Here is a 144,179-nt window from a genome sequence, read left to right as displayed (position 1 = left end):
TCACTGTTCCACCGCCCCTTTAATCCAGTGTAATAACTGTTCCATCACCCCTATAATCCAGTGTAATCACTGGGACCACTCTCCCTTTAATCCAGTGTAATCACTGGGACCATCTCCTCTGTGATCCAGTGTAATCACTGGGGCATCTCCCCTATAATCCCGTGTACTCACTGGGACCATTCCCCTATAATCCAGTGTAATCACTGGGACCACCCCTACAATACAGTGTAATTACTGAGACCATCTCCCCTTTAATCCAGTGTAATCACTGGTCCATCACCCCTATAATCCAGTGTAATCACGGGGGCATCTCCCCTATAATCCAGTGTAATCACTGGGACCATCCCCATATAATCCAGTGCAATCACGGTTCCATCCCACCTATGCTCCAGTGTAATCACTGGGACATCTCCGCTATAATCCAGTGTAATCGCGGTTCCATCGCCCCATAATCCAGTGTAATCACTGGGACCATCCCCCTATAATCCAGTGTAACCACTGGGATCGTACCCCTCAAAATCCAGTGTAATCACTGCGGCCAGATCCCCTATAATCCAGTACAATCACTTTTCCATTGCCCCTATAATCCAGTGTGATGCATGTGACCAGCACCTCACCCAAAATCCAGTGCGATCTCTATTCCATCACGCATATAATCCAGTGGAATCACTGGTGCTGTCTCCCATATAATCCAGTGTGATCACTGTTCCACCACCCCTATAATCCAGTGTAATCACTGATCCACCACCCCTATAATCCAGTGTAATCGCCATTCCATCCCCTCTATAATCCAGTTTAATCATTGGGTCCATCACCCCTATAATCCAGTGCAATCACTGGGACCATCCCGCCTATAATCTAGTGTAATCACTGGAACATCTCCCCTATAATCCAGTGTAATCACTGTTCCATCACCCCTATGATCCAGCGTAATCACTGTTCCCTCCCCTCTATAATCCAGTGTAATCACTGGGACCGTCCCACATATAATCCAGTGTAATCACTGGGACCATCCCCATATAATCCAGTGTAATCACTGGAACCGTCCCCCTATAATCCAGTGTCATCACTGCGGCCATCTCCCATATAATCCAGTGCAATCCCTGGGATCGGCTCCCCTATATTCCAGTGTAATCACTGGGGCCGTACCCTCTATAGCCCAGTGTAGTCACTGAGGCATCTCCCCTATAATCCAGTGCAATCACTGTCCCCATCACCCCTATAATCCAGTGTAATCACTGGGACCCCCTATAATCCCGTGCAATCACTGTTTCACCACCCCTATAATCCAGTGTAATCACCATTCCATTCCCTCTATAATTCAGTTTAATCATCGGGTCCATCAGCCCTATAATCCAGTGTAATCACTGGGACCATCCCTCCTATAATCTAGTGTAATCACGGGGACATCTCCCCTATAATCCAGTGTAATCAATGTTCCATCACCCCTATGATCCAGCGTAATCACTGTTGCCTCCCCTCTATAATCCAGTTTAATCACTAGGACCGTCCCACCTATAATCCAGTGTAATCACTGGGACCATCCCCCATATAATCCAGTGTAATCACTGGAACCATCCCCCTATAATCCAGTGTAATCACTGGTCCCATCACACCTATAATCTAGTGCAATCACGGGGGCATCTCCCCTATAATCCAGTGTAGTCACTGGGTCATCTCCCCTATAATCCAGTGTAATCACTGGGACCCCCTATAATCCCGTGTAATCACTGTTCCAACACCCCTATAATCCAGTGTAATCGCGGGGACATCTCCCCTATAATCCAGTGTAATCACTGTTCCATCGCGCCTATAATCCAGTGTAATCACTGGGAGCATCCCCTCTATAATCCAGTGCAATCACTGTTCCATCGCCCGTATAATCCAGTGTAATCACTGGGACCACTCTCCCTTTAATCCAGTGCAATCACTGGGACCATCTCCCCTATGATCCAGTGTAATCACTGGGACATCTTCCCTATACTTCAGTGTAATCACTGGGGCATCTCCCCTATAATCCAGTGTAATCACTGGAAGCATCCCCTATAATCCAGTGCAGTGTAATCACTGGGAGCATCTCCCATATAATCTCCCCCATAATCCAGTGTAGTCACTGGGACATCTCTTCTATAATCCAGTGTACTCACTGTTCCACCACCCCTTTAATCCAGTGTAATAATTGTTCCAGCACCCATATAATCCAGTGTAGTCACTGGGACAACCCCTTATAATCCAGTGTACTCACTTGGACCACCTCCCTATAATCCAGTGTAATCACTGGACCCATCAAACCTATAATCTAGTGTAATCACGGGGGCATCTTCCCTATAATCTAGTCTAGTCACTGGTTCATCTCCCTTATTGTCCAGTGTAATCACTGGTTCCACCACACCTATAATCTAGTGTAATAACGGGGGCGTCTCCCCTATAATCCAGTGTAACCACTGGGACCACCCCCTACAATCCAGTGTAATCGTGTTCCCAACGCCCCTATAATCCAGTGTGATCACTGGGACATCTCCCCGGTAATCCAGTGCAATCACTGGTCCCATCGCCCCTATAATCCAGTGCATTCACTGTTCGCTCACCCTATAATCCAGTGGAATCACTGGGGCTATCTCCCCTATAATCCAGCGCAATAACTGTTCCATCACCCCTATAATCCAGTGTAATCACTGGGACCACTCTCCCTTTAATCCAGTGTAATCACTGGTACCATCTCCTCTGTGATCCAGTGTAATCACTGGGGCATCTCCCCTATAATCCCGTGTACTCACTGGGACCATTCCCCTATAATCCAGTGTAATCACTGGGACCACCCCTATAATACAGTGTAATTACTGAGCCCATCACCCCTATAATCCAGTGTAATCACTGGGGCATCTCCCCTATAATCCCGTGTACTCACTGGAAGCACCCCTCTATAATCCAGTGCAGTGTAATCACTGGGAGCATCTCCCATATCATCTCCCCTATAATTCAGTGTAATCACTGGGACATCTCACCTATAATCCAGCATAATCACTGGCCCCATCAACACTATAATCCAGTGTAATCACTGGCCCCATCCCCCTATAATCCAGTGTGGTCACTGGGACCACCACCCCTATAATCCAGTGTAATCAACGGGACCATCACCCCTATAATCCAGTGCAAGCAATGGGACCACCCCATATAATCCAGTGTAATTACTGTTCAATCACTCCTATAGCCCAGTGTAATCACTGGGACCCCCTATAATCCGGTGTAATCACTGGGTTCATCCCCCTATAATCCAGTGTAGCCGCTGGGACATTTCCCTGTAATCCAGCGTAGTCACTGGGACATCCCCCTTATAATCCACGGGACATCGCTCCTATAATCCAGTGTAATCGCTGTTCCATCGTCCCTATAATCCAGTGTAATCACTGGGACAACCCCCTATAATCGAGTGTAATCACAGGGAATGGCCACTATAATCCAGTGTGACCACTTTTCCAGTCACACCTATAATCTAGTGTAATCACGGGGCATCTCCCCTATAATCCAGTGTAATCACTGGGACATCTCCCCTATACTTCAGTGTAATCACTGGGACCCCCTATAATCCAGTGTAATCAATGTTCCATCGCCCCTATAATCCAGTGTAACCACTGGGACAATCCCCCTATAATCCAGTGTGATCACGGTTCCATCACCCCTATAATCCAGTGTAATCACTGTTCCATCGACCTTATAATCCAGTGTAATCACTGGTACATCGCCTCTTTAATCCAGTGTTCTCACTGGGTCCATCCCCTATAATCCACTGTAATCACTGGGACCAATCCCCTATAATTCAGTGTAGTCACTGGGATATCTCCTCTATAATCCAGTGTAGTCACTGGGCTATCTCCCCTATAATCCAGTGTGGTCACTGGGACAGCTCTCCTATAGTTCAGTATAGTCACTGTTCCGTCACCCTTATACTCCAGTGTAATCACTGGGGCAACACCCTATAGTCCAGTGTAATCACTGGTTCCACCACAACTATAATCTAGTGTAATAACGGGGGCGTCCCTCCTATAATCCAGTGTAAGCACTGGGACCACCCCCCCCTATAATCCAGTGCATTCACGGTTCGCTCACCCTATAATCCAGTGGAATCACGGGGGCTGTCTCCCCTATAATCCAGTGCAATAACTGTTCCATCACCCCTATAATCCAGTGTAACCGATGGGACCATCTCCCCTATGATCCAGTGTAATCACCGGGACATCTTCCCTATACTTCAGTGTAATCACTGGGGCATCTCCCCTATAATCCCGTGTACTCACTGGGACCATCCACCTATAATCCAGTGTAATCACTGGGACCACCCCTATAATCCAGTGTAATTACTGAGACCATCTCCCCTTTAATCCAGCGTAATCACTGTTCCATCGCCCCTATAATCCAGTGTAATCACTGGGGCATCTCCCCAATAATCCCGTGTACTCACTGGAAGCGTCCCCCTATAATCCAGTGCAGTGTAATCACTGGGAGCATCTCCCATATAATCTCCCCTACAATTCAGTGTAATCACTGGGGCATCTCACCTATAATCCAGCGTAATCACTGGCCCCATCAACCCTATAATCCAGTGTAATCACTGGCCCCATCCCCATATAATCCAGTGTGATCACCGGGACCACCACCCCTATACTCCAGTGTAATCAATGGGACCATCACTCCTATAATCCAGTGCAATCAACTCGACCACCCCATATAACCCAGTGTAATTACTGTTCAATCACCCCTATAGTCCAGTGTAATCACTGTGCCCCCTATAATCCAGTGTAATCACTGGGTTCATCCCCCTATAATCCAGTGTAGCCGCTGGGACATTTCCCTATAATCCAGCGTAGTCACTGGGACATCCCCCTTATAATCCACGGGACATCGCTCCTATAATCCAGTGTAATCGATGTTCCATCGCCCCTATAATCCAGTGTAATCACTGGGACAACCCACTATAATCCAGTGTAATCACAGGGAATGGTCCCTATAATCCAGTGTGACCACTTTTCCAGTCACACCTATAATCTAGTGTAATCACGGGGCATCTCCCCTATAATCCAGTGTAATCACTGGGACATCTCCCCTATACTTCAGTGTAATCACTGGGGCATCTCCCCTATAATCCCGTGTACTCACTGGGACCATCCCCCTATAATCCAGTGTAATTACTGAGACCATCTCCCCTTTAATCCAGTGTAATCACTGTTCCATCACCCCTATAATCCAGTGTAATCACTGGGGCATCTCCCCTATAATCCCGTGTACTCGCTGGGACCATCCCCCCTATAATCCAGTGCAGTGTAATCACTTGGAGCATCTCCCATATAATCTCCCCTATAATTTAGTGTAATCACCGGGACATCTCACCTATAATCCAGCGTAATCACCGGCCCCATCAGCCCTATAATCCAGTGTAATCGCTGGCCCCATCCCCCTATAATCCAGTGTGATCGCTGGGACCACCACCCCTATAATCCAGTGTAATCAATGGGACCATAACCCCTATAATCCAGAGAAATCAATGGGACCACCCCCTATAATCCAGTGTAATTACTGTTCAATCATCCCTATATTCCAGTGTAATCACTGGGACCCCCTATAATCCAATGTAATCACTGGGTTCATCCCCCTATAATCCAGTGTAGTCACTGGGACATTTCCCCTATAATATAATCCATTGTAGTCACTGGGACATCACTCCTATAATCCAGTGTAATCACTGTTCCATCACCCCTATAATCCAGTGTAATCACTGGGACAAACCCCTATACTCCAGTGTAACGACGGGGAATGCCCCTATAATCCAGTGTAAGCGCTTTTCCAGTCACGCTTATAATCTAGTGTAATCACGGGGGCATCTCCCCTATAATCCAGTGTAATCACTGGGACCATCCCCCATATAATCCAGTGTAATCACTGGAACCATCCCCCTATAATCCAGTGTAATCACTGGTCCCATCACACCTATAATCTAGTGCAATCACGGGGGCATCTCCCCTATAATCCAGTGTAGTCACTGGGTCACCTCCCCTATAATCCAGTGTAATCACTGGGACCCCCTATAATCCCGTGTAATCACTGTTCCAACACCCCTATAATCCAGTGTAATCGCGGGGGCATCTCCCCTATAATCCAGTGTAATCACTGTTCCATCGCCCCTATAATCCAGTGTAATCACTGGGAGCATCCCCTCTATAATCCAGTGCAATCACTGTTCCATCGCCCGTATAATCCAGTGTAATCACTGGGACCACTCTCCCTTTAATCCAGTGTAATCACTGGGACCATCTCCCCTATGATCCAGTGTAATCACTGGGACATCTTCCCTATACTTCCGTGTAATCACTGGGGCATCTCCCCTATAATCCAGTGTAATCACTGGAAGCACCCCCTATAATCCAGTGCAGTGTAATCACTGGGAGCATCTCCCATATAATCTCCCCTATAATCCAGTGTAGTCACTGGGACATCTCTCCTATAATCCAGTTTTACTCACTGTTCCACCACCCCTTTAATCCAGTGTAATAATTGTTCCATCACCCATATAATCCAGTGTAGTCACTGGGACAACCCCTTATAATCCAGTGTACTCACTTGGACCACCTCCCTATAATCCAGTGTAATCACTGCACCCATCAAACCTATAATCTAGTGTAATCACGGGGGCATCTTCCCTATAATCTAGTCTAGTCACTGGTTCATCTCCCCTATTGTCCAGTGTAATCACTGGTTCCACCACACCTATAATCTAGTGTAATAACGGGGGCGTCTCCCCTATAATCCAGTGTAACCACTGGGACCACCCCCTACAGTCCAGTGTAATCATGTTCCCAGCGCCCCTATAATCCAGTGTGATCACTGGGACATCTCCCCGGTAATCCAGTGCAATCACTGGTCCCATCACCCCTATAATCCAGTGCATTCACTGTTCGCTCACCCTATAATCCAGTGGAATCACTGGGGCTGTCTCCCCTATAATCCAGCGCAATAACTGTTCCATCACCCCTATAATCCAGTGTAATCACCGGGACCACTCTCCCTTTAATCCAGTGTAATCACTGTGACCATCTCCTCTGTGATCCAGTGTAATCACTGGGGCATCTCCCCTATAATCCCGTGTACTCACTGGGACCATTCCCCTATAATCCAGTGTAATCACTGGGACCACCCCTATAATACAGTGTAATTACTGAGACCATCTCCCCTTTAATCCAGTGTAATCACTGGTCCATCACCCCTATAATCCAGTGTAATCACGGGGGCATCTCCCCTATAATCCAGTGTAATCACTGGGACCATCCCCATATAATCCAGTGCAATCACGGTTCCATCCCCCCTATGCTCCAGTGTAATCACTGGGACATCTCCGCTATAATCCAGTGTAATCGCGGTTCCATCGCCCCATAATCCAGTGTAATCACTGGGACCATCCCCCTATAATCCAGTGTACCCACTGGGATCGTACCCCTCAAAATCCAGTGTAATCACTGCGGCCAGCTCCCCTATAATCCAGTGCAATCACTTTTCCATCGCCCATATAATCCAGTGTGATGCATGTGACCAGCACCTCATCCAAAATCCAGTGCGATCTCTATTCCATCACGCATATAATCCAGTGGAATCACTGGTGCTGTCTCCCATATAATCCAGTGTGATCACTGTTCCACCACCCCTATAATCCAGTGTAATCACTGTTCCATCACCCCTATAATCCAGTGTAATCACCATTCCATCCCCTCTATAATCCAGTTTAATCATTGGGTCCATCACCCCTATAATCCAGTGCAATCACTGGGAACATCCCGCCTATAATCTAGTGTAATCACTGGAACATCTCCCCTATAATCCAGTGTAATCACTGTTCCATCACCCCTATGATCCAGCGTAATCAATGTTCCCTCCCCTCTATAATCCAGTGTAATCACTGGGACCGTCCCACCTATAATCCAGTGTAATCAATGTGACCATCCCCATATAATCCAGTGTAATCACTGGAACCGTCCCCCCTATAATCCAGTGTTATCACTGGGGCCATCTCCCATATAATCCAGTGCAATCCCTGGGACCGGCTCCCCTATATTCCAGTGTAATCACTGGGGCCGTACCCTCTATAGCCCAGTGTAGTCACTGGGGCATCTCCCCTATAATCCAGTGCAATCACTGTCCCCATCACCCCTATAATCCAGTGTAATCACTGGGACCCCCTATAATCCCGTGTAATCACTGTTTCACCACCCCTATAATCCAGTGTAATCACCATTCCATTCCCTCTATAATTCAGTTTAATCATCGGGTCCATCAGCCCTATAATCCAGTGTAATCACTGGGATCATCCCTCCTATAATCTAGTGTAATCACGGGGATATCTCCCCTATAATCCAGTGTAATCAATGTTCCATCACCCCTATGATCCAGCGTAATCACTGTTGCCTCCCCTCTATAATCCAGTTTAATCACTAGGACCGTCCCACCTATAATCCAGTGTAATCACTGGGACCATCCCCCATATAATCCAGTGTAATCACTGGAACCATCCCCCTATAATCCAGTGTAATCACTGGTCCCATCACGCCTATAATCTAGTGCAATCACGGGGGCATCTCCCCTATAATCCAGTGTAGTCACTGGGTCATCTCCCCTATAATCCAGTGTAATCACTGGGACCCCCTATAATCCCGTGTAATCACTGTTCCAACACCCCTATAATCCAGTGTAATCGCGGGGACATCTCCCCTATAATCCAGTGTAATCACTGTTCCATCGCGCCTATAATCCAGTGTAATCACTGGGAGCATCCCCTCTATAATCCAGTGCAATCGCTGTTCCATCGCCCGTATAATCCAGTGTAATCACTGGGGCCACTCTCCCTTTAATCCAGTGCAATCACTGGGACCATCTCCCCTTTGATCCAGTGTAATCACTGGGACATCTTCCCTATACTTCAGCGTAATCACTGTTGCCTCCCCTCTATAATCCAGTTTAATCACTAGGACCGTCCCACCTATAATCCAGTGTAATCACTGGGACCATCCCCCATATAATCCAGTGTAATCACTGGAACCATCCCCCTATAATCCAGTGTAATCACTGGTCCCATCACGCCTATAATCTAGTGCAATCACGGGGGCATCTCCCCTATAATCCAGTGTAGTCGCTGGGTCATCTCCCCTATAATCCAGTGTAATCACTGGGACCCCCTATAATCCCGTGTAATCACTGTTCCAACACCCCTATAATCCAGTGTAATCGCGGGGACATCTCCCCTATAATCCAGTGTAATCACTGTTCCATCGCGCCTATAATCCAGTGTAATCACTGGGAGCATCCCCTCTATAATCCAGTGCAATCGCTGTTCCATCGCCCGTATAATCCAGTGTAATCACTGGGACCACTCTCCCTTTAATCCAGTGCAATCACTGGGACCATCTCCCCTTTGATCCAGTGTAATCACTGGGACATCTTCCCTATACTTCAGTGTAATCACTGGGGCATCTCCCCTATAATCCAGTGTAATCACTGGAAGCATCCCCTATATCAGGTGCAGTGTAATCACTGGGAGCATCTCCCATATAATCTCCCCCATAATCCAGTGTAGTCACTGGGACATCTCTCCTATAATCCAGTGTACTCACTGTTCCACCACCCCTTTAATCCAGTGTAATAATTGTTCCAGCACCCATATAATCCAGTGTAGTCACTGGGACAACCCCGTATAATCCAGTGTACTCACTTGGACCACCTCCCTATAATCCAGTGTAATCACTGGACCCATCAAACCTATAATCTAGTGTAATCACGGGGGCATCTTCCCTATAATCTAGTCTAGTCACTGGTTCATCTCCCTTATTGTCCAGTGTAATCACTGGGTCCACCACACCTATAATCTAGTGTAATAACGGGGGCGTCTCCCCTATAATCCAGTGTAACCACTGGGACCACCCCCTACAATCCAGTGTAATCGTGTTCCCAACGCCCCTATAATCCAGTGTGATCACTGGGACAACTCCCCGGTAGTCCAGTGCAATCACTGGTCCCATCACCCCTGTAATCCAGTGCATTCACTGTTCGCTCATCCTATAATCCAGTGGAACCACTGGGGCTGTCTCCTCTATAATCCAGCGCAATAACTGTTCCATCACCCCTATAATCCAGTGTAATCACTGGGACCACTCTCCCTTTAATCCAGTGTAATCACTGGTACCATCACCTCTGTGATCCAGTGTAATCACTGGGTCATCTCCCCTATAATCCCGTGTACTCACTGGGACCATTCCCCTATAATCCAGTGTAATCACTGGGGCATCTCCCCTATAATCCCGCGTACTCACTGGAAGCATCCCCCTATAATCCAGTGCAGTGTAATCACTGGGAGCATCTCCCATATCATCTCCCCTATAATTCAGTGTAATCACTGGGACATCTCACCTATAATCCAGCATAATCACTGGCCCCATCAACCCTATAATCCAGTGTAATCACTGGCCCCATCCCCCTATAATCCAGTGTGGTCACTGGGACCACCACTCCTATAATCCAGTGTAATCAACGGGACCATCACCCCTATAATCCAGTGCAAGCAATGGGACCACCCCATATAATCCAGTGTAATTACTGTTCAATCACCCCTATAGCCCAGTGTAATCACTGGGACCCCCTATAATCCGGTGTAATCACTGGGTTCATCCCCCTATAATGCAGTGTAGCCGCTGGGACATTTCCCTGTAATCCAGCGTAGTCACTGGGACATCCCCCTTATAATCCACGGGACATCGCTCCTATAATCCAGTGTAATCGCTGTTCCATCGTCCCTATAATCCAGTGTAATCACTGGGACAACCCCCTATAATCTAGTGTAATCACAGGGAATGGCCCCTATAATCCAGTGTGACCACTTTTCCAGTCACACCTATAATCTAGTGTAATCACGGGGCATCTCCCCTATAATCCAGTGTAATCACTGGGACATCTCCCCTATACTTCAGTGTAATCACTGGGACCCCCTATAATCCAGTGTAATCAATGTTCCATCGCCCCTATAATCCAGTGTAACCACTGGGACAATCCCCCTATAATCCAGTGTGATCACGGTTCCATCACCCCTATAATCCAGTGTAATCACGGTTCCATCGACCTTATAATCCAGTGTAATCACTGGTACATCGCCTCTTTAATCCAGTGTACTCACTGGGTCCATCCCCTATAATCCACTGTAATCACTGGGACCAATCCCCTATAATCCAGTGTAGTCACTGGGATATCTCCTCTATAATCCAGTGTAGTCACTGGGCTATCTCCCCTATAATCCAGTGTGGTCACTGGGACAGCTCCCCTATAGTTCAGTATAGTCACTGTTCCGTCACCCTTATACTCCAGTGTAATCACTGGGGCAACACCCTATAGTCCAGTGTAATCACTGGTTCCACCACAACTATAATCTAGTGTAATAACGGGGGCGTCCCTCCTATAATCCAGTGTAAGCACTGGGACCACCCCCCCTATAATCCAGTGCATTCACGGTTCGCTCACCCTATAATCCAGTGGAATCACTGGGACTGTCTCCCCTATAATCCAGTGCAATAACTGTTCCATCGCCCCTATAATCCAGTGTAACCGCTGGGACCATCTCCCCTATGATCCAGTGTAATCACCGGGACATCTTCCCTATACTTCAGTGTAATCACTGGGGCATCTCCCCTATAATCCCGTGTACTCACTGGGACCATCCACCTATAATCCAGTGTAATCACTGGGACCACCCCTATAATCCCGTGTAATTACTGAGACCATCTCCCCTTTAATCCAGCGTAATCACTGTTCGATCGCCCCTATAATCCAGTGTAATCACTGGGGCATCTCTCCAATAATCCCGTGTACTCACTGGAAGCGTCCCCCTATAATCCAGTGCAGTGTAATCACTGGGAGCATCTCCCATATAATCTCCCCTACAATTCAGTGTAATCACTGGGGCATCTCACCTATAATCCAGCGTAATCACTGGCCCCATCAACCCTATAATCCAGTGTAATCACTGGCCCCATCCCCATATAATCCAGTGTGATCAGCGGGACCACCACCCCTATACTCCAGTGTAATCAATGGGACCATCACTCCTATAATCCAGTGCAATCAACTCGACCACCCCATATAATCCAGTGTAATTACTGTTCAATCACCCCTATAGTCCAGTGTAATCACGCGGACCCTCTATAATCCAGTGTAATCACTGGGTTCATCCCCCTATAATCCAGTGTAGCCGCTGGGACATTTCCCTATAATCCAGCGTAGTCACTGGGACATCCCCCTTATAATCCACGGGACATCGCTCCTATAATCCAGTGTAATCGCTGTTCCATCGCCCCTATAATCCAGTGTAATCACTGGGACAACCCCCTATAATCCAGTGTAATCACAGGGAATGGCCCCTATAATCCAGTGTGACCACTTTTCCAGTCACACCTATAATCTAGTGTAATCACGGGGCATCTCCCCTATAACCCAGTGTAATCACTGGGACATCTCCCCTATACTTCAGTGTAATCACTGGGACATCTCCCCTATAATCCCGTGTACTCACTGGGACCATCCCCCTATTATCCAGTGTAAGCACTGGGACCAACCCCTATAATCCAGTGTAATTACTGAGACCATCTCCCCTTTAATCCAGTGTAATCACTGTTCCATCACCCCTATAATCCAGTGTAATCACTGGAGCATCTCCCCTATAATCCCGTGCACTCGCTGGGACCATCCCCCTATAATCCAGTGTAATCACTGGGACCACTCTCCCTTTAATCCAGTGTAATCACTCGGACCATCTCCCCTATGATCCAGTGTAATCACTGGGACATCTTCCCTATACTTCAGTGTAATCACTGGGGCATCTCCCCTTTAATCCAGTGTAATCACTGGAAGCATCCCCTATAATCCAGTGCTGTGTAATCACTGGGAGCATCTCCCATATAATCTCCCCTATAATCCAGTGTAGTCACTGGGACATCTCTCCTATAATCCAGTGTGATCACTGTTCCGCCACCCCTTTTATCCAGTGTAATAACTGTTCCATCACCCATATAATCCAGTGTAGTCACTGGAACAGCCCCCTATCATCCAGTGTAATCACTGGGACCACTCTCCCTTTAATCCAGTGTAATCACTGGTACCATCTCCTCTGTGATCCAGTGTAATCACTGGGGCATCTCCCCTATAATCCCGTGTACTCACTGGGACCATTCCCCTATAATCCAGTGTAATCACTGGGACCACCCCTATAATACAGTGTAATTACTGAGCCCATCACCCCTATAATCCAGTGTAATCACTGGGGCATCTCCCCTATAATCCCGTGTACTCACTGGAAGCACCCCCCCTATAATCCAGTGCAGTGTAATCACTGGGAGCATCTCCCATATCATCTCCCCTATAATTCAGTGTAATCACTGGGACATCTCACCTATAATCCAGCATAATCACTGGCCCCATCAACCCTATAATCCAGTGTAATCACTGGCCCCATCCCCCTATAATCCAGTGTGGTCACTGGGACCACCACCCCTATAATCCAGTGTAATCAACGGGACCATCACCCCTATAATCCAGTGCAAGCAATGGGACCACCCCATATAATCCAGTGTAATTACTGTTAAATCACTCCTATAGCCCAGTGTAATCACTGGGACCCCCTATAACCCGGTGTAATCACTGGGTTCATCCCCCTATAATCCAGTGTAGCCGCTGGGACATTTCCCTGTAATCCAGCGTAGTCACTGGGACATCCCCCTTATAATCCACGGGACATCGCTCCTATAATCCAGTGTAATCGCTGTTCCATCGTCCCTATAATCCAGTGTAATCACTGGGACAACCCCCTATAATCGAGTGTAATCACAGGGAATGGCCACTATAATCCAGTGTGACCACTTTTCCAGTCACACCTATAATCTAGTGTAATCACGGGGCATCTCCCCTATAATCCAGTGTAATCACTGGGACCATCCCTCCTATAATCTAGTGTAATCACGGGGACATCTCCCCTATAATCCAGTGTAATCAATGTTCCATCACCCCTATGATCCAGCGTAATCACTGTTGCCTCCCCTCTATAATCCAGTTTAATCACTAGGACCGTCCCACCTATAATCCAGTGTAATCACTGGGACCATCCCCCATATAATCCAGTGTAATCACTGGAACCATCCCCCTATAATCCAGTGTAATCACTGGTCCCATCACGCCTATAATCTAGTGCAATCACGGGGGCATCTCCCCTATAATCCAGTGTAGTCACTGGGTCATCTCCCCTATAATCCAGTGTAATCACTGGGACCCCCTATAATCCCGTGTAATCACTGTTCCAACACCCCTATAATCCAGTGTAATCGCGGGGACATCTCCCCTATAATCCAGTGTAATCACTGTTCCATCGCGCCTATAATCCAGTGTAATCACTGGGAGCATCCCCTCTATAATCCAGTGCAATCGCTGTTCCATCGCCCGTATAATCCAGTGTAATCACTGGGACCACTCTCCCTTTAATCCAGTGCAATCACTGGGACCATCTCCCCTTTGATCCAGTGTAATCACTGGGACATCTTCCCTATACTTCAGCGTAATCACTGTTGCCTCCCCTCTATGATCCAGTTTAATCACTAGGACCGCCCCACCTATAATCCAGTGTAATCACTGGGACCATCCCCCATATAATCCAGTGTAATCACTGGAACCATCCCCCTATAATCCAGTGTAATCACTGGTCCCATCACGCCTATAATCTAGTGCAATCACGGGGGCATCTCCCCTATAATCCAGTGTAGTCACTGGGTCATCTCCCCTATAATCCAGTGTAATCACTGGGACCCCCTATAATCCCGTGTAATCACTGTTCCAACACCCCTATAATCCAGTGTAATCGCGGGGACATCTCCCCTATAATCCAGTGTAATCACTGTTCCATCGCGCCTATAATCCAGTGTAATCACTGGGAGCATCCCCTCTATAATCCAGTGCAATCGCTGTTCCATCGCCCGTATAATCCAGTGTAATCACTGGGACCACTCTCCCTTTAATCCAGTGCAATCACTGGGACCATCTCCCCTTTGATCCAGTGTAATCACTGGGACATCTTCCCTATACTTCAGTGTAATCACTGGGGCATCTCCCCTATAATCCAGTGTAATCACTGGAAGCATCCCCTATATCAGGTGCAGTGTAATCACTGGGAGCATCTCCCATATAATCTCCCCCATAATCCAGTGTAGTCACTGGGACATCTCTCCTATAATCCAGTGTACTCACTGTTCCACCACCCCTTTAATCCAGTGTAATAATTGTTCCAGCACCCATATAATCCAGTGTAGTCACTGGGACAACCCCGTATAATCCAGTGTACTCACTTGGACCACCTCCCTATAATCCAGTGTAATCACTGGACCCATCAAACCTATAATCTAGTGTAATCACGGGGGCATCTTCCCTATAATCTAGTCTAGTCACTGGTTCATCTCCCTTATTGTCCAGTGTAATCACTGGTTCCACCACACCTATAATCTAGTGTAATAACGGGGGCGTCTCCCCTATAATCCAGTGTAACCACTGGGACCACCCCCTACAATCCAGTGTAATCGTGTTCCCAACGCCCCTATAATCCAGTGTGATCACTGGGACAACTCCCCGGTAGTCCAGTGCAATCACTGGTCCCATCACCCCTGTAATCCAGTGCATTCACTGTTCGCTCATCCTATAATCCAGTGGAACCACTGGGGCTGTCTCCCCTATAATCCAGCGCAATAACTGTTCCATCACCCCTATAATCCAGTGTAATCACTGGGACCACTCTCCCTTTAATCCAGTGTAATCACTGGTACCATCACCTCTGTGATCCAGTGTAATCACTGGGTCATCTCCCCTATAATCCCGTGTACTCACTGGGACCATTCCCCTATAATCCAGTGTAATCACTTGGGCATCTCCCCTATAATCCCGCGTACTCACTGGAAGCATCCCCCTATAATCCAGTGCAGTGTAATCACTGGGAGCATCTCCCATATCATCTCCCCTATAATTCAGTGTAATCACTGGGACATCTCACCTATAATCCAGCATAATCACTGGCCCCATCAACCCTATAATCCAGTGTAATCACTGGCCCCATCCCCCTATAATCCAGTGTGGTCACTGGGACCACCACTCCTATAATCCAGTGTAATCAACGGGACCATCACCCCTATAATCCAGTGCAAGCAATGGGACCACCCCATATAATCCAGTGTAATTACTGTTCAATCACCCCTATAGCCCAGTGTAATCACTGGGACCCCCTATAATCCGGTGTAATCACTGGGTTCATCCCCCTATAATGCAGTGTAGCCGCTGGGACATTTCCCTGTAATCCAGCGTAGTCACTGGGACATCCCCCTTATAATCCACGGGACATCGCTCCTATAATCCAGTGTAATCGCTGTTCCATCGTCCCTATAATCCAGTGTAATCACTGGGACAACCCCCTATAATCTAGTGTAATCACAGGGAATGGCCCCTATAATCCAGTGTGACCACTTTTCCAGTCACACCTATAATCTAGTGTAATCACGGGGCATCTCCCCTATAATCCAGTGTAATCACTGGGACATCTCCCCTATACTTCAGTGTAATCACTGGGACCCCCTATAATCCAGTGTAATCAATGTTCCATCGCCCCTATAATCCAGTGTAACCACTGGGACAATCCCCCTATAATCCAGTGTGATCACGGTTCCATCACCCCTATAATCCAGTGTAATCACGGTTCCATCGACCTTATAATCCAGTGTAATCACTGGTACATCGCCTCTTTAATCCAGTGTACTCACTGGGTCCATCCCCTATAATCCACTGTAATCACTGGGACCAATCCCCTATAATCCAGTGTAGTCACTGGGATATCTCCTCTATAATCCAGTGTAGTCACTGGGCTATCTCCCCTATAATCCAGTGTGGTCACTGGGACAGCTCCCCTATAGTTCAGTATAGTCACTGTTCCGTCACCCTTATACTCCAGTGTAATCACTGGGGCAACACCCTATAGTCCAGTGTAATCACTGGTTCCACCACAACTATAATCTAGTGTAATAACGGGGGCGTCCCTCCTATAATCCAGTGTAAGCACTGGGACCACCCCCCCTATAATCCAGTGCATTCACGGTTCGCTCACCCTATAATCCAGTGGAATCACTGGGACTGTCTCCCCTATAATCCAGTGCAATAACTGTTCCATCGCCCCTATAATCCAGTGTAACCGCTGGGACCATCTCCCCTATGATCCAGTGTAATCACCGGGACATCTTCCCTATACTTCAGTGTAATCACTGGGGCATCTCCCCTATAATCCCGTGTACTCACTGGGACCATCCACCTATAATCCAGTGTAATCACTGGGACCACCCCTATAATCCCGTGTAATTACTGAGACCATCTCCCCTTTAATCCAGCGTAATCACTGTTCGATCGCCCCTATAATCCAGTGTAATCACTGGGGCATCTCTCCAATAATCCCGTGTACTCACTGGAAGCGTCCCCCTATAATCCAGTGCAGTGTAATCACTGGGAGCATCTCCCATATAATCTCCCCTACAATTCAGTGTAATCACTGGGGCATCTCACCTATAATCCAGCGTAATCACTGGCCCCATCAACCCTATAATCCAGTGTAATCACTGGCCCCATCCCCATATAATCCAGTGTGATCAGCGGGACCACCACCCCTATACTCCAGTGTAATCAATGGGACCATCACTCCTATAATCCAGTGCAATCAACTCGACCACCCCATATAATCCAGTGTAATTACTGTTCAATCACCCCTATAGTCCAGTGTAATCACGCGGACCCTCTATAATCCAGTGTAATCACTGGGTTCATCCCCCTATAATCCAGTGTAGCCGCTGGGACATTTCCCTATAATCCAGCGTAGTCACTGGGACATCCCCCTTATAATCCACGGGACATCGCTCCTATAATCCAGTGTAATCGCTGTTCCATCGCCCCTATAATCCAGTGTAATCACTGGGACAACCCCCTATAATCCAGTGTAATCACAGGGAATGGCCCCTATAATCCAGTGTGACCACTTTTCCAGTCACACCTATAATCTAGTGTAATCACGGGGCATCTCCCCTATAACCCAGTGTAATCACTGGGACATCTCCCCTATACTTCAGTGTAATCACTGGGACATCTCCCCTATAATCCCGTGTACTCACTGGGACCATCCCCCTATTATCCAGTGTAAGCACTGGGACCAACCCCTATAATCCAGTGTAATTACTGAGACCATCTCCCCTTTAATCCAGTGTAATCACTGTTCCATCACCCCTATAATCCAGTGTAATCACTGGGGCATCTCCCCTATAATCCCGTGCACTCGCTGGGACCATCCCCCTATAATCCAGTGTAATCACTGGGACCACTCTCCCTTTAATCCAGTGTAATCACTCGGACCATCTCCCCTATGATCCAGTGTAATCACTGGGACATCTTCCCTATACTTCAGTGTAATCACTGGGGCATCTCCCCTTTAATCCAGTGTAATCACTGGAAGCATCCCCTATAATCCAGTGCTGTGTAATCACTGGGAGCATCTCCCATATAATCTCCCCTATAATCCAGTGTAGTCACTGGGACATCTCTCCTATAATCCAGTGTGATCACTGTTCCGCCACCCCTTTAATCCAGTGTAATAACTGTTCCATCACCCATATAATCCAGTGTAGTCACTGGAACAGCCCCCTATAATCCAGTGTACTCACTTGGACCACCTCCCTATGACCCAGTGTAATCACTGGACACATCAAACTTATAATCCAGTGTAATCACTGGGACCACCCCCCCCCCCCCAATAATCCAGTGTAATCAATGTTTCATCACCACTATAATCCAGTGTAACCACTGGGACCATCCCCTATCATCCAGTGTAATCACGGTTCCATCGACCTTATGATCCAGTGTAATCACTGGTACATCTCCTCTATAATCCAGCGTAATCACTAGGATCATCACCTATAATCCACTGTAATCACTGGGACCAACCCCCTATAATCCAGTGTAGTCACTGGGACATCTCCTCTATAATCCAGTATAGTCACTGTTCCGTCACCCTTATACTCCAATGTAACCACTGGGACCATCCCCCTACAATCCAGTGTAATCATGGTTCCCAACGCCCCTATAATCCAGTGTGATCACTGGGACATCTCCCCTATAATACAATGTAATCACTGTTCCATCACCACTATAATCCGGTGTAATCACTGGGACTGCACCCCTATAATTCAGTGTAATCATTGGGACCCCCAAATCAAGTGTAATCACTATTCCATCGCCCCTATAATCCAGTGCAATCACTGTTCCATCGCCCCTATAATCCAATGTAATCACTGTTCCATCGGTACTATAATCCGATGTAATCACTGGGACTGCACCCCTATACTCCAGTGTAATCACTGGGATCCCCAAATCCAGTGCAATCACTATTCCATCACCCCTATAATCCAGTGTGATCACTGGGGACTTCCCCCTATAATCCAGTGTAATCACTTGGACGTCTACCTTATATTCCAGTGTAATTACTGGGGCCATCCCCTCTGTAGCCCAGTGTGGTCACTGGGACATCTCCCCGGTAATCCAGTGCAATCACTGGTCCCATTACCCCTATAATCCAGTGCATTCACTGTTCGCTCACCCTATAATCCAGTGGAATCACTGGGGCTGTCTCCCCTATAATCCAGTGCAATAACTGTTCCATCACCCCTATAATCAGTGTAATCACTGGGACCACTCTTCCTTTAATCCAGTGTAATCACTGGGACCATCTCCCCTATGATCCAGTGTAATCACTGGGACATCTTCCCTACACTTCAGTGTAATCACTGGGGCATCTCCCCTATAATCCCGTGTACTCACTGGAAGCATCCCCCTATAATCCAGTGCAGTGTAATCACTGGGAGCATCTCCCATATAATCTCCCCTATAATTCAGTGTAATCACTGGAACATTTCACCTATAATCCAGCGTAATCACTGGCCCCATCAACCCTATAATCCAGTGTAATCACTGGCAACATCCCCTATAATCCAGTGTGATCACTGGGACCACCACCCCTATAATCCAGTGTAATCAATGGGACCATCACCCCTATAATCCAGTGCAATCAATGGGACCACCGCATATAATCCATTGTAATTACTGTTCAATCACCCCTATAGTCCAGTGTAATCACCGGGACCCCTATAATCCAGTGTAAGCACTGGGTTCATCCCCCTATAATCCAGTGTAGCCGCTGGGACATTTCCCTATAATCCAGCGCAGTCACTGGGACATCCCCCTTATAATCCACGGGACATCGCTCCTATAATCCAGTGTAATCGCTGTTCCATCGCCCCTATAATCCAGTGTAATCACTTGGACAACCCCCTATAATCCAGTGTAATCACAGGGAATGGCCCCTATAATCCAGTGTGACCACTTTTCCAGTCACACCTATAATCTAGTGTAATCACGGGGCATCTCCCCTATAATCCAGTGTAATCACTGGGACATCTCCCCTATACTTCAGTGTAATCACTGCCCCCTATAATCCAGTGTAATCAATGTTCCATCACCCCTATAATCCAGTGTAACCACTGGGACCATCGCCCCTATAATCCAGTGTGATCACGGTTCCATCACCCCTATAATCCAGTGTAATCACTGTTCCATCGACCTTATAATCCAGTGTAATCACTGGTACATCTCCTCTTTAATCCAGTGTACTCACTGGGACCATCCCCTATAATCCACTGTAATCACTGGGACCAGTCCCCTATAATCCAGTGTAGTCACTGGGACATCTCCTCTATAATCCAGTGTAGGCACTGGGCTATCTCCCCTGTAATCCAGTGTGGTCACTGGGACAGCTCTCCTATAGTTCCGTATAGTCACGGTTCCGAACCCTTATACTCCAATGTAATCACTGGGGCAACATCCTATAGTCCAGTGTAATCACCGGTTCCACCACACCTATAATCTAGTGTAATAACGGGGGCGTCTCCCCAATAATCCAGTGTAACCACTGGGACCATCCCCCTACAATCCAGTGTAATCATGGTTCCCAACGCCCCTATAATCCAGTGTGATCACTGGGACATCTCCCCTATAATCCAATGTAATCACTGTTCCATCGCTACTATAATCCGATGTAATCACTGGGACTGCACCCCTATACTCCAGTGTAATCACTGGGACCCCCAAATCCAGTGTAATCACGATTCCATCGCCCCTATAGTCCAGTGTGATCACTGGGGACATCTCCCCTATAATCCAGTGTAATCACTGGGACATCTCCCTTATATTCCAGTGTTATTACTGGGACCATCCCCTCTGTGGCCCAGTGTAGTCACTGGGATATCTCTCCGATAATCCAGTGCAATCACTGGTCCCATCACCCCTATAATCCAGTGCATTCGCGGTTCGCTCACCCTATAATCCAGTGGAATCACTGGGACTGTCTCCCATATAATCCAGTGCAATAACTGTTCCATCACCGCTATAACCCCGTGTACTCACTGGGACCATCCCCCTATAATCCAGTGCAATCACTGGGACCACCCCTATAATCCAGTGTAATTACTGAGACCATCTCCCCTTTAATCCAGCGTAATCACTGTTCCATCACCCCAATATTCCAGTGTAATCACTGGGGCATCTCCCCAATAATCCCGTGTACTCACTGGAAGCATCCCCCTATAATCCAGTGCAGTGTAATCACTGGGAACATCTCCCATATAATCTCACCTATAATCCATCATAATCACGGGCCCCATCAACCCTATAATCCAGTGTAATCACTGGCCCCATCCCCCTATAATCCAGTGTGATCACTGGGACCACCGCCCCTATAATCCAGTGTAATCAATGGGACCATCGCCCCTATAATCCAGTGCAATCAATGGGACCACTCCGTATAATCCAGTGTAATTACTGTTCAATCACCCCTATAGTCCAGTGTAATCACTGGGACCCCCTATAATCCAGTGTAATCACTGGGTTCATCCCCCTATAACCCAGTGTAGCCGCTGGGACATTCCCCTAAAATCCAGCGTAGTCACTGGGACACCCCCTTATAATCAACGGGACATCGCTCCTATAATCCAGTGTAATCGCTGTTCCATCGTCCCTATAATCCAGTGTAATCACTGGGACAGCCCCCTATAATCCAGTGTAATCACATGGAATGGCCCCTATAATCCAGTGTGACCACTTTTCCAGTCACACCTATAATCTAGTGTAATCACGGGGCATCTCCCCTATAATCCAGTGTAATCACTGGGACATCTCCCCTATACTTCAGTGTAATCACGGGGCATCTCCCCTATAATCCCGTGTACTCACTGGGACCATCCCCCTATAATCCAGTTTAAGCACTGGGACCACCCCCTATAATCCAGTGTAGTTACTGAGATCATCTCCCCTTTAATCCAGTGTAATCACTGTTCCATCACCCCTATAATCCAGTGTAATCACTGGGGCAGCTCCCCTATAATCCCGTGTACTCGCTGGGACCATCCCCCCCCTATAATCCAGTGCAGTGTAATCACTTGGAGCATCTCCCATATAATCTCCCCTATAATTCAGTGTAATCACCGGGACATCTCACCTATAATCCAGCGTAATCACTGGCCCCATCAACCCTATAATCCAGTGTAATCGCTGGCCCCATCCCCCTATAATCCAGTGTGATCACTGGGACCACCACCCCTATAATCCAGTGTAATCAATGGGACCATAACCCCTATAATCCAGAGAAATCAATGGGACCACCCCCTATAATCCAGCGTAATTACTGTTCAATCATCCCTATAGTCCAGTGTAATCACGGGGACCCCCTATAATCCAGTGTAATCACTGGGTTCATCCCTCTATAATCCAGTGTAGCCGCTGCGACATTCCCCTATAATCCAGCGTAGTCACTGGGACATCCCCCTTATAATCCACGGGACATCGCTCCTATAATCCAGTGTAATCGCTGTTCCATCGCCCCTATAATCCAGTGTAATCACTGGGACAACCCCCTATAATCCAGTGTAACCACAGGGAATGGCCCCTATAATCCAGTGTGACCACTTTTCCAGTCACACCTATAATCTAGTGTAATCACGGGGCATCTCCCCTATAACCCAGTGTAATCACTGGGACATCTCCCCTATACTTCAGTGTAATCACTGGGACATCTCCCATATAATCCCGTGTACTCACTGGGACCATCCCCCTATTATCCAGTGTAAGCACTGGGACCAACCCCTATAATCCAGTGTAATTACTGAGACCATCTCCCCTTTAATCCAGTGTAATCACTGTTCCATCACCCCTATAATCCAGTGTAATCACTGGGGCATCTCCCCTATAATCCCGTGCACTCGCTGGGACCATCCCCCTATAATCCAGTGCAGTGTAATCACTTGGAGCATCTCCCATATAATGTCCCCTATAATGCAGTGTAATCACCGGGACATCTCACCTATAATCCAGCGTAATCACTGGCCCCATCAACCCTATAATCCAGTGTAATCGCTGGCCCCATTCCCCCTATAATCCAGTGTGATCACTGGGACCACCACCCCTATAATCCAGTGTAATCAATGGGACCATCACCTCTATAATCCAGTGTAATCGCTGGCCCCATCCCCCTATAATCCAGTGTGATCACTGGGACCACCACCCCTATAATCCAGTATAATCACTGGGACCATCCCCATATAATCCAGTGCAATCACGGGTCCATCCCCCCTATGCTCCAGTGTAATCGCTGGGACGTCTCCGCTATAATCCAGTGTAATCGCGGTTCCATTGCCCCCATAATCCAGTGTAATCACTGGGACCATCCCCTATAATCCAGTGTAACCACTGGGATCGTGCCCCTCAAAATCCAGTGTAATCACTGCGGCCATCTCCCATATAATCCAGTGCAATCACTGTTCCATCACCCCTATAATCCAGTGTGATGCCTGTGACCAGCACCTCACCCAAAATCCAGTGTAATCTCTATTCCATCACGCATATAATCCAGTGTAATCACTGGGGCTGTCTCCCATATAATCCAGTGCGATTCCTGGGACCGTCTCCCCTATATTCCAGTGTAATCACGGGGGTCGTACCCTCTATAGCCCAGTGTAGTCACTGGGACATCTCCCATGTAATCCAGTGCAATCACTGGCCCCATCGCCCCTTATAATCCAGTGTAATCACTGTTCCACCACCCCTATAATCCAGTGTAATCACCATTCCATCACCTCTATAATCCAGTTTAATCATCGGGTCCATCACCCCTATAATCCAGTGCAATCACTGGGACCAACCCGCCTATATTCTAGTGTAATCACGGGGACATCTCCCCTATAATCCAGTGTAATTAACGTTCCATCACCCCTATGATCCTGCGTAATCACTGTTCCCTCGCCTCTATAATCCAGTTTAATCACTGGGACAGTCCCACCTATAATCCAGTGTAATCACTGGGACCACCCCCCATATAATCCAGTGTAATCACTGGAACCGTCCCCTCTATAATCCAGTGTAATCACTGGGGCTGTCTCCCGTATAATCCAGTGCAATCACTGGGACCGACTCCCCTATATTCCAGTGTAGTCACTGGGGCCGTACCCTCTATAGCCCAGTGTAGTCACTGGGACATCTCCCAAGTAATCCCGTGCAATCACTGGCCCCGTCACCCCTATAATCCAGAGAAATCAATGGGACCACCCCCTATAATCCAGCGTAATTACTGTTCAATCATCCCTATATTCCAGTGTAATCACTGGGACCCCCTATAATCCAGTGTAATCACTGGGTTCATCCCCCTATAATCCAGTGTAGTCACTGGGACATTTCCCCTATAATATAATCCATTGTAGTCACTGGGACATCACTCCTATAATCCAGTGTAATCACTGTTCCATCACCCCTATAATCCAGTGTAATCACTGGGACAAACCCCTATACAAAGTGTAACGACGGGGACTGCCCCTATAATCCAGTGTAAGCACTTTTCCAGTCACGCTTATAATCTAGTGTAATCACGGGGGCATCTCCCCTATAATCCAGTGTAATCACTGGGACCATCCCCATATAATCCAGTGCAATCACTGGGACCACCACCCCTATACTCCAGTGTAATCAATGGGACCATCACTCCTATAATCCAGTGCAATCAACTCGACCACCCCATATAATCCTGTGTAATTACTGTTCAATCACCCCTATAGTCCAGTGTAATCACGGGGACCCTCTATAATCCAGTGTAATCACTGGGTTCATCCCCCTATAATCCAGTGTAGCCGCTGGGACATTCCCCTATAATCCAGCGTAGTCACTGGGACATCCCCCTTATAATCCACGGGACATCGCTCCTATAATCCAGTGTAATCGCTGTTCCATCGCCCCTATAATCCAGTGTAATCACTGGGACAACCCCCTATAATCCAGTGTAACCACAGGGAATGGCCCCTATAATCCAGTGTGACCACTTTTCCAGTCACACCTATAATCTAGTGTAATCACGGGGCATTCCCCTATAACCCAGTGTAATCACTGGGACATCTCCCCTATACTTCAGTGTAATCACTGGGACATCTCCCCTATAATCCCGTGTACTCACTGGGACCATCCCCCTATTATCCAGTGTAAGCACTGGGACCAACCCCTATAATCCAGTGTAATTACTGAGACCATCTCCCCTTTAATCCAGTGTAATCACTGTTCCATCACCCCTATAATCCAGTGTATTCACTGGGGCATCTCCCCTATAATCCCGTGCACTCGCTGGGACCACCCCCCTATAATCCAGTGCAGTGTAATCACTTGGAGCATCTCCCATATAATGTCCCCTATAATGCAGTGTAATCACCGGGACATCTCACCTATAATCCAGCGTAATCACTGGCCCCATCAACCCTATAATCCAGTGTAATCGCTGGCCCAATTCCCCCTATAATCCAGTGTGATCACTGGGACCACCACCCCTATAATCCAGTGTAATCAATGGGACCATCACCTCTATAATCCAGTGTAATCGCTGGCCCATTCCCCCTATAATCCAGTGTGATCACTGGGACCACCACCCCTATAATCCAGTGTAATCAATGGGACCATCACCCCTATAATCCAGTGTAATCACTGGGACCATCCCCATATAATCCAGTGCAATCACGTGTCCATCCCCCCTATGCTCCAGTGTAATCGCTGGGACGTCTCCGCTATAATCCAGTGTAATCGCGGTTCCATTGCCCCCATAATCCAGTGTAACCACTGGGACCATCCCCTATAATCCAGTGTAACCACTGGGATCGTACCCCTCAAAATCCAGTGTAATCACTGCGGCCGTCTCCCATATAATCCAGTGCAATCACTGTTCCATCACCCCTATAATCCAGTGTGATGCCTGTGACCAGCACCTCACCCAAAATCCAGTGTAATCTCTATTCCATCACGCATATAATCCAGTGTAATCACTGGGGCTGTCTCCCATATAATCCAGTGCGATTCCTGGGACCGTCTCCCCTATATTCCAGTGTAATCACGGGGGTCGTACCCTCTATAGCCCAGTGTAGTCACTGGGACATCTCCCATGTAATCCAGTGCAATCACTGGCCCCATCACCCCTTATAATCCAGTGTAATCACTGTTCCACCACCCCTATAATCCAGTGTAATCACCATTCCATCCCCTCTATAATCCAGTTTAATCATCGGGTCCATCACCCCTATAATCCAGTGCAATCACTGGGACCATCCCGCCTATAATCTAGTGTAATCACGGGGACATCTCCCCTATAATCCAGTGTAATTAATGTTCCATCACCCCTATGATCCTGCGTAATCACTGTTCCCTCGGCTCTATAATCCAGTTTAATCACTGGGACCGTCTCACCTATAATCCAGTGTAATCACTGGGACCACCCCCCATATAATCCAGTGTAATCACTGGAACCGTCCCCTCTATAATCCAGTGTAATCACTGGGGCTGTCTCCCGTATAATCCAGTGCAATCACTGGGACCGTCTCCCCTATATTCCAGTGTAGTCACTGGGGCCGTACCCTCTATAGCCCAGTGTAGTCACTGGGACATCTCCCAAGTAATCCCGTGCAATCACTGGCCCCGTCACCCCTATAATCCAGTGTAATCACTGTTCCGCCACCCCTATAATCCAGTGTAATCACCATTCCATCCCCTCTATAATCCAGTTTAATCATTGGGTCCATCACCCCTATAATCCAGTGTAATCACTGGGACCATCCCGCCTATAATCTAGTGAAATCACGGGGACATCTCCCCTATAATCCAGTGTAATCAATGTTCCATCACCCCTATGATCCAGCGTAATCACTGTTCCCTCCCCTCTATAATCCAGTTTAATCACTGGGACCGTCCCACCTATAATCCAGTGTAATCACTGGGACAATTCCCCATATAATCCAGTGTAATCACTGGAACCATCCCCCTATAATCCAGTGTAACCACTGGCCCCATCACACCTATAATCTAGTGTAATCACGGGGGCATCTGCCCTATAATCCAGTGTAGTCACTGGGTCATCTCCCATATAATCCAGTGTAATCACTGGGACCCCCTATAATCCCATGTAATCACTGTTCCAACACCCCTATAATCCAGTGTAATCGCGGGGACATCTCCCCTATAATCCAGTGTAATCACTGGGAGCATCCCCTCTATAATCCAGTGCAATCACTGTTCCATCGCCCATATAATCCAGTGTAATCACTGGGACCACTCTCCCTTTAATCCAGTGTAATCACTCGGACCATCTCCCCTGTGATCCAGTGTAATCACTGGGACATCTTCCCTATACTTCAGTGTAATCACTGGGGCATCTCCCCTTTAATCCAGTGTAATAACTGGAAGCATCCCCTATAATCCAGTGCTGTGTAATCACTGGGAGCATCTCCCATATAATCTCCCCTATAATCCAGTGTAGTCACTGGGACATCTCTCCTATAATCCAGTGTAATCACTGTTCCGCCACCCCTTTAATCCAGTGTAATAACTGTTCCATCACCCATATAATCCAGTGTAGTCACTGGAACAACCCCCTATAATCCAGTGTACTCACTTGGACCACCTCCCTATGACCCAGTGTAATCACTGGACACATCAAACTTATAATCCAGTGTAATCACTGGGACCACCACCCCCAATAATCCAGTGTAATCAATGTTTCATCACCACTATAATCCAGTGTAACCACTGGGACCATCCCCTATCATCCAGTGTAATCACTGTTCCATCGACCTTATGATCCAGTGTAATCACTGGTACATCTCCTCTATAATCCAGTGTAATCACTTGGATCATCCCCTATAATCCACTGTAATCACTGGGACCAACCCCTATAATCCAGTGTAGTCACTGGGACATCTCCTCTATAATCCAGTATAGTCACTGTTCCGTCACCCTTATACTCCAATGTAACCACTGGGACCATCCCCCTACAATCCAGTGTAATCATGGTTCCCAACGCCCCTATAATCCAGTGTGATCACTGGGACATCTCCCCTATAATACAATGTAATCACTGTTCCATCACCACTATAATCCGGTGTAATCACTGGGACTGCACCCCTATAATTCAGTGTAATCATTGGGACCCCCAAATCAAGTGTAATCACTATTCCATCGCCCCTATAATCCAGTGCAATCACTGGGGCCGTCTCCCCTATAATCCAGTGCAATCACTGTTCCATCGCCCCTATAATCCAATGTAATCACTGTTCCATCGGTACTATAATCCGATGTAATCACTGGGACTGCACCCCTATACTCCAGTGTAATCACTGGGATCCCCAAATCCAGTGCAATCACTATTCCATCACCCCTATAGTCCAGTGTGATCACTGGGGACTTCCCCCTATAATCCAGTGTAATCACTTGGAGGTCTACCTTATATTCCAGTGTAATTACTGGGGCCATCCCCTCTGTAGCCCAGTGTAGTCACTGGGACATCTCCCCGGTAATCCAGTGCAATCACTGGTCCCATTACCCCTATAATCCAGTGCATTCACTGTTCGCTCACCCTATAATCCAGTGGAATCACTGGGGCTGTCTCCCCTATAATCCAGTGCAATAACTGTTCCATCACCCCTATAATCAGTGTAATCACTGGGACCACTCTCCCTTTAATCCAGTGTAATCACTGGGACCATCTCCCCTATGATCCAGTGTAATCACTGGGACATCTTCCCTACACTTCAGTGTAATCACTGGGGCATCTCCCCTATAATCCCGTGTACTCACTGGAAGCATCCCCCTATAATCCAGTGCAGTGTAATCACTGGGAGCATCTCCCATATAATCTCCCCTATAATTCAGTGTAATCACTGGAACATTTCACCTATAATCCAGCGTAATCACTGGCCCCATCAACCCTATAATCCAGTGTAATCACTGGCAACATCCCCTATAATCCAGTGTGATCACTGGGACCACCACCCCTATAATCCAGTGTAATCAATGAGACCATCACCCCTATAATCCAGTGCAATCAATGGGACCACCGCATATAATCCAGTGTAATTACTGTTCAATCACCCCTATAGTCCAGTGTAATCACTGGGACCCCTATAATCCAGTGTAAGCACTGGGTTCATCCCCCTATAATCCAGTGTAGCCGCTGGGACATTTCCCTATAATCCAGCGCAGTCACTGGGACATCCCCCTTATAATCCACGGGACATCGCTCCTATAATCCAGTGTAATCGCTGTTCCATCGCCCCTATAATCCAGTGTAATCACTTGGACAACCCCCTATAATCCAGTGTAATCACAGGGAATGTCCCCTATAATCCAGTGTGACCACTTTTCCAGTCACACCTATAATCTAGTGTAATCACGGGGCATCTCCCCTATAATCCAGTGTAATCACTGGGACATCTCCCCTATACTTCAGTGTAATCACTGCCCCCCCTATAATCCAGTGTAATCAATGTTCCATCGCCCCTATAATCCAGTGTAACCACTGGGACCATCGCCCCTATAATCCAGTGTGATCACGGTTCCATCACCCCTATAATCCAGTGTAATCACTGTTCCATCGACCTTATAATCCAGTGTAATCACTGGTACATCTCATCTTTAATCCAGTGTAATCACTGGGACCATCCCCTATAATCCACTGTAATCACTGGGACCAGTCCCCTATAATCCAGTGTAGTCACTGGGACATCTCCTCTATAATCCAGTGTAGGCACTGGGCTATCTCCCCTGTAATCCAGTGTGGTCACTGGGACAGCTCTCCTATAGTTCCGTATAGTCACGGTTCCGTCACCCTTATACTCTAATGTAATCACTGGGGCAACATCCTATAGTCCAGTGTAATCACCGGTTCCACCACACCTATAATCTAGTGTAATAACGGGGGCGTCTCCCCAATAATCCAGTGTAACCACTGGGACCATCCCCCTACAATCCAGTGTAATCATGGTTCCCAACGCCCCTATAATCCAGTGTGATCACTGGGACATCTCCCCTATAATCCAATGTAATCACTGTTCCATCGCTACTATAATCCGATGTAATCACTGGGACTGCACCCCTATACTCCAGTGTAATCACTGGGACCCCCAAACCCAGTGTAATCACGATTCCATCACCCCTATAATCCAGTGTGATCACTGGGGACATCTCCCCTATAATCCAGTGTAATCACTGGGACATCTCCCTTATATTCCAGTGTTATTACTGGGACCATCCCCTCTGTGGCCCAGTGTAGTCACTGGGATATCTCCCCGATAATCCAGTGCAATCACTGGTCACATCACCCCTATAATCCAGTGCATTCGCGGTTCGCTCACCCTATAATCCAGTGGAATCACTGGGACTGTCTCCCATATAATCCAGTGCAATAACTGTTCCATCACCGCTATAATCCAGTGTACTCACTGGGACCATCTCCCCTATGATCCAGTGTAATCACTGGGACATCTTCCCTATACTTCAGTGTAATCACTGGGCATCTCCCCTATAACCCCGTGTACTCACTGGGACCATCCCCCTATAATCCAGTGCAATCACTGGGACCACCCCTATAATCCAGTGTAATTACTGAGACCATCTCCCCTTTAATCCAGCGTAATCACTGTTCCATCACCCCAATATTCCAGTGTAATCACTGGGGCATCTCCCCAATAATCCCGTGTACTCACTGGAAGCATCCCCCTATAATCCAGTGCAGTGTAATCACTGGGAACATCTCCCATATAATCTCACCTATAATCCATCATAATCACGGGCCCCATCAACCCTATAATCCAGTGTAATCACTGGCCCCATCCCCCTATAATCCAGTGTGATCACTGGGACCACCGCCCCTATAATCCAGTGTAATCAATGGGACCATCACCCCTATAATCCAGTGCAATCAATGGGACCACTCCGTATAATCCAGTGTAATTACTGTTCAATCACCCCTATAGTCCAGTGTAATCGCTGGGACCCCCTATAATCCAGTGTAATCGCTGGGTTCATCCCCCTATAACCCAGTGTAGCCGCTGGGACATTCCCCTAAAATCCAGCGTAGTCAGTGGGACACCCCCTTATAATCAACGGGACATCGCTCCTATAATCCAGTGTAATCGCTGTTCCATCGCCTCTATAATCCAGTGTAATCACTGAGACAGCCCCCTATAATCCAGTGTAATCACAGGGAATGGCCCCTATAATCCAGTGTGACCACTTTTCCAGTCACACCTATAATCTAGTGTAATCACGGGGCATCTCCCCTATAATCCAGTGTAATCACTGGGACATCTCCCCTATACTTCAGTGTAATCACTGGGGCATCTCCCCTATAATCCCGTGTACTCACTGGGACCATCCCCCTATAATCCAGTTTAAGCACTGGGACCACCCCCTATAATCCAGTGTAATTACTGAGACCATCTCCCCTTTAATCCAGTGTAATCACTGTTCCATCACCCCTATAATCCAGTGTAATCACTGGGGCAGCTCCCCTATAATCCCGTGTACTCGCTGGGACCATCCCCCCCCCTATAATCTAGTGCAGTGTAATCACTTGGAGCATCTCCCATATAATCTCCCCTATAATTCAGTGTAATCACCGGGACATCTCACCTATAATCCAGCGTAATCACTGACCCCATCAACCCTATAATCCAGTGTAATCGCTGGCCCCATCCCCCTATAATCCAGTGTGATCACTGGGACCACCACCCCTATAATCCAGTGTAATCAATGGGACCATCACCCCTATAATCCAGAGAAATCAATGGGACCACCCCCTATAATCCAGTGTAATTAATGTTCAATCGTACCTATATTCCAGTGTAATCACTGGGACCCCCTATAATCCAGTGTAATCACTGGGTTCATCCCCCTATAATCCAGTGTAGTCACTGGGACATTTCCCCTATAATATAATCCAGTGTAGTCACTGGGACATCCCCTTATAATCCAGTGTAGTCAATGGGACATCAATCCTATAATCCAGTGTAATCATTGTTCCATCGCCCCTATAATCCAGTGTAATCACTGGGACAACCCCCTAAAGTCCAGTGTAACTACGGGATCCGCCCCTATAATCCAGTGTAATCACGTTTCCAGTCACGCTTATAATCTAGTGCAATCACGGGGGAATCTCCCCTATAATCCAGTGTAATCACTGGGACCATCCCCATATAATCCAGTGCAATCACTGTTCCATCCCCCCTATGCTCTATTGTAATCACGGGGACATCTCCGCTATAATCCAGTGTCATCGCGGTTCCATCGCCCCCATAATCCAGTGTAATCACTGGGACCACCCCCTATAATCCAGTGTAACCACTGGGATTGTACCCCTTAAAATCCAGTGTAATCACTATACCATCACCCCTCTATTCCAGTGTAATCACTGCGACCATCTCCCCTATAATCCAGTGCAATCACTGTTCCATCACCCCTATAATCCAGTGTGATGCCTGTGACCAGCACCTCACCCAAAATCCAGTGTGATCTATATTCCATCACACCTATAATCCAGTGTAATCACTGGGGCTATCTCCCCTATATTCCAGTGTAATCACTGGGGCCGTCCCCTCTATAGCCCAGTGTAGTCACTGGGACATCTCCCCGGTAATCCAGTGCAACCACTGGCCCCATCACCCATATAATCCAGTGTAATCACTGTTCCACCATCCCTATAATCCAGTGTAATCACCGTTCCATCCCCTCTATAATCCAGTTTAATCACTGGGTCCATCACCCCTATAATACAGTGTAATCACTGGGACCATCCCGCCTATAATCTAGTGTAATCACGGGGACATCTCCCCTATAATCCAGTGTAATCACTGGTCCCATCACACCTATAATCTAGTGTAATCACGGGGGCATCTCCCCTATAATCCAGTGTAGTCACTGGGTCATCTCCCCTATAATCCAGTTTAATCACTGGGAGCCCCCATATAATTCAGTGTAATCACTGTTCCATCACCCCTATAATCCAGTGTAATCACGGGGACATCTCCCCTATAATCCAGTGTAATCGCCGTTCCATCGCTCCTATAATCCAGTGTAATCGCTGAGAGCATCCCCTCTATAATCCAGTGTAATCACTGGACCCCCAAATCCAGTGTAATCACTATTCCATCACCCCTATAATCCAGTGCAATCACTGGGGCCATCTCCCCTATACTCCAGTGTAATCACCGTTCCAGCGCCCCTATAATCCAGTGTAATCGCTGGCCCCATCCCCCTATAATCCAGTGTGATCACTGGGACCACCACCCCTATAATCCAGTGTAATCAATGGGACCATCACCCCTATAATCCAGTGTAATCGCTGGCCCCACCCCCTATAATCCAGTGTGATCACTGGGACCACCACCCCTATAATCTAGTGTAATCAATGGGACCATCACCCCTATAATCCAGTGTAATCACTGGGACCATCCCCATATAATCCAGTGCAATCACGGTTCCATCCCCCCATGCTCCAGTGTAATCGCTGGGACGTCTCCGCTATAATCCAGTGTAATCGCGGTTCCATCGCCCCCATAATCCAGTGTAATCACTAGGACCATCCCCTATAATCCAGTGTAACCACTGGGATCGTACCCCTCAACATCCAGTGTAATCACTGCGGCCATCTCCCATATAATCCAGTGCAATCAATGTTCCATCACCCCTATAATCCAGTGTGATGCCTGTGACCAGCACCTCACCCAAAATCCAGTGTAATCTCTATTCCATCACGCATATAGTCCAGTGTAATCACTGGGGCTGTCTCCCATATAATCCAGTGCGATTCCTGGGACCGTCTCCCCTATATTCCAGTGTGATCACGGGGGCCGTACCCTCTATAGCCCAGTGTAGTCACTGGGACATCTCCCGTGTAATCCAGTGCAATCACTAGCCCCATCACCCCTTATAATCCAGTGTAATCACTGTTACACCACCCCTATAATCCAGTGTAATCACCATTCCATCACCTCTATAATCCAGTTTAATCATCGGGTCCATCACCCCTATAATCCAGTGCAATCACTGGGACCATCCCACCTATAATCTAGTGTAATCACGGGGACATCTCCCCTATAACCCAGTGTAAGCAATGTTCCATCACCCCTATGATCCTGCGTAATCACTGTTCCCTCGCCTCTATAATCCAGTTTAATCACTGGGACCGTCCCACCTATAATCCAGTGTAATCACTGGGACCACCCCCCCATATAATCCAGTGTAATCACTGGAACCGTCCCCTCTATAATCCAGTGTAATCACTGGGGCTGTCTCCCGTATAATCCAGTGCAATCACTGGGACCGTCTCCCCTATATTCCAGTGTATTCACTGGGGCCGTACCCTCTATAGCCCAGTGCAGTCACTGGGACATCTCCCAAGTAATCCAGTGCAATCACTGGCCCCATCGCCCCTATAATCCAGTGTAATCACTGTTCCGCCACCCCTATAATCCAGTGTAATCACCATTCCATCCCCTCTATAATCCAGTTTAATCATTGGGTCCATCACCCCTATAATCCAGTGTAATCACTGGGACCATCCCGCCTATAATCTAGTGTAATCACGGGGACATCTCCCCTATAATCCAGTGTAATCAATGTTCCATCACCCCTATGATCCAGCGTAATCACTGTTCCCTCCCCTCTATAATCCAGTTTAATCACTGGGACCGTCCCACCTATAATCCAGTGTAATCACTGGGACCATTCCCCATATAATCCAGTGTAATCACTGGAACCTCCCCCTATAATCCAGTGTAATCACTGGTCCCATCACACCTATAATCTAGTGTAATCACGGGGGCATCTACCCTATAATCCAATGTAGTCACTGGGTCATCTCCCCTATAATCCAGTGTAATCACTGGGACCCCCTATAATCCCATGTAATCACTGTTCCAACACCCCTATAATCCAGTGTAATCGCGGGGGCATCTCCCCTATAATCCAGTGTAATCACTGTTCCATCGCCCCTATAATCCAGTGTAATCACTGGGAGCATCCCCTCTATAATCCAGTGCACCAACTGTTCCATCGCCCATATAATCCAGTGTAATCACTGGGACCGCTCTCCCTTTAATCCAGTGTAATCACTCGGACCATCTCCCCTATGATCCAGTGTAATCACTGGGACATCTTCCCTATACTTCAGTGTAATCACTGGGGCATCTCCCCTTTAATCCAGTGTAATCACTGGAAGCATCCCCTATAATCCAGTGCTGTGTAATCACTGGGAGCATCTCCCATATAATCTCCCCTATAATCCAGTGTAGTCACTGGGACATCTCTCCTATAATCCAGTGTAATCATTGTTCCGCCACCCCTTTAATCCAGTGTAATAACTGTTCCATCACCCATATAATCCAGTGTAGTCACTGGAACAACCCCCTATAATCCAGTGTACTCACTTGGACCACCTCCCTATGACCCAGTGTAATCACTGGACACATCACACTTATAATCCAGTGTAATCACTGGGACCACCACCCCCCCCAATAATCCAGTGTAATCAATGTTCCATCACCACTATAATCCAGTGTAACCACTGGGACCATCCCCCTATCATCCAGTGTAATCACTGTTCCATCGACCTTATGATCCAGTGTAATCACTGGTACATCTCCTCTATAATCCAGTGTAATCACTAGGATCATCCCCTATAATCCACTGTAATCACTGGGACCAACCCCCTATAATCCAGTGTAGTCACTGGGACATCTCCTCTATAATCCAGTATAGTCACTGTTCCGTCACCCTTATACTCCAATGTAACCACTGGGACCATCCCCCTACAATCCAGTGTAATCATGGTTCCCAACGCCCCTATAATCCAGTGTGATCACTGGGACATCTCCCCTATAATACAATGTAATCACTGTTCCATCACCACTATAATCCGGTGTAATCACTGGGACTGCACCCCTATAATTCAGTGTAATCATTGGGACCCCCAAATCAAGTGTAATCACTATTCCATCGCCCCTATAATCCAGTGCAATCACTGGGGCCGTCTCCCCTATAATCCAGTGCAATCACTGTTCCATCGCCCCTATAATCCAATGTAATCACTGTTCCATCGGTACTATAATCCGATGTAATCACTGGGACTGCACCCCTATACTCCAGTGTAATCACTGGGATCCCCAAATCCAGTGCAATCACTATTCCATCACCCCTATAGTCCAGTGTGATCACTGGGGACTTCCCCCTATAATCCAGTGTAATCACTTGGACGTCTACCTTATATTCCAGTGTAATTACTGGGGCCATCCCCTCTGTAGCCCAGTGTAGTCACTGGGACATCTCCCCGGTAATCCAGTGCAATCACTGGTCCCATTACCCCTATAATCCAGTGCATTCACTGTTCGCTCACCCTATAATCCAGTGGAATCTCTGGGGCTGTCTCCCCTATAATCCAGTGCAATAACTGTTCCATCACCCCTATAATCAGTGTAATCACTGGGACCACTCTCCCTTTAATCCAGTGTAATCACTGGGACCATCTCCCCTATGATCCAGTGTAATCACTGGGACATCTTCCCTACACTTCAGTGTAATCACTGGGGCATCTCCCCTATAATCCCGTGTACTCACTGGAAGCATCCCCCTATAATCCAGTGCAGTGTAATCACTGGGAGCATCTCCCATATAATCTCCCCTATAATTCAGTGTAATCACTGGAACATTTCATCTATAATCCAGCGTAACCACTGGCCCCATCAACCCTATAATCCAGTGTAATCACTGGCAACATCCCCTATAATCCAGTGTGATCACTGGGACCACCACCCCTATAATCCAGTGTAATCAATGGGACCATCGCCCCTATAATCCAGTGCAATCAATGGGACCACCGCATATAATCCAGTGTAATTACTGTTCAATCACCCCTATAGTCCAGTGAAATCACTGGGACCCCCTATAATCCAGTGTAAGCACTGGGTTCATCCCCCTATAATCCAGTGTAGCCGCTGGGACATTTCCCTATAATCCAGCGCAGTCACTGGGACATCCCCCTTATAATCCACGGGACATCGCTCCTATAATCCAGTGTAATCGCTGTTCCATCGCCCCTATAATCCAGTGTAATCACTTGGACAACCCCCTATAATCCAGTGTAATCACAGGGAATGTCCCCTATAATCCAGTGTGACCACTTTTCCAGTCACACCTATAATCTAGTGTAATCACGGGGCATCTCCCCTATAATCCAGTGTAATCACTGGGACATCTCCCCTATACTTCAGTGTAATCACTGCCCCCTATAATCCAGTGTAATCAATGTTCCATCACCCCTATAATCCAGTGTAACCACTGGGACCATCGCCCCTATAATCCAGTGTGATCACGGTTCCATCACCCCTATAATCCAGTGTAATCACTGTTCCATCGACCTTATAATCCAGTGTAATCACTGGTACATCTCCTCTTTAATCCAGTGTACTCACTGGGACCATCCCCTATAATCCACTGTAATCACTGGGACCAGTCCCCTATAATCCAGTGTAGTCACTGGGACATCTCCTCTATAATCCAGTGTAGGCACTGGGCTATCTCCCCTGTAATCCAGTGTGGTCACTGGGACAGCTCTCCTATAGTTCCGTATAGTCACGGTTCCGTCACCCTTATACTCCAATGTAATCACTGGGGCAACATCCTATAGTCCAGTGTAATCACCGGTTCCACCACACCTATAATCTAGTGTAATAACGGGGGCGTCTCCCCAATAATCCAGTGTAACCACTGGGACCATCCCCCTACAATCCAGTGTAATCATGGTTCCCAACGCCCCTATAATCCAGTGTGATCACTGGGACATCTCCCCTATAATCCAATGTAATCACTGTTCCATCGCTACTATAATCCGATGTAATCACTGGGACTGCACCCCTATACTCCAGTGTAATCACTGGGACCCCCAAATCCAGTGTAATCACGATTCCATCGCCCCTATAGTCCAGTGTGATCACTGGGGACATCTCCCCTATAATCCAGTGTAATCACTGGGACATCTCCCTTATATTCCAGTGTTATTACTGGGACCATCCCCTCTGTGGCCCAGTGTAGTCACTGGGATATCTCCCCGATAATCCAGTGCAATCACTGGTCCCATCACCCCTATAATCCAGTGCATTCGCGGTTCGCTCACCCTATAATCCAGTGGAATCACTGGGACTGTCTCCCATATAATCCAGTGCAATAACTGTTCCATCACCGCTATAATCCAGTGTAATCACTGGGACCATCTCCCCTATGGTCCAGTGTAATCACTGGGACATCTTCCCTATACTTCAGTGTAATCACTGGGCATCTCCCCTATAATCCCGTGTACTCACTGGGACCACCCCCCCTATAATCCAGTGTAATCACTGGGACCACCCCTATAATCCAGTGTAATTACTGAGACCATCTCCCCTTTAATCCAGCGTAATCACTGTTCCATTACCCCAATATTCCAGTGTAATCACTGGGGCATCTCCTCAATAATACCGTGTACTCACTGGAAGCATCCCCCTATAATCCAGTGCAGTGTAATCACTGGGAACATCTCCCATATAATCTCACCTATAATCCAGCATAATCACGGGCCCCATCAACCCTATAATCCAGTGTAATCACTGGCCCCATTCCCCTATAATCCAGTGTGATCACTGGGACCACCGCCCCTGTAATCCAGTGTAATCAATGGGACCATCACCCCTATAATCCAGTGCAATCAATGGGACCACCCCGTATAATCCAGTGTAAGTACTGTTCAATCACCCCTATAGTCCAGTGTAATCACTGGGACCCCCTATAATCCAGTGTAATCACTGGGTTCATCCCCCTATAATCCAGTGTAGTCGCTGGGACATTTCCCTATAATCCAGCGTAGTCACTGGGACACCCCCTTATAATCAATGGGACATCGCTCCTATAATCCAGTGTAATCGCTGTTCCATCGCCTCTATAATCCAGTGTAATCACTGGGACAACCCCCTATAATCCAGTGTAATCACAGGGAATGGCCCCTATAATCCAGTGTGACCACTTTTCCAGTCACACCTATAATCTAGTGTAATCACGGGGCATCTCCCCTATAATCCAGTGTAATCACTGGGACATCTCCCATATACTTCAGTGTAATCACTGGGGCATCTCCCCTATAATCCCGTGTACTCACTGGGACCATCCCCCTATAATCTAGTTTAAGCACTGGGACCACCCCCTATAATCCAGTGTAATTACTGAGACCATCTCCCCTTTAATCCAGTGTAATCACTGTTCCATCACCCCTATAATCCAGTGTAATCACTGGGGCAGCTCCCCTATAATCCCGTGTACTCACTGGGACCATCCCCCCCTATAATCCAGTGCAGTGTAATCACTTGGAGCATCTCCCATATAATGTCCCCTATAATTCAGTGTAATCACCGGGACATCTCACCTATAATCCAGCTTAATCACTGGCCCCATCAACCCTATAATCCAGTGTAATCGCTGGCCCCATCCCCCTATAATCCAGTGTGATCACTGGGACCACCACCCCTATAATCCAGTGTAATCAATGGGACCATCACCCCTATAATCCATAGAAATCAATGGGACCACCCCCTATAATCCAGTGTAATTAATGTTCAATCATCCCTATATTCCAGTGTAATCACTGGGACCCTCTATAATCCAGTGTAATCACTGGGTTCATCCCCCTATAATCCAGTGTAGTCACTGGGACATTTCCCCTATAATATAATCCAGTGTAGTCACTGGGACATCCCCTTATAATCCAGTGTAGTCAATGGGACATTAATCCTATAATCCAGTGTAATCATTGTTCCATCACCCTATAATCCAGTGTAATCACTGGGACAACCCCCTAAAGTCCAGTGTAACTACGGGGTCCGCCCCTATAATCCAGTGTAATCACTTTTCCAGTCACGCTTATAATCTAGTGTAATCACGGGGGAATCTCCCCTATAATCCAGTGTAATCACTGGGACCATCCCCATATAATCCAGTGCAATCACTGTTCCATCCCCCCTATGCTCTATTGTAATCACGGGGACATCTCCGCTATAATCCAGTGTCATCGCGGTTCCATCGCCCCCATAATCCAGTGTAATCACTGGGACCGCCCCCTATAATCCAGTGTAACCACTGGGATTGTACCCCTTAAAATCCAGTGTAATCACTATACCATCACCCCTCTATTCCAGTGTAATCACTGCGGCCATCTCCCCTATAATCCAGTGCAATCACTGTTCCATCACCCCTATAATCCAGTGTGATGCCTGTGACCAGCACCTCACCCAAAATCCAGTGTAATCTCTATTCCATCACACCTATAATCCAGTGTAATCACTGGGGCTATCTCCCCTATATTCCAGTGTAATCACTGGGGCCGTCCCCTCTATAGCCCAGTGTAGTCACTGGGACATCTCCCCGGTAATCCAGTGCAACCACTGGCCCCATCACCCATATAATCCAGTGTAATCACTGTTCCACCATCCCTATAATCCAGTGTAATCACCGTTCCATCCCCTCTATAATCCAGTTTAATCACTGGGTCCATCACCCCTATAATACAGTGTAATCACTGGGACCATCCCGCCTATAATCTAGTGTAATCACGGGGACATCTCCCCTATAATCCAGTGTAATCACTGGTCCCATCACACCTATAATCTAGTGTAATCACGGGGGCATCTCCCCTATAATCCAGTGTAGTCACTGGGTCATCTCCCCTATAATCCAGTTTAATCACTGGGAGCCCCCCTATAATTCAGTGTAATCACTGTTCCATCACCCCTATAATCCAGTGTAATCACGGGGACATCTCCCCTATAATCCAGTGTAATCGCTGTTCCATCGCTCCTATAATCCAGTGTAATCGCTGAGAGCATCCCCTCTATAATCCAGTGTAATCACTGGACCCCCCAAATCCAGTGTAATCACTATTCCATCACCCCTATAATCCAGTGTAATCACTGGGGCCATCTCCCCTATACTCCAGTGTAATCACCGTTCCATCGCCCCTATAATCCAGTGTAATCACTGGGGCTATTCCCCCTATAATCCAGTTTATCACCGGGACCGTCTCCCCTATATTCAAATGTAGTCACTGGGGCCATCCCTTCTATAGCCCAGTGTATTCACTGGGACATCTCCCCTATAATCCAATGCAATCACTGGTCCCATCACCCCTATAATCCAGTGTAATCACTGTTCCATCAACCCTATAATCCAGTGTAATCACTGGGAGCATCTCTCCTATATTCCAGTGTAAACATGATGTACATGAACTTCCAAAAAGTGTTTGATAAAGTGCCATATAATAGACTTGTCAGCAAAATTGAAGCCCATGGAATAAAAGGGATAGTGGAGCATGGGTATGAAATTGGCTGATTGACAGGAAACAGAGAGTAGTGGCTAACTGTTGTTTCTTGGACTGGAGGAAGGTATACAGGAGGAAGGGGTTGGTTCTAGGACCAATGCTTTTCTTGATATATATTGTAGATGTGGATGTGTGTGTACGGGGCACAATTTCAAAATTTGCAGATGACACAAAACTTGGAAATATAGTGAACAGCGAGGAGGATAGTGATAGACCACAAGAGGACATGGGCAGATTGGTGGAATGGGCATACACGTGGCAGATGAAATTTAACATAGAAAGGTGCGAAGTGATACATTTTGGTAGGAAGAACGGGGAGAGGCAATATAAACTAAAGGTACAATCCTAAAGGGGGTGCATGAGCAGAGAGAGCTGGGGGTATGTGTGCATAAATCGTTGAACGTAACAGGGCATGCTGAGAAAGCAGTTAAAAAAGCTATGGGATTCTGAGCTTCATTAATAGAGGCATAGAGTACAAAAGCAAGGAAGCTATGATGAACCTTTATAAAACACTGGTTCGGCCTCAACTGGAGTATTGTCCAATTCTGGGCACTGCACTATAAGAAGGATGTGAAGGCCTTCGAAAGGGTGCAGAAAAGATTTACGAGAATGATTCCAGGGATGAGGGACATCAGTTATGTGAATAGACTGGAGAAACTGATGTTGTTCTCCTAAGAGCAGAGAATTACATAGGATTACATCGGATATACGGCACAGAAACAGGCCATTTGTCCCAACCAGTCCACGCCAGCGTTTATGCACCACTCGAGCCTCCTCCCGCCTTTCCTCATCTAAATCTATCAGCATAACCCTCTATTCCTTTCTCCCTCATATGCTTGTCTACCCACCCTTAAATTTGTCTATACTATTCGCTTCAACCATTCCACTGTAGAAAGTTGAGAGGAGATTTGATAGAGGTGTTCAAAATCATGAGGGGTCTGGACAGAGTAGATTGAGAGAAACTGTTCCCTTTGGCAGAAGGGTCGCGAAACAGAGGACACAGATTTAAGGTGATTGGCAAAAGAACCAAAAGCAACAGGAGGAAAAAGTTTTTTACGCAGCGAGTGGTTAGGATCGGGAATGCACTGTCTGGTGTGGTGGAGGCAGATTCAATCGTGGCTTTCAAAAGGGAGTTGGATAAGTACCTGAAGGAAAACATACTGCAGGGCTACGGGGAAAGGGCGGGGGAGTGGGACTAGCTGAAGTGCTCTTGCAGAGAGCCAGCACAGGCTCGTCAGGCCGAATGGCCTCCTTCTGTGCCCAAACCATTCTATGATTCCATGATCACAACTTGCTGTGTAACAAACTGTAACATTGGGGGGTGTTATCAAGCAGATAAATATAGTATTTAATTGCAGATGAAGGGAAGCATGCCAGGCTGAGCATTCGGCACCTGAGCTAGATATACACACTGCTATGATGACACCAAGAATCCCTGAAGATCCAGGCACACCTGCCTGACAATGGCCAAGCACCACTTCCTACACAGCCTATGGGTCAGCTTGGAGCCAGGCTCAAATCAGGGCCATCTTCTGCAGGGAGACCAGCCCCCACTGTAGAGACAGCACTGACGGTGACAGTCATGGTCGCCACTGCATCAACTTGACTGCCCCTAGCTTGGCTTCAATTGAGCACGGGGATCGACTGCAATCCCAGGCCACACACGTGTCAAACACGAGGCATTGGTTAACAAGCCGACACTCCCACTGCCCCTGATTCCTGAACACACTGCCCTGCTGTGTTTCTCAAAGCACAGGGGGCTGTGGATAATCGGCAAGAGTTATCGGGGTGGGTTTGGTGTTACGGGGGAGTGTTTGGTGTTATTGGGGTGGGTTTGATGTTACCGGGGAGTGGTTGGTGTTACCGGGCAGTGGCTGGTATTACCGGGGAGTAGTTGGTATTAACGGGGAGTGTTTGGTGTTACCGGGGAGTGGTTGGCATTACCGGGGAGTGTTTGTTGTTACCGTGGAGTGTTTGGTGTTACTGGGGTGGGTTTGATGTTACTGTGGAGTATTTGGTTTTACCGGGGAGTGATTGGTGTTACCGGGGAGTGATTGGTGTTACCGGGGTGGATTTAGTGATATTGAGGAGTGTTTGGTATTAACGGGGAGTGTTGGGTGTTACCGGGGAGTATTGGGTGTTATTGGGGAGTGTTTGGTATTACTGGGGAGTGGTTGGTGTTACTGGGGTGGGTTTGGTGTTATTGGAGTGGGTTTGGTGTTATCAGGGAGTGTTTGGTGTTACTGGGGAGAGGTTGGTGTTACCGGGGATTGTTTGGTGTTACCGGGGAGTGTTTGGTGTTAGCAGGGAGTGTTTAGTGTTACCAGGGAGTGTTTGGTGTTATCGGGGAGTGCTTGGTGTTACCGGGGAGTGCTTGGTGTTACCGGAGTGGGTTTGGGAATACCAGGGAGTGGTTGGTGTTACTGGGGAGTGTTTGGTGTTGCTGGAGTGGGTTTAGTGTTATCAGGGAGCGTTTGGTGTTACCGGGGAGTGGTTGGAATTATCAGGGAGTGTTTAGTGTTACCGGGGAGTGGTTGGTGTTATCGGGGTGGGTTTGGTGTTACCGGGGTGGGTTTGGTGTTACTGGGGTGTGTTTGGTGTTACCGGGGAGTGTTTGGTGTTTCCAGGGTGGGTTTGGTGTTACCAGGGTGGGTTTGGTGTTACCAGGGTGGGTTTGGTGTTATTGAAGTGGGTTTGGTGTTATCAGGGAGTGTTTGGTGTTACCGGGGAGTGGTTGGAATTACGGGGTGTGTTTGGTGTTATTGGGGTGTGTTTGGTGTTATCGGGGTGTGTTTGGTGTTATCGGGGTGTGTTTGGTGTTATCGGAGAGTGTTTGGTGTTACCGGGGAGTGGTTGGTGTTACCAGGGTGGGTTTGGTGTTACTGGAGTAGATTTGATGTTATCAGGGAGTGTTTGCTGTTACCGGGGAGTGGTTGGAATTATCAGGGAGTGTTTAGTGTTACCGGGGGAGTGTTTGATGTTACCAGGGTGGGTTTGGTGTTATTGGAGTGGGTTTGGTGTTATCAGGGAGTGTTTGGTGTTACCGGGGAACGGTTGGAATTACTGGGGAGTGTTTGGTGTTATCGGGGTGTGTTTGGTGTTACCCGGGAGTGTTTGGTGTTATCGGGGAGTGTTTGGTGTTACCGGGGCATGTTTGGTGTTACCAGGGCAGGTTTGATGTTACCGGAGTGGGTTTGGTGTTACCGGAGTGGGTTTGGTCTTACCGGGGTGGCTTTGGTGTTACTGGGGAGTGGTTGGTGTTACTGGGGTGGGTTTGGTGTCACCGGGCAGTGGTTGGTATTACTGGGGAGTGTTTGGTGTTACTAGGGTGGGTTTGGTGTTACTGGCGAGTGTTTGGTGTTATCGGGGATTGGTTGGTGTTACCAGGGTGGGTGTGGTGTTATTGGAGTGGTTTTGGTGTTATCAGGGAGCATTTGGTGTTACCGGGGAGTGTTTGGTGTTACCGGGGTGGGTTTTGTGGTACCAGGGTGGGTTTCTTGTTATAGGGAGTGGTTGGTGTTACTGGGGAGTGTTTGATGCTACCGGGGAGCTTTGATGTTATCAGAGAGTGTTTGGTGTTCCCAGGGAGTGTTTGGGGTTAATGGGGAGTGTTTGTTGTTACCGGAGTGGGTATGGTATTACCGGAGTGTGTTGGTATTACCGGGGAGTTTTTGGTGTTACCGGGTTATGTTTGGTGTTACCGGGGAGTGGTTGGTGTTACTGGGGAGTGTTTGGTGTTATCAGGGAGTGGTTGGTGTTACTGGGGAGTGGTTGGTGTTACCGGGGCAGGTTTGGTGTTACCGGGAGGGGTTTGGTGTTACCGGAGCGGGTTTGGTTTTACCGGGGAGTGTTTGGTGTGACCAAGTGGGTGTTGTGCTATCGGGGAGTGTTTGGTGTTATTGGGAAGTGTTTGGTGTTACCGGCAAGTGGTTGGTGTTACAGATGTGGTTTGGTATTACCGGGGGAATGTTTGGTGTTACCGGGGAGTGTTTGGTGCTACCGGGGTGTGCTTGGTGTTACCAGGGTGTGTTTGGTGTTACCAGGGCAGGTTTGGTGTTACCGGTATGGGTTTGCTGTTATCGTGGAGTGGTTGGGTTACCGGGGAGTGTTTGGTGCTACCGGGTGAGTATTTGGTGTTACCGAGGAGTGGTTGGTGTTACCGGATGGGTTTGGTGTTACCGGGGAGTGTTTGGTGTTATTGAGGTGGGTTTGGTGTTACGGGGGAGTATTTGGTGTTATTGGGGATTGTTTGGTGTTACCGGGGAGTGCTTGGTGTTACCGGGGAGTGCTTGGTGTTACCGAGTGGGTTTGGTGTTGCCAAGGGTGTTTGGTGTTACCGGAATATGTTTGGTGTTACCGGGGAGTGGTTTGTGATACTGGGAAGTATTTGGTGTTACTGAGGAGTGGTTGGTGTTACTGGGTGGGTTTGGTGTTACCGGGGAGCGTTTGGTGTTACCGAGGTGGGTTTGGTGTTACTAGGGAGTGTTTGGTGTTATTGGGGAGTGTTTGGTGTTACCGGGGAGTGCTTGGTGTTACCGGAGAGGGTTTGGTGTTACCGGGGTGGGTTTGGTGTTACCAGGGTGGGTTTGGTGTTACTGGGGAGTGTTTGGCATTACCGGGGAGTGGTAGGTGTTACCGGGGAGTGGTTGGTATAACCGGAGAGTGTTTGGTGTTACCAGGGTGGCTTTGGTATTACTGGGGAATGGTTGGTGTTACCGGGGATTGTTTGGTGTTACTGGGGGAGTGTTTGGTGTTCTAAGGAGTGTTTTGTGTTACCGGGGAGTGGTTGGTGTTACCGGGCGTGTTTGGTGTTACCGGGGCGGGTTTGGTGATACCAGGGTGGGTTTGGTGTTACCGGGGAGTGGTTAATGTTAACAGGGAGTGGTTGGTGTTATCGTGGACTATTTGGTGTTACCGGGGAGTGGTTGCTGTTACCGGGGTGGGGTTGGTGTTACCGGGGAGTGTTTGGTGTTACCAAGGTGGGTTTGGTGTTGCCAGGGAGTGTTTGGTGTTATCGGGCAGTGATTGGAGTTACCGGGGAATGGTTGGTGTTAGCAGGGAGTGTTTAGTGTTACCAGGGTGGGTTTGGTTTCACTGGGCAGTGGTTGGTGTTACCGGGGATTGTTTTGTGTTACTGGGGGAGTGTTTGGCATTACCGGGGAGTGTTTGGTGTTACCGGGGAGTGGTTGGTCTTACCGGGGAGTGGTTGGTCTTACCGGGGAGTATTTGTTGCTAACGGGAAGTGGTTGGTGTCACCGGGAAGTGTTTGGTGTTACTGGTGAGTGTTTGGTGTTACCGGGGTGGGTTTGGTGTTACCGGGGTGGGTTTGGTGTTACCAGGGAGTGGTTGGTGTTACCGGGGAATGGTTGATGTTACCGGGGTGGGTTTGGTGTTACAAGGGAATGTTTGTTGTTATCGGGGAGTGTTTGGTGTTACCGGGGAGTGTTTAGTATTACCGGGATGGGTTTGGTGTTACCGGAGAGTGTTTTCTGTTACCGGGGCAGTGTTTGGTGTTACCGGGGAGTGTTTGGTGTTGCAAGGGATAGGTTGATGTTACCGGGGAGTGGTTGGTGTTACTGGGGATTGTTTGGTGTTACTGGTGGAGTGTTTGCTATTACCGGGGAATGTTTGGTGTTACCAGGGAGTGGTTGGTGCTACCGGGGTGGTTTTGGTGTTACCGGGGAGTGGTTGGTGTTATCGGGGAGTGTTTGGTGTTACTGGGTGGTGTTTGGTGTTATCTGGGAGTAGTTGATGTTACCGGGGAGTGTTTGGTGTTTTCAGGGAGTATTTGGTGTTAATGGGGAGTGGTTTGTGTTAACGGGGAGTGTTTGGTGTTACCGGGAAGTGTTTGGTGCTATCGGGGTGGTTTTGTTGTTACCGGGGAGTGGTTGGTGTTACTGGGGAGTGTCTTGTGTTACCGGGGAGTGGTTGGTGTTACCGGGGATTGATTGGTGTTACTGGAGAGTGGTTGGTGTTACCGGGGTGGGTTTGGTGTTACTGGGGAATGGTTGGTGTGACCGGGATCACTGATGGCTCTTTTCCTACAGTTGATCTTTGAGGCAGTTGGGGGAGGAGCCGTCACGTCACACATCGCGATCGATGACATCATGTTTGGGCATACGGAATGTTCTAAAATAGGTAGGTGACACTCAACACCCCCGATCGAGGCCCTGCCATCCATCCTGTCCTCAGCCCACTTCCTCACACTCACATGGTCCACAGGAACCCACCATGGTCAGTGCCGCGCTCCCTCACTGCCTGGCCCCACCCCCTCACTGCCCGGCCCCACCACCTCATTGCCCGGCCCCACCCCCTCACTGCCCGGCTCCACCCCCTCACTGCCCGCCCCACCACCTCACTGCCCGTACCCGCCCCTCACTGCCAGGCCCCGCCCCTTACTGCCAGGCCCCGCCCCCTCACTGCCTGGCCCCGCCCCCTCACTGACCGGCCCCGCCCCCTCACTGCCCGGCCCCGCCCCCTCACTGCCCATCCCTGCCCCCTCACTGCCCGACCCCACCCCCTCACTGCCCGGCCCCACCCCCTCACTGCCCGGCCCCACCCCCTCACTGCCCGGCCCCACCCCCTCACTGCCTGGCCCCGCCCCTCACTGCCAGACCCCGCCCCCTCACTGCCAGGCCCCACCCCCTCACTGCCCAGCCCCGCTCCTTCTAATTCTGCCCCCCTGAGCCTCCCTGATTATAATCGCTGAACCGTCGGTGGCGGTGCCTTCAGTTACTTGGGCCCTATGCTCTGGAATTCCCTGCCTATACCTCTCCACCTCTCTTTCCTCCTTTTAGACGCTCCTTAAAACCTATCACTTTGACCCTGATTTCTCTGTATGTGGCTCGGTGTCAGATTTTGTTTTATAATACTGTGAAATGCATTGGGAGGTTATACTAGGGTTAAGGCGCCATATAAACAGACATTGTTGTTGCTAGGAGCCTGTGACTTTGAGCAGGACCTGTGCGGCTGGAAGAATGTCCTGAACCCGAAACATGACAGCAAGGATTGGGACTGGAACAGTGGGCAGGCCCCCAGCTACTTCAAGGGCCCAGCCGTGGACCACACGCTGAACAGTGCACAAGGTAGGTGGCATGGGGGCATCGGCATTACTGCTGGGTGTGCTGCATCTCTCTGCATGGGCTCGCATTCCCACAGCCGAAATCCAGTACCGAGATCACTCACCTAATACCTCGGGATCCAGTACCGAGCTCACTCCCCCAGTATCCCTGGGATCCAGTACCGAGCTCACTCCGACAGTATCCCTGGGATCCAGTACCGAGCTCACTCCCCCAGTATCCCTGGGATCCAGTACCAAGCTCACTCCCCCAGTATCCCTGGGATCCAATACCGAGCTCGCTGTCCCAGTATCCCTGGGATCCAGTACCGAGCTCACTCCCCCAGTATCCCTGGGATCCAGTACCGAGCTCACTCCCCCAGTATCCCTGGGATCCAGTACCGAGCTCGCTGTCCCAGTATCCCTGGGATCCAGTACCGAGCTCACTTCCCCAGTTTCCCTGGGATCCAGTACCGAGCTCACTCCCCCAGTATCCCTGGGATCCAGTACCGAGCTCGCTGTCCCAGTATCCCTGGGATCCAGTACCGAGCTCACTCCCCCAGTATCCCTGGGACCCAGTACCGAGCTCGCTGTCCCAGTATCCCTGGGATCCAGTATCGAGATCACTCCCCCAGTATCCTGGGATCCAGTACCGAGCTTACTTCCCCAGTATCCCTGGGATCCAGTATCGAGATCACTCCCCCAGTATCCTGGGATCCAGTACCGAGATCACTCCCCCAGTATCCCTGGGATCCAGTACCGAGCTCGCTGTCCCAGTATCCCTGGGATCCAGTATCGAGATCACTCCCCCAGTATCCTGGGATCCAGTGCCGAGCTCACTCCCCCAGTATCCCTGGGATCCAGTACCGAGCTCACTTCCCCAGTATCCCTGGGATCCAGTACCGAGCTCACTCCCCCAGTATCCCTGGGATCCAGTACCGAGCTCGCTGTCCCAGTATCCCTGGGATCCAGTACCAAGCTCACTCCCCCAGTATCCCTGGGATCCAGTACCGAGCTCGCTGTCCCAGTATCCCTGGGATCCAGTATCGAGATCACTCCCCCAGTATCCTGGGATCCAGTACCGAGCTCACTTCCCCAGTATCCCTGGGATCCAGTATCGAGATCACTCCCCCAGTATCCTGGGATCCAGTACCGAGATCACTCCCCCAGTATCCCTGGGATCCAGTACCGAGCTCGCTGTCCCAGTATCCCTGGGATCCAATACAGAGCTCGCTCTCCCAGTATTCCTGGGATCCAGTACCGAGATCACTCCCCCAGTATCCCTGGGATCCAGTACCGAGCTCGCTGATCCAGTACCGAGCTCACTCTCCCAGTACCTCGGGATCCAGCACCAAGCTCGCTCTCCCAGGACCTTGGGATCCAGTATAGAGCTCGCGGTCCCATATTCCTGGGATCCGGTACCGAGCTCGCTGTCCCATATTCCTGGGATCTGGTACCGAGCTCGCTCTCCCGGTATCCCTAGCTTATGATCACAACCAGAAGATATTTCCCCAAGGACACAAGTCTGTGAATTGAAAGCATGACTGTGCACTTTCTGCACCAGTCAGTGCCGGGGTCACTGGGGTCAATTTCTCTCTGTGCCGGGGTCACTGCGGTCAATCTCTCTGTCAGTGCCGGGGTCACTGGGGTCAATCTCTATCGATGCCGGGGTCACTGGGGTCAATCTCTCTCAGTGCCGGGGTCACTGGGGTCATTCTCTCAATCAGTGCCGGGTCACTGAGGTCAATCTCTCTCAGTGACAGGGTCACTGGGGTCGATCTCCGTCAGTGCTGGGGTCACTGGGGTCAATCTCAGGCATGGCCGGGGTCACTGGGGTCAATCACTCAGTCAGTGCCGGGGTCACTGGGGCCAATCTCTCAATCAGTGCCGGGTCACTGGGGTCAATCTCTCTCAGTGCCGGGGTCACTGGGGTCAATCTCTCTCAGTGCCGGGGTCACTGGGGTCAATCTCTCTCAGTGCCGGGGTCACTGGGGTCAATCTCAGTGCCGGGGTCACTGGGGTCAATCTCTCTCAGTGCAGGGGTCACTGGGGTCAATCTCTCTCAGTGCCGGGGTCACTACGGTCAATCTCTCTCAGTGCCGGGGTCACTGGGGTCAATCTCTCTCAGTGCCGGGGTCACTGGGGTCAATCTCAGTGCCGGGGTCACTGGGGTCAATCTCTATCGATGCCGGGGTCACTGGGGTCAATCTCTCTCAGTGCCGGGGTCACTGGGGTCATTCTCTCAATCAGTGCCGGGTCACTGAGGTCAATCTCTCTCAGTGACAGGGTCACTGGGGTCGATCTCCGTCAGTGCTGGGGTCACTGGGGTCAATCTCAGGCATGGCCGGGGTCACTGGGGTCAATCACTCAGTCAGTGCCGGGGTCACTGGGGCCAATCTCTCAATCAGTGCCGGGTCACTGGGGTCAATCTCTCTCAGTGCCGGGGTCACTGGGGTCAATCTCTCTCAGTGCCGGGGTCACTGGGGTCAATCTCTCTCAGTGCCGGGGTCACTGGGGTCAATCTCAGTGCCGGGGTCACTGGGGTCAATCTCTCTCAGTGCAGGGGTCACTGGGGTCAATCTCTCTCAGTGCCGGGGTCACTACGGTCAATCTCTCTCAGTGCCGGGGTCACTGGGGTCAATCTCTCTCAGTGCCGGGGTCACTGGGGTCAATCTCAGTGCCGGGGTCACTGGGGTCAATCTCTCTCAGTGCAGGGGTCACTACGGTCAATCTCTCTCAGTGCCGGGGTCACTGGGGCCAATCTCTCAATCAGTGCCGGGTCACTGGGGTCAATCTCTCTCAGTGCCGGGGTCACTGGGGTCAATCTCTCTCAGTGCCGGGGTCACTGGGGTCAATCTCTCTCAGTGCCGGGGTCACTGGGGTCAATCTCAGTGCCGGGGTCACTGGGGTCAATCTCTCTCAGTGCAGGGGTCACTGGGGTCAATCTCTCTCAGTGCCGGGGTCACTACGGTCAATCTCTCTCAGTGCCGGGGTCACTGGGGTCAATCTCTCTCAGTGCCGGGGTCACTGGGGTCAATCTCAGTGCCGGGGTCACTGCGGTCAATCTCTCTCAGTGCAGGGGTCACTACGGTCAATCTCTCTCAGTGCCTGGGTCACTGGGGCCAATCTCTCAATCAGTGCCGGGTCACTGGGGTCAATCTCTCTCAGTGCCGGGGTCACTGGGGTCAATCTCTCTCAGTGCCGGGGTCACTGGGGTCAATCTCTCTCAGTGCCGGGGTCACTGGGGTCAATCTCAGTGCCGGGGTCACTGGGGTCAATCTCTCTCAGTGCAGGGGTCACTGGGGTCAATCTCTCTCAGTGCCGGGGTCACTACGGTCAATCTCTCTCAGTGCCGGGGTCACTGGGGTCAATCTCTCTCAGTGCCGGGGTCACTGCAGTCAATCTCTCTCAGTGCCGGGGTCACTGGGGTCAATCTCTCAGTCAGTGCCGGGATCACTGGGGTCAATCTCTTTCAGTGCAGGAGTCACTGGGGCTCAATCTTGGGGTACGACAGTGTGGTGGTTATGTTACTGGACAAGGAATCCAGAGATCATGAGATCAAACCCCACAATGGCATGTTGAGAATTTGAAATAAAAAGTGGGTCTCAGTAAACATTACCCTGGAGCGGCCAAATTATTGTTAAAAACACAACTGATTCACTAATGTCCTTTAGAGAAATAAACCAGCCACCCTCAGCAGTCCGGCCGATATATTAAACAGTCCCACACCAATGTGGCTGACACTTAAATGCTTAACTGTCTGTGAGTGTGTGTTTGAGTGCTGAATGTTTTAAGTGGGTGTGTGTGAGTGAGTGTGTGTAGGTGGGTGTGTGTGAATGAGTGTGTTAGTGAGTGTGGTGTGTGTGAGTGAGTGTGTGTAGGTGAGTGTGGTGTGTGTGAGTGAGTGTGTGTAGGTGAGTGTCGTGTGTGTGAATGAGTGTGTGTAGGTGGGTGTGTGTTAGTGAGTGTCTTAGTGAGTGTGGTGTGTGTGAGTGAGTGTGTTAGTGAGTGTGGTGTGTGTGAGTGAGTGCGTTAGTGAGTGTGGTGTGTGTGAGTAAGTGTGGTGTGTGTGAGTAAGTGAGTGTGTATTTAGATGGATGTGTGTTTGAATGCTGTATGTAGGTGGGTGTGTGTGAGTGAGTGCAGTGCGTGTGAGTGAGTGTGTTAATGAGTGTGGTGTGTGTGAGTGAGTGTGTTAGTGAGTGTGGTGTGTGTGAGTGAGTGTGTTAGTGAGTGTGGTGTGTGCGTGTGAGTGTGGTGTGTGCGTGTGAGTGAGTGTGTTAGTGAGTGTGGTGTGTGTGAGTGAGTGTGTTAGTGAGTGTGGTGTGTGTGAGTGAGTGTGTTAGTGAGTGTGGTGTGTGTGAGTGAGTGTGTTAGTGAGTGTGGTGTGTGTGAGTGAGTGTGTTAGTGAGTGTGGTGTGTGTGAGTGAGTGTGTTAGTGAGTGTGGTGTGTGAGTGAGTGTGGTGTGTGTGTGTGAGTGAGTGTGTTAGTGAGTGTGGTGTGTGTGTGTGAGTGTGTTAGTGAGTGTGGTGTGTGTGAGTGAGTGTGGTGTGTGTGAGTGAGTGTGTATTTAGATGGGTGTGTGTTTGTGTATGTATATAGATGGGTGTGTGTGAGTGAGTGTGTATAGGTGGGTGTGTGTGAGTGTGTTAGTGAGTGTGGTGTGTGTGAGTGTATTAGTGAGTGTGGTGTGTGTGAATGAGTGTGTTAGTGAGTGTGGTGTGTGTGAGTGTGTTAGTGAGTGTGGTGTGTGTGAATGAGTGTGTTAGTGAGTGTGGTGTGTGTGAGTGTGTTAGTGAGTGTGGTGTGTGTGAGTGATGTGTGTAGGTGGCTGTGTGTGAGTGAGTGTGTTAGTGATTGTGGTGTGTGTGAATGAGTGTGTTAGTGAGTGTGGTGTGTGTGAGTGAGTGTGTTAGTGAGTGTGGTGTGTGTGAGTGTGTTAGTGAGTGTGGTGTGTGTGAGTGAGTGTGTGTAGGTGGCTGTATGTGAGTGAGTGTGTTAGTGAGTGTGGTGTGTGTGAATGAGTGTGTTAGTGAGTGTGGTGTGTGTGAGTGAATGTGTTAGTGAGTGTGGTGTGTGTGAGTGAGTGTGTTAGTGAGTGTGGTGTGTGTGAGTGAGTGTGTTAGTGAGTGTGGTGTGTGTGAGTGAGTGTGTGTAGGTGGCTGTGTGTGAGTGAGTGTGTTAGTGAGTGTGGTGTGTGTGAATGAGTGTGTTAGTGAGTGTGGTGTGTGTGAGTGAGTGTGTTAGTGAGTGTGGTGTGTGTGAGTGAGTGTGTTAGTGAGTGTGGTGTGTGTGAGTGAGTGTGTGTAGGTGGGTGTGAGTGAGTGTGTGTGTCTGTTGGATGAGTGTGAGGACCGGGATTGGCCCTCAATGTGATGTCCTACACTCACTGAGGAGGAAGAATGGCCACGGGGAGGTAGAACACAGCGGCCTCCGATAGTGGAACTGAACTCAGCAACAGTCAGTATCTTCAGCGGGGGACAGTGGGCGAGATAGAGAGAGGGTAAATAGAGCAGAGAGAGAGGGAGGGAAATAGAGGAGGGAGGGAGGGAAATAGAAGACAGCGAGGCATATAGAAGAAAGGGAAATAGAGAGAGGGAGGGAAATAGAGAAGGAGGGGGAAATAAGAACATAGAACTTAAGAAATAGGAGCAGGGGTAGGCCATATGGCCCCTCGAGCCTAAGCTGCCATTTCATACGATCATGGCTGATCCAATCATGGACTCAGGTCCACTTCCCTGCCCGCTCCCCATAACACCTTATTCCCTTATCGATAAGAAACTGTCTATCTCTGTCTTAAATTTATTCAATGTCCCAGCTTCCACAGCTCTCTGAGGCAGTGAATTCCACAGATTTACAACCCTCTGAGAGAAGAAATTTTAACTGGGCGGCCCCTTATTCTAAGATTATGCCCCCTAGTTCTAGTCTCCCCCATCAGTGGAAAGATCCTCTCTGCATCCACCTTGTCAAGCCCCTTCATAATCTTATACGTCTTGATAAGATCACCTCTCATTCTTCTGAATTCCAATGAGTAGAGGCCCAACCTCCTCAACTTTCCTCATACGTCAACCCCTCCATCTCCGGAATCAACCTAGTGAACCTTCTCTGAACTGCCTCCAAAGCTAGTATATCCTTTCGTAAATATGGAAACCAAAACTGCACGCAGTATTCCAGGTGTGGCCTTACCAATACCCTGTATAACTGTAGTAAGACTTCCCTGCTTTTATACTCCATCCCCTTTGCAATAAAGGCCCAGATACCATTGGCCTTCCTGATCACTTGCTGTACCTGCATATTAACCTTTGTGTTTCATGTACAAGTACCCCCAGGTCCCGCTGTACTGCAGCACTTTGCAATCTTTCTCCATTTAAATAATAACTTGCTCTTGGATTTTTTTCTGATAAAGTGCATGATCTCACACTTTCCAACATTACACTCCATCTGCCAAATTTTTGCCCACTCACTTAGCCTGTCTATAGGTTTTTTGTGTCCTCCTCACACATTGCTATTCCTCCCATCTTTGTATCATCAGCAAACGTGGCTACATTACAATTGGTCCCTTCTTCCAAGTCATTAATATAGATTGTAAATAGTTGGGGTCCCAGCACTGATCCCTGCGGCACCCCACTAGTTACTGATTGCCAACCCGAGAATGAACCATTTATCCTGACTCTCTGTTTTCTGTTAGTTAGCCAACCCTCTATCCATGCTAATATATTACCCCTAACCCCATGAGGAGAGAGGGAGGGAAATAGAGGAGAGAGGGAGGGAAATAGAGCAGAGAGGGAGGGAAATAGAGCAGAGAGGGAGGGAAATAGAGCAGAGAGGGAGGGAAATAGAGCAGAGAGGGAGGGAAATAGAGCAGAGAGGGAGGGAAATAGAGCAGAGAGGGAGGGAAATAGAGCAGAGAGGGAGGGAAATAGAGCAGAGAGGGAGGGAAATAGAGGAGAAAGAAAGGAGGAAATCGAGGAGCAGAGGGAAATAGAGAAGGAGGGGGAAAGAGGAGCGAGGGGATCATAGAGAAGGAGAACAGGATAATAGAAGAGGGAGGGATGTAATGGAAGAGATATGGGGAAAGTAGAGAGATGGAAGTGGAGAGCAGACCTCCCGATGTGGGAGTGAGTTGCTTCAGTCCTGTCACTCACCCTGGGGCCATGGTGATTGTTGCTAAAATCTTGATGGTTGACTGATTCCTTGAACTGGTTAATTACTATAACCTCCGTAATGCTAAAGACAGTGACAGCAGTGTGGTCAGAGCTGTCTGTGCTGTGTCTGTACGGGGCTGTGATGTAACCTCTGTTTGTGTGTAGGTATCCGCTGTCACTCTCTCGCCTCGGAGTCAGAAGGTCCCACTCCAAAGAATTGAACCCATAATCCAGGCTGAGACTCCAGTGCAGTGCTGCCTGTCGGATGAGACGTTAAACCGAGGCCCCTTCTGCTCTGGTGGATGTAAAAGATCCCATGGCACTATTCAAAGAATAGCAGGGGAGTTATCCCCGGTGTCCCGGCCAACACTTATCCCCCAATCCACATAACAAAAACAGATTATCTGGTCATTATCTCATTGCTGTTTTGGGGAGCTTGCTGTGCGCAAACTGGCTGCCCGTTTTTTACCTCACAGTACTTCAAAAGATGTTCATTGGTCATGAAGTGCTTTGAGATGACCTGAGGATGTGAAAAGCGCTATATAAATGCAAGTCTTTCTTTCTTTCTAGGTCACTATATGTTTGTGGACGCGGAGGCCCTGAATGTGGACGACAGCGCCTGGCTCCTGAGTGAACACCTCCCTCTGACCAAGGGCTCCTGCCTCACATTCTATTACCGCACCAACATCTCCAAACAGCTCAGTGAGTTCCCTCCGTGCGCGCTGCCTGGCTATCAGCATGCACTGCCTCATTCAGTGGGTCTGGATCTCACAGCCCAAACACTCACCTTTACAGAAAGCAAAAGCCCGCAATACGCACTGGGAAGTGGGAAAGGAAAGCAGGATGTGCTGGCAATGCTCGGCAGGTCAGGCACCCTGTGTGGAGCAAGGACGGCAGGGTTAATGTTTCAGGCCAATAGCTTCGTCAGAACTACACCTGAAACATTAACCCTATGCTTCCCTTTCATCATCATAGACAGTCCCTCGGAATCGAGGAAGACATGCTTCCACTCTAAAAATGAGTCCTTTGGTGGCTGAACAGTCCAATATGAGAGCCACAGTCCCTGTCGCAGGTGGGACAGAGGGAAGGGGAGGGTGGGACAGGTTTGCCACACGCTCTTTCCGCTGCCTGCGCTTGGTTTCTGCAAGCTCTCGGCGATGAGACTCGAGGAGCTCAACGCCCTCCCAGATGCACTTCCTCCACTTAGGGCCTCCTCCGTTTCAGATGCCCCCAAAAGTCCGTCAACATCCTTCGCCTGCTCCACGACGACATGCAGGACGTGATCCTTACCAACGGATCCATTACAGACCCAATCCACGTCCGGACTGGGGTCAAACAGGGCTGCGTCATCGCCCCAACCCTCTTCTCAATCTTCCTCGCCGCCAGGCTCCACCTCACAGTCAACAAGCTCCCCGCTGGAGTGGAACTAAGCGACAGAACCAGTGGGAAGCTGTTCAGCTTCCCTTTGCACAGACACTGACTGACCTGCAGGTGTAGTCACATGACCCACAACTGCCCCGCCCCCTCATGCTCCCGCCATTGGTGGGCCAACACATCCATCTTCGCGGTGTCCCACCTTCCCACAGCCAATCGGAAAACCAGCAGACTCTTGGTTATCCGATTGGATTGTTTCTGACCGTCTCTCAAACCCTGTTTTTTCCATCTCGGATACTTTTATAGCAAATAACCAGAGTGTTCATAGATTCATTTTTTTTAAGGTCCCATGATTTTTCTCCTGGAGTTGCTGTCAGTGTCCTGAAGATTAATTTTCAATTGCTGGAGACTCCAGGTGTCATGTATCTCACACTACTGTATATAACTGTATCTTACCATGCTATACATGACTGTAACTAGATATGACCTTATAGAAAGGCTCCAGCAAAGCTTTGTAACCAAAGACTGGCTGGGCGATGATAAGGCAGACAAGAGAAGAGCCCATCTCTTGACCAGCTGTGGCTTGAAAACATACGCTTTAATGAAGGACCTGCTGGCATCCGAGAAACCAGCAAGCAAGTCATTTGAGGAGTTGAGCACACTGATGAGAGACCACCTGAAGCCAGCGAGCAGCCTACATACACATGGCCAGACACAGGTTCTACAACTACAGACGCTGTGTGGGCCAGAGCATACCCGACTTTGTGGCGGAACTTCGGAGGCTGGCTAGTTTATGTGAGTTCCCCAATGAACTAAGGAGAGAAGTACTGAGAGACTTTTTTATTGAAGGAATAGGCCACGCAGGCATATTCCGAAAGCTTATAGAGACCAAGAACTTGACCCTAGAGGCAGCAGCACTGGTCGCACAGAAATTCTAGGCAGGAGTAGAAGAAACGAGGTCCATCTATACTGCGGGTACGACAACTAACGAAACATCGGAACAAGGGGTTCACAGCGTGAAATGAGCCGCTACCCCCACACACAGACAAAGGCAGGAGAGCAGGCCTTCAACAGCAGGCAGTGGCGCCAGAAGCCATCAAGAGCCACAGGAACGGCCGTTCACACCTCATCAACCCACACTGCGAGCAATCAACTACAGACTGAGAGAAGCTCAAGAGAGATCAGCCAGATGCAGCTCATCCTTCGGAAACAATGGAAACGGTCTGTGCTGGAGATGTGGGGGAAGGCACTCAACAAGGGGTGTCGATTTCAGCATACCGTTTGCAGAAACTGCGATTGTACAGGGCATCTGGCTCGCATGTTCAGAAAAACAGCAGCTCGGCTGGTATACGAATCGGATGGGTCAGAAAGTGGACCAGAAGACGGTGGGGACAGTGCCCGGGACACCGAGGTACAGCGGGTCAACACGATCAATGTCCACTGTTCTTACAACAAGACGGCTCCAATAATGATGAGGGTCCTACTCAAAGGGATACCCGTCAACATGGAACTGGGCACGGGAGCGAGTCGATCTCTCATGAGCGTCCAACAATTTGAACAGCTGTGGCCACACAAAAGCAACAGACCAAAACTCACAAAGATCGACACCAAACTAAGGACCTATACCAAAGAAATCGTCCCAGTCCTCGGCAGCGCCATGCTCTCAGTCACACACAAAGGGATGGTGAACCGACTTCCCCTGTGGATTGTCCCCGGAGATCTCCCAGCACTGTTGGGGAGAAGCTGGCTGGCAAAACTAAATTGGAAATGGGATGATGTTCACGCCATGTTATCAGAGGAATGGATCTCCTGCTCAACAGTTACAAGTCATTTTGATCATCTCTTTCAGCCAGGTGTGGGCACCTTCAAAGCGGCTAAAGTTAAAATCTACATCACACAGGATGCTAGACCGGTCCATCACAAGGCTAGAGCTGTGCCCTATGTGATGAGGGAAAAGATTGAACACGAACTGGACCGGCTTTTGTGGGAAGGCATTATCACACCCGTGGAATTTAGCGACTGGGCAAGTCCCATCGTCCCTGTCATGAAGCCTGATGGATCCGTACGAATCTGTGGGGATTACAAGTCTACCATAAACAGAGTCTCCCTACAGGACCAATACCCGCTGCCCAGAGCAGAGGACCTATTTGCCACATTGGCTGGAGGAAAACTTTTCTCGAAACTAGATCTCACATCTGCGTATATGACGCAAGAACTGACCGAAGAGTCTAAGCTACTCACCACCATCAACACACGTCGAGGCCTTTTTATGTACAATAGATGCCCATTCGGCATCAGGTCGGCAGCTGCTATATTCCAGCGCAACATGGAGAGTCTGCTCAAGTCCATCCCGGGGACGGTTGTGTTTCAAGATGACATACTCATCACGGGCAGGGACACCGACTCCTATCTCCACAATTTGGAGGAAGTACTAAGTCGATTGGATCGGGTAGGCCTAAGAGTTAAGAAATCCAAGTGTCTGTTTCTCGTGCCCGAGGTTGAATTTTTCGGCAGAAGGATTGCCGCTGATGGAATCCGCCCAACAGAATCCAAAACCAAAGCAATTCGCCTGGTACCCAGGCCCCGGAATGTCTCGGAACTGCGCGCCTTTCTCGGCTACTCAATTACTTTGGGAACTTTATGCAGAACATGAGCTCACTGCTGGAGCCTCTCCATGTGCTACTCAGAAAGGGGTGCAATTGGTTTTGGGGGGACGCCCAAGAACGCGCCTTCAATAAGGCACGCAACCTTCTATGTTCCAACAGTGTTCTAGCCTTTTTTGACTAGTTCTTACATGTGATGCGTCAGCATACGGGGTCGGGTGCGTTTTACAACATGTCAATGGTGCGGGTAAATTACAACCCATAGCTTATGCTTCCAGGTCACTTTCGCGGGCGGAGCGCGGGCACGGTATGGTTGAGAAGGAGGCGCTCGTGTGCGTGTACGGTGTCAAAAAGATGCACCAATACCTTTTCGGGGCCAAGTTCACGTTAGAAACCGACCACAGACCCCTCACGTCCCTGCTATCCGAGTGCAAGGCAATAAACGCCAACGCCTCGGCGGCATTCAGCGGTGGGCACTCATGCTGGCGTCTTACGACTACACAATAAGGCACAGACCAGGCACAGACAACTGTGCCGACGTGCTTAGCAGGCTACCCCTGGCGACCATGGAAGGGTCCAACGAACAGGACTGTGAGATGGTCATGGCAATCAATGCCTTTGAATCCACAGGTTTGCCTATGACGGCTCACCAAATCAGAGCCTGGACGACCAGCGACCCCACGTTATCCTCAGTCAAAAGATGTGTTTTAACTGGTGACTGGGCAGAGGCTCGTGATGCCTGCCCGAGGAGATCAAACCTTTCCATAGGCGCATGCATGAACTATCACTACAGGCAGACTGCCTGATGTGGGGCAGCCGAGTAGTTATGCCCTTGCGAGGCAGAGAGGCGTTTGTCCGGGAGCTCTACCGCGAGCACCCGTGGATCGTCCTCATGAAGGCCATAGCCAGATCCCACATCTGGTGGCCTGGCATTGACGCGGACTTGGAGCTCTGCGTCCGGTGGTGCACCATTTGTGCCCAACTCAGTAATGCCCCCAGGGAGGCCCCCCTAAGCCCCTGGCCCTGGCCCACCAAACCGTGGTCGCGGGTGCATGTAGACTATGCGGGCCCATTCATGGGCAAAATGTTCCTCGTAGTCGTTGATGCATTTTCAAAGTGGATCGAGTGCACCATTTTAAACTCGAGCACCACCTCCACCACTGTGGAGAGCCTTAGAACCATGTTTGCAACGACGGAATTCCTGACATATTGATCATTGATAATGGTCCGTGCTTCACCAGCGCAGAATTTCAAGATTTTATAGCTGACCACAGCATAAATCACGTTAAGACGGCATCGTTCAAGCCGGCCTCCAATGGCTAGGCAGAGCGAGCAGTGCAAATCGTTAAACAAGGCATGCTAAAAAATCCAAGGTCCCACGCTGCAGGGCCACCTGTCGCGACTGCTGCTGGCATACAGATCTCGCCCGCATTCATTGACTGGGGTTCCCCCCCACGCAACTATTGATGAAACGACCTTAAAACTAGGCTCTCATTAATCCTCCCAGACATGCATGAAATTGTTGAGGCAAAGTGCCTGAAGCTAACTGAGTACCATGACAGAAATTCGAGGGGGAGGTGAAATGAGATAGGGGACAAAGTGTTTGTGCTAAACTATGGCAGGGGTCCCAAATGGCTTGCAGGGACAGTAACAGGCAAGGAAGGAAACAGGCTACTGGTTGTACAAATGGACAATGGCCAAACCTGCCAGAGGCATGTAGACCAAGTAAAAAGTAGATTCACCAACAACCCTGCAGAACCAGACTACAATGTGGAACTCACACCACACCTGGTGGACAGACAGAGGGAACAACCTGAGGAAAGGGCAATCTCAACAGACAGCCCAGGCGAGATACCGGCAATCATACTGAACGAAACAGACAGCCCAGGCGAGACACCGAAAGAAAAATAGGCACCAAGGCAAACAACTGAACCACAACTAAGACGCTCCACGCGAGAGCGTAGACCACCTGAGAGACTGAATCTATAAAGAAAATAAGACCTTGGGGAGGGTGATGTCATGTATCACACACTACTGTATATAACTGTATCTTACCATGCTATACATGACTGTAACTAGATATGACCTATAACCACAAGCATACTTTACCACCAGGGGTGCACTTGCAGGAGACACTACATACCTGTTCCACACAGGTATATAAAGGCAGGTCTCAGGCAAGTGAGGCACTCAAGAGCTGTGAAATAAAAGTGCAGATCCAGAGTGACCTTGACTTCAGCATGTTCCTCGTGTGAGTCTGTACTGCAGGGTCAGGACTTTACACCAGGGCAATTCTGGAGAGTTGGCATCCCAACTTTACAACCTGGTCCCTGAATGAAGGTCAGTGTGCAGTGGATGAGAGGGGCTGATTACAGCTTAATGCTCCGCCGATACAAACAGCTCTTCCCTGTGGCCGAGGGTACGCTGAGGTACTCCCAGCAGTGTGTGAGATTCCCCACCTGACCCGACTGCAATATATTTGCTTCATGGATTCTTAAGAATTCACAGCAACACGTTGCTATTATGAACTAGTTGGTTTATTTACAAGGTTGAATAATCACACTACACATTACCAGTTCATCCACTGGGCTCACAACTGCATACCTCATCGTGGATGGCCAAGACCCAACTGGCTGGGGTTTTATTGAGTCTTGTAAACATCACGTGACTGGCTAAGCCACTCACAATGCACCAGCTCTGTGCATACACTGCACCTACTGCATCTCAGTGCTCATCCGCCTTACAGCCGAGAAAGACAAATTGGAATATTTTCCAAATGGCGAGAGACTGAGAACTGTGGCGGGGCAAAGATTCAGACATCACTAAAAACTAGTGACAGGTACAAAAACCAATCGAAGGAGGAACTGAAGGATATCCTTATTAGGCGGAAAATTGTGTTAGGGAAATTGATGGGATTGAAGGCTGATAAATCCCCGGGGCCTGATAGTCTGCATCCCAGAGTACTTAAGGAAGTGGCCCGAGAAATAGTGGATGCATTGGTGATCATTTTCCAACAGTCTATCGACTCTGGATCAGTTCCTATGGACTGGAGGATAGCTAATGTATCACCACTTTTTAAAAAGGGAGGGAGAGAGAAAACGGGTAATTATAGACCAGTTAGCCTGACATCAGTAGTGGGGAAAATGTTGGAATCAATCATTAAGGATGAAATAGCAGTGACAGGATCGGTCCAAGTCAGCATGGATTTATGAAAGGGAAATCATGCTTGACGAATCTTCTGGAACTTTTTGAGGATGTAACTTGCAGAGTGGACAAGGGAGAACCAGTGGATGTGGTGTATTTGGATTTTGACAAGGTCCCACACAAGAGATTGGTGTGCAAAGTCAAAACGCATGGTATTGGGGGTAATGTACTGACATGGATAGAGAACTGGTTGGCAGACAGGAAGCAGAGAGTCGGGATAAACGGGTCCTTTTCAGAATGGCAGGCAGTGACTAGTGGAGTGCCGCAGGGCTCAGTGCTGGGACCCCAGCTCTTTACAATATACATTAACGATTTGGATGAAGGAATTGAGTGTAATATCTCCAAGTTTGCAGATGACACTAAACTGGGTGGCGGTGTGAGCTGTGAAGGGGACGCTAAGAGGCTGCAGGGTGACTTAGACAGGTTAGGTGAGTAGGCAAATGCATGGCAGATGCAGTATAATGTGGATAAATGTGAGGTTATTCATTTTGGGGACAAAAACACGAAGGCAGAATATTTTCTGAATGGCGGCAGATCAGGAAAAGGGGAGGTGCAACGAGACCTGGGTGTCATGGTACATCAGTCATTAAAAGTTGGCATGCAGGTACAACAGGCGGTGAAGAAGGCAAATGGTATGTTGGCCTTCACAGCTAGGGGATTTGAGTATAGGAGCAGGGAGGTCTTACTGCAGTTGTACAGGTCCTTAGTGAGGCCTCACCTGGAACATTGTGTTCAGTTTTGGTCTCCTAATCTGAGGAAGGACGTTCTTGCTATTGAGGGAGGGCAGCGAAGGTACACCAGACTAATTCCAGGGATGGCTGGGCTGTCATATGAGGAGAGACTGGATCAACTGGGCCTTTATTCACTGGAGTTTAGAAGGATGAGAGAGGATCTCATAGAAACATATAAAATTCTGATGGGACTGGACAGGTTAGATGCAGGAAGAATGTTCCCGATGTTGGGGAAGTCCAGAACCAGGGGACAGTCTTAGGATAAGGGGTAGGCCATTTAAGACTGAGATGAGGAGAAACTTCCTCACTCAGAGAGTTGTTAACCTGTGGAATTCCCTACCGCAGAGAGTTGTTGATACCAGTTCATTAGATATATTCCAGAGGGAGTTAGATATGGCCCTTATGGCTAAGGGGAACAAGGGATATAGAGAGAAAGCAGGAAAGGGGTACTGAGGTGAATGATCAGCCATGATCTTATTGAATGGTGGTGCAGGCTCGAAGGGCCAAATGGCCTACTCCTGCACCTATTTTCTATGTTTCTATGTTTCTATGTTATCTCAGGGGGCTGGAAAACAAAGGGAGGAAGTATGTTCCAGCTGTACAGAGCTCGGGTCAGACCCCAGCTGGGGAACTGGGTTCAGTTCTGGGCCCCGCCCCTCAGGAAGGATATATTGGCCTCAGAGGGAGCAGTGCAGATTCACCAGAATGCTACCGGTGCTGAAAGGGTTAAATTATGAGGACAGGTTGCACAGACTGGGCTTGTATTCCCTTGAATATGGAAGATTAAGGGTGATCTAATCGAGGTGTTTACGATGATTAAAGGATTTGATAGGGTAGATAAAGAGAAACTGGCCCAGAAATCTCGGCCTCGCGGGTCTGTACGGAGTGTATACAGACCCGGGAAGGCATCACAAAAGCCTGTTTTCAGCGCACAATGCGCATGCGCCGAAAACCGGCTTTTCCAATCTGTCAAGCTGGAGCTGGAGCTGGACAGATCTTCCGTATTTCCACATCCAGGACATTCGCAAGGGCATTGCGGTATTTACCCTTTTCTGGCCCAGCGCATGTCCTGAAAACTCTTGCTTCTGCTAAAAGCAGGCACATAGCCTACTTTTACAGGCGTAAGAATTTTAAAACACACAGAAACATAATAAAATAACATTTGAAAAAACATATTTTATTGTTAAAAACCCTGCCCACTACAGTAAGTTTATTTTAAGCCATAATTAAAAAAACTTTTTAAAAATTGGAATTTTTTTTCTCAGATATTAACTTTAATTTCAATTAATTTTAATTGTGTGAGGTGTGTTTTTTATTTTTATTATGCTGTTTAGTATGTTTTTTTCTTCTCATTAATAACAATGAGAACTGGTAGATATGGAGTGCCCGTTGCTATTAATGAGAATACTGTACCTGATTGGTCGAGCAGACACGCGCGACTGCACTGTCTGACTTTGAACCTGGAGGACGGGAACGTGCTTCGCAGCGCGGGAAGAGAAGGCCTCCCCAATGCAATCCCACGCTCCTCCGGGACCACCAGGTACTTTCGTAAAAAATCCCCGGTCGGAGGAGTTCATCCGAAAAAAGCCCCCGAACCGAATTTCAGGGCCATTATCTCCTCTGGTGGGGGAGTCTAAAACAAGGGGCATAACCTTAAAATTAGACCTGGCCCATTCAGGGGTGATGTCACACAAAGGGTAGTGGAAATCTGGAACTCTCTCCTAAAAGGCTATGGATTCTGAGGGTCAGTTGGAACTCAAGACTGAGATCGAAATTTTTGTTGGGTAAGGGTATGGAGAGAAATGGAGCAAAGGCGCGTAAATAGAGTTAAGACACTGATCAGCCATCCTCTCATTGAGTGGTGGAACAGGCTCCAGGGGCTGAATGGCCTCCTCCTGTTCCTGTATAACAGGCCCGAGGGGTTGAACGGTGTCCTCCTGTTCCTATGTAACAGGCTCGAGGGGCTAAATGGTCTCCTCCTGTTCCTGTGTAACAGGCCCGAGGGGCTGAATGGCCTCCTCCTGTTCCTGTGTAACTAGCCCGAGGGGCTGAATGGCCTCCTCCTGTTCCTTTGTAACAGGCTTGAGGGGCTGAAAGGGCTTCCTCCTTTGCCTGTGTAACAGAGTCGAGGGTCTGAATGGCTTCCCCGTTCCTGTGTCACAGACTCGAGGAGCTGAATGGCCTCCTGTTCCTATGTAACAGGGTCGAGGGGCTGAAAGGGCTTCCTCCTGTTCCTGTGTAACAGGGTCGAGGGGCTGAATGGCCTCCTCCTGTTCCTGTGTCACAGACCCGAAGGGCTGAATGGCCTCTTGTTCCTATGTAACAGGGTCGAGGGGCTGAATTCCTCTTCCTGTTCCTGTGTCACAGACCCGAGGGGCTGAATTCCTCCTCCTGTTCCTGTGTGACAGGCTCGAGAGGGTGAATGGCCTCCTCCTGTTCTTGTGTAACAGGCTCGAGGGACTGAATGGCCTCCGGTTCCTAGTGTCCCTCTCACTCTGGATAAATGCTCCATGTGATGTAGCACTAAACCCACACAGAGGAAAAGGTCCCAATATTGGACTGAACCAGGCTCACAGCAACTGGCAGGAGTATTGGATCGCTATTCAGTGACTCTTACTGCAAAACATAAATATGTGGACAGCAGCTGACCTGGATGTGATGTCTCCTGTGGTTCAATAGCCTGCCATCAACTGTTATCTGACCTCGCACATGAAGTATGGGCATTTCAGTGAGGTGCAAGGCAAAAATCATCCTGGTAGAATTGTACCCCAGTGAGAGTCAGTGTCTGTGGAACTGTACCCCAGCGAGAGTCAGTGTGTGTGGAACTGTACCCCAGTGAGAGTCTGTGTGTGTGGAACTGTACCCCAGTGAGAGTCAGTGTGTGTGGAACTGTACCCCAGTGAGATTCACTGTGTGTGGAACTGTACCCCAGTGAGAGTCAGTGTGTGTGGGACTGTCCCCCAGTGAGAGTCTGTGTGTATGGAACTGTACCCCAGTGAGAGTCTGTGTGTATGGAACTGTACCCCAGTGAGAGTCAGTGTCTGTGGAACTGTACCCCAGTGAGAGTCAGTGTGTGTGGAACTGTACCCCAGTGAGAGTCAGTGTCTGTGGAACTGTACCCCACTGAGATTCAGTGTGTGTGCAACTGTACCCCAGTGAGAGTCAGTGTCTGTGGAACAGTACCCCAGTTAGAGTCAGTGTGTGTGGGACTGTACCCCAGTGAGAGTCAGTGTCTGTGGAACTGTACCCCAGTGAGAGTCAGTGTCTTTGGAACTGTACCACAGTGAGAGTCAGTGTCTGTGGAACTGTACCCCAGTGAGAGTCAGTATGTGTGGAACTGTACCACAGTGAGAGTCAGTGTCTGTGGAACTGTACCCCAGTGAGAGTCATTGTGTGTGGAACTGTAACCAGTGAGAGTCAGTGTCTGTGGAACTGTACCCCAGTGAGAGTCAGTGTGTGTGGAACTGTACCCCAGTGAGAGTCAGTGTCTGTGGAACTGTACCCCAGTGAGATTCAGTGTGTGTGGAACTGTACCCCAGTGAGAGTCATTGTCTGTGGAACTGTATCCCAGTGAGAGTCAGTGTGTGTGGGACTGTACTCCAGTGAGAGTCAGTGTGTGTGGAACGATACCTCATGGAGAGTCAGTGTGTGTGGAACTGTACCCCAGTGAGAATCAGTGTGTGTGGAACTGTACCCCAGTGAGAGTCAGTGTATGTCGAACTCTACCCCAGTGAGAGTCAGTGTCTGTGGAACTGTCCCCCAGTGAGAGTCAGTGAGTTTGGGACTGTCCCCCAGTGAGAGTCAGTGTCTGTGGAACTGTAAACCAGTGATAGTCAGTGTGTGTGGAACTGTACCCCAGTGAGGGTCAGTGTGTGTGGAACTGTACCCCAGTGAGAGTCAGTGTGTGTGGAACCGTACCCCAGTGAGAGTCAGTGTGTGTGGAACGGTACCCCTGTGAGAGTCAGTGTGTGTGGAACCGTACCCCAGTGAGAGTCAGTGTGTGTGGAACTGTACCCCAGTGAGAGTCTGTGTGTGTGGAACTGTACCCCAGTGAGAGTCAGTGTCTGTGGAACTGTACCCCAGTGAGAGTCAGTGTGTGTGGGACTGTACCCCAGTGAGAGTCAGTGTGTGTGGAACTATACCTCATGGAGAGTCAGTGTGTGTGGAACTGTACCCCAGTGAGAGTCAGTGTGTGTGGAACTGTACCCCAGTGAGAGTCAGTGTATGTCGAACTCTACCCCAGTGAGAGTCAGTGTCTGTGGAACTGTCCCCCAGTGAGAGTCAGTGAGTTTGGGACTGTCCCCCAGTGAGAGTCAGTGTCTGTGGAACTGTAAACCAGTGATAGTCAGTGTGTGTGGAACCGTACCCCAGTGAGAGTCAGTGTGTGTGGAACTGTACCCCTGTGAGAGTCAGTGTGTGTGGAACCGTACCCCAGTGAGAGTCAGTGTGTGTGGAACTGTACCCCAGTGAGAGTCAGTGTCTGTGGAACTGTACCCCAGTGAGATTCAGTGTGAGTGTGGAACTGTACCCCAGTGAGAGTCAGTGCCTGTGGAACTGTACCCCAGTGAGATTCAGTGTGTGTGTGGAACTGTACCCCAGTGAGAGTCAGTGTCTTTGGAACTATACCCCAGTGAGAGTCTGTGTGTGTGTGGAACTGTACCCCAGTGAGAGTCAGTGTCTGTGGAACTGTACATCAGTGAGAGTCAGTGTCTGTGGAACTGTACCTCAGTGAGAGTCAGTGTCTGTGGAACTGTACCCCAGTGAGAGTCAGTGTCTATGGAACTGTACCCCAGTGAGAGTCAGTATGTGTGGAACTGTACCACAGTGAGAGTCAGTGTCTGTGGAACTGTACCCCAGTGAGAGTCAGTGTCTGTGGAACTGTACCCCAGTGAGAGTCTGTATGTGTGGAACTGTACCCCAGTGAGAGTCTGTGTGTGTGGAACTGTACCTCAGGGAGAGTCAGTGTGTGTGGAACTGTACCCCAGTGAGAGTCAGTGTGTGTGGAACTGTACCCCAGTGAGAATCAGTGCATGTGGAACTGTACCCCAGTGAGAGTCAGTATGTGTGGAACTGTACCCCAGTGAGGGTCAGTGTGTGTGGAACTGTACCCCAGTGAGAGTCAGTGTGTGTGGAACTGTACCCCAGTGAGAGTCAGTGTGTGTGGAACTGTACCCCAGTGAGAGTCAGTGTGTCTGGAACTGTACCTCAGGGAGAGTCAGTGTGTGTGGAACTGTACCCCAGTGAGAGTCAGTGTGTGTGGAACTGTACCCCAGTGAGAGTCAGTGTATGTGGAACTGTACCCCAGTGAGAGTCAGTGTCTGTGGAACTGTCCCCCAGTGAGAGTCAGTGTCTGTGGAACTGTAAACCAGTGATAGTCAGTGTGTGTGCAACTGTACCCCAGTGAGGGTCAGTGTGTGTGGAACTGTACCCCAGTGAGAGTAAGTGTGTGTGGAACCGTACCCCAGTGAGAGTCAGTATCTGTGGAACTGTACCCCAGTGAGATTCAGTGTGTGTGTGGAACTGTACCCCAGTGAGAGTCAGTCTCTTTGGAACTGTACCCCAGTGAGAGTTTGTGTGTGTGTGGAACTGTCCCCCAGTGAGAGTCAGTGTCTGTGGAACTGTACCTCAGTGAGAGTCAGTGTCTGTGGAACTGTACCCCAGTGAGAGTCAGTGTCTGTGGAACTGTACCCCAGTGAGAGTCAGTATGTGTGGAACTGTACCCCAGTGAGAGTCAGTGTGTGTGGGACTGTACCCCAGTGAGAGTCAGTGTGTGTGGAACTGTACCCCAGTGAGAGTCAGTGTGTGTGGAACTGTACCTCAGGGAGAGTCAGTGTGTGTGGAACCGTACCCCAGTGAGAGTCAGTGTCTGTGGAACTGTACCCCAGTGAGAGTCAGTATGTGTGGAACTGTACCACAGTGAGAGTCAGTGTCTGTGGAACTGTACCCCAGTGAGAGTCAGTGTCTGTGGAACTGCACCCCAGTGAGAGTCAGTGTGTGTGGAACTGTACCCCAGTGAGAGTCAGTGTGTGTGGAACTGTACCCCAGGGAGAGTCAGTGTGTCTGGGACTGTACCACAGTGAGAGTCAGTGTGTGTGGAACTGTACCCGAGGGAGAGTCAGTGTGTGTGGAACTGTACCCCAGTGAGAGTCAGTGTGTGTGGAACTGTACCCGAGTGAGAGTCAGTGTCTGTGCAACTGTACCCCAGTGAGAGTCAGTGTCTGTGGAACAGTACCCCAGTTAGAGTCAGTGTGTGTGGGACTGTACCCCAGTGAGAGTCAGTGTCTGTGGAACTGTACCCCAGTGAGAGTCAGTGTCTTTGGAACTGTACCACAGTGAGAGTCAGTGTCTGTGGAACTGTACCCCAGTGAGAGTCAGTATGTGTGGAACTGTACCACAGTGAGAGTCAGTGTCTGTGGAACTGTACCCCAGTGAGAGTCATTGTGTGTGGAACTGTAACCAGTGAGAGTCAGTGTCTGTGGAACTGTACCCCAGTGAGAGTCAGTGTGTGTGGAACTGTACCCCAGTGAGAGTCAGTGTCTGTGGAACTGTACCCCAGTGAGATTCAGTGTGTGTGGAACTGTACCCCAGTGAGAGTCATTGTCTGTGGAACTGTATCCCAGTGAGAGTCAGTGTGTGTGGGACTGTACTCCAGTGAGAGTCAGTGTGTGTGGAACGATACCTCATGGAGAGTCAGTGTGTGTGGAACTGTACCCCAGTGAGAATCAGTGTGTGTGGAACTGTACCCCAGTGAGAGTCAGTGTATGTCGAACTCTACCCCAGTGAGAGTCAGTGTCTGTGGAACTGTCCCCCAGTGAGAGTCAGTGAGTTTGGGACTGTCCCCCAGTGAGAGTCAGTGTCTGTGGAACTGTAAACCAGTGATAGTCAGTGTGTGTGGAACTGTACCCCAGTGAGGGTCAGTGTGTGTGGAACTGTACCCCAGTGAGAGTCAGTGTGTGTGGAACCGTACCCCAGTGAGAGTCAGTGTGTGTGGAACGGTACCCCTGTGAGAGTCAGTGTGTGTGGAACCGTACCCCAGTGAGAGTCAGTGTGTGTGGAACTGTACCCCAGTGAGAGTCTGTGTGTGTGGAACTGTACCCCAGTGAGAGTCAGTGTCTGTGGAACTGTACCCCAGTGAGAGTCAGTGTGTGTGGGACTGTACCCCAGTGAGAGTCAGTGTGTGTGGAACTATACCTCATGGAGAGTCAGTGTGTGTGGAACTGTACCCCAGTGAGAGTCAGTGTGTGTGGAACTGTACCCCAGTGAGAGTCAGTGTATGTCGAACTCTACCCCAGTGAGAGTCAGTGTCTGTGGAACTGTCCCCCAGTGAGAGTCAGTGAGTTTGGGACTGTCCCCCAGTGAGAGTCAGTGTCTGTGGAACTGTAAACCAGTGATAGTCAGTGTGTGTGGAACTGTACCCCAGTGAGGGTCAGTGTGTGTGGAACTGTACCCCAGTGAGAGTCAGTGTGTGTGGAACCGTACCCCAGTGAGAGTCAGTGTGTGTGGAACTGTACCCCTGTGAGAGTCAGTGTGTGTGGAACCGTACCCCAGTGAGAGTCAGTGTGTGTGGAACTGTACCCCAGTGAGAGTCAGTGTCTGTGGAACTGTACCCCAGTGAGATTCAGTGTGAGTGTGGAACTGTACCCCAGTGAGAGTCAGTGCCTGTGGAACTGTACCCCAGTGAGATTCAGTGTGTGTGTGGAACTGTACCCCAGTGAGAGTCAGTGTCTTTGGAACTATACCCCAGTGAGAGTCTGTGTGTGTGTGGAACTGTACCCCAGTGAGAGTCAGTGTCTGTGGAACTGTACATCAGTGAGAGTCAGTGTCTGTGGAACTGTACCTCAGTGAGAGTCAGTGTCTGTGGAACTGTACCCCAGTGAGAGTCAGTGTCTATGGAACTGTACCCCAGTGAGAGTCAGTATGTGTGGAACTGTACCACAGTGAGAGTGAGTGTCTGTGGAACTGTACCCCAGTGAGAGTCAGTGTCTGTGGAACTGTACCCCAGTGAGAGTCTGTATGTGTGGAACTGTACCCCAGTGAGAGTCTGTGTGTGTGGAACTGTACCTCAGGGAGAGTCAGTGTGTGTGGAACTGTACCCCAGTGAGAGTCAGTGTGTGTGGAACTGTACCCCAGTGAGAATCAGTGCATGTGGAACTGTACCCCAGTGAGAGTCAGTATGTGTGGAACTGTACCCCAGTGAGGGTCAGTGTGTGTGGAACTGTACCCCAGTGAGAGTCAGTGTGTGTGGAACTGTACCCCAGTGAGAGTCAGTGTGTGTGGAACTGTACCCCAGTGAGAGTCAGTGTGTCTGGAACTGTACCTCAGGGAGAGTCAGTGTGTGTGGAACTGTACCCCAGTGAGAGTCAGTGTGTGTGGAACTGTACCCCAGTGAGAGTCAGTGTATGTGGAACTGTACCCCAGTGAGAGTCAGTGTCTGTGGAACTGTCCCCCAGTGAGAGTCAGTGTCTGTGGAACTGTAAACCAGTGATAGTCAGTGTGTGTGCAACTGTACCCCAGTGAGGGTCAGTGTGTGTGGAACTGTACCCCAGTGAGAGTAAGTGTGTGTGGAACCGTACCCCAGTGAGAGTCAGTATCTGTGGAACTGTACCCCAGTGAGATTCAGTGTGTGTGTGGAACTGTACCCCAGTGAGAGTCAGTCTCTTTGGAACTGTACCCCAGTGAGAGTTTGTGTGTGTGTGGAACTGTCCCCCAGTGAGAGTCAGTGTCTGTGGAACTGTACCTCAGTGAGAGTCAGTGTCTGTGGAACTGTACCCCAGTGAGAGTCAGTGTCTGTGGAACTGTACCCCAGTGAGAGTCAGTATGTGTGGAACTGTACCCCAGTGAGAGTCAGTGTGTGTGGGACTGTACCCCAGTGAGAGTCAGTGTGTGTGGAACTGTACCCCAGTGAGAGTCAGTGTGTGTGGAACTGTACCTCAGGGAGAGTCAGTGTGTGTGGAACCGTACCCCAGTGAGAGTCAGTGTCTGTGGAACTGTACCCCAGTGAGAGTCAGTATGTGTGGAACTGTACCACAGTGAGAGTCAGTGTCTGTGGAACTGTACCCCAGTGAGAGTCAGTGTCTGTGGAACTGCACCCCAGTGAGAGTCAGTGTGTGTGGAACTGTACCCCAGTGAGACTCAGTGTGTGTGGAACTGTACCCCAGGGAGAGTCAGTGTGTCTGGGACTGTACCACAGTGAGAGTCAGTGTGTGTGGAACTGTACCCGAGGGAGAGTCAGTGTGTGTGGAACTGTACCCCAGTGAGAGTCAGTGTGTGTGGAACTGTACCCGAGTGAGAGTCAGTGTCTGTGGAACTGTACCCCAGTGAGAGTCAGTGTATGTGGAACTGTACCCCAGTCAGAGTCAGTGTCTGTGGAACTGTACCCCAGTGAGAGTCAGTGTCTGTGGAACTGTACCCCAGTGAGAGTCAGTGTCTGTGGAACTGTACCCCAGTGAGAGTCAGTGTCTGTGGGACTGTACCCCAGTGAGAGTCGGTGTCTGTGGGACTGTACCCCAGTGAGAGTCAGTGTCTGTGGGACTGTACCCCAGTGAGAGTTAGTGTGTGTGGAACCGTACCCCAGTGAGAGTCAGTGTGTGTGGAACTGTACCCCAGTGAGAGTCAGTGTGTGTGGAACTGTACCCCAGTGAGAGTCAGTGTGTGTGGAACCGTACCCCAGTGAGAGTCAGTGTGTGTGGAACTGTACCCCAGTGAGGGTCAGTGTCTGTGGAACTGTACCCCAGTGAGATTCAGTGTGTGTGTGGTACTGTACCCAAGTGAGAGTCAGTGTCTGTGGAACTGTACCCCAGTGAGATTCAGTGTGTGTGTGGAACTGTACCCCAGTGAGAGTCAATGTCTGTGGAACTGTACCCCAGTGAGAGTCTGTGTGTGTGTGGAACTGTACCCCAGTGAGAGTTAGTGTGTGTGGAACCGTACCCCAGTGAGAGTCAGTGTGTGTGGAACTGTACCCCAGTGAGAGTCAGTGTGTGTGGAACTGTACCCCAGTGAGAGTCAGTGTGTGTGGAACCGTACCCCAGTGAGAGTCAGTGTGTGTGGAACTGTACCCCAGTGAGGGTCAGTGTCTGTGGAACTGTCCCCCAGTGAGAGTCAGTGTCTGTGGAACTGTACCTCAGTGAGAGTCAGTGTCTGTGGAACTGTACCCCAGTGAGAGTCAGTGTCTGTGGAACTGTACCCCAGCGAGAGTCAGAATGTGTGGAACTGTACCACAGTGAGTCAGTGTCTGTGGAACTGTACCCCAGTGAGAGTCAGTGTCTGTGGAACTGTACCCCAGTGAGAGTCAGTGTGTGTGGAACTCTACCCCAGTGAGAGTCAGTGTCTGTGGAACTGTACCCCAGTGAGATTCAGTGTGTGTGGAACTGTACACCAGTGAGAGTCAGTGTCTGTTGAACTGTATCCCAGTGAGAGTCAGTGTGTGTGGGACTGTACCCCAGTGAGAGTCTGTGTGTGTGGAACTGTACCCCAGTGAGAGTCAGTGTGTGTGGAACTGTACCCCAGTGAGAGTCAGTGTCTGTGGAACTGTACCCCAGTGAGATTCAGTGTGTGTGGAACTGTACACCAGTGAGAGTCAGTGTCTGTTGAACTATACCCCAGTGAGAGTCAGTGTGTGTGGGACTGTACCCCAGTGAGAGTCAGTGTCTGTGGAACTGTACCCCAGTGAGAGTCTGTGTGTGTGGAACTGTACCCCAGTGAGAGTCAGTGTGTGTGGAACTGTACCCCAGTGAGAGTCAGTGTCTGTGGAACTGTACCCCACTGAGATTCAGTGTGTGTGGAACTGTACACCAGTGAGAGTCAATGTCTGTTGAACTGTACCCCAGTGAGAGTCAGTGTGTGTGGGACTGTACCACAGTGAGAGGCAGTGTGTGTGGAACTGTACCACAGTGAGAGTCAGTGTCTGTGGAACTGTACCCCAGTGAGAGTCTGTGTGTGTGGAACTGTACCCCAGTGAGAGTCAGTGTGTGTGGAACTGTACCCCAGTGAGAGTCAGTGTCTGTGGAACTGTACCCCAGTGAGATTCAATGTGTGTGGAACTGTACACCAGTGAGAGTCAGTGTCTGTTGAACTGTACCCCAGTGAGAGTCAGTGTGTGTGGGACTGTACCCCAGTGAGAGTCAATGTGTGTGGAACTTTACCCCAGTGAGAGTCAGTGTGTGTGGAACTGTACCTCAGGGAGAGTCAGTGTGTGTGGAACTGTACCCCAGTGAGATTCAGTGTGTGTGGAACTGTACCCCATTGAGAGTCAGTGTCTGTGGAACTGTACCCCAGTGAGAGTCAGTGTGTGTGGGACTGTACCCCAGTGAGAGTCAGTGTGTGTGGAACTGTACCCCAGTGAGAGTCAGTGTGTGTGGAACTGTACCTCAGGGAGAGTCAGTGTGTGTGGAACCTTACCCCAGTGAGAGTCAGTGTCTGTGGAACTGTACCCCAGGGAGAGTCAGTGTGTGTGGAACTGTACCACAGTGAGAGTCAGTGTCTGTGGAACTGTACCCCAGTGAGAGTCAGTGTGTGTGGAACTGTACCCCAGGGAGAGTCAGTGTGTCTGGGACTGTACCACAGTGAGAGTCAGTGTGTGTGGAACTGTACCCCAGGGAGAGTCAGTGTGTGTGGAACTGTACCCCAGTGAGGGGCAGTGTCTGTGGGACTGCACCCCAGTGAGAGTCATTGTGTGTGGAACTGTACCCAGGGAGAGTCAGTGTGTGTGGAACTGCACTCTAGTGAGAGTCAGTGTGTGTGGAACTGTCCCCCATTGAGAGTCAGTGTGTGTGGAACTGTACCCCAGTGAGAGTCAGTTTATGTGGAACTGTACCCCAGTGAGAGTAAGTGTATGTGGAACTGTACCCCAGTGAGAGTCAGTGTCTGTGGAACTGTACCCCAGTGAGAGTCAGTGTCTGTGGAACTGTACCTTAGTGAGAGTCAGTGTCTGTGGAACTGTACCCCAGTGAGAGTCAGTGTGTCTGGGACTGTACCACAGTGAGAGTCAGTGTGTGTGGAACTGTACCCCAGGGAGAGTCAGTGTGTGTGGAACTGTACCCCAGTGAGGGGCAGTGTCTGTGGGACTGCACCCCAGTGAGAGTCATTGTGTGTGGAACTGTACCCCAGGGAGAGTCAGTGTGTGTGGAACTGCACTCCAGTGAGAGTCAGTGTGTGTGGAACTGTCCCCCATTGAGAGTCAGTGTGTGAGGGACTGTCCCCCAGTGAGAGTCAGTGTGTGTGGGACTGTCCCCCAATGAGAGTAAGTGTCTGTGGAACTGTACCCCAGTGAGAGTCAGTTTATGTGGAACTGTACCCCAGTGAGAGTCAGTGTATGTGGAACTGTACCCCAGTGAGAGTCAGTGTCTGTGGAACTGTACCCCAGTGAAAGTCAGTGTCTGTGGAACTGTACCTTAGTGAGAGTCAGTGTCTGTGGAACTGTACCCCAGTGAGAGTCAGTGTCTGTGGGACTGTACCCCAGTGAGAGTCAGTGTCTGTGGGACTGTACCCCAGTGAGAGTCAGTGTGTGTGGAACTGTACCCAGTGAGAGTCATTGTGTGTGGAACTGTACCCCAGTGAGGGTCAGTGTCTGTGGAACTGTACCCCAGTGAGATTCAGTGTGTGTGTGGAACTGTACCTCGGTGAGAGTCAGTGTCTGTGGGACTGTACCCAAGTGAGAGTCAGTGTCTGTGGAACTGTACCTCAGTGAGAGTCAGTGTCTTTGGAACTGTACCCCAGTGAGAGTCAGTGTCTTTGGAACTGTACACCAGTGAGAGTCAGTGTCTGTGGAACTGTACCCCAGTGAGAGTCAGTATGTGTGGAACTGTACCCCAGTGAGGGTCAGTGTGTGTGGAACTGTACCCCAGTGAGAGTCAGTGTGTGTGGGACTGTACCACAGTGAGAGTCAGTGTGTGTGGGACTGTACCCCAGAGAGAGTCAGTGTCTGTGGAACTGTACCTCGCTGAGAGTCAGTGTCTGTGGGACTGTACTCCAGTGAGAGTCAGTGTCTGTGGAACTGTACCTCAGTGAGAGTCAGTGTCTTTGGAACTGTACCCCAGTGAGAGTCAGTGTGTGTGGAACTGTACCCCAGTGAGAGTCAGTGTGTGTGGAACTGTACCCCATCGAGAGTCAGTGTCTGTGGAACTGTACCCCAGTGAGAGTCAGTGTGTGTGGGACTGTACCACAGTGAGAGTCAGTGTGTGTGGAACTGTACCCCAGTGAGAGTCAGTGTGTCTGGAACTGTACCTCAGGGAGAGTCAGTGTGTGTGGAACTGTACCCCAGTGAGAGTCAGTGTGTGTGGAACTGTACCCCAGTGAGAGTCAGTGTATGTGGAACTGTACCCCAGTGAGAGTCAGTGTCTGTGGAACTGTCCCCCAGTGAGAGTCAGTGTGTTTGGGACTGTCCCCCAGTGAGAGTCAGTGTCTGTGGAACTGTAAACCAGTGATAGTCAGTGTGTGTGCAACTGTACCCCAGTGAGGGTCAGTGTGTGTGGAACTGTACCCCAGTGAGAGTCAGTGTGTGTGGAACCGTACCCCAGTGAGAGTCAGTATCTGTGGAACTGTACCCCAGTGAGATTCAGTGTGTGTGTGGAACTGTACCCCAGTGAGAGTCAGTCTCTTTGGAACTGTACCCCAGTGAGAGTTTGTGTGTGTGTGGAACTGTCCCCCAGTGAGAGTCAGTGTCTGTGGAACTGTACCTCAGTGAGAGTCAGTGTCTGTGGAACTGTACCCCAGTGAGAGTCAGTGTCTGTGGAACTGCACCCCAGTGAGAGTCAGTATGTGTGGAACTGTACCACAGTGAGAGTCAGTGTCTGTGGAACTGTACCCCAGTGAGAGTCAGTGTCTGTGGAACTGTACCCCAGTGAGAGTCAGTGTGTGTGGAACTGTACCCCAGTGAGAGTCAGTGTCTGTGGAACTGTACCCCAGTGAGATTCAGTGTGTGTGGAACTGTACACCAGTGAGAGTCAGTGTGTGTGGGACTGTACCCCAGTGAGATTCAGTGTGTGTGGAACTGTACCCCAGTGAGAGTCAGTGTGTGTGGGACTGTACCTCAGTGAGAGTCAATGTGTGTGGAACTGTACCCCAATGCCAGTCAGTGTGTGTGGAACTGTACCTCAGGGAGAGTCAGTGTGTGTGGAACTGTACCCCAGTGAGATTCAGTGTGTGTGGAACTGTACCCCATTGAGAGTCAGTGTCTGTGGAACTGTACCCCAGTGAGAGTCAGTGTGTGTGGGACTGTACCCCAGTGAGAGTCAGTGTGTGTGGAACTGTACCCCAGTGAGAGTCAGTGTGTGTGGAATTGTACCTCAGGGAGAGTCAGTGTGTGTGGAACCATACCCCAGTGAGAGTCAGTGTCTGTGGAACTGTACCCCAGTGAGAGTCAGTATGTGTGGAACTGTACCACAGTGAGAGTCAGTGTCTGTGGAACTGTACCCCAGTGAGAGTCAGTGTCTGTGGAACTGTACCCCAGTGAGAGTCAGTGTGTGTGGAACTGTACCCCAGTGAGAGTCAGTGTCTGTGGAACTGTACCCCAGTGAGATTCAGTGTGTGTGGAACTGTACACCAGTGAGAGTCTGTGTGTGTGGAACTGTACCCCAGTGAGAGTCAATGTGTGTGGAACTGTACCCCAGTGACAGTCAGTGTGTGTGGAACTGTACCTCAGGGAGAGTCAGTGTGTGTGGAACTGTACCCCAGTGAGATTCAGTGTGTGTGGAACTGTACCCCATTGAGAGTCAGTGTCTGTGGAACTGTACCCCAGTGAGAGTCAGTGTGTGTGGGACTGTACCCCAGTGAGAGTCAGTGTGTGTGGAACTGTACCCCAGTGAGAGTCAGTGTCTGTGGAACTGTACCCCAGTGAGATTCAGTGTGTGTGGAACTGTACACCAGTGAGAGTCAGTGTCTGTTGAACTGTACCCCAGTGAGAGTCAGTGTGTGTGGGACTGTACCACAGTGAGAGGCAGTGTGTGTGGAACTGTACCACAGTGAGAGTCAGTGTCTGTGGAACTGTACCCCAGTGAGAGTCTGTGTGTGTGGAACTGTACCCCAGTGAGAGTCAGTGTGTGTGGAACTGTACCCCAGTGAGAGTCAGTGTCTGTGGAACTGTACCCCAGTGAGATTCAGTGTGTGTGGAACTGTACACCAGTGAGAGTCAGTGTCTGTTGAACTGTACCCCAGTGAGAGTCAGTGTGTGTGGGACTGCACCCCAGTGAGAGTCAATGTGTGTGGAACTTTACCCCAGTGAGAGTCAGTGTGTGTGGAACTGTACCTCAGGGAGAGTCAGTGTGTGTGGAACTGTACCCCAGTGAGATTCAGTGTGTGTGGAACTGTACCCCATTGAGAGTCAGTGTCTGTGGAACTGTACCCCAGTGAGAGTCAGTGTGTGTGGGACTGTACCCCAGTGAGAGTCAGTGTGTGTGGAACTGTACCCCAGTGAGAGTCAGTGTGTGTGGAACTGTACCTCAGGGAGAGTCAGTGTGTGTGGAACCTTACCCCAGTGAGAGTCAGTGTCTGTGGAACTGTACCCCAGTGAGAGTCAGTATGTGTGGAACTGTACCACAGTGAGAGTCAGTGTCTGTGGAACTGTACCCCAGTGAGAGTCAGTGTGTGTGGAACTGTACCCCAGGGAGAGTCAGTGTGTCTGGGACTGTACCACAGTGAGAGTCAGTGTGTGTGGAACTGTACCCCAGGGAGAGTCAGTGTGTGTGGAACTGTACCCCAGTGAGGGGCAGTGTCTGTGGGACTGCACCCCAGTGAGAGTCATTGTGTGTGGAACTGTACCCAGGGAGAGTCAGTGTGTGTGGAACTGCACTCTAGTGAGAGTCAGTGTGTGTGGAACTGTCCCCCATTGAGAGTCAGTGTGTGTGGGACTGTCCCCCAGTGAGAGTCAGTGTGTGTGGGACTGTCCCCCAATGAGAGTAAGTGTCTGTGGAACTGTACCCCAGTGAGAGTCAGTTTATGTGGAACTGTACCCCAGTGAGAGTCAGTGTGTGAGGGACTGTCCCCCAGTGAGAGTCAGTGTGTGTGGGACTGTCCCCCAATGAGAGTAAGTGTCTGTGGAACTGTACCCCAGTGAGAGTCAGTTTATGTGGAACTGTACCCCAGTGAGATTCAGTGTGTGTGTGGAAATGTACCTCGGTGAGAGTCAGTGTCTGTGGGACTGTACCCAAGTGAGAGTCAGTGTCTGTGGAACTGTACCTCAGTGAGAGTCAGTGTCTTTGGAACTGTACCCCAGTGAGAGTCAGTGTCTTTGGAACTGTACACCAGTGAGAGTCCGTGTCTGTGGAACTGTACCCCAGTGAGAGTCAGTATGTGTGGAACTGTACCCCAGTGAGGGTCAGTGTGTGTGGAACTGTACCCCAGTGAGAGTCAGTGTGTGTGGGACTGTACCACAGTGAGAGTCAGTGTGTGTGGGACTGTCCCCCAATGAGAGTAAGTGTCTGTGGAACTGTACCCCAGTGAGAGTCAGTTTATGTGGAACTGTACCCCAGTGAGAGTAAGTGTATGTGGAACTGTACCCCAGTGAGAGTCAGTGTCTGTGGAACTGTACCACAGTGAGAGTCAGTGTCTGTGGAACTGTACCTTAGTGAGAGTCAGTGTCTGTGGAACTGTACCCCAGTGAGAGTCAGTGTGTGTGGAACTGTACCCCAGGGAGAGTCAGTGTGTCTGGGACTGTACCACAGTGAGAGTCAGTGTGTGTGGAACTGTACCCCAGGGAGAGTCAGTGTGTGTGGAACTGTACCCCAGTGAGGGGCAGTGTCTGTGGGACTGCACCCCAGTGAGAGTCATTGTGTGTGGAACTGTACCCCAGGGAGAGTCAGTGTGTGTGGAACTGCACTCCAGTGAGAGTCAGTGTGTGTGGAACTGTCCCCCATTGAGAGTCAGTGTGTGAGGGACTGTCCCCCAGTGAGAGTCAGTGTGTGTGGGACTGTCCCCCAATGAGAGTAAGTGTCTGTGGAACTGTACCCCAGTGAGAGTCAGTTTATGTGGAACTGTACCCCAGTGAGAGTCAGTGTATGTGGAACTGTACCCCAGTGAGAGTCAGTGTCTGTGGAACTGTACCCCAGTGAGAGTCAGTGTCTGTGGAACTGTACCTTAGTGAGAGTCAGTGTCTGTGGAACTGTACCCCAGTGAGAGTCAGTGTCTGTGGGACTGTACCCCAGTGAGAGTCAGTGTCTGTGGGACTGTACCCCAGTGAGAGTCAGTGTGTGTGGAACTGTACCCCAGTGAGAGTCATTGTGTGTGGAACTGTACCCCAGTGAGGGTCAGTGTCTGTGGAACTGTACCCCAGTGAGATTCAGTGTGTGTGTGGAAATGTACCTCGGTGAGAGTCAGTGTCTGTGGGACTGTACCCAAGTGAGAGTCAGTGTCTGTGGAACTGTACCTCAGTGAGAGTCAGTGTCTTTGGAACTGTACCCCAGTGAGAGTCAGTGTCTTTGGAACTGTACACCAGTGAGAGTCAGTGTCTGTGGAACTGTACCCCAGTGAGAGTCAGTATGTGTGGAACTGTACCCCAGTGAGGGTCAGTGTGTGTGGAACTGTACCCCAGTGAGAGTCAGTGTGTGTGGAACTGTACCCCAGTGAGAGTCAGTGTGTGGAACTGTACCCCAGTGAGAGTCAGTGCCTGTGGAACTGTACCCCAGTGAGAGTCAGTGTGTGTGGGACTGTACCACAGTGAGAGTCAGTGTGTGTGGGACTGTACCCCAGAGAGAGTCAGTGTCTGTGGAACTGTACCTCGCTGAGAGTCAGTGTCTGTGGGACTGTACCCCAGTGAGAGTCAGTGTCTGTGGAACTGTACCTCAGTGAGTGTCAGTGTCTTTGGAACTGTACCCCAGTGAGAGTCAGTGTGTGTGGAACTGTACCCCAGTGAGAGTCAGTGTGTGTGGAACTGTACCCCAGTGAGAGTCAGTGTCTGTGGAACTGTACCCCAGTGAGAGTCAGTGTGTGTGGGACTGTACCACAGTGAGAGTCAGTGTGTGTGGAACTGTACCCCAGTGAGAGTCAGTGTGTCTGGAACTGTACCTCAGGGAGAGTCAGTGTGTGTGGAACTGTACCCCAGTGAGAGTCAGTGTGTGTGGAACTGTACCCCAGTGAGAGTCAGTGTATGTGGAACTGTACCCCAGTGAGAGTCAGTGTCTGTGGAACTGTCCCCCAGTGAGAGTCAGTGTGTTTGGGACTGTCCCCCAGTGAGAGTCAGTGTCTGTGGAACTGTAAACCAGTGATAGTCAGTGTGTGTGCAACTGTACCCCAGTGAGGGTCAGTGTGTGTGGAACTGTACCCCAGTGAGAGTCAGTGTGTGTGGAACCGTACCCGAGTGAGAGTCAGTATCTGTGGAACTGTACCCCAGTGAGATTCAGTGTGTGTGTGGAACTGTACCCCAGTGAGAGTCAGTCTCTTTGGAACTGTACCCCAGTGAGAGTTTGTGTGTGTGTGGAACTGTCCCCCAGTGAGAGTCAGTGTCTGTGGAACTGTACCTCAGTGATAGTCAGTGTCTGTGGAACTGTACCCCAGTGAGAGTCAGTGTCTGTGGAACTGTACCCCAGTGAGAGTCAGTATGTGTGGAACTGTACACCAGTGAGACTCAGTGTCTGTTGAACTGTACCCCAGTGAGAGTCAGTGTGTGTGGGACTGTACCCCAGTGAGAGTCAATGTGTGTGCAACTGTACCCCAGTGACAGTCAGTGTGTGTGGAACTGTACCTCAGGGAGAGTCAGTGTGTGTGGAACTGTACCCCAGTGAGATTCAGTGTGTGTGGAACTGTACCCCAGTGAGAGTCAGTGTCTGTGGAACTGTACCCCAGTGAGAGTCAGTGTGTGTGGGACTGTACCCCAGTGAGAGTCAGTGTGTGTGGAACTGTACCCCAGTGAGAGTCAGTGTGTGTGGAATTGTACCTCAGGGAGAGTCAGTGTGTGTGGAACCGTACCCCAGTGAGAGTCAGTGTCTGTGGAACTGTACCCCAGTGAGAGTCAGTATGTGTGGAACTGTACCACAGTGAGAGTCAGTGTGTGTGGAACTGTACCCCAGGGAGAGTCAGTGTGTCTGGGACTGTACCACAGTGAGAGTCAGTGTGTGTGCAACTGTACCCCAGGGAGAGTCAGTGTGTGTGGAACTGTACCTCAGGGAGAGTCAGTGTGTGTGGAACTGTACCCCAGTGAGAGTCAGTGTGTGTGGAACTGTACCCCAGTGAGAGTCAGTGTATGTGGAACTGTACCCCAGTGAGAGTCAGTGTCTGTGGAACTGTCCCCCAGTGAGAGTCAGTGTGTTTGGGACTGTCCCCCAGTGAGAGTCAGTGTCTGTGGAACTGTAAACCAGTGATAGTCAGTGTGTGTGCAACTGTACCCCAGTGAGGGTCAGTGTGTGTGGAACTGTACCCCAGTGAGAGTCAGTGTGTGTGGAACCGTACCCGAGTGAGAGTCAGTATCTGTGGAACTGTACCCCAGTGAGATTCAGTGTGTGTGTGGAACTGTACCCCAGTGAGAGTCAGTCTCTTTGGAACTGTACCCCAGTGAGAGTTTGTGTGTGTGTGGAACTGTCCCCCAGTGAGAGTCAGTGTCTGTGGAACTGTACCTCAGTGATAGTCAGTGTCTGTGGAACTGTACCCCAGTGAGAGTCAGTGTCTGTGGAACTGTACCCCAGTGAGAGTCAGTATGTGTGGAACTGTACACCAGTGAGACTCAGTGTCTGTTGAACTGTACCCCAGTGAGAGTCAGTGTGTGTGGGACTGTACCCCAGTGAGAGTCAATGTGTGTGCAACTGTACCCCAGTGACAGTCAGTGTGTGTGGAACTGTACCTCAGGGAGAGTCAGTGTGTGTGGAACTGTACCCCAGTGAGATTCAGTGTGTGTGGAACTGTACCCCAGTGAGAGTCAGTGTCTGTGGAACTGTACCCCAGTGAGAGTCAGTGTGTGTGGGACTGTACCCCAGTGAGAGTCAGTGTGTGTGGAACTGTACCCCAGTGAGAGTCAGTGTGTGTGGAATTGTACCTCAGGGAGAGTCAGTGTGTGTGGAACCGTACCCCAGTGAGAGTCAGTGTCTGTGGAACTGTACCCCAGTGAGAGTCAGTATGTGTGGAACTGTACCACAGTGAGAGTCAGTGTGTGTGGAACTGTACCCCAGGGAGAGTCAGTGTGTCTGGGACTGTACCACAGTGAGAGTCAGTGTGTGTGCAACTGTACCCCAGGGAGAGTCAGTGTGTGTGGAACTGTACCCCAGTGAGAGTCAGTGTGTGTGGAACTGTACCCGAGTGAGAGTCAGTGTCTGTGGAACTGTACCCCAGTGAGAGTCAGTGTATGTGGAACTGTACGCCAGTCAGAGTCAGTGTCTGTGGAACTGTACCCCAGTGAGAGTCAGTGTCTGTGGAACTGTACCCCAGTGAGAGTCAGTGTCTGTGGAACTGTACCCCAGTGAGAGTCAGTGTCTGTGGGACTGTACCCCAGTGAGAGTCAGTGTCTGTGGGACTGTACCCCAGTGAGATTCAGTGTGTGTGGAACTGTACACCAGTGAGAGTCAGTGTCTGTTGAACTGTACCCCAGTGAGAGTCAGTGTGTGTGGGACTGTACCCCAGTGAGAGTCAATGTGTGTGGAACTTTACCCCAGTGAGAGTCAGTGTGTGTGGAACTGTACCTCAGGGAGAGTCAGTGTGTGTGGAACTGTACCCCAGTGAGATTCAGTGTGTGTGGAACTGTACCCCATTGAGAGTCAGTGTCTGTGGAACTGTACCCCAGTGAGAGTCAGTGTGTGTGGGACTGTACCCCAGTGAGAGTCAGTGTGTGTGGAACTGTACCCCAGTGAGAGTCAGTGTGTGTGGAACTGTACCTCAGGGAGAGTCAGTGTGTGTGGAACCTTACCCCAGTGAGAGTCAGTGTCTGTGGAACTGTACCCCAGTGAGAGTCAGTGTGTGTGGAACTGTACCACAGTGAGAGTCAGTGTCTGTGGAACTGTACCCCAGTGAGAGTCAGTGTGTGTGGAACTGTACCCCAGGGAGAGTCAGTGTGTCTGGGACTGTACCACAGTGAGAGTCAGTGTGTGTGGAACTGTACCCCAGGGAGAGTCAGTGTGTGTGGAACTGTACCCCAGTGAGGGGCAGTGTCTGTGGGACTGCACCCCAGTGAGAGTCATTGTGTGTGGAACTGTACCCAGGGAGAGTCAGTGTGTGTGGAACTGCACTCTAGTGAGAGTCAGTGTGTGTGGAACTGTCCCCCATTGAGAGTCAGTGTGTGTGGAACTGTACCCCAGTGAGAGTCAGTTTATGTGGAACTGTACCCCAGTGAGACTAAGTGTATGTGGAACTGTACCCCAGTGAGAGTCAGTGTCTGTGGAACTGTACCCCAGTGAGAGTCAGTGTCTGTGGAACTGTACCTTAGTGAGAGTCAGTGTCTGTGGAACTGTACCCCAGTGAGAGTCAGTGTGTCTGGGACTGTACCACAGTGAGAGTCAGTGTGTGTGGAACTGTACCCCAGGGAGAGTCAGTGTGTGTGGAACTGTACCCCAGTGAGGGGCAGTGTCTGTGGGACTGCACCCCAGTGAGAGTCATTGTGTGTGGAACTGTACCCCAGGGAGAGTCAGTGTGTGTGGAACTGCACTCCAGTGAGAGTCAGTGTGTGTGGAACTGTCCCCCATTGAGAGTCAGTGTGTGAGGGACTGTCCCCCAGTGAGAGTCAGTGTGTGTGGGACTGTCCCCCAATGAGAGTAAGTGTCTGTGGAACTGTACCCCAGTGAGAGTCAGTTTATGTGGAACTGTACCCCAGTGAGAGTCAGTGTATGTGGAACTGTACCCCAGTGAGAGTCAGTGTCTGTGGAACTGTGACCCAATGAAAGTCAGTGTCTGTGGAACTGTACCTTAGTGAGAGTCAGTGTCTGTGGAACTGTACCCCAGTGAGAGTCAGTGTCTGTGGGACTGTACCCCAGTGAGAGTCAGTGTCTGTGGGACTGTACCCCAGTGAGAGTCAGTGTGTGTGGAACTGTACCCCAGTGAGATTCAGTGTCTGTGTGGAACTGTACCTCGGTGAGAGTCAGTGTCTGTGGGACTGTACCCAAGTGAGAGTCAGTGTCTGTGGAACTGTACCTCAGTGAGAATCAGTGTCTTTGGAACTGTACCCCAGTGAGAGTCAGTGTCTTTGGAACTGTACACCAGTGAGAGTCAGTGTCTGTGGAACTGTACCCCAGTGAGAGTCAGTATGTGTGGAACTGTACCCCAGTGAGGGTCAGTGTGTGTGGAACTGTACCCCAGTGAGAGTCAGTGTGTGTGGGACTGTACCACAGTGAGAGTCAGTGTGTGTGGGACTGTACCCCAGAGAGAGTCAGTGTCTGTGGAACTGTACCTCGCTGAGAGTCAGTGTCTGTGGGACTGTACTCCAGTGAGAGTCAGTGTCTGTGGAACTGTACCTCAGTGAGAGTCAGTGTCTTTGGAACTGTACCCCAGTGAGAGTCAGTGTGTGTGGAACTGTACCCCAGTGAGAGTCAGTGTGTGTGGAACTGTACCCCAGTGAGAGTCAGTGTCTGTGGAACTGTACCCCATCGAGAGTCAGTGTCTGTGGAACTGTACCCCAGTGAGAGTCAGTGTGTGTGGGACTGTACCACAGTGAGAGTCACTGTGTGTGGAACTGTACCCCAGTGAGAGTCAGTGTGTCTGGAACTGTACCTCAGGGAGAGTCAGTGTGTGTGGAACTGTACCCCAGTGAGAGTCAGTGTGTGTGGAACTGTACCCCAGTGAGAGTCAGTGTATGTGGAACTGTACCCCAGTGAGAGTCAGTGTCTGTGGAACTGTCCCCCAGTGAGAGTCAGTGTGTTTGGGACTGTCCCCCAGTGAGAGTCAGTGTCTGTGGAACTGTAAACCAGTGATAGTCAGTGTGTGTGCAACTGTACCCCAGTGAGGGTCAGTGTGTGTGGAACTGTACCCCAGTGAGAGTCAGTGTGTGTGGAACCGTACCCCAGTGAGAGTCAGTATCTGTGGAACTGTACCCCAGTGAGATTCAGTGTGTGTGTGGAACTGTACCCCAGTGAGAGTCAGTCTCTTTGGAACTGTACCCCAGTGAGAGTTTGTGTGTGTGTGGAACTGTCCCCCAGTGAGAGTCAGTGTCTGTGGAACTGTACCTCAGTGAGAGTCAGTGTCTGTGGAACTGTACCCCAGTGAGAGTCAGTGTCTGTGGAACTGTACCCCAGTGAGAGTCAGTATGTGTGGAACTGTACCACAGTGAGAGTCAGTGTCTGTGGAACTGTACCCCAGTGAGAGTCAGTGTCTGTGGAACTGTACCCCAGTGAGAGTCAGTGTGTGTGGAACTGTACCCCAGTGAGAGTCAGTGTCTGTGGAACTGTACCCCAGTGAGATTCAGTGTGTGTGGAACTGTACACCAGTGAGACTCAGTGTCTGTTGAACTGTACCCCAGTGAGAGTCAGTGTGTGTGGGACTGTACCCCAGTGAGAGTCAATGTGTGTGGAACTGTACCCCAATGACAGTCAGTGTGTGTGGAACTGTACCTCAGGGAGAGTCAGTGTGTGTGGAACTGTACCCCAGTGAGATTCAGTGTGTGTGGAACTGTACCCCATTGAGAGTCAGTGTCTGTGGAACTGTACCCCAGTGAGAGTCAGTGTGTGTGGGACTGTACCCCAGTGAGAGTCAGTGTGTGTGGAACTGTACCCCAGTGAGAGTCAGTGTGTGTGGAATTGTACCTCAGGGAGAGTCAGTGTGTGTGGAACCATACCCCAGTGAGAGTCAGTGTCTGTGGAACTGTACCCCAGTGAGAGTCAGTATGTGTGGAACTGTACCACAGTGAGAGTCAGTGTCTGTGGAACTGTACCCCAGTGAGAGTCAGTGTCTGTGGAACTGTACCCCAGTGAGAGTCAGTGTGTGTGGAACTGTACCCCAGTGAGAGTCAGTGTCTGTGGAACTGTACCCCAGTGAGATTCAGTGTGTGTGGAACTGTACACCAGTGAGACTCAGTGTCTGTTGAACTGTACCCCAGTGAGAGTCAATGTGTGTGGAACTGTACCCCAGTGACAGTCAGTGTGTGTGGAACTGTACCTCAGGGAGAGTCAGTGTGTGTGGAACTGTACCCCAGTGAGATTCAGTGTGTGTGGAACTGTACCCCATTGAGAGTCAGTGTCTGTGGAACTGTACCCCAGTGAGAGTCAGTGTGTGTGGGACTGTACCCCAGTGAGAGTCAGTGTGTGTGGAACTGTACCCCAGTGAGAGTCAGTGTCTGTGGAACTGTACCCCAGTGAGATTCAGTGTGTGTGGAACTGTACACCAGTGAGAGTCAGTGTCTGTTGAACTGTACCCCAGTGAGAGTCAGTGTGTGTGGGACTGTACCACAGTGAGAGGCAGTGTGTGTGGAACTGTACCACAGTGAGAGTCAGTGTCTGTGGAACTGTACCCCAGTGAGAGTCTGTGTGTGTGGAACTGTACCCCAGTGAGAGTCAGTGTGTGTGGAACTGTACCCCAGTGAGAGTCAGTGTCTGTGGAACTGTACCCCAGTGAGATTCAGTGTGTGTGGAACTGTACACCAGTGAGAGTCAGTGTCTGTTGAACTGTACCCCAGTGAGAGTCAGTGTGTGTGGGACTGCACCCCAGTGAGAGTCAATGTGTGTGGAACTTTACCCCAGTGAGAGTCAGTGTGTGTGGAACTGTACCTCAGGGAGAGTCAGTGTGTGTGGAACTGTACCCCAGTGAGATTCAGTGTGTGTGGAACTGTACCCCATTGAGAGTCAGTGTCTGTGGAACTGTACCCCAGTGAGAGTCAGTGTGTGTGGGACTGTACCCCAGTGAGAGTCAGTGTGTGTGGAACTGTACCTCGCTGAGAGTCAGTGTCTGTGGGACTGTACTCCAGTGAGAGTCAGTGTCTGTGGAACTGTACCTCAGTGAGAGTCAGTGTATTTGGAACTGTACCCCAGTGAGAGTCAGTGTGTGTGGAACTGTACCCCAGTGAGAGTCAGTGTGTGTGGAACTGTACCCCATCGAGAGTCAGTGTCTGTGGAACTGTACCCCAGTGAGAGTCAGTGTGTGTGGGACTGTACCACAGTGAGAGTCACTGTGTGTGGAACTGTACCCCAGTGAGAGTCAGTGTGTCTGGAACTGTACCTCAGGGAGAGTCAGTGTGTGTGGAACTGTACCCCAGTGAGAGTCAGTGTGTGTGGAACTGTACCCCAGTGAGAGTCAGTGTATGTGGAACTGTACCCCAGTGAGAGTCAGTGTCTGTGGAACTGTCCCCCAGTGAGAGTCAGTGTGTTTGGGACTGTCCCCCAGTGAGAGTCAGTGTCTGTGGAACTGTAAACCAGTGATAGTCAGTGTGTGTGCAACTGTACCCCAGTGAGGGTCAGTGTGTGTGGAACTGTACCCCAGTGAGAGTCAGTGTGTGTGGAACCGTACCCCAGTGAGAGTCAGTATCTGTGGAACTGTACCCCAGTGAGATTCAGTGTGTGTGTGGAACTGTACCCCAGTGAGAGTCAGTCTCTTTGGAACTGTACCCCAGTGAGATTCAGTGTGTGTGTGGAACTGTACCCCAGTGAGAGTCAGTCTCTTTGGAACTGTACCCCAGTGAGAGTTTGTGTGTGTGTGGAACTGTCCCCCAGTGAGAGTCAGTGTCTGTGGAACTGTACCTCAGTGAGAGTCAGTGTCTGTGGAACTGTACCCCAGTGAGAGTCAGTGTCTGTGGAACTGTACCCCAGTGAGAGTCAGTATGTGTGGAACTGTACCACAGTGAGAGTCAGTGTCTGTGGAACTGTACCCCAGTGAGAGTCAGTGTCTGTGGAACTGTACCCCAGTGAGAGTCAGTGTGTGTGGAACTGTACCCCAGTGAGAGTCAGTGTCTGTGGAACTGTACCCCAGTGAGATTCAGTGTGTGTGGAACTGTACACCAGTGAGACTCAGTGTCTGTTGAACTGTACCCCAGTGAGAGTCAGTGTGTGTGGGACTGTACCCCAGTGAGAGTCAATGTGTGTGGAACTGTACCCCAATGACAGTCAGTGTGTGTGGAACTGTACCTCAGGGAGAGTCAGTGTGTGTGGAACTGTACCCCAGTGAGATTCAGTGTGTGTGGAACTGTACCCCATTGAGAGTCAGTGTCTGTGGAACTGTACCCCAGTGAGAGTCAGTGTGTGTGGGACTGTACCCCAGTGAGAGTCAGTGTGTGTGGAACTGTACCCCAGTGAGAGTCAGTGTGTGTGGAATTGTACCTCAGGGAGAGTCAGTGTGTGTGGAACCATACCCCAGTGAGAGTCAGTGTCTGTGGAACTGTACCCCAGTGAGAGTCAGTATGTGTGCAACTGTACCACAGTGAGAGTCAGTGTCTGTGGAACTGTACCCCAGTGAGAGTCAGTGTCTGTGGAACTGTACCCCAGTGAGAGTCAGTGTGTGTGGAACTGTACCCCAGTGAGAGTCAGTGTCTGTGGAACTGTACCCCAGTGAGATTCAGTGTGTGTGGAACTGTACACCAGTGAGACTCAGTGTCTGTTGAACTGTACCCCAGTGAGAGTCAATGTGTGTGGAACTGTACCCCAGTGACAGTCAGTGTGTGTGGAACTGTACCTCAGGGAGAGTCAGTGTGTGTGGAACTGTACCCCAGTGAGATTCAGTGTGTGTGGAACTGTACCCCATTGAGAGTCAGTGTCTGTGGAACTGTACCCCAGTGAGAGTCAGTGTGTGTGGGACTGTACCCCAGTGAGAGTCAGTGTGTGTGGAACTGTACCCCAGTGAGAGTCAGTGTCTGTGGAACTGTACCCCAGTGAGATTCAGTGTGTGTGGAACTGTACACCAGTGAGAGTCAGTGTCTGTTGAACTGTACCCCAGTGAGAGTCAGTGTGTGTGGGACTGTACCACAGTGAGAGGCAGTGTGTGTGGAACTGTACCACAGTGAGAGTCAGTGTCTGTGGAACTGTACCCCAGTGAGAGTCTGTGTGTGTGGAACTGTACCCCAGTGAGAGTCAGTGTGTGTGGAACTGTACCCCAGTGAGAGTCAGTGTCTGTGGAACTGTACCCCAGTGAGATTCAGTGTGTGTGGAACTGTACACCAGTGAGAGTCAGTGTCTGTTGAACTGTACCCCAGTGAGAGTCAGTGTGTGTGGGACTGCACCCCAGTGAGAGTCAATGTGTGTGGAACTTTACCCCAGTGAGAGTCAGTGTGTGTGGAACTGTACCTCAGGGAGAGTCAGTGTGTGTGGAACTGTACCCCAGTGAGATTCAGTGTGTGTGGAACTGTACCCCATTGAGAGTCAGTGTCTGTGGAACTGTACCCCAGTGAGAGTCAGTGTGTGTGGGACTGTACCCCAGTGAGAGTCAGTGTGTGTGGAACTGTACCCCAGTGAGAGTCAGTGTGTGTGGAACTGTACCTCAGGGAGAGTCAGTGTGTGTGGAACCTTACCCCAGTGAGAGTCAGTGTCTGTGGAACTGTACCCCAGTGAGAGTCAGTATGTGTGGAACTGTACCACAGTGAGAGTCAGTGTCTGTGGAACTGTACCCCAGTGAGAGTCAGTGTGTGTGGAACTGTACCCCAGGGAGAGTCAGTGTGTCTGGGACTGTACCACAGTGAGAGTCAGTGTGTGTGGAACTGTACCCCAGGGAGAGTCAGTGTGTGTGGAACTGTACCCCAGTGAGGGGCAGTGTCTGTGGGACTGCACCCCAGTGAGAGTCATTGTGTGTGGAACTGTACCCAGGGAGAGTCAGTGTGTGTGGAACTGCACTCTAGTGAGAGTCAGTGTGTGTGGAACTGTCCCCCATTGAGAGTCAGTGTGTGTGGGACTGTCCCCCAGTGAGAGTCAGTGTGTGTGGGACTGTCCCCCAATGAGAGTAAGTGTCTGTGGAACTGTACCCCAGTGAGAGTCAGTTTATGTGGAACTGTACCCCAGTGAGAGTCAGTGTGTGAGGGACTGTCCCCCAGTGAGAGTCAGTGTGTGTGGGACTGTCCCCCAATGAGAGTAAGTGTCTGTGGAACTGTACCCCAGTGAGAGTCAGTTTATGTGGAACTGTACCCCAGTGAGATTCAGTGTGTGTGTGGAAATGTACCTCGGTGAGAGTCAGTGTCTGTGGGACTGTACCCAAGTGAGAGTCAGTGTCTGTGGAACTGTACCTCAGTGAGAGTCAGTGTCTTTGGAACTGTACCCCAGTGAGAGTCAGTGTCTTTGGAACTGTACACCAGTGAGAGTCCGTGTCTGTGGAACTGTACCCCAGTGAGAGTCAGTATGTGTGGAACTGTACCCCAGTGAGGGTCAGTGTGTGTGGAACTGTACCCCAGTGAGAGTCAGTGTGTGTGGAACTGTACCCCAGTGAGAGTCAGTGTGTGTGGAACTGTACCCCAGTGAGAGTCAGTGCCTGTGGAACTGTACCCCAGTGAGAGTCAGTGTGTGTGGGACTGTACCACAGTGAGAGTCAGTGTGTGTGGGACTGTACCCCAGAGAGAGTCAGTGTCTGTGGAACTGTACCTCGCTGAGAGTCAGTGTCTGTGGGACTGTACCCCAGTGAGAGTCAGTGTCTGTGGAACTGTACCTCAGTGAGTGTCAGTGTCTTTGGAACTGTACCCCAGTGAGAGTCAGTGTGTGTGGAACTGTACCCCAGTGAGAGTCAGTGTGTGTGGAACTGTACCCCAGTGAGAGTCAGTGTCTGTGGAACTGTACCCCAGTGAGAGTCAGTGTGTGTGGGACTGTACCACAGTGAGAGTCAGTGTGTGTGGAACTGTACCCCAGTGAGAGTCAGTGTGTCTGGAACTGTACCTCAGGGAGAGTCAGTGTGTGTGGAACTGTACCCCAGTGAGAGTCAGTGTGTGTGGAACTGTACCCCAGTGAGAGTCAGTGTATGTGGAACTGTACCCCAGTGAGAGTCAGTGTCTGTGGAACTGTCCCCCAGTGAGAGTCAGTGTGTTTGGGACTGTCCCCCAGTGAGAGTCAGTGTCTGTGGAACTGTAAACCAGTGATAGTCAGTGTGTGTGCAACTGTACCCCAGTGAGGGTCAGTGTGTGTGGAACTGTACCCCAGTGAGAGTCAGTGTGTGTGGAACCGTACCCGAGTGAGAGTCAGTATCTGTGGAACTGTACCCCAGTGAGATTCAGTGTGTGTGTGGAACTGTACCCCAGTGAGAGTCAGTCTCTTTGGAACTGTACCCCAGTGAGAGTTTGTGTGTGTGTGGAACTGCCCCCAGTGAGAGTCAGTGTCTGTGGAACTGTACCTCAGTGAGAGTCAGTGTCTGTGGAACTGTACCCCAGTGAGAGTCAGTGTCTGTGGAACTGTACCCCAGTGAGAGTCAGTATGTGTGGAACTGTACCACAGTGAGAGTCAGTGTCTGTGGAACTGTACCCCAGTGAGAGTCAGTGTCTGTGGAACTGTAACCCAGTGAGAGTCAGTGTGTGTGGAACTGTACCCCAGTGAGAGTCAGTGTCTGTGGAACTGTACCCCAGTGAGATTCAGTGTGTGTGGAACTGTACACCAGTGAGACTCAGTGTCTGTTGAACTGTACCCCAGTGAGAGTCAGTGTGTGTGGGACTGTACCCCAGTGAGAGTCAATGTGTGTGGAACTGTACCCCAGTGACAGTCAGTGTGTGTGGAACTGTACCTCAGGGAGAGTCAGTGTGTGTGGAACTGTACCCCAGTGAGATTCAGTGTGTGTGGAACTGTACCCCATTGAGAGTCAGTGTCTGTGGAACTGTACCCCAGTGAGAGTCAGTGTGTGTGGGACTGTACCCCAGTGAGAGTCAGTGTGTGTGGAACTGTACCCCAGTGAGAGTCAGTGTGTGTGGAATTGTACCTCAGGGAGAGTCAGTGTGTGTGGAACCGTACCCCAGTGAGAGTCAGTGTCTGTGGAACTGTACCCCAGTGAGAGTCAGTATGTGTGGAACTGTACCACAGTGAGAGTCATTGTGTGTGGAACTGTACCCCAGGGAGAGTCAGTGTGTCTGGGACTGTACCACAGTGAGAGTCAGTGTGTGTGCAACTGTACCCCAGGGAGAGTCAGTGTGTGTGGAACTGTACCCCAGTGAGAGTCAGTGTGTGTGGAACTGTACCCGAGTGAGAGTCAGTGTCTGTGGAACTGTACCCCAGTGAGAGTCAGTGTATGTGGAACTGTACGCCAGTCAGAGTCAGTGTCTGTGGAACTGTACCCCAGTGAGAGTCAGTGTCTGTGGAACTGTACCCCAGTGAGAGTCAGTGTCTGTGGAACTGTACCCCAGTGAGAGTCAGTGTCTGTGGGACTGTACCCCAGTGAGAGTCAGTGTCTGTGGGACTGTACCCCAGTGAGAGTCAGTGTCTGTGGGACTGTACCCCAGTGAGAGTCAGTGTCTGTGGGACTGTACCCCAGTGAGAGTTAGTGTGTGTGGAACCGTACCCCAGTGAGAGTCAGTGTGTGTGGAACTGTACCCCAGTGAGGGTCAGTGTCTGTGGAACTGTACCCCAGTGAGATTCAGTGTGTGTGTGGAACTGTACCCAAGTGAGAGTCAGTGTCTGTGGAACTGTACCCCAGTGAGATTCAGTGTGTGTGTGGAACTGTACCCCAGTGAGAGTCAATGTCTGTGGAACTGTACCCCAGTGAGAGTCTGTGTGTGTGTGGAACTGTACCCCAGTGAGAGTCAGTGTCTTTGGAACTGTACCCCAGTGAGAGTCAGTGTGTCTGGAACTGTACCTCAGTGAGTGTCAGTGTCTTTGGAACTGTACCCCAGTGAGAGTCAGTGTGTGTGGAACTGTACCCCAGTGAGAGTCAGTGTGTGTGGAACTGTACCCCAGTGAGAGTCAGTGTCTGTGGAACTGTACCCCAGTGAGAGTCAGTGTGTGTGGGACTGTACCACAGTGAGAGTCAGTGTGTGTGGAACTGTACCCCAGTGAGAGTCAGTGTGTCTGGAACTGTACCTCAGGGAGAGTCAGTGTGTGTGGAACTGTACCCCAGTGAGAGTCAGTGTGTGTGGAACTGTACCCCAGTGAGAGTCAGTGTATGTGGAACTGTACCCCAGTGAGAGTCAGTGTCTGTGGAACTGTCCCCCAGTGAGAGTCAGTGTGTTTGGGACTGTCCCCCAGTGAGAGTCAGTGTCTGTGGAACTGTAAACCAGTGATAGTCAGTGTGTGTGCAACTGTACCCCAGTGAGGGTCAGTGTGTGTGGAACTGTACCCCAGTGAGAGTCAGTGTGTGTGGAACCGTACCCGAGTGAGAGTCAGTATCTGTGGAACTGTACCCCAGTGAGATTCAGTGTGTGTGTGGAACTGTACCCCAGTGAGAGTCAGTCTCTTTGGAACTGTACCCCAGTGAGAGTTTGTGTGTGTGTGGAACTGTCCCCCAGTGAGAGTCAGTGTCTGTGGAACTGTACCTCAGTGATAGTCAGTGTCTGTGGAACTGTACCCCAGTGAGAGTCAGTGTCTGTGGAACTGTACCCCAGTGAGAGTCAGTATGTGTGGAACTGTACACCAGTGAGACTCAGTGTCTGTTGAACTGTACCCCAGTGAGAGTCAGTGTGTGTGGGACTGTACCCCAGTGAGAGTCAATGTGTGTGCAACTGTACCCCAGTGACAGTCAGTGTGTGTGGAACTGTACCTCAGGGAGAGTCAGTGTGTGTGGAACTGTACCCCAGTGAGATTCAGTGTGTGTGGAACTGTACCCCAGTGAGAGTCAGTGTCTGTGGAACTGTACCCCAGTGAGAGTCAGTGTGTGTGGGACTGTACCCCAGTGAGAGTCAGTGTGTGTGGAACTGTACCCCAGTGAGAGTCAGTGTGTGTGGAATTGTACCTCAGGGAGAGTCAGTGTGTGTGGAACCGTACCCCAGTGAGAGTCAGTGTCTGTGGAACTGTACCCCAGTGAGAGTCAGTATGTGTGGAACTGTACCACAGTGAGAGTCAGTGTGTGTGGAACTGTACCCCAGGGAGAGTCAGTGTGTCTGGGACTGTACCACAGTGAGAGTCAGTGTGTGTGCAACTGTACCCCAGGGAGAGTCAGTGTGTGTGGAACTGTACCCCAGTGAGAGTCAGTGTGTGTGGAACTGTACCCGAGTGAGAGTCAGTGTCTGTGGAACTGTACCCCAGTGAGAGTCAGTGTATGTGGAACTGTACGCCAGTCAGAGTCAGTGTCTGTGGAACTGTACCCCAGTGAGAGTCAGTGTCTGTGGAACTGTACCCCAGTGAGAGTCAGTGTCTGTGGAACTGTACCCCAGTGAGAGTCAGTGTCTGTGGGACTGTACCCCAGTGAGAGTCAGTGTCTGTGGGACTGTACCCCAGTGAGATTCAGTGTGTGTGGAACTGTACACCAGTGAGAGTCAGTGTCTGTTGAACTGTACCCCAGTGAGAGTCAGTGTGTGTGGGACTGTACCCCAGTGAGAGTCAATGTGTGTGGAACTTTACCCCAGTGAGAGTCAGTGTGTGTGGAACTGTACCTCAGGGAGAGTCAGTGTGTGTGGAACTGTACCCCAGTGAGATTCAGTGTGTGTGGAACTGTACCCCATTGAGAGTCAGTGTCTGTGGAACTGTACCCCAGTGAGAGTCAGTGTGTGTGGGACTGTACCCCAGTGAGAGTCAGTGTGTGTGGAACTGTACCCCAGTGAGAGTCAGTGTGTGTGGAACTGTACCTCAGGGAGAGTCAGTGTGTGTGGAACCTTACCCCAGTGAGAGTCAGTGTCTGTGGAACTGTACCCCAGTGAGAGTCAGTGTGTGTGGAACTGTACCACAGTGAGAGTCAGTGTCTGTGGAACTGTACCCCAGTGAGAGTCAGTGTGTGTGGAACTGTACCCCAGGGAGAGTCAGTGTGTCTGGGACTGTACCACAGTGAGAGTCAGTGTGTGTGGAACTGTACCCCAGGGAGAGTCAGTGTGTGTGGAACTGTACCCCAGTGAGGGGCAGTGTCTGTGGGACTGCACCCCAGTGAGAGTCATTGTGTGTGGAACTGTACCCAGGGAGAGTCAGTGTGTGTGGAACTGCACTCTAGTGAGAGTCAGTGTGTGTGGAACTGTCCCCCATTGAGAGTCAGTGTGTGTGGAACTGTACCCCAGTGAGAGTCAGTTTATGTGGAACTGTACCCCAGTGAGACTAAGTGTATGTGGAACTGTACCCCAGTGAGAGTCAGTGTCTGTGGAACTGTACCCCAGTGAGAGTCAGTGTCTGTGGAACTGTACCTTAGTGAGAGTCAGTGTCTGTGGAACTGTACCCCAGTGAGAGTCAGTGTGTCTGGGACTGTACCACAGTGAGAGTCAGTGTGTGTGGAACTGTACCCCAGGGAGAGTCAGTGTGTGGGGAACTGTACCCCAGTGAGGGGCAGTGTCTGTGGGACTGCACCCCAGTGAGAGTCATTGTGTGGAACTGTACCCCAGGGAGAGTCAGTGTGTGTGGAACTGCACTCCAGTGAGAGTCAGTGTGTGTGGAACTGTCCCCCATTGAGAGTCAGTGTGTGAGGGACTGTCCCCCAGTGAGAGTCAGTGTGTGTGACTGTCCCCAATGAGAGTAAGTGTCTGTGGAACTGTACCCCAGTGAGAGTCAGTTTATGTGGAACTGTACCCCAGTGAGAGTCAGTGTATGTGGAACTGTACCCCAGTGAGAGTCAGTGTCTGTGGAACTGTGACCCAATGAAAGTCAGTGTCTGTGGAACTGTACCTTAGTGAGAGTCAGTGTCTGTGGAACTGTACCCCAGTGAGAGTCAGTGTCTGTGGGACTGTACCCCAGTGAGAGTCAGTGTCTGTGGGACTGTACCCCAGTGAGAGTCAGTGTGTGTGGAACTTGTACCCCAGTGAGATTCAGTGTCTGTGTGGAACTGTACCTCGGTGAGAGTCAGTGTCTGTGGGACTGTACCCAAGTGAGAGTCAGTGTCTGTGGAACTGTACCTCAGTGAGAATCAGTGTCTTTGGAACTGTACCCAGTGAGAGTCAGTGTCTTTGGAACTGTACACCAGTGAGAGTCAGTGTCTGTGGAACTGTACCCCAGTGAGAGTCATATGTGTGGAACTGTACCCCAGTGAGGGTCAGTGTGTGTGGAACTGTACCCCAGTGAGAGTCAGTGTGTGTGGGACTGTACCACAGTGAGAGTCAGTGTGTGTGGGACTGTACCCCAGAGAGAGTCAGTGTCTGTGGAACTGTACCTCGCTGAGAGTCAGTGTCTGTGGGTGTGGGACTGTACTCCAGTGAGAGTCAGTGTCTGTGGAACTGTACCTCAGTGAGAGTCAGTGTCTTTGGAACTGTACCCCAGTGAGAGTCAGTGTGTGTGGAACTGTACCCCAGTGAGAGTCAGTGTGTGTGGAACTGTACCCCAGTGAGAGTCAGTGTCTGTGGAACTGTACCCCATCGAGAGTCAGTGTCTGTGGAACTGTACCCCAGTGAGAGTCAGTGTGTGTGGGACTGTACCACAGTGAGAGTCACTGTGTGTGGAACTGTACCCCAGTGAGAGTCAGTGTGTCTGGAACTGTACCTCAGGGAGAGTCAGTGTGTGTGGAACTGTACCCCAGTGAGAGTCAGTGTGTGTGGAACTGTACCCCAGTGAGAGTCAGTGTATGTGGAACTGTACCCCAGTGAGAGTCAGTGTCTGTGGAACTGTCCCCCAGTGAGAGTCAGTGTGTTTGGGACTGTCCCCCAGTGAGAGTCAGTGTCTGTGGAACTGTAAACCAGTGATAGTCAGTGTGTGTGCAACTGTACCCCAGTGAGGGTCAGTGTGTGTGGAACTGTACCCCAGTGAGAGTCAGTGTGTGTGGAACCGTACCCCAGTGAGAGTCAGTATCTGTGGAACTGTACCCCAGTGAGATTCAGTGTGTGTGTGGAACTGTACCCCAGTGAGAGTCAGTCTCTTTGGAACTGTACCCCAGTGAGAGTTTGTGTGTGTGTGGAACTGTCCCCCAGTGAGAGTCAGTGTCTGTGGAACTGTACCTCAGTGAGAGTCAGTGTCTGTGGAACTGTACCCCAGTGAGAGTCAGTGTCTGTGGAACTGTACCCCAGTGAGAGTCAGTATGTGTGGAACTGTACCACAGTGAGAGTCAGTGTCTGTGGAACTGTACCCCAGTGAGAGTCAGTGTCTGTGGAACTGTACCCCAGTGAGAGTCAGTGTGTGTGGAACTGTACCCCAGTGAGAGTCAGTGTCTGTGGAACTGTACCCCAGTGAGATTCAGTGTGTGTGGAACTGTACACCAGTGAGACTCAGTGTCTGTTGAACTGTACCCCAGTGAGAGTCAGTGTGTGTGGGACTGTACCCCAGTGAGAGTCAATGTGTGTGGAACTGTACCCCAATGACAGTCAGTGTGTGTGGAACTGTACCTCAGGGAGAGTCAGTGTGTGTGGAACTGTACCCCAGTGAGATTCAGTGTGTGTGGAACTGTACCCCATTGAGAGTCAGTGTCTGTGGAACTGTACCCCAGTGAGAGTCAGTGTGTGTGGGACTGTACCCCAGTGAGAGTCAGTGTGTGTGGAACTGTACCCCAGTGAGAGTCAGTGTGTGTGGAATTGTACCTCAGGGAGAGTCAGTGTGTGTGGAACCATACCCCAGTGAGAGTCAGTGTCTGTGGAACTGTACCCCAGTGAGAGTCAGTATGTGTGGAACTGTACCACAGTGAGAGTCAGTGTCTGTGGAACTGTACCCCAGTGAGAGTCAGTGTCTGTGGAACTGTACCCCAGTGAGAGTCAGTGTGTGTGGAACTGTACCCCAGTGAGAGTCAGTGTCTGTGGAACTGTACCCCAGTGAGATTCAGTGTGTGTGGAACTGTACACCAGTGAGACTCAGTGTCTGTTGAACTGTACCCCAGTGAGAGTCAATGTGTGTGGAACTGTACCCCAGTGACAGTCAGTGTGTGTGGAACTGTACCTCAGGGAGAGTCAGTGTGTGTGGAACTGTACCCCAGTGAGATTCAGTGTGTGTGGAACTGTACCCCATTGAGAGTCAGTGTCTGTGGAACTGTACCCCAGTGAGAGTCAGTGTGTGTGGGACTGTACCCCAGTGAGAGTCAGTGTGTGTGGAACTGTACCCCAGTGAGAGTCAGTGTCTGTGGAACTGTACCCCAGTGAGATTCAGTGTGTGTGGAACTGTACACCAGTGAGAGTCAGTGTCTGTTGAACTGTACCCCAGTGAGAGTCAGTGTGTGTGGGACTGTACCACAGTGAGAGGCAGTGTGTGTGGAACTGTACCACAGTGAGAGTCAGTGTCTGTGGAACTGTACCCCAGTGAGAGTCTGTGTGTGTGGAACTGTACCCCAGTGAGAGTCAGTGTGTGTGGAACTGTACCCCAGTGAGAGTCAGTGTCTGTGGAACTGTACCCCAGTGAGATTCAGTGTGTGTGGAACTGTACACCAGTGAGAGTCAGTGTCTGTTGAACTGTACCCCAGTGAGAGTCAGTGTGTGTGGGACTGCACCCCAGTGAGAGTCAATGTGTGTGGAACTTTACCCCAGTGAGAGTCAGTGTGTGTGGAACTGTACCTCAGGGAGAGTCAGTGTGTGTGGAACTGTACCCCAGTGAGATTCAGTGTGTGTGGAACTGTACCCCATTGAGAGTCAGTGTCTGTGGAACTGTACCCCAGTGAGAGTCAGTGTGTGTGGGACTGTACCCCAGTGAGAGTCAGTGTGTGTGGAACTGTACCTCGCTGAGAGTCAGTGTCTGTGGGACTGTACTCCAGTGAGAGTCAGTGTCTGTGGAACTGTACCTCAGTGAGAGTCAGTGTATTTGGAACTGTACCCCAGTGAGAGTCAGTGTGTGTGGAACTGTACCCCAGTGAGAGTCAGTGTGTGTGGAACTGTACCCCATCGAGAGTCAGTGTCTGTGGAACTGTACCCCAGTGAGAGTCAGTGTGTGTGGGACTGTACCACAGTGAGAGTCACTGTGTGTGGAACTGTACCCCAGTGAGAGTCAGTGTGTCTGGAACTGTACCTCAGGGAGAGTCAGTGTGTGTGGAACTGTACCCCAGTGAGAGTCAGTGTGTGTGGAACTGTACCCCAGTGAGAGTCAGTGTATGTGGAACTGTACCCCAGTGAGAGTCAGTGTCTGTGGAACTGTCCCCCAGTGAGAGTCAGTGTGTTTGGGACTGTCCCCCAGTGAGAGTCAGTGTCTGTGGAACTGTAAACCAGTGATAGTCAGTGTGTGTGCAACTGTACCCCAGTGAGGGTCAGTGTGTGTGGAACTGTACCCCAGTGAGAGTCAGTGTGTGTGGAACCGTACCCCAGTGAGAGTCAGTATCTGTGGAACTGTACCCCAGTGAGATTCAGTGTGTGTGTGGAACTGTACCCCAGTGAGAGTCAGTCTCTTTGGAACTGTACCCCAGTGAGATTCAGTGTGTGTGTGGAACTGTACCCCAGTGAGAGTCAGTCTCTTTGGAACTGTACCCCAGTGAGAGTTTGTGTGTGTGTGGAACTGTCCCCCAGTGAGAGTCAGTGTCTGTGGAACTGTACCTCAGTGAGAGTCAGTGTCTGTGGAACTGTACCCCAGTGAGAGTCAGTGTCTGTGGAACTGTACCCCAGTGAGAGTCAGTATGTGTGGAACTGTACCACAGTGAGAGTCAGTGTCTGTGGAACTGTACCCCAGTGAGAGTCAGTGTCTGTGGAACTGTACCCCAGTGAGAGTCAGTGTGTGTGGAACTGTACCCCAGTGAGAGTCAGTGTCTGTGGAACTGTACCCCAGTGAGATTCAGTGTGTGTGGAACTGTACACCAGTGAGACTCAGTGTCTGTTGAACTGTACCCCAGTGAGAGTCAGTGTGTGTGGGACTGTACCCCAGTGAGAGTCAATGTGTGTGGAACTGTACCCCAATGACAGTCAGTGTGTGTGGAACTGTATCTCAGGGAGAGTCAGTGTGTGTGGAACTGTACCCCAGTGAGATTCAGTGTGTGTGGAACTGTACCCCATTGAGAGTCAGTGTCTGTGGAACTGTACCCCAGTGAGAGTCAGTGTGTGTGGGACTGTACCCCAGTGAGAGTCAGTGTGTGTGGAACTGTACCCCAGTGAGAGTCAGTGTGTGTGGAATTGTACCTCAGGGAGAGTCAGTGTGTGTGGAACCATACCCCAGTGAGAGTCAGTGTCTGTGGAACTGTACCCCAGTGAGAGTCAGTATGTGTGCAACTGTACCACAGTGAGAGTCAGTGTCTGTGGAACTGTACCCCAGTGAGAGTCAGTGTCTGTGGAACTGTACCCCAGTGAGAGTCAGTGTGTGTGGAACTGTACCCCAGTGAGAGTCAGTGTCTGTGGAACTGTACCCCAGTGAGATTCAGTGTGTGTGGAACTGTACACCAGTGAGACTCAGTGTCTGTTGAACTGTACCCCAGTGAGAGTCAATGTGTGTGGAACTGTACCCCAGTGACAGTCAGTGTGTGTGGAACTGTACCTCAGGGAGAGTCAGTGTGTGTGGAACTGTACCCCAGTGAGATTCAGTGTGTGTGGAACTGTACCCCATTGAGAGTCAGTGTCTGTGGAACTGTACCCCAGTGAGAGTCAGTGTGTGTGGGACTGTACCCCAGTGAGAGTCAGTGTGTGTGGAACTGTACCCCAGTGAGAGTCAGTGTCTGTGGAACTGTACCCCAGTGAGATTCAGTGTGTGTGGAACTGTACACCAGTGAGAGTCAGTGTCTGTTGAACTGTACCCCAGTGAGAGTCAGTGTGTGTGGGACTGTACCACAGTGAGAGGCAGTGTGTGTGGAACTGTACCACAGTGAGAGTCAGTGTCTGTGGAACTGTACCCCAGTGAGAGTCTGTGTGTGTGGAACTGTACCCCAGTGAGAGTCAGTGTGTGTGGAACTGTACCCCAGTGAGAGTCAGTGTCTGTGGAACTGTACCCCAGTGAGATTCAGTGTGTGTGGAACTGTACACCAGTGAGAGTCAGTGTCTGTTGAACTGTACCCCAGTGAGAGTCAGTGTGTGTGGGACTGCACCCCAGTGAGAGTCAATGTGTGTGGAACTTTACCCCAGTGAGAGTCAGTGTGTGTGGAACTGTACCTCAGGGAGAGTCAGTGTGTGTGGAACTGTACCCCAGTGAGATTCAGTGTGTGTGGAACTGTACCCCATTGAGAGTCAGTGTCTGTGGAACTGTACCCCAGTGAGAGTCAGTGTGTGTGGGACTGTACCCCAGTGAGAGTCAGTGTGTGTGGAACTGTACCCCAGTGAGAGTCAGTGTGTGTGGAACTGTACCTCAGGGAGAGTCAGTGTGTGTGGAACCTTACCCCAGTGAGAGTCAGTGTCTGTGGAACTGTACCCCAGTGAGAGTCAGTATGTGTGGAACTGTACCACAGTGAGAGTCAGTGTCTGTGGAACTGTACCCCAGTGAGAGTCAGTGTGTGTGGAACTGTACCCCAGGGAGAGTCAGTGTGTCTGGGACTGTACCACAGTGAGAGTCAGTGTGTGTGGAACTGTACCCCAGGGAGAGTCAGTGTGTGTGGAACTGTACCCCAGTGAGGGGCAGTGTCTGTGGGACTGCACCCCAGTGAGAGTCATTGTGTGTGGAACTGTACCCAGGGAGAGTCAGTGTGTGTGGAACTGCACTCTAGTGAGAGTCAGTGTGTGTGGAACTGTCCCCCATTGAGAGTCAGTGTGTGTGGGACTGTCCCCCAGTGAGAGTCAGTGTGTGTGGGACTGTCCCCCAATGAGAGTAAGTGTCTGTGGAACTGTACCCCAGTGAGAGTCAGTTTATGTGGAACTGTACCCCAGTGAGAGTCAGTGTGTGAGGGACTGTCCCCCAGTGAGAGTCAGTGTGTGTGGGACTGTCCCCCAATGAGAGTAAGTGTCTGTGGAACTGTACCCCAGTGAGAGTCAGTTTATGTGGAACTGTACCCCAGTGAGATTCAGTGTGTGTGTGGAAATGTACCTCGGTGAGAGTCAGTGTCTGTGGGACTGTACCCAAGTGAGAGTCAGTGTCTGTGGAACTGTACCTCAGTGAGAGTCAGTGTCTTTGGAACTGTACCCCAGTGAGAGTCAGTGTCTTTGGAACTGTACACCAGTGAGAGTCCGTGTCTGTGGAACTGTACCCCAGTGAGAGTCAGTATGTGTGGAACTGTACCCCAGTGAGGGTCAGTGTGTGTGGAACTGTACCCCAGTGAGAGTCAGTGTGTGTGGAACTGTACCCCAGTGAGAGTCAGTGTGTGTGGAACTGTACCCCAGTGAGAGTCAGTGCCTGTGGAACTGTACCCCAGTGAGAGTCAGTGTGTGTGGGACTGTACCACAGTGAGAGTCAGTGTGTGTGGGACTGTACCCCAGAGAGAGTCAGTGTCTGTGGAACTGTACCTCGCTGAGAGTCAGTGTCTGTGGGACTGTACCCCAGTGAGAGTCAGTGTCTGTGGAACTGTACCTCAGTGAGTGTCAGTGTCTTTGGAACTGTACCCCAGTGAGAGTCAGTGTGTGTGGAACTGTACCCCAGTGAGAGTCAGTGTGTGTGGAACTGTACCCCAGTGAGAGTCAGTGTCTGTGGAACTGTACCCCAGTGAGAGTCAGTGTGTGTGGGACTGTACCACAGTGAGAGTCAGTGTGTGTGGAACTGTACCCCAGTGAGAGTCAGTGTGTCTGGAACTGTACCTCAGGGAGAGTCAGTGTGTGTGGAACTGTACCCCAGTGAGAGTCAGTGTGTGTGGAACTGTACCCCAGTGAGAGTCAGTGTATGTGGAACTGTACCCCAGTGAGAGTCAGTGTCTGTGGAACTGTCCCCCAGTGAGAGTCAGTGTGTTTGGGACTGTCCCCCAGTGAGAGTCAGTGTCTGTGGAACTGTAAACCAGTGATAGTCAGTGTGTGTGCAACTGTACCCCAGTGAGGGTCAGTGTGTGTGGAACTGTACCCCAGTGAGAGTCAGTGTGTGTGGAACCGTACCCGAGTGAGAGTCAGTATCTGTGGAACTGTACCCCAGTGAGATTCAGTGTGTGTGTGGAACTGTACCCCAGTGAGAGTCAGTCTCTTTGGAACTGTACCCCAGTGAGAGTTTGTGTGTGTGTGGAACTGCCCCCAGTGAGAGTCAGTGTCTGTGGAACTGTACCTCAGTGAGAGTCAGTGTCTGTGGAACTGTACCCCAGTGAGAGTCAGTGTCTGTGGAACTGTACCCCAGTGAGAGTCAGTATGTGTGGAACTGTACCACAGTGAGAGTCAGTGTCTGTGGAACTGTACCCCAGTGAGAGTCAGTGTCTGTGGAACTGTAACCCAGTGAGAGTCAGTGTGTGTGGAACTGTACCCCAGTGAGAGTCAGTGTCTGTGGAACTGTACCCCAGTGAGATTCAGTGTGTGTGGAACTGTACACCAGTGAGACTCAGTGTCTGTTGAACTGTACCCCAGTGAGAGTCAGTGTGTGTGGGACTGTACCCCAGTGAGAGTCAATGTGTGTGGAACTGTACCCCAGTGACAGTCAGTGTGTGTGGAACTGTACCTCAGGGAGAGTCAGTGTGTGTGGAACTGTACCCCAGTGAGATTCAGTGTGTGTGGAACTGTACCCCATTGAGAGTCAGTGTCTGTGGAACTGTACCCCAGTGAGAGTCAGTGTGTGTGGGACTGTACCCCAGTGAGAGTCAGTGTGTGTGGAACTGTACCCCAGTGAGAGTCAGTGTGTGTGGAATTGTACCTCAGGGAGAGTCAGTGTGTGTGGAACCGTACCCCAGTGAGAGTCAGTGTCTGTGGAACTGTACCCCAGTGAGAGTCAGTATGTGTGGAACTGTACCACAGTGAGAGTCATTGTGTGTGGAACTGTACCCCAGGGAGAGTCAGTGTGTCTGGGACTGTACCACAGTGAGAGTCAGTGTGTGTGCAACTGTACCCCAGGGAGAGTCAGTGTGTGTGGAACTGTACCCCAGTGAGAGTCAGTGTGTGTGGAACTGTACCCGAGTGAGAGTCAGTGTCTGTGGAACTGTACCCCAGTGAGAGTCAGTGTATGTGGAACTGTACGCCAGTCAGAGTCAGTGTCTGTGGAACTGTACCCCAGTGAGAGTCAGTGTCTGTGGAACTGTACCCCAGTGAGAGTCAGTGTCTGTGGAACTGTACCCCAGTGAGAGTCAGTGTCTGTGGGACTGTACCCCAGTGAGAGTCAGTGTCTGTGGGACTGTACCCCAGTGAGAGTCAGTGTCTGTGGGACTGTACCCCAGTGAGAGTCAGTGTCTGTGGGACTGTACCCCAGTGAGAGTTAGTGTGTGTGGAACCGTACCCCAGTGAGAGTCAGTGTGTGTGGAACTGTACCCCAGTGAGGGTCAGTGTCTGTGGAACTGTACCCCAGTGAGATTCAGTGTGTGTGTGGAACTGTACCCAAGTGAGAGTCAGTGTCTGTGGAACTGTACCCCAGTGAGATTCAGTGTGTGTGTGGAACTGTACCCCAGTGAGAGTCAATGTCTGTGGAACTGTACCCCAGTGAGAGTCTGTGTGTGTGTGGAACTGTACCCCAGTGAGAGTCAGTGTCTTTGGAACTGTACCCCAGTGAGAGTCTGTGTGTGTGTGGAACTGTCCCCCAGTGAGAGTCAGTGTCTGTGGAACTGTACCTCAGTGAGAGTCAGTGTCTGTGGAACTGTACCCCAGTGGAGTCAGTGTCTGTGGAACTGTACCCCAGCGAGAGTCAGAATGTGTGGAACTGTACCACAGTGAGAGTCAGTGTCTGTGGAACTGTACCCCAGTGAGAGTCTGTGTCTGTGGAACTGTACCCCAGTGAGAGTCAGTGTGTGTGGAACTCTACCCCAGTGAGAGTCAGTGTCTGTGGAACTGTACCCCAGTGAGAGTCAGTGTCTGTGGAACTGTACCCCAGTGAGAGTCAGTGTCTGTGGGACTGTACCCCAGTGAGAGTCAGTGTCTGTGGGACTGTACCCCAGTGAGAGTCAGTGTCTGTGGGACTGTACCCCAGTGAGAGTTAGTGTGTGTGGAACCGTACCCCAGTGAGAGTCAGTGTGTGTGGAACTGTACCCCAGTGAGGGTCAGTGTCTGTGGAACTGTACCCCAGTGAGATTCAGTGTGTGTGTGGAACTGTACCCAAGTGAGAGTCAGTGTCTGTGGAACTGTACCCCAGTGAGATTCAGTGTGTGTGTGGAACTGTACCCCAGTGAGAGTCAATGTCTGTGGAACTGTACCCCAGTGAGAGTCTGTGTGTGTGTGGAACTGTCCCCCAGTGAGAGTCAGTGTCTGTGGAACTGTACCTCAGTGAGAGTCAGTGTCTGTGGAACTGTACCCCAGTGGAGTCAGTGTCTGTGGAACTGTACCCCAGCGAGAGTCAGAATGTGTGGAACTGTACCACAGTGAGAGTCAGTGTCTGTGGAACTGTACCCCAGTGAGAGTCTGTGTCTGTGGAACTGTACCCCAGTGAGAGTCAGTGTGTGTGGAACTCTACCCCAGTGAGAGTCAGTGTCTGTGGAACTGTACCTTAGTGAGAGTCAGTGTCTGTGGAACTGTACCCCAGTGAGAGTCAGTGTGTGTGGAACTGTACCCCAGGGAGAGTCAGTGTGTCTGGGAATGTACCACAGTGAGAGTCAGTGTGTGTGGAACTGTACCCCAGGGCGAGTCAGTGTGTGTGGAACTGTACCCCAGTGAGGGGCAGTGTCTGTGGGACTGCACCCCAGTGAGAGTCAGTGTGTGTGGAACTGTACCCCAGGGAGAGTCAGTGTGTGTGGAACTGCACTCCAGTGAGAGTCAGTGTGTGTGGAACAGTCCCCCATTGAGAGTCAGTCTGTGAGGGACTGTCCCCCAGTGAGAGTCAGTGTGTGTGGGACTGTCCCCCAATGAGAGTAAGTGTCTGTGGAACTGTACCCCAGTGAGAGTCAGTTTATGTGGAACTGTACCCCAGTGAGAGTCAGTGTATGTGGAACTGTACCCCAGTGAGAGTCAGTGTCTGTGGAACTGTACCCCAGTGAGAGTCAGTGTCTGTGGAACTGTACCTCAGTGAGAGTCAGTGTCTGTGGAACTGTACCCCAGTGAGAGTCAGTGTCTGTGGGACTGTACCCCAGTGAGAGTCAGTGTCTGTGGGACTGTACCCCAGTGAGAGTCAGTGTGTGTGGAACTGTACGCCAGTGAGAGTCATTGTGTGTGGAACTGTACCCCAGTGAGGGTCAGTGTCTGTGGAACTGTACCCCAGTGAGATTCAGTGTGTGTGTGGAACTGTACCTCGGTGAGAGTCAGTGTCTGTGGGACTGTACCCAAGTGAGAGTCAGTGTCTGTGGAACTGTACCTCAGTGAGAGTCAGTGTCTTTGGAACTGTACCCCAGTGAGAGTCAGTGTCTTTGGAACTGTACACCAGTGAGAGTCAGTGTCTGTGGAACTGTACCCCAGTGAGAGTCAGTATGTGTGGAACTGTACCCCAGTGAGGGCCAGTGTGTGTGGAACTGTACCCCAGTGAGAGTCAGTGTGTGTGGAACTGTACCCCAGTGAGAGTCAGTGTGTGTGGAACTGTACCCCAGTGAGAGTCAGTGTCTGTGGAACTGTACCCCAGTGAGAGTCAGTGTGTGTGGGACTGTACCACAGTGAGAGTCAGTGTGTGTGGGACTGTACCCCAGAGAGAGTCAGTGTCTGTGGAACTGTACCTCGCTGAGAGTCAGTGTCTGTGGGACTGTACCCCAGTGAGAGTCAGTGTCTGTGGAACTGTACCTCAGTGAGAGTCAGTGTCTTTGGAACTGTACCCCAGTGAGAGTCAGTGTGTGTGGAACTGTACCCCAGTGAGAGTCAGTGTGTGTGGAACTGTACCCCATCGAGAGTCAGTGTCTGTGGAACTGTACCCCAGTGAGAGTCAGTGTGTGTGGGACTGTACCACAGTGAGAGTCAGTGTGTGTGGAACTGTACCCCAGTGAGAGTCAGTGTGTCTGGAACTGTACCTCAGGGAGAGTCAGTGTGTGTGGAACTGTACCCCAGTGAGAGTCAGTGTGTGTGGAACTGTACCCCAGTGAGAATCAGTGTATGTGGAACTGTACCCCAGTGAGAGTCAGTATGTGTGGAACTTTACCCCAGTGAGGGTCTGTGTGTGTGGAACTGTACCCCAGTGAGAGTCAGTGTGTGTGGAACTGTACCCCAGTGAGAGTCAGTGTCTGTGGAACTGTAACCCAGTGAGAGTCAGTGTGTGTGGGACTGTACCACAGTGAGAGTCAGTGTGTGTGGAACTGTACCCCAGTGACAGTCAGTGTGTCTGGAACTGTACCTCAGGGAGAGTCAGTCTGTGTGGAACTGTACCCCAGTGAGAGTCAGTGTGTGTGGAACCGTACCCGAGTGAGAGTCAGTATCTGTGGAACTGTACCCCAGTGAGAGTCAGTGTGTGTGGGACTGTACCACAGTGAGAGTCAGTGTGTGTGGGACTGTACCCCAGAGAGAGTCAGTGTCTGTGGAACTGTACCTCGCTGAGAGTCAGTGTCTGTGGGACTGTACCCCAGTGAGAGTCAGTGTCTGTGGAACTGTACCTCAGTGAGAGTCAGTGTCTTTGGAACTGTACCCCAGTGAGAGTCAGTGTGTGTGGAACTGTACCCCAGTGAGAGTCAGTGTGTGTGGAACTGTACCCCATCGAGAGTCAGTGTCTGTGGAACTGTACCCCAGTGAGAGTCAGTGTGTGTGGGACTGTACCACAGTGAGAGTCAGTGTGTGTGGAACTGTACCCCAGTGAGAGTCAGTGTGTCTGGAACTGTACCTCAGGGAGAGTCAGTGTGTGTGGAACTGTACCCCAGTGAGAGTCAGTGTGTGTGGAACTGTACCCCAGTGAGAATCAGTGTATGTGGAACTGTACCCCAGTGAGAGTCAGTATGTGTGGAACTTTACCCCAGTGAGGGTCTGTGTGTGTGGAACTGTACCCCAGTGAGAGTCAGTGTGTGTGGAACTGTACCCCAGTGAGAGTCAGTGTCTGTGGAACTGTAACCCAGTGAGAGTCAGTGTGTGTGGGACTGTACCACAGTGAGAGTCAGTGTGTGTGGAACTGTACCCCAGTGAGAGTCAGTGTGTCTGGAACTGTACCTCAGGGAGAGTCAGTCTGTGTGGAACTGTACCCCAGTGATAGTCAGTGTGTGTGGAACTGTACCCCAGTGAGAGTCAGTGTATGTGGAACTGTACCCCAGTGAGAGTCAGTGTCTGTGGAACTGTCCCCCAGTGAGAGTCGGTGTGTTTGGGACTGTCCCACAGTGAGAGTCAGTGTCTGTGGAACTGTAAACCAGTGACAGTCAGTGTGTGTGCAACTGTACCCCAGTGAGGGTCAGTGTGTGTGGAACTGTACCCCAGTGAGAGTCAGTGTGTGTGGAACCGTACCCGAGTGAGAGTCAGTATCTGTGGAACTGTAGCCCAGTGAGATTCAGTGTGTGTGTGGAACTGTACCCCAGTGAGAGTCAGTCTCTTTGGAACTGTACCCCAGTGAGAGTTTGTGTGTGTGTGGAACTGTCCCCCAGTGAGAGTCAGTGTCTGTGGAACTGTACCTCAGTGAGAGTCAGTGTCTGTGGAACTGTCCCCCAGTGAGAGTCAGTGTCTGTGGAACTGTACCGCAGTGAGAGTCAGTATGTGTGGAACTGTACCACAGTGAGAGTCAGTGTCTGTGGAACTGTACCACAGTGAGAGTCAGTGTCTGTGGAACTGTACCCCAGTGAGAGTCAGTGTGTGTGGAACTGTACCCCAGTGAGAGTCAGTGTGTGTGGAACTGTACCCCAGTGAGAGTCAGTGTCTGTGGAACTGTACCCCAGTGAGATTCAGTGTCTGTTGAACTGTACCCCAGTGAGAGTCAGTGTGTGTGGAACTGTACACCAGTGAGACTCAGTGTCTGTTGAACTGTACCCCAGTGAGAGTCAGTGTGTGTGGGACTGTACCCCAGTGAGAGTCAATGTGTGTGGAACTGTACCCCAGTGACAGTCAGTGTGTGTGGAACTGTACCTCAGGGAGAGTCAGTGTGTGTGGAACTGTACCCCAGTGAGATTCAGTGTGTGTGGAACTGTACCCCATTGAGAGTCAGTGTCTGTGGAACTGTACCCCAGTGAGAGTCAGTGTGTGTGGGACTGTACCCCAGTGAGAGTCAGTGTGTGTGGAACTGTACCCCAGTGAGAGTCAGTGTGTGTGGAATTGTACCTCAGGGAGAGTCAGTGTGTGTGGAACCGTACCCCAGTGAGAGTCAGTGTCTGTGGAACTGTACCCCAGTGAGAGTCAGTATGTGTGGAACTGTACCACAGTGAGAGTCAGTGTCTGTGGAACTGTACCCCAGTGAGAGTCAGTGTCTGTGGAACTGTACCCCAGTGAGAGTCAGTGTGTGTGGAACTGTACCCCAGTGAGAGTCAGTGTCTGTGGAACTGTACCCCAGTGAGATTCAGTGTGTGTGGAACTGTACACCAGTGAGACTCAGTGTCTGTTGAACTGTACCCCAGTGAGAGTCAGTGTGTGTGGGACTGTACCCCAGTGAGAGTCAATGTGTGTGGAACTGTACCCCAGTGAGAGTCAGTGTGTGTGGAACTGTACCTCAGGGAGAGTCAGTGTGTGTGGAACTGTACCCCAGTGAGATTCAGTGTGTGTGGAACTGTACCCCATTGAGAGTCAGTGTCTGTGGAACTGTACCCCAGTGAGAGTCAGTGTGTGTGGGACTGTACCCCAGTGAGAGTCAGTGTGTGTGGAACTGTACCCCAGTGAGAGTCAGTGTGTGTGGAATTGTACCTCAGGGAGAGTCAGTGTGTGTGGAACCGTACCCCAGTGAGAGTCAGTGTCTGTGGAACTGTACCCCAGTGAGAGTCAGTATGTGTGGAACTGTACCACAGTGAGAGTCAGTGTCTGTGGATCTGTACCCCAGTGAGAGTCAGTGTCTGTGGAACTGCACGCCAGTGAGAGTCAGTGTGTGTGGAACTGTACCCCAGTGAGAGTCAGTGTGTGTGGAACTGTACCCCAGGGAGAGTCAGTGTGTCTGGGACTGTACCACAGTGAGAGTCAGTGTGTGTGGAACTGTACCCCAGGGAGAGTCAGTGTGTGTGGAACTGTACCCCAGTGAGAGTCAGTGTGTGTGGAACTGTACCCCAGTGAGAGTCAGTGTGTGTGGAACTGTACCCGAGTGAGAGTCAGTGTCTGTGGAACTGTACCCCAGTGAGAGTCAGTGTATGTGGAACTGTACGCCAGTCAGAGTCAGTGTCTGTGGAACTGTACCCCAGTGAGAGTCAGTGTGTGTGGAACTGTACCCCAGTGAGAGTCAGTGTCTGTGGAACTGTACCCCAGTGAGAGTCAGTGTGTGTGTGGAACTGTACCCAAGTGAGAGTCAGTGTCTGTGGAACTGTACCCCAGTGAGATTCAGTGTGTGTGTGGAACTGTACCCCAGTGAGAGTCAATGTCTGTGGAACTGTACCCCAGTGAGAGTCTGTGTGTGTGTGGAACTGTACCCCAGTGAGAGTCAGTGTCTTTGGAACTGTACCCCAGTGAGAGTCTGTGTGTGTTTGGAACTGTCCCCCAGTGAGAGTCAGTGTCTGTGGAACTGTACCTCAGTGAGAGTCAGTGTCTGTGGAACTGTACCCCAGTGAGAGTCAGTGTCTGTGGAACTGTACCCCAGCGAGAGTCAGAATGTGTGGAACTGTACCACAGTGAGAGTCACTGTCTGTGGAACTGTACCCCAGTGAGAGTCAGTGTCTGTGGAACTGTACCCCAGTGAGAGTCAGTGTGTGTGGAACTCTACCCCAGTGAGAGTCAGTGTCTGTGGAACTGTACCCCAGTGAGATTCAGTGTGTGTGGAACTGTACACCAGTGAGAGTCAGTGTCTGTTGAACTGTATCCCAGTGAGAGTCAGTGTGTGTGGGACTGTACCCCAGTGAGAGTCAATGTGTGTGGAACTGTACCCCAGTGAGAGTCAGTGTGTGTGGAACTGTACCTCAGGGAGAGTCAGTGTGTGTGGAACTGTACCCCAGTGAGAGTCAGTGTGTGTGGAACTGTACCCCATTGAGAGTCAGTGTCTGTGGAACTGTACCCCAGTGAGAGTCAGTGTGTGTGGGACTGTACCCCAGTGAGAGTCAGTGTGTGTGGAACTGTACCCCAGTGAGAGTCAGTGTGTGTGGAACTGTACCTCAGGGAGAGTCAGTGTGTGTGGAACCGTACCCCAGTGAGAGTCAGTGTCTGTGGAACTGTACCCCAGTGAGAGTCAGTATGTGTGGAACTGTACCACAGTGAGAGTCAGTGTCTGTGGAACTGTACCCCAGTGAGAGTCAGTGTCTGTGGAAAAGCACCCCAGTGAGAGTCAGTGTGTGTGGAACTGTACCCCAGTGAGAGTCAGTGTGTGTGGAACTGTACCCCAGTGAGAGTCAGTGTGTGTGGAACTGTACCCCAGGGAGAGTCAGTGTGTGTGGAACTGTACCACAGTGAGAGTCAGTGTGTGTGGAACTGTACCCCAGGGAGAGTCAGTGTGTGTGGAACTGTACCCCAGTGAGAGTCAGTGTCTGTGGGACTGCACCCCAGTGAGAGTCATTGTGTGTGGAACTGTACCCCAGTGAGAGTCAGTGTATGTGGAACTGTACCCCAGTGAGAGTCAGTGTCTGTGGAACTGTACCCCAGTGAGAGTCAGTGTCTGTGGAACTGTACCCCAGTGAGAGTCAGTGTCTGTGGAACTGTACCCCAGTGAGAGTCAGTGTCTGTGGGACTGTACCCCAGTGAGAGTCAGTGCCTGTGGGACTGTACCCCAGTGAGAGTCAGTGTGTGTGGAACTGTACCCCAGTGAGAGTCAGTGTGTGGGGAACTGTACCCCAGTGAGAGTCAGTGTGTGTGGAACTGTACCCCAGTGAGAGTCAGTGTCTGTGGAACTGTACCCCAGTGAGAGTCAGTGTGTGTGGGACTGTACCCCAGTGAGAGTCAGTGTGTGTGGAACTGTACCCCAGTGAGAGTCAGTGTGTGTGGAACTGTACCTCAGGGAGAGTCAGTGTGTGTGGAACCGTACCCCAGTGAGAGTCAGTGTCTGTGGAACTGTACCCCAGTGAGAGTCAGTATGTGTGGAACTGTACCACAGTGAGAGTCAGTGTCTGTGGAACTGTACCCCAGTGAGAGTCAGTGTCTGTGGAAAAGCACCCCAGTGAGAGTCAGTGTGTGTGGAACTGTACCCCAGTGAGAGTCAGTGTGTGTGGAACTGTACCCCAGTGAGAGTCAGTGTGTGTGGAACTGTACCCCAGGGAGAGTCAGTGTGTGTGGAACTGTACCACAGTGAGAGTCAGTGTGTGTGGAACTGTACCCCAGGGAGAGTCAGTGTGTGTGGAACTGTACCCCAGTGAGAGTCAGTGTCTGTGGGACTGCACCCCAGTGAGAGTCATTGTGTGTGGAACTGTACCCCAGTGAGAGTCAGTGTATGTGGAACTGTACCCCAGTGAGAGTCAGTGTCTGTGGAACTGTACCCCAGTGAGAGTCAGTGTCTGTGGAACTGTACCCCAGTGAGAGTCAGTGTCTGTGGAACTGTACCCCAGTGAGAGTCAGTGTCTGTGGGACTGTACCCCAGTGAGAGTCAGTGCCTGTGGGACTGTACCCCAGTGAGAGTCAGTGTGTGTGGAACTGTACCCCAGTGAGAGTCAGTGTGTGGGGAACTGTACCCCAGTGAGAGTCAGTGTGTGTGTGGAACTGTACCCCAGTGAGATTCAGTGTGTGTGTGGAACTGTACCCAAGTGAGAGTCAGTGTCTGTGGAACTGTACCCCAGTGAGAGTCTGTGTGTGTGTGGAACTGTACCGCAGAGAGAGTCAGTGTCTGTGGAACTGTACCTCGGTGAGAGTCAGTGTCTGTGGGACTGTACCCCAGTGAGAGTCAGTGTCTGTGGAACTGTACCCCAGTGAGAGTCAGTTGGTGTGGAACCGTACCCAACTGAGAGTCAGTGTCTTTGGAACTGTACCCCAGTGAGAGTCAGTGTCTGTGGAACTGTCCCCCAGTGAGAGTCAGTATGTGTGGAACCGTACCCCAGTGAGAGTCAGTGTGTGTGGAACTGTACCCCAGTGAGAGTCAGTGTGTGTGGAACTGTACCCCAGTGAGAGTCAGTTGGTGTGGAACCGTACCCAACTGAGAGTCAGTGAGTGTGGAACTGTACACCAGTGAGAGTCAGTATCTGTGGAACTGTACCCCAGTGAGATTCAGTGTGTGTGTGGAACTGTACCCCAGTGAGAGTCAGTGTCTTTGCAACTGTACCCCAGTGAGAGTCTGTGTGTGTGTGGAACTGTACCCCAGTGAGAGTCAGTGTCTGTGGAACTGTACCTCAGTGAGAGTCAGTGTCTGTGGAACTGTACCCCAGTGAGAGTCAGTGTCTGTGGAACTGTACCCCAGTGAGAGTCAGTATGTGTGGAACTGTACCACAATGAGAGTCAGTGTCTGTGGAACTGTACCCCAGTGAGAGTCAGTGTCTGTGGAACTGTACCCCAGTGAGAGTCTGTGTGTGTGGAACTGTACCCCAGTGAGAGTCAGTGTGTGTGGAACTGTACCCCAGTGAGAGTCAGTGTCTGTGGAACTGTACCCCAGTGAGAGTCAGTGTGTGTGGAACTGTACCCCAGTGAGAGTCAGTGTGTGTGGGACTGTACCCCAGTGAGAGTCAATGTGTGTGGAACTGTACCCCAGTGAGAGTCAGTGTGTGTGGAACTGTACCTCAGGGAGAGTCAGTGTGTGTGGAACTGTACCCGAGTGAGAGTCAGTGTCTGTGGGACTGTCCCCCAGTGAGAGTCAGTGTGTGTGGAACTGCACTCCAGTGAGTGTCAGTGTCTGTGGATCTGTCCCCCAGTGAGAGTCAGTGTGTGTGGGACTGTCCCCCAGTGAGAGTCAGTGTCTGTGGAACTGTACCCCAGTGAGATTCAGTGTGTGTGGAACTGTACCCCAGTGAGAGTTAGTGTGTGTGGAACTGCACCCCAGTGAGATTCAGTGAGTGTGTGGAACTGGACCCAAGTGAGAGTCAGTGTCTGTGGAACTGTACCCCAGTGAGATTCAGTGTGTGTGTGGAACTGTACCCCAGTGAGAGTCAGTGTCTGTGGAACTGTACCTCGGTGAGAGTCAGTGTCTGTGGGACTGTACCCCAGTGAGAGTCAGTGTGTGTGGAACTGTACCTCAGGGAGAGTCAGTGTGTGTGGAACTGTACCCCAGTGAGAGTCAGTGTATGTGGAACTGTACCCCAGTGAGAGTCAGTGTCTGTGGAACTGTCCCCCAGTGAGAGTCAGTGTGTTTGGGACTGTCCCACAGTGAGATTCAGTGTCTGTGGAACTGTACTTCAGTGAGAGTCAGTGTCTGTGGAACTGTCCCCCAGTGAGAGTCAGTGTCTGTGGAACTGTACCCCAGTGAGAGTCAGTATGTGTGGAACTGTACCACAGTGCGTGTCAGTGTCTGTGGAACTGTACCCCAGTGAAAGTCAGTGTCTGTGGAACTGTACCCCAGTTAGAGTCTGTGTGTGTGGAACTATACCCCAGTGAGAGTCAGTGTGTGTGGAACTGTACCCCAGTGAGATTCAGTGTGTGTGGAACTGTACCCCAGTGAGAGTCAGTGTCTGTGGAACTGTACCCCAGTGAGAGTCAGTGTGTGTGGGACTGTACCCCAGTGATAGTCAGTGTGTGTGGAACTGTACCCCAGTGAGGGTCAGTGTGTGTGGAACTGTACCCCAGAGAGGGTCAGTGTGTGTGGAACCGTAACCCAGTGAGAGTCAGTGTGTGTGGAACTGTACACCAGTGAGAGTCAGTGTGTGTGGAACCGTACCCCAGTGAGAGTCAGTGTGCGTGGAACTGTACCCCAGTGAGAGTCAGTGTGTGTGGAACCGTACCCCAGTGAGAGTGGGTCAGTGTGTGTGGAACTGTACCCCAGTGAGAGTCAGTGTCTGTGGAACTGTACCCCATTGAGATTCAGTGTGTGTGTGGAACTGTTCCCCACTGAGAGTCAGTGTCTTTGGAACTGTACCCCAGTGAGAGTCAGTGGCTGTGGAACTGTACCCCAGTGAGAGTCAGTATGTGTGGAACTATACCACAGTGAGAGACAGTGTCTGTGGAACTGTACCCCAGTGAGAGTCAGTGTGTGTGGAACTGTACCCCAGTGAGAGTCAGTGTGTGTGGAATTGTACCTCAGGGAGAGTCAGTGTGTGTGGAACCGTACCCCAGTGAGAGTCAGTGTCTGTGGAACTGTACCCCAGTGAGAGTCAGTATGTGTGGAACTGTACCACAGTGAGAGTCAGTGTCTGTGGATCTGTACCCCAGTGAGAGTCAGTGTCTGTGGAACTGCACGCCAGTGAGAGTCAGTGTGTGTGGAACTGTACCCCAGTGAGAGTCAGTGTGTGTGGAACTGTACCCCAGGGAGAGTCAGTGTGTCTGGGACTGTACCACAGTGAGAGTCAGTGTGTGTGGAACTGTACCCCAGGGAGAGTCAGTGTGTGTGGAACTGTACCCCAGTGAGAGTCAGTGTGTGTGGAACTGTACCCCAGTGAGAGTCAGTGTGTGTGGAACTGTACCCGAGTGAGAGTCAGTGTCTGTGGAACTGTACCCCAGTGAGAGTCAGTGTATGTGGAACTGTACGCCAGTCAGAGTCAGTGTCTGTGAAACTGTACCCCAGTGAGAGTCAGTGTCTGTGGAACTGTACCCCAGTGAGAGTCAGTGTGTGTGTGGAACTGTACCCAAGTGAGAGTCAGTGTCTGTGGAACTGTACCCCAGTGAGATTCAGTGTGTGTGTGGAACTGTACCCCAGTGAGAGTCAATGTCTGTGGAACTGTACCCCAGTGAGAGTCTGTGTGTGTGTGGAACTGTACCCCAGTGAGAGTCAGTGTCTTTGGAACTGTACCCCAGTGAGAGTCTGTGTGTGTTTGGAACTGTCCCCCAGTGAGAGTCAGTGTCTGTGGAACTGTACCCCAGTGAGAGTCAGTGTCTGTGGAACTGTACCCCAGCGAGAGTCAGAATGTGTGGAACTGTACCACAGTGAGAGTCACTGTCTGTGGAACTGTACCCCAGTGAGAGTCAGTGTCTGTGGAACTGTACCCCAGTGAGAGTCAGTGTGTGTGGAACTCTACCCCAGTGAGAGTCAGTGTCTGTGGAACTGTACCCCAGTGAGATTCAGTGTGTGTGGAACTGTACACCAGTGAGAGTCAGTGTCTGTTGAACTGTATCCCAGTGAGAGTCAGTGTGTGTGGGACTGTACCCCAGTGAGAGTCAATGTGTGTGGAACTGTACCCCAGTGAGAGTCAGTGTGTGTGGAACTGTACCTCAGGGAGAGTCAGTGTGTGTGGAACTGTACCCCAGTGAGAGTCAGTGTGTGTGGAACTGTACCCCATTGAGAGTCAGTGTCTGTGGAACTGTACCCCAGTGAGAGTCAGTGTGTGTGGGACTGTACCCCAGTGAGAGTCAGTGTGTGTGGAACTGTACCCCAGTGAGAGTCAGTGTGTGTGGAACTGTACCTCAGGGAGAGTCAGTGTGTGTGGAACCGTACCCCAGTGAGAGTCAGTGTCTGTGGAACTGTACCCCAGTGAGAGTCAGTATGTGTGGAACTGTACCACAGTGAGAGTCAGTGTCTGTGGAACTGTACCCCAGTGAGAGTCAGTGTCTGTGGAAAAGCACCCCAGTGAGAGTCAGTGTGTGTGGAACTGTACCCCAGTGAGAGTCAGTGTGTGTGGAACTGTACCCCAGTGAGAGTCAGTGTGTGTGGAACTGTACCCCAGGGAGAGTCAGTGTGTGTGGAACTGTACCACAGTGAGAGTCAGTGTGTGTGGAACTGTACCCCAGGGAGAGTCAGTGTGTGTGGAACTGTACCCCAGTGAGAGTCAGTGTCTGTGGGACTGCACCCCAGTGAGAGTCATTGTGTGTGGAACTGTACCCCAGTGAGAGTCAGTGTATGTGGAACTGTACCCCAGTGAGAGTCAGTGTCTGTGGAACTGTACCCCAGTGAGAGTCAGTGTCTGTGGAACTGTACCCCAGTGAGAGTCAGTGTCTGTGGAACTGTACCCCAGTGAGAGTCAGTGTCTGTGGGACTGTACCCCAGTGAGAGTCAGTGCCTGTGGGACTGTACCCCAGTGAGAGTCAGTGTGTGTGGAACTGTACCCCAGTGAGAGTCAGTGTGTGGGGAACTGTACCCCAGTGAGAGTCAGTGTGTGTGTGGAACTGTACCCCAGTGAGATTCAGTGTGTGTGTGGAACTGTACCCAAGTGAGAGTCAGTGTCTGTGGAACTGTACCCCAGTGAGAGTCTGTGTGTGTGTGGAACTGTACCCCAGAGAGAGTCAGTGTCTGTGGAACTGTACCTCGGTGAGAGTCAGTGTCTGTGGGACTGTACCCCAGTGAGAGTCAGTGTCTGTGGAACTGTACCCCAGTGAGAGTCAGTTGGTGTGGAACCGTACCCAACTGAGAGTCAGTGTCTTTGGAACTGTACCCCAGTGAGAGTCAGTGTCTGTGGAACTGTCCCCCAGTGAGAGTCAGTATGTGTGGAACCGTACCCCAGTGAGAGTCAGTGTGTGTGGAACTGTACCCCAGTGAGAGTCAGTGTGTGTGGAACTGTACCCCAGTGAGAGTCAGTTGGTGTGGAACCGTACCCAACTGAGAGTCAGTGAGTGTGGAACTGTACACCAGTGAGAGTCAGTATCTGTGGAACTGTACCCCAGTGAGATTCAGTGTGTGTGTGGAACTGTACCCCAGTGAGAGTCAGTGTCTTTGCAACTGTACCCCAGTGAGAGTCTGTGTGTGTGTGGAACTGTACCCCAGTGAGAGTCAGTGTCTGTGGAACTGTACCTCAGTGAGAGTCAGTGTCTGTGGAACTGTACCCCAGTGAGAGTCAGTGTCTGTGGAACTGTACCCCAGTGAGAGTCAGTATGTGTGGAACTGTACCACAATGAGAGTCAGTGTCTGTGGAACTGTACCCCAGTGAGAGTCAGTGTCTGTGGAACTGTACCCCAGTGAGAGTCTGTGTGTGTGGAACTGTACCCCAGTGAGAGTCAGTGTGTGTGGAACTGTACCCCAGTGAGAGTCAGTGTCTGTGGAACTGTACCCCAGTGAGAGTCAGTGTGTGTGGAACTGTACCCCAGTGAGAGTCAGTGTGTGTGGGACTGTACCCCAGTGAGAGTCAATGTGTGTGGAACTGTACCCCAGTGAGAGTCAGTGTGTGTGGAACTGTACCTCAGGGAGAGTCAGTGTGTGTGGAACTGTACCCGAGTGAGAGTCAGTGTCTGTGGGACTGTCCCCCAGTGAGAGTCAGTGTGTGTGGAACTGCACTCCAGTGAGTGTCAGTGTCTGTGGATCTGTCCCCCAGTGAGAGTCAGTGTGTGTGGGACTGTCCCCCAGTGAGAGTCAGTGTCTGTGGAACTGTACCCCAGTGAGATTCAGTGTGTGTGGAACTGTACCCCAGTGAGAGTTAGTGTGTGTGGAACTGCACCCCAGTGAGATTCAGTGAGTGTGTGGAACTGGACCCAAGTGAGAGTCAGTGTCTGTGGAACTGTACCCCAGTGAGATTCAGTGTGTGTGTGGAACTGTACCCCAGTGAGAGTCAGTGTCTGTGGAACTGTACCTCGGTGAGAGTCAGTGTCTGTGGGACTGTACCCCAGTGAGAGTCAGTGTGTGTGGAACTGTACCTCAGGGAGAGTCAGTGTGTGTGGAACTGTACCCCAGTGAGAGTCAGTGTATGTGGAACTGTACCCCAGTGAGAGTCAGTGTCTGTGGAACTGTCCCCCAGTGAGAGTCAGTGTGTTTGGGACTGTCCCACAGTGAGATTCAGTGTCTGTGGAACTGTACTTCAGTGAGAGTCAGTGTCTGTGGAACTGTCCCCCAGTGAGAGTCAGTGTCTGTGGAACTGTACCCCAGTGAGAGTCAGTATGTGTGGAACTGTACCACAGTGCGTGTCAGTGTCTGTGGAACTGTACCCCAGTGAAAGTCAGTGTCTGTGGAACTGTACCCCAGTTAGAGTCTGTGTGTGTGGAACTATACCCCAGTGAGAGTCAGTGTGTGTGGAACTGTACCCCAGTGAGATTCAGTGTGTGTGGAACTGTACCCCAGTGAGAGTCAGTGTCTGTGGAACTGTACCCCAGTGAGAGTCAGTGTGTGTGGGACTGTACCCCATTGAGATTCAGTGTGTGTGTGGAACTGTTCCCCACTGAGAGTCAGTGTCTTTGGAACTGTACCCCAGTGAGAGTCAGTGGCTGTGGAACTGTACCCCAGTGAGAGTCAGTATGTGTGGAACTATACCACAGTGAGAGACAGTGTCTGTGGAACTGTACCCCAGTGAGAGTCAGTGTGTGTGGAACTGTACCCCAGTGAGAGTCAGTGTGTGTGGAATTGTACCTCAGGGAGAGTCAGTGTGTGTGGAACCGTACCCCAGTGAGAGTCAGTGTCTGTGGAACTGTACCCCAGTGAGAGTCAGTATGTGTGGAACTGTACCACAGTGAGAGTCAGTGTCTGTGGATCTGTACTCCAGTGAGAGTCAGTGTCTGTGGAACTGCACGCCAGTGAGAGTCAGTGTGTGTGGAACTGTACCCCAGTGAGAGTCAGTGTGTGTGGAACTGTACCCCAGGGAGAGTCAGTGTGTCTGGGACTGTACCACAGTGAGAGTCAGTGTGTGTGGAACTGTACCCCAGGGAGAGTCAGTGTGTGTGGAACTGTACCCCAGTGAGAGTCAGTGTGTGTGGAACTGTACCCCAGTGAGAGTCAGTGTGTGTGGAACTGTACCCGAGTGAGAGTCAGTGTCTGTGGAACTGTACCCCAGTGAGAGTCAGTGTATGTGGAACTGTACGCCAGTCAGAGTCAGTGTCTGTGAAACTGTACCCCAGTGAGAGTCAGTGTCTGTGGAACTGTACCCCAGTGAGAGTCAGTGTGTGTGTGGAACTGTACCCAAGTGAGAGTCAGTGTCTGTGGAACTGTACCCCAGTGAGATTCAGTGTGTGTGTGGAACTGTACCCCAGTGAGAGTCAATGTCTGTGGAACTGTACCCCAGTGAGAGTCTGTGTGTGTGTGGAACTGTACCCCAGTGAGAGTCAGTGTCTTTGGAACTGTACCCCAGTGAGAGTCTGTGTGTGTTTGGAACTGTCCCCCAGTGAGAGTCAGTGTCTGTGGAACTGTACCTCAGTGAGAGTCAGTGTCTGTGGAACTGTACCCCAGTGAGAGTCAGTGTCTGTGGAACTGTACCCCAGCGAGAGTCAGAATGTGTGGAACTGTACCACAGTGAGAGTCACTGTCTGTGGAACTGTACCCCAGTGAGAGTCAGTGTCTGTGGAACTGTACCCCAGTGAGAGTCAGTGTGTGTGGAACTCTACCCCAGTGAGAGTCAGTGTCTGTGGAACTGTACCCCAGTGAGATTCAGTGTGTGTGGAACTGTACACCAGTGAGAGTCAGTGTCTGTTGAACTGTATCCCAGTGAGAGTCAGTGTGTGTGGGACTGTACCCCAGTGAGAGTCAATGTGTGTGGAACTGTACCCCAGTGAGAGTCAGTGTGTGTGGAACTGTACCTCAGGGAGAGTCAGTGTGTGTGGAACTGTACCCCAGTGAGAGTCAGTGTGTGTGGAACTGTACCCCATTGAGAGTCAGTGTCTGTGGAACTGTACCCCAGTGAGAGTCAGTGTGTGTGGGACTGTACCCCAGTGAGAGTCAGTGTGTGTGGAACTGTACCCCAGTGAGAGTCAGTGTGTGTGGAACTGTACCTCAGGGAGAGTCAGTGTGTGTGGAACCGTACCCCAGTGAGAGTCAGTGTCTGTGGAACTGTACCCCAGTGAGAGTCAGTATGTGTGGAACTGTACCACAGTGAGAGTCAGTGTCTGTGGAACTGTACCCCAGTGAGAGTCAGTGTCTGTGGAAAAGCACCCCAGTGAGAGTCAGTGTGTGTGGAACTGTACCCCAGTGAGAGTCAGTGTGTGTGGAACTGTACCCCAGTGAGAGTCAGTGTGTGTGGAACTGTACCCCAGGGAGAGTCAGTGTGTGTGGAACTGTACCACAGTGAGAGTCAGTGTGTGTGGAACTGTACCCCAGGGAGAGTCAGTGTGTGTGGAACTGTACCCCAGTGAGAGTCAGTGTCTGTGGGACTGCACCCCAGTGAGAGTCATTGTGTGTGGAACTGTACCCCAGTGAGAGTCAGTGTATGTGGAACTGTACCCCAGTGAGAGTCAGTGTCTGTGGAACTGTACCCCAGTGAGAGTCAGTGTCTGTGGAACTGTACCCCAGTGAGAGTCAGTGTCTGTGGAACTGTACCCCAGTGAGAGTCAGTGTCTGTGGGACTGTACCCCAGTGAGAGTCAGTGCCTGTGGGACTGTACCCCAGTGAGAGTCAGTGTGTGTGGAACTGTACCCCAGTGAGAGTCAGTGTGTGGGGAACTGTACCCCAGTGAGAGTCAGTGTGTGTGTGGAACTGTACCCCAGTGAGATTCAGTGTGTGTGTGGAACTGTACCCAAGTGAGAGTCAGTGTCTGTGGAACTGTACCCCAGTGAGAGTCTGTGTGTGTGTGGAACTGTACCCCAGAGAGAGTCAGTGTCTGTGGAACTGTACCTCGGTGAGAGTCAGTGTCTGTGGGACTGTACCCCAGTGAGAGTCAGTGTCTGTGGAACTGTACCCCAGTGAGAGTCAGTTGGTGTGGAACCGTACCCAACTGAGAGTCAGTGTCTTTGGAACTGTACCCCAGTGAGAGTCAGTGTCTGTGGAACTGTCCCCCAGTGAGAGTCAGTATGTGTGGAACCGTACCCCAGTGAGAGTCAGTGTGTGTGGAACTGTACCCCAGTGAGAGTCAGTGTGTGTGGAACTGTACCCCAGTGAGAGTCAGTTGGTGTGGAACCGTACCCAACTGAGAGTCAGTGAGTGTGGAACTGTACACCAGTGAGAGTCAGTATCTGTGGAACTGTACCCCAGTGAGATTCAGTGTGTGTGTGGAACTGTACCCCAGTGAGAGTCAGTGTCTTTGCAACTGTACCCCAGTGAGAGTCTGTGTGTGTGTGGAACTGTACCCCAGTGAGAGTCAGTGTCTGTGGAACTGTACCTCAGTGAGAGTCAGTGTCTGTGGAACTGTACCCCAGTGAGAGTCAGTGTCTGTGGAACTGTACCCCAGTGAGAGTCAGTATGTGTGGAACTGTACCACAATGAGAGTCAGTGTCTGTGGAACTGTACCCCAGTGAGAGTCAGTGTCTGTGGAACTGTACCCCAGTGAGAGTCTGTGTGTGTGGAACTGTACCCCAGTGAGAGTCAGTGTGTGTGGAACTGTACCCCAGTGAGAGTCAGTGTCTGTGGAACTGTACCCCAGTGAGAGTCAGTGTGTGTGGAACTGTACCCCAGTGAGAGTCAGTGTGTGTGGGACTGTACCCCAGTGAGAGTCAATGTGTGTGGAACTGTACCCCAGTGAGAGTCAGTGTGTGTGGAACTGTACCTCAGGGAGAGTCAGTGTGTGTGGAACTGTACCCGAGTGAGAGTCAGTGTCTGTGGGACTGTCCCCCAGTGAGAGTCAGTGTGTGTGGAACTGCACTCCAGTGAGTGTCAGTGTCTGTGGATCTGTCCCCCAGTGAGAGTCAGTGTGTGTGGGACTGTCCCCCAGTGAGAGTCAGTGTCTGTGGAACTGTACCCCAGTGAGATTCAGTGTGTGTGGAACTGTACCCCAGTGAGAGTTAGTGTGTGTGGAACTGCACCCCAGTGAGATTCAGTGAGTGTGTGGAACTGGACCCAAGTGAGAGTCAGTGTCTGTGGAACTGTACCCCAGTGAGATTCAGTGTGTGTGTGGAACTGTACCCCAGTGAGAGTCAGTGTCTGTGGAACTGTACCTCGGTGAGAGTCAGTGTCTGTGGGACTGTACCCCAGTGAGAGTCAGTGTGTGTGGAACTGTACCTCAGGGAGAGTCAGTGTGTGTGGAACTGTACCCCAGTGAGAGTCAGTGTATGTGGAACTGTACCCCAGTGAGAGTCAGTGTCTGTGGAACTGTCCCCCAGTGAGAGTCAGTGTGTTTGGGACTGTCCCACAGTGAGATTCAGTGTCTGTGGAACTGTACTTCAGTGAGAGTCAGTGTCTGTGGAACTGTCCCCCAGTGAGAGTCAGTGTCTGTGGAACTGTACCCCAGTGAGAGTCAGTATGTGTGGAACTGTACCACAGTGCGTGTCAGTGTCTGTGGAACTGTACCCCAGTGAAAGTCAGTGTCTGTGGAACTGTACCCCAGTTAGAGTCTGTGTGTGTGGAACTATACCCCAGTGAGAGTCAGTGTGTGTGGAACTGTACCCCAGTGAGATTCAGTGTGTGTGGAACTGTACCCCAGTGAGAGTCAGTGTCTGTGGAACTGTACCCCAGTGAGAGTCAGTGTGTGTGGGACTGTACCCCAGTGATAGTCAGTGTGTGTGGAACTGTACCCCAGTGAGGGTCAGTGTGTGTGGAACTGTACCCCAGAGAGGGTCAGTGTGTGTGGAACCGTAACCCAGTGAGAGTCAGTGTGTGTGGAACTGTACACCAGTGAGAGTCAGTGTGTGTGGAACCGTACCCCAGTGAGAGTCAGTGTGCGTGGAACTGTACCCCAGTGAGAGTCAGTGTGTGTGGAACCGTACCCCAGTGAGAGTGGGTCAGTGTGTGTGGAACTGTACCCCAGTGAGAGTCAGTGTCTGTGGAACTGTACCCCATTGAGATTCAGTGTGTGTGTGGAACTGTTCCCCACTGAGAGTCAGTGTCTTTGGAACTGTACCCCAGTGAGAGTCAGTGGCTGTGGAACTGTACCCCAGTGAGAGTCAGTATGTGTGGAACTATACCACAGTGAGAGACAGTGTCTGTGGAACTGTACCCCAGTGAGAGTCAGTGTATGTGGAACTGTACCCCAGTGAGAGTCAGTGTATGTGGAACTGTACCCCAGTGAGAGTCAGTGTCTGTGGAACTGTACCCCAGTGACAGTCAGTGTCTGTGGAACTGTACCCCAGTGAGAGTCAGTGTCTGTGAGACTGTACCCCAGTGAGAGTCAGTGTGTGGGGGACTGTACCCCAGTGAGATTCAGTGTGTGTGGAACTGTACCCCAGTGAGAGTCAGTGTCTGTGGAACTGTACCCCAGTGAGTCAGTGTGTGTGGGACTGTACCCCAGTGAGAGTCAGTGTGTGTGGAACTGTACCCCAGTGAGATTCAGTGTGTGTGGAACTGTACCTCAGGGAGAGTCAGTGTGGGTGGAACTGTATCCCAGTGAGAGACAGTGTGTGTGGAACTGTACCCCAGTGAGAGTCAGTGTATGTGGAAATGTACCCCAGTGAGAGTCAGTGTCTGTGGAACTGTCCCCCAGTGAGAGTCAGTGTGTTTGGGACTGTCCCACAGTGAGATTCAGTGTCTGTGGAACTGTACTTCAGTGAGAGTCAGTGTCTGTGGAACTGTCCCCCAGTGAGAGTCAGTGTCTGTGGAACTGTACCCCAGTGAGAGTCTGTGTGTGTGGAACTATACCCCAGTGAGAGTCAGTGTGTGTGGAACTGTACCCCAGTGAGAGTCAGTGTCTGGGGAACTGTACCCCAGTGAGATTCAGTGTGTGTGGAACTGTACCCCAGTGAGAGTCAGTGTCTGTGGAACTGTACCCCAGTGAGAGTCAGTGTGTGTGGGACTGTACCCCAGTGAGAGTCAGTGTGTGTGGAACTGTACTCCAGTGAGAGTCAGTATGTGTGGAACTGTACCACAGTGAGAGTCAGTGTCTGTGGAACTGTACCCCAGTGAGAGTCAGTGTCTGTGGAACTGTACCCCAGTGAGAGTCTGTGTGTGTGGAACTGTACCCCAGTGAGAGTCAGTGTCTGTGGAAGTGTACCCCAGTGAGAGTCAGTGTGTGTGGGACTGTACCCCAGTGAGAGTCAGTGTGTGTGGGACTGTACCCCAGTGAGGGTCAGTGTGTGTGGAACTGTACCCCAGAGAGGGTCAGTGTGTGTGGAACCGTAACCCAGTGAGAGTCAGTGTGCGTGGAACTTTACCCCAGTGAGAGTCAGTGTGTGTGGAACTGGAGCCCAGTGAGAGTCAGTGTGTGTGGAACCGTACCCCAGTGAGAGTGGGTCAGTGTGTGTGGAACTGTACCCCAGTGAGAGTCAGTGTCTGTGGAACTGTACCCCATTGAGATTCAGTGTGTGTGTGGAACTGTTCCCCACTGAGAGTCAGTGTCTTTGGAACTGTACCCCAGTGAGAGTCAGTGGCTGTGGAACTGTACCCCAGTGAGAGTCAGTATGTGTGGAACTATACCACAGTGAGAGTCAGTGTCTGTGGAACTGTACCCCAGTGAGAGTCAGTGTCTGTGGAACTGTACCCCAGTGAGAGTCTGTGTGTGTGGAACTGTACCCCAGTGAGATTCAGTGTGTGTGGAACTATACCCCAGTGAGAGTCAGTGTCTGTGGAACTGTACCCCAGTGAGTCAGTGTGTGTGGGACTGTACCCCAGTGAGAGTCAGTGTGTGTGGAACTGTATCCCAGTGAGAGTCAGTGTGTGTGGAACTGTACCTCAGGGAGAGTCAGTGTGTGTGGAACTGTACCCCAGTGAGAGACAGTGTGTGTGGAACTGTACCCCAGTGAGAGTCAGTGTATGTGGAACTGTATCCCAGTGAGAGTCAGTGTCTGTGGAACTGTCCCCCAGTGAGAGTCAGTGTGTTTGGGACTGTCCCACAGTGAGATTCAGTGTCTGTGGAACTGTACTTCAGTGAGAGTCAGTGTCTGTGGAACTGTCCCCCAGTGAGAGTCAGTGTCTGTGGAACTGTACCCCAGTGAGAGTGTGTGTGTGTGGAACTATACCCCAGTGAGAGTCAGTGTGTGTGGAACTGTACCCCAGTGAGAGTCAGTGTCTGTGGAACTGTACCCCAGTGAGATTCAGTGTGTGTGGAACTGTACCCCAGTGAGAGTCAGTGTCTGTGGAACTGTACCCCAGTGAGAGTCAGTGTGTGTGGGACTGTACCCCAGTGAGAGTCAGTGTGTGTGGAACTGTACCCCAGTGAGAGTCAGTGTGTATGGAACTGTACCTCAGGGAGAGTCAGTGTGTGTGGAACTGTCCCCCAGTGAGAGTCAGTGTGTGTGGAACCGTACCCCAGTGAAAGTCAGTGTCTGTCGACCTGTACCCCAGTGAGAGTCAGTGTCTGTGGAACTGTACCTCAGTGAGAGTCAGTGTGTTTGGGACTGTGCCCCAGTGAGAGTCAGTGTGTGTGGAACGGTACCCCAGTGAGATTCAGTGTGTGTGTGGAACTGTACCCCAGTGAGAGTCAGTGTCTTTGGAACTGTACCCCAGTGAGAGTCTGTGTGTGTGTGGAACTTTACCCCAGTGAGAGTCAGTGTCTGTGGAACTGTACCTCAGTGAGAGTCAGTGTCTGTGGAACTGTACCCCAGTGAGAGTCAGTGTCTGTGGAACTGTACCCCAGTGAGAGTCAGTATGTGTGGAACTGTACCACAGTGAGAGTCAGTGTCTGTGGAACTGTACCCCAGTGAGAGTCAGTGTCTGTGGAACTGTACCCCAGTGAGAGTCTGTGTGTGTGGAACTGTACCCCAGTGAGAGTCAGTGTCTGTGGAACTGTACCCCAGTGAGAGTCAGTGTGTGTGGGACTGTACCCCAGTGAGAGTCAGTGTGTGTGGGACTGTACCCCAGTGAGGGTCAGTGTGTGTGGAACTGTACCCCAGAGAGGGTCAGTGTGTGTGGAACCGTAACCCAGTGAGAGTCAGTGTGTGTGGAACTGTACACCAGTGAGAGTCAGTGTGTGTGGAACCGTACCCCAGTGAGAGTCAGTGTGTGTGGAACTGTACCCCAGTGAGAGTCAGTGTGTGTGGAACTGGAGCCCAGTGAGAGTCAGTGTGTGGAACCGTACCCCAGTGAGAGTGGGTCAGTGTGTGTGGAACTGTACCCCAGTGAGAGTCAGTGTCTGTGGAACTGTACCCCATTGAGATTCAGTCTGTGTGTGGAACTGTTCCCCACTGAGAGTCAGTGTCTTTGGAACTGTACCCCAGTGAGAGTCTGTGTGTGTGTGGAACTGTACCCCAGTGAGAGTCAGTGTCTGTGGAACTGTACCTCAGTGAGAGTCAGTGTCTGTGGAACTGTACCCCAGTGAGTGTCAGTGGCTGTGGAACTGTACCCCAGTGAGAGTCAGTATGTGTGGAACTGCACCACAGTGAGAGTCAGTGTCTGTGGAACTGTACCCCAGTGAGAGTCAGTGTGTTTGGGACTGTCCCACAGTGAGATTCAGTGTCTGTGGAACTGTACTTCAGTGAGAGTCAGTGTCTGTGGAACTGTCCCCCAGTGAGCGTCAGTGTCTGTGGAACTGTACCCCAGTGAGAGTGTGTGTGTGTGGAACTATACCCCAGTGAGAGTCAGTGTGTGTGGAACTGTACCCCAGTGAGAGTCAGTGTCTGTGGAACTGTACCCCAGTGAGATTCAGTGTGTGTGGAACTGTACCCCAGTGAGAGTCAGTGTCTGTGGAACTGTACCCCAGTGAGAGTCAGTGTGTGTGGGACTGTACCCCAGTGAGAGTCAGTGTGTGTGGAACTGTACCCCAGTGAGAGTCAGTGTGTATGGAACTGTCCCTCAGGGAGAGTCAGTGTGTGTGGAACTGTCCCCCAGTGAGAGTCAGTGTGTGTGGAACCGTACCCCAGTGAAAGTCAGTGTCTGTCGACCTGTACCCCAGTGAGAGTCAGTGTCTGTGGAACTGTACCTCAGTGAGAGTCAGTGTGTTTGGGACTGTGCCCCAGTGAGAGTCAGTGTGTGTGGAACGGTACCCCAGTGAGATTCAGTGTGTGTGTGGAACTGTACCCCAGTGAGAGTCAGTGTCTTTGGAACTGTACCCCAGTGAGAGTCTGTGTGTGTGTGGAACTTTACCCCAGTGAGAGTCAGTGTCTGTGGAACTGTACCTCAGTGAGAGTCAGTGTCTGTGGAACTGTACCCCAGTGAGAGTCAGTGTCTGTGGAACTGTACCCCAGTGAGAGTCAGTATGTGTGGAACTGTACCACAGTGAGAGTCAGTGTCTGTGGAACTGTACCCCAGTGAGAGTCAGTGTCTGTGGAACTGTACCCCAGTGAGAGTCTGTGTGTGTGGAACTGTACCCCAGTGAGAGTCAGTGTCTGTGGAACTGTACCCCAGTGAGAGTCAGTGTGTGTGGGACTGTACCCCAGTGAGAGTCAGTGTGTGTGGGACTGTACCCCAGTGAGGGTCAGTGTGTGTGGAACTGTACCCCAGAGAGGGTCAGTGTGTGTGGAACCATAACCCAGTGAGAGTCAGTGTGTGTGGAACTGTACACCAGTGAGAGTCAGTGTGTGTGGAACCGTACCCCAGTGAGAGTCAGTGTGTGTGGAACTGTACCCCAGTGAGAGTCAGTGTGTGTGGAACTGGAGCCCAGTGAGAGTCAGTGTGTGGAACCGTACCCCAGTGAGAGTGGGTCAGTGTGTGTGGAACTGTACCCCAGTGAGAGTCAGTGTCTGTGGAACTGTACCCCATTGAGATTCAGTCTGTTTGTGGAACTGTTCCCCACTGAGAGTCAGTGTCTTTGGAACTGTACCCCAGTGAGAGTCTGTGTGTGTGTGGAACTGTACCCCAGTGAGAGTCAGTGTCTGTGGAACTGTACCTCAGTGAGAGTCAGTGTCTGTGGAACTGTACCCCAGTGAGTGTCAGTGGCTGTGGAACTGTACCCCAGTGAGAGTCAGTATGTGTGGAACTGCACCACAGTGAGAGTCAGTGTCTGTGGAACTGTACCCCAGTGAGAGTCAGTGTCTGTGGAACTGTACCCCAGTGAGAGTCTGAGTGTGTGGTACTGTACCCCAGTGAGAGTCAGTGTGTGTGGAACTGTACCCCAGTGAGAGTCAGTGTATGTGGAACTGTACCCCAGTGAGAGTCAGTGTATGTGGAACTGTACCCCAGTGAGTGTCAGTGTCTGTGGAACTGTACCCCAGTGAGAGTCAGTGTCTGTGGAACTGTACCCCAGTGAGAGTCAGTGTCTGTGAGACTGTACCCCAGTGAGAGTCAGTGTGTGTGGGACTGTACCCCAGTGAGAGTCAGTGTGTGTGGAACTGTACCCCAGTGAGAGTTAGTGTGTGTGGAACTGTACCCCAGTGAGGGTCAGTGTGTGTGGAACTGTACCCCAGTGAGATTCAGTGTGTGTGTGGAACTGTACCCAAGTGAGAGTCAGTGTCTGTGGAACTGTACCCCAGTGAGATTCAGTGTGTGTGCGGAACTGTACCCCAGTGAGAGTCAATGTCTGTGGAACTGTACCCCAGTGAGAGTCTGGGTGTGTGTGGAACTGTACCCCAGAGAGAGTCAGTGTCTGTGGAACTGTACCTCGGTGAGAGTCAGTGTCTGTGGGACTGTACCCCAGTGAGAGTCAGTGTCTGTGGAACTGTACCTCAGTGAGAGTCAGTGTCTTTGGAACTGTACCCCAGTGAGAGTCAGTGTCTGTGGAACTGTGCCCCAATGAGAGTCAGTATGTGTGGAACCGTACCCCAGTGAGAGTCAGTGTGTGTGGAACTGTACCCCAGTGAGAGTCAGTGTCTGTGGAACTGTACCCCAGTGAGAGTCAGTGTTTGTGGAACCGTAACCCAGTGAGAGTCAGTGTGTGTCGAACTGTACACCAGTGAGAGTCAGTGTGTGTGGAACCGTACCCCAGTGAGAGTCAGTGTGTGTGGAACTGTACCCCAGTGAGAGTCAGTGTGTGTGGAACTGGAGCCCAGTGAGAGTCAGTGTGTGGAACCGTACCCCAGTGAGAGTGGGTCAGTGTGTGTGGAACTGTACCCCAGTGAGAGTCAGTGTCTGTGGAACTGTACCCCATTGAGATTCAGTCTGTGTGTGGAACTGTTCCCCACTGAGAGTCAGTGTCTTTAGAACTGTACCCCAGTGAGAGTCTGTGTGTGTGTGGAACTTTATCCCAGTGAGAGTCAGTGTCTGTGGAACTGTACCTCAGTGAGAGTCAGTGTCTGTGGAACTGTACCCCAGTGAGTGTCAGTGGCTGTGGAACTGTACCCCAGTGAGAGTCAGTATGTGTGGAACTGCACCACAGTGAGAGTCAGTGTCTGTGGAACTGTACCCCAGTGAGAGTCAGTGTCTGTGGAACTGTACCCCAGTGAGAGTCAGTGTCTGTGGAACTGTACCCCAGTGAGAGTCTGTGTGTGTGGTACTGTACCCCAGTGAGAGTCAGTGTGTGTGGAACTGTACCCCAGTGAGAGTCAGTGTCTGTGGAACTGTACCCCAGTGAGATTCAGTGTGTGTGGAACTGTACCGGAGTGAGAGTCAGTGTCTGTGGGACTGTCCCCCAGTGAGAGTCAGTGTGTGTGGAACTGCACTCCAGTGAGTGTCTGTGTCTGTGGATCTGTCCCCCAGTGAGAGTCAGTGTGTGTGGGACTGTCCCCCAGTGAGAGTCAGTGTCTGTGGAACTGTACCCCAGTGAGAGTCAGTGTATGTGGAACTGTACCCCAGTGAGAGTCAGTGTATGTGGAACTGTACCCAAGTGAGTGTCAGTGTCTGTGGAACTGTACCCCAGTGAGAGTCAGTGTCTGTGGAACTGTACCCCAGTGAGAGTCAGTGTCTGTGAGACTGTACCCCAGTGAGAGTCAGTGTGTGTGGGACTGTACCCCAGTGAGAGTCAGTGTGTGTGGGACTGTACCCCAGTGAGAGTCAGTGTGTGTGGAACTGTACCCCAGTGAGAGTCAGTGTGTATGGAACTGTACCCCAGTGAGATTCAGTGTGTGTGTGGAACTGTACCCAAGTGAGAGTCAGTGTCTGTGGAACTGTACCTCGGTGAGAGTCAGTGTCTGTGGGACTGTACCCCAGTGAGAGTCAGTGTGTTTGGGACTGTGCCCCAGTGAGAGTCAGTGTGTGTGGAACGGTACCCCAGTGAGATTCAGTGTGTGTGTGGAACTGTACCCCAGTGAGAGTCAGTGTCTTTGGAACTGTACCCCAGTGAGAGTCTGTGTGTGTGTGGAACTGTACCCCAGTGATAGTCAGTGTCTGTGGAACTGTCCCTCAGTGAGAGTCAGTGTCTGTGGAACTGTACCCCAGTGAGAGTCAGTGTCTGTGGAACTGTACCCCAGTGAGAGTCGGTATGTGTGGAACTGTACCACAGTGAGAGTCAGTGTCTGTGGAACCGTAACCCAGTGAGAGTCAGTGTCTGTGGAACTGTACCCCAGTGAGAGTCTGTGTGTGTGGAACTGTACCCCAGTGAGAGTCAGTGTCTGTGGAACTGTACCCCAGTGAGAGTCAGTGTGTGTGGGACTGTACCCCAGTGAAAGTCAGTGTGTGTGGGACTGTACCCCAGTGAGCGTCAGTGTGTGTGGAACTGTACCCCAGAGAGGGTCAGTGTGTGTGGAACCGTAACCCAGTGAGAGTCAGTGTGTGTGGAACTGTACACCAGTGAGAGTCAGTGTGTGTGGAACCGTACCCCAGTGAGAGTCAGTGTGCGTGGAACTGTACCCCAGTGAGAGTCAGTGTGTGTGGAACTGGAGCCCAGTGAGAGTCAGTGTGTGTGGAACCGTACCCCAGTGAGAGTGGGTCAGTGTGTGTGGAACTGTACCCCAGTCAGAGTCAGTGTCTGTGGAACTGTACCCCATTGAGATTCAGTGTGTGTGTGGAACTGTTCCCCACTGAGAGTCAGTGTCTTTGGAACTGTACCCCAGTGAGAGTCAGTGGCTGTGGAACTGTACCCCAGTGAGAGTCAGTATGTGTGGAACTATACCACAGTGAGAGTCAGTGTCTGTGGAACTGTACCCCAGTGAGAGTCAGTGTCTGTGGAACTGTACCCCAGTGAGAGTCTGTGTGTGTGGAACTGTACCCCAGTGAGAGTCAGTGTGTGTGGAACTGTACCCCAGTGAGAGTCAGTGTCTGTGGAACTGTACCCCAGTGAGATTCAGTGTGTGTGGAACTGTACTCGAGTGAGAGTCAGTGTCTGTGGGACTGTCCCCCAGTGAGAGTCAGTGTGTGTGGAACTGCACTCCAGTGAGTGTCAGTGTCTGTGGATCTGTCCCCCAGTGAGAGTCAGTGTGTGTGGGACTGTCCCCCAGTGAGAGTCAGTGTCTGTGGAACTGTACCCCAGTGAGAGTCAGTGTATGTGGAACTGTACCCCAGTGAGAGTCAGTGTATGTGGAACTGTACCCCAGAGAGAGTCAGTGTATGTGGAACTGTACCCCAGTGAGAGTCAGTGTCTGTGGAACTGTACCCCAGTGAGAGTCAGTGTCTGTGGAACTGTACCCCAGTGAGAGTCAGTGTCTGTGAGACTGTACCCCAGTGAGAGTCAGTGTGTGTGGGTCTGTACCCCAGTGAGATTCAGTGTGTGTGGAACTGTACCCCAGTGAGAGTCAGTGTCTGTGGAACTGTCCCCCAGTGAGAGTCAGTGTGTTTGGGACTGTCCCACAGTGAGATTCAGTGTTTGTGGAACTGTACTTCAGTGAGAGTCAGTGTCTGTGGAACTGTCCCCCAGTGAGAGTCAGTGTCTGTGGAACTGTACCCCAGTGAGAGTGTGTGTGTGTGGAACTATACCCCAGTGAGAGTCAGTGTCTGTGGAACTGTACCCCAGTGAGATTCAGTGTGTGTGGAACTGTCCCCCAGTGAGCGTCAGTGTCTGTGGAACTGTACCCCAGTGAGAGTGTGTGTGTGTGGAACTATACCCCATTGAGAGTCAGTGTCTGTGGAACTGTACCCCAGTGAGAGTCAGTGTGTTTGGGACTGTCCCACAGTGAGAGTCAGTGTGTGTGGAACTGTACCCCAGTGAGTGTCAGTGGCTGTGGAACTGTACCCCAGTGAGAGTCAGTATGTGTGGAACTGCACCACAGTGAGAGTCAGTGTCTGTGGAACTGTACCCCAGTGAGAGTCAGTGTGTTTGGGACTGTCCCACAGTGAGATTCAGTGTCTGTGGAACTGTACTTCAGTGAGAGTCAGTGTCTGTGGAACTGTCCCCCAGTGAGCGTCAGTGTCTGTGGAACTGTACCCCAGTGAGAGTGTGTGTGTGTGGAACTATACCCCAGTGAGAGTCAGTGTGTGTGGAACTGTACCCCAGTGAGAGTCAGTGTCTGTGGAACTGTACCCCAGTGAGATTCAGTGTGTGTGGAACTGTACCCCAGTGAGAGTCAGTGTCTGTGGAACTGTACCCCAGTGAGAGTCAGTGTGTGTGGGACTGTACCCCAGTGAGAGTCAGTGTGTGTGGAACTGTACCCCAGTGAGAGTCAGTGTGTATGGAACTGTCCCTCAGGGAGAGTCAGTGTGTGTGGAACTGTCCCCCAGTGAGAGTCAGTGTGTGTGGAACCGTACCCCAGTGAAAGTCAGTGTCTGTCGACCTGTACCCCAGTGAGAGTCAGTGTCTGTGGAACTGTACCTCAGTGAGAGTCAGTGTGTTTGGGACTGTGCCCCAGTGAGAGTCAGTGTGTGTGGAACGGTACCCCAGTGAGATTCAGTGTGTGTGTGGAACTGTACCCCAGTGAGAGTCAGTGTCTTTGGAACTGTACCCCAGTGAGAGTCTGTGTGTGTGTGGAACTTTACCCCAGTGAGAGTCAGTGTCTGTGGAACTGTACCTCAGTGAGAGTCAGTGTCTGTGGAACTGTACCCCAGTGAGAGTCAGTGTCTGTGGAACTGTACCCCAGTGAGAGTCAGTATGTGTGGAACTGTACCACAGTGAGAGTCAGTGTCTGTGGAACTGTACCCCAGTGAGAGTCAGTGTCTGTGGAACTGTACCCCAGTGAGAGTCTGTGTGTGTGGAACTGTACCCCAGTGAGAGTCAGTGTCTGTGGAACTGTACCCCAGTGAGAGTCAGTGTGTGTGGGACTGTACCCCAGTGAGAGTCAGTGTGTGTGGGACTGTACCCCAGTGAGGGTCAGTGTGTGTGGAACTGTACCCCAGAGAGGGTCAGTGTGTGTGGAACCATAACCCAGTGAGAGTCAGTGTGTGTGGAACTGTACACCAGTGAGAGTCAGTGTGTGTGGAACCGTACCCCAGTGAGAGTCAGTGTGTGTGGAACTGTACCCCAGTGAGAGTCAGTGTGTGTGGAACTGGAGCCCAGTGAGAGTCAGTGTGTGGAACCGTACCCCAGTGAGAGTGGGTCAGTGTGTGTGGAACTGTACCCCAGTGAGAGTCAGTGTCTGTGGAACTGTACCCCATTGAGATTCAGTCTGTGTGTGGAACTGTTCCCCACTGAGAGTCAGTGTCTTTGGAACTGTACCCCAGTGAGAGTCTGTGTGTGTGTGGAACTGTACCCCAGTGAGAGTCAGTGTCTGTGGAACTGTACCTCAGTGAGAGTCAGTGTCTGTGGAACTGTACCCCAGTGAGTGTCAGTGGCTGTGGAACTGTACCCCAGTGAGAGTCAGTATGTGTGGAACTGCACCACAGTGAGAGTCAGTGTCTGTGGAACTGTACCCCAGTGAGAGTCAGTGTCTGTGGAACTGTACCCCAGTGAGAGTCTGAGTGTGTGGTACTGTACCCCAGTGAGAGTCAGTGTGTGTGGAACTGTACCCCAGTGAGAGTCAGTGTATGTGGAACTGTACCCCAGTGAGAGTCAGTGTATGTGGAACTGTACCCCAGTGAGTGTCAGTGTCTGTGGAACTGTACCCCAGTGAGAGTCAGTGTCTGTGGAACTGTACCCCAGTGAGAGTCAGTGTCTGTGAGACTGTACCCCAGTGAGAGTCAGTGTGTGTGGGACTGTACCCCAGTGAGAGTCAGTGTGTGTGGAACTGTACCCCAGTGAGAGTTAGTGTGTGTGGAACTGTACCCCAGTGAGGGTCAGTGTGTGTGGAACTGTACCCCAGTGAGATTCAGTGTGTGTGTGGAACTGTACCCAAGTGAGAGTCAGTGTCTGTGGAACTGTACCCCAGTGAGATTCAGTGTGTGTGCGGAACTGTACCCCAGTGAGAGTCAATGTCTGTGGAACTGTACCCCAGTGAGAGTCTGGGTGTGTGTGGAACTGTACCCCAGAGAGAGTCAGTGTCTGTGGAACTGTACCTCGGTGAGAGTCAGTGTCTGTGGGACTGTACCCCAGTGAGAGTCAGTGTCTGTGGAACTGTACCTCAGTGAGAGTCAGTGTCTTTGGAACTGTACCCCAGTGAGAGTCAGTGTCTGTGGAACTGTCCCCCAGTGAGAGTCAGTGTCTGTGGAACTGTACCTCAGTGAGAGTCAGTGTCTGTGGAACTGTACCCCAGTGAGAGTCAGTGTCTGTGGAACTGTACCCCAGCGAGAGTCAGAATGTGTGGAACTGTACCACAGTGAGAGTCACTGTCTGTGGAACTGTACCCCAGTGAGAGTCAGTGTCTGTGGAACTGTACCCCAGTGAGAGTCAGTGTGTGTGGAACTCTACCCCAGTGAGAGTCAGTGTCTGTGGAACTGTACCCCAGTGAGATTCAGTGTGTGTGGAACTGTACACCAGTGAGAGTCAGTGTCTGTTGAACTGTATCCCAGTGAGAGTCAGTGTGTGTGGGACTGTACCCCAGTGAGAGTCAATGTGTGTGGAACTGTACCCCAGTGAGAGTCAGTGTGTGTGGAACTGTACCTCAGGGAGAGTCAGTGTGTGTGGAACTGTACCCCAGTGAGAGTCAGTGTGTGTGGAACTGTACCCCATTGAGAGTCAGTGTCTGTGGAACTGTACCCCAGTGAGAGTCAGTGTGTGTGGGACTGTACCCCAGTGAGAGTCAGTGTGTGTGGAACTGTACCCCAGTGAGAGTCAGTGTGTGTGGAACTGTACCTCAGGGAGAGTCAGTGTGTGTGGAACCGTACCCCAGTGAGAGTCAGTGTCTGTGGAACTGTACCCCAGTGAGAGTCAGTATGTGTGGAACTGTACCACAGTGAGAGTCAGTGTCTGTGGAACTGTACCCCAGTGAGAGTCAGTGTCTGTGGAAAAGCACCCCAGTGAGAGTCAGTGTGTGTGGAACTGTACCCCAGTGAGAGTCAGTGTGTGTGGAACTGTACCCCAGTGAGAGTCAGTGTGTGTGGAACTGTACCCCAGGGAGAGTCAGTGTGTGTGGAACTGTACCACAGTGAGAGTCAGTGTGTGTGGAACTGTACCCCAGGGAGAGTCAGTGTGTGTGGAACTGTACCCCAGTGAGAGTCAGTGTCTGTGGGACTGCACCCCAGTGAGAGTCATTGTGTGTGGAACTGTACCCCAGTGAGAGTCAGTGTATGTGGAACTGTACCCCAGTGAGAGTCAGTGTCTGTGGAACTGTACCCCAGTGAGAGTCAGTGTCTGTGGAACTGTACCCCAGTGAGAGTCAGTGTCTGTGGAACTGTACCCCAGTGAGAGTCAGTGTCTGTGGGACTGTACCCCAGTGAGAGTCAGTGCCTGTGGGACTGTACCCCAGTGAGAGTCAGTGTGTGTGGAACTGTACCCCAGTGAGAGTCAGTGTGTGGGGAACTGTACCCCAGTGAGAGTCAGTGTGTGTGTGGAACTGTACCCCAGTGAGATTCAGTGTGTGTGTGGAACTGTACCCAAGTGAGAGTCAGTGTCTGTGGAACTGTACCCCAGTGAGAGTCTGTGTGTGTGTGGAACTGTACCCCAGAGAGAGTCAGTGTCTGTGGAACTGTACCTCGGTGAGAGTCAGTGTCTGTGGGACTGTACCCCAGTGAGAGTCAGTGTCTGTGGAACTGTACCCCAGTGAGAGTCAGTTGGTGTGGAACCGTACCCAACTGAGAGTCAGTGTCTTTGGAACTGTACCCCAGTGAGAGTCAGTGTCTGTGGAACTGTCCCCCAGTGAGAGTCAGTATGTGTGGAACCGTACCCCAGTGAGAGTCAGTGTGTGTGGAACTGTACCCCAGTGAGAGTCAGTGTGTGTGGAACTGTACCCCAGTGAGAGTCAGTTGGTGTGGAACCGTACCCAACTGAGAGTCAGTGAGTGTGGAACTGTACACCAGTGAGAGTCAGTATCTGTGGAACTGTACCCCAGTGAGATTCAGTGTGTGTGTGGAACTGTACCCCAGTGAGAGTCAGTGTCTTTGCAACTGTACCCCAGTGAGAGTCTGTGTGTGTGTGGAACTGTACCCCAGTGAGAGTCAGTGTCTGTGGAACTGTACCTCAGTGAGAGTCAGTGTCTGTGGAACTGTACCCCAGTGAGAGTCAGTGTCTGTGGAACTGTACCCCAGTGAGAGTCAGTATGTGTGGAACTGTACCACAATGAGAGTCAGTGTCTGTGGAACTGTACCCCAGTGAGAGTCAGTGTCTGTGGAACTGTACCCCAGTGAGAGTCTGTGTGTGTGGAACTGTACCCCAGTGAGAGTCAGTGTGTGTGGAACTGTACCCCAGTGAGAGTCAGTGTCTGTGGAACTGTACCCCAGTGAGAGTCAGTGTGTGTGGAACTGTACCCCAGTGAGAGTCAGTGTGTGTGGGACTGTACCCCAGTGAGAGTCAATGTGTGTGGAACTGTACCCCAGTGAGAGTCAGTGTGTGTGGAACTGTACCTCAGGGAGAGTCAGTGTGTGTGGAACTGTACCCGAGTGAGAGTCAGTGTCTGTGGGACTGTCCCCCAGTGAGAGTCAGTGTGTGTGGAACTGCACTCCAGTGAGTGTCAGTGTCTGTGGATCTGTCCCCCAGTGAGAGTCAGTGTGTGTGGGACTGTCCCCCAGTGAGAGTCAGTGTCTGTGGAACTGTACCCCAGTGAGATTCAGTGTGTGTGGAACTGTACCCCAGTGAGAGTTAGTGTGTGTGGAACTGCACCCCAGTGAGATTCAGTGAGTGTGTGGAACTGGACCCAAGTGAGAGTCAGTGTCTGTGGAACTGTACCCCAGTGAGATTCAGTGTGTGTGTGGAACTGTACCCCAGTGAGAGTCAGTGTCTGTGGAACTGTACCTCGGTGAGAGTCAGTGTCTGTGGGACTGTACCCCAGTGAGAGTCAGTGTGTGTGGAACTGTACCTCAGGGAGAGTCAGTGTGTGTGGAACTGTACCCCAGTGAGAGTCAGTGTATGTGGAACTGTACCCCAGTGAGAGTCAGTGTCTGTGGAACTGTCCCCCAGTGAGAGTCAGTGTGTTTGGGACTGTCCCACAGTGAGATTCAGTGTCTGTGGAACTGTACTTCAGTGAGAGTCAGTGTCTGTGGAACTGTCCCCCAGTGAGAGTCAGTGTCTGTGGAACTGTACCCCAGTGAGAGTCAGTATGTGTGGAACTGTACCACAGTGCGTGTCAGTGTCTGTGGAACTGTACCCCAGTGAAAGTCAGTGTCTGTGGAACTGTACCCCAGTTAGAGTCTGTGTGTGTGGAACTATACCCCAGTGAGAGTCAGTGTGTGTGGAACTGTACCCCAGTGAGATTCAGTGTGTGTGGAACTGTACCCCAGTGAGAGTCAGTGTCTGTGGAACTGTACCCCAGTGAGAGTCAGTGTGTGTGGGACTGTACCCCAGTGATAGTCAGTGTGTGTGGAACTGTACCCCAGTGAGGGTCAGTGTGTGTGGAACTGTACCCCAGAGAGGGTCAGTGTGTGTGGAACCGTAACCCAGTGAGAGTCAGTGTGTGTGGAACTGTACACCAGTGAGAGTCAGTGTGTGTGGAACCGTACCCCAGTGAGAGTCAGTGTGCGTGGAACTGTACCCCAGTGAGAGTCAGTGTGTGTGGAACCGTACCCCAGTGAGAGTGGGTCAGTGTGTGTGGAACTGTACCCCAGTGAGAGTCAGTGTCTGTGGAACTGTACCCCATTGAGATTCAGTGTGTGTGTGGAACTGTTCCCCACTGAGAGTCAGTGTCTTTGGAACTGTACCCCAGTGAGAGTCAGTGGCTGTGGAACTGTACCCCAGTGAGAGTCAGTATGTGTGGAACTATACCACAGTGAGAGACAGTGTCTGTGGAACTGTACCCCAGTGAGAGTCAGTGTATGTGGAACTGTACCCCAGTGAGAGTCAGTGTATGTGGAACTGTACCCCAGTGAGAGTCAGTGTCTGTGGAACTGTACCCCAGTGACAGTCAGTGTCTGTGGAACTGTACCCCAGTGAGAGTCAGTGTCTGTGAGACTGTACCCCAGTGAGAGTCAGTGTGTGGGGGACTGTACCCCAGTGAGATTCAGTGTGTGTGGAACTGTACCCCAGTGAGAGTCAGTGTCTGTGGAACTGTACCCCAGTGAGTCAGTGTGTGTGGGACTGTACCCCAGTGAGAGTCAGTGTGTGTGGAACTGTACCCCAGTGAGATTCAGTGTGTGTGGAACTGTACCTCAGGGAGAGTCAGTGTGGGTGGAACTGTATCCCAGTGAGAGACAGTGTGTGTGGAACTGTACCCCAGTGAGAGTCAGTGTATGTGGAAATGTACCCCAGTGAGAGTCAGTGTCTGTGGAACTGTCCCCCAGTGAGAGTCAGTGTGTTTGGGACTGTCCCACAGTGAGATTCAGTGTCTGTGGAACTGTACTTCAGTGAGAGTCAGTGTCTGTGGAACTGTCCCCCAGTGAGAGTCAGTGTCTGTGGAACTGTACCCCAGTGAGAGTCTGTGTGTGTGGAACTATACCCCAGTGAGAGTCAGTGTGTGTGGAACTGTACCCCAGTGAGAGTCAGTGTCTGGGGAACTGTACCCCAGTGAGATTCAGTGTGTGTGGAACTGTACCCCAGTGAGAGTCAGTGTCTGTGGAACTGTACCCCAGTGAGAGTCAGTGTGTGTGGGACTGTACCCCAGTGAGAGTCAGTGTGTGTGGAACTGTACTCCAGTGAGAGTCAGTATGTGTGGAACTGTACCACAGTGAGAGTCAGTGTCTGTGGAACTGTACCCCAGTGAGAGTCAGTGTCTGTGGAACTGTACCCCAGTGAGAGTCTGTGTGTGTGGAACTGTACCCCAGTGAGAGTCAGTGTCTGTGGAAGTGTACCCCAGTGAGAGTCAGTGTGTGTGGGACTGTACCCCAGTGAGAGTCAGTGTGTGTGGGACTGTACCCCAGTGAGGGTCAGTGTGTGTGGAACTGTACCCCAGAGAGGGTCAGTGTGTGTGGAACCGTAACCCAGTGAGAGTCAGTGTGCGTGGAACTTTACCCCAGTGAGAGTCAGTGTGTGTGGAACTGGAGCCCAGTGAGAGTCAGTGTGTGTGGAACCGTACCCCAGTGAGAGTGGGTCAGTGTGTGTGGAACTGTACCCCAGTGAGAGTCAGTGTCTGTGGAACTGTACCCCATTGAGATTCAGTGTGTGTGTGGAACTGTTCCCCACTGAGAGTCAGTGTCTTTGGAACTGTACCCCAGTGAGAGTCAGTGGCTGTGGAACTGTACCCCAGTGAGAGTCAGTATGTGTGGAACTATACCACAGTGAGAGTCAGTGTCTGTGGAACTGTACCCCAGTGAGAGTCAGTGTCTGTGGAACTGTACCCCAGTGAGAGTCTGTGTGTGTGGAACTGTACCCCAGTGAGATTCAGTGTGTGTGGAACTATACCCCAGTGAGAGTCAGTGTCTGTGGAACTGTACCCCAGTGAGTCAGTGTGTGTGGGACTGTACCCCAGTGAGAGTCAGTGTGTGTGGAACTGTATCCCAGTGAGAGTCAGTGTGTGTGGAACTGTACCTCAGGGAGAGTCAGTGTGTGTGGAACTGTACCCCAGTGAGAGACAGTGTGTGTGGAACTGTACCCCAGTGAGAGTCAGTGTATGTGGAACTGTATCCCAGTGAGAGTCAGTGTCTGTGGAACTGTCCCCCAGTGAGAGTCAGTGTGTTTGGGACTGTCCCACAGTGAGATTCAGTGTCTGTGGAACTGTACTTCAGTGAGAGTCAGTGTCTGTGGAACTGTCCCCCAGTGAGAGTCAGTGTCTGTGGAACTGTACCCCAGTGAGAGTGTGTGTGTGTGGAACTATACCCCAGTGAGAGTCAGTGTGAGTGGAACTGTACCCCAGTGAGAGTCAGTGTCTGTGGAACTGTACCCCAGTGAGATTCAGTGTGTGTGGAACTGTACCCCAGTGAGAGTCAGTGTCTGTGGAACTGTACCCCAGTGAGAGTCAGTGTGTGTGGGACTGTACCGCAGTGAGAGTCAGTGTGTGTGGAACTGTACCCCAGTGAGAGTCAGTGTGTATGGAACTGTACCTCAGGGAGAGTCAGTGTGTGTGGAACTGTCCCCCAGTGAGAGTCAGTGTGTGTGGAACCGTACCCCAGTGAAAGTCAGTGTCTGTCGACCTGTACCCCAGTGAGAGTCAGTGTCTGTGGAACTGTACCTCAGTGAGAGTCAGTGTGTTTGGGACTGTGCCCCAGTGAGAGTCAGTGTGTGTGGAACGGTACCCCAGTGAGATTCAGTGTGTGTGTGGAACTGTACCCCAGTGAGAGTCAGTGTCTTTGGAACTGTACCCCAGTGAGAGTCTGTGTGTGTGTGGAACTTTACCCCAGTGAGAGTCAGTGTCTGTGGAACTGTACCTCAGTGAGAGTCAGTGTCTGTGGAACTGTACCCCAGTGAGAGTCAGTGTCTGTGGAACTGTACCCCAGTGAGAGTCAGTATGTGTGGAACTGTACCACAGTGAGAGTCAGTGTCTGTGGAACTGTACCCCAGTGAGAGTCAGTGTCTGTGGAACTGTACCCCAGTGAGAGTCTGTGTGTGTGGAACTGTACCCCAGTGAGAGTCAGTGTCTGTGGAACTGTACCCCAGTGAGAGTCAGTGTGTGTGGGACTGTACCCCAGTGAGAGTCAGTGTGTGTGGGACTGTACCCCAGTGAGGGTCAGTGTGTGTGGAACTGTACCCCAGAGAGGGTCAGTGTGTGTGGAACCGTAACCCAGTGAGAGTCAGTGTGTGTGGAACTGTACACCAGTGAGAGTCAGTGTGTGTGGAACCGTACCCCAGTGAGAGTCAGTGTGTGTGGAACTGTACCCCAGTGAGAGTCAGTGTGTGTGGAACTGGAGCCCAGTGAGAGTCAGTGTGTGGAACCGTACCCCAGTGAGAGTGGGTCAGTGTGTGTGGAACTGTACCCCAGTGAGAGTCAGTGTCTGTGGAACTGTACCCCATTGAGATTCAGTCTGTGTGTGGAACTGTTCCCCACTGAGAGTCAGTGTCTTTGGAACTGTACCCCAGTGAGAGTCTGTGTGTGTGTGGAACTGTACCCCAGTGAGAGTCAGTGTCTGTGGAACTGTACCTCAGTGAGAGTCAGTGTCTGTGGAACTGTACCCCAGTGAGTGTCAGTGGCTGTGGAACTGTACCCCAGTGAGAGTCAGTATGTGTGGAACTGCACCACAGTGAGAGTCAGTGTCTGTGGAACTGTACCCCAGTGAGAGTCAGTGTGTTTGGGACTGTCCCACAGTGAGATTCAGTGTCTGTGGAACTGTACTTCAGTGAGAGTCAGTGTCTGTGGAACTGTCCCCCAGTGAGCGTCAGTGTCTGTGGAACTGTACCCCAGTGAGAGTGTGTGTGTGTGGAACTATACCCCAGTGAGAGTCAGTGTGTGTGGAACTGTACCCCAGTGAGAGTCAGTGTCTGTGGAACTGTACCCCAGTGAGATTCAGTGTGTGTGGAACTGTACCCCAGTGAGAGTCAGTGTCTGTGGAACTGTACCCCAGTGAGAGTCAGTGTGTGTGGGACTGTACCCCAGTGAGAGTCAGTGTGTGTGGAACTGTACCCCAGTGAGAGTCAGTGTGTATGGAACTGTCCCTCAGGGAGAGTCAGTGTGTGTGGAACTGTCCCCCAGTGAGAGTCAGTGTGTGTGGAACCGTACCCCAGTGAAAGTCAGT

The sequence above is a fragment of the Pristiophorus japonicus genome, chromosome 20 (assembly GCF_044704955.1).
Source record: "Pristiophorus japonicus isolate sPriJap1 chromosome 20, sPriJap1.hap1, whole genome shotgun sequence".
In the NCBI taxonomy this organism is placed as follows: domain Eukaryota; kingdom Metazoa; phylum Chordata; class Chondrichthyes; family Pristiophoridae; genus Pristiophorus; species Pristiophorus japonicus.
This window is presented reverse-complemented; position numbering follows the sequence as displayed.